General features: G+C 43.8%; 2 protein-coding genes and 1 long non-coding RNA gene across 4 annotated transcripts; all 3 read left to right on the top strand.

Annotated features, from left to right (window-relative positions):
- Positions 1–27,680: 27,680 nt before the first annotated feature.
- On the top strand, positions 27,681–86,466 carry HK2 (hexokinase 2; the record flags this gene model as incomplete). The annotated part of the gene is made up of 18 exons (XM_079720760.1): positions 27,681–27,743; positions 46,722–46,884; positions 62,397–62,545; positions 67,673–67,792; positions 68,406–68,501; positions 69,285–69,384; positions 69,709–69,892; positions 72,533–72,688; positions 74,046–74,279; positions 75,388–75,692; positions 77,023–77,171; positions 77,427–77,546; positions 80,626–80,721; positions 81,163–81,262; positions 81,364–81,547; positions 82,859–83,014; positions 84,218–84,451; positions 86,322–86,466. 18 exons carry the CDS (start codon positions 27,681–27,683, stop codon positions 86,464–86,466), a joined length of 2,754 nt encoding a protein of 917 aa, XP_079576886.1.
- On the top strand, positions 57,467–59,017 carry LOC307064280. The gene is made up of 2 exons (XR_013811285.1): positions 57,467–57,522; positions 58,327–59,017. It is a non-coding gene; the product is annotated as an uncharacterized lncRNA (long non-coding RNA).
- A 44,784-nt stretch (positions 86,467–131,250) lies between the features above and the next one.
- On the top strand, positions 131,251–143,587 carry POLE4 (DNA polymerase epsilon 4, accessory subunit). 2 transcript variants are annotated; one of them, XM_079721146.1, is made up of 4 exons: positions 131,251–131,477; positions 132,102–132,186; positions 132,860–132,901; positions 143,266–143,587. In XM_079721146.1, the coding sequence occupies exons 1-4, from the start codon at positions 131,271–131,273 to the stop codon at positions 143,277–143,279; spliced, it is 348 nt and encodes a 115-aa protein (XP_079577272.1). In that variant the 5' UTR covers positions 131,251–131,270; the 3' UTR covers positions 143,280–143,587. The 2 variants fall into 2 exon arrangements, with proteins under 2 accessions (XP_079577272.1, XP_079577271.1); XM_079721145.1 differs by having other exon boundaries at positions 131,251–131,480.
- Positions 143,588–144,179: the final 592 nt, after the last annotated feature.

Raw genomic sequence — 144,179 nt, 5'->3', positions numbered from 1 at the left:
TTTTGTTCTTTCTCTAATTGCTTTAGTTGTAAGGTTAGGTTGTTTATTTGAGATGTTTCTTTTTTTGTGTGTGTGTGGTATGCGGGCCTCTCACTGCTGTGGCCTCTCCTGTTGCAGAGCACAGGCTCCAGATGTGCAGGCTCAGCGGCCATGGCTCACGGACCCAGCTGCTCTGCGGCATGTGGGATCTTCCTGGACCGGGGCACGAACCCATGTCCCCTGCATTGGCAGGTGGACTCTCAACCACTGTGCCACCAGGGAAGCCCTGTTTCTTGTTTCTTGAGGTAGGATTGTATTGCTATAAACTTCCCTCTTAGAACTGCTTTTGCTGCATCCCATAGGTTATGGGTCATTGTGTCTCCATTGTCATTTGTTTCTAGGTATTTTTTAATTTCCTCTTTGATTTCTTCAGTGATCACTTCATTACTAAGTAGTGTATTGTTTAGCCTCCTTGTGTTTGTATTTTTTACAGATTTTTTTCTGTAATTGATATCTAGTGTCATAGTGTTGTGATCTGAAAAGATACTTGATACGATTTCAATTTTCTTAAATTTACCAAGGCTTGATTTGTGACCCAAGACATGATCTATCCTGGAGAATGTTCCATGAGCACTTGAGAAGAAAGCGTATTCTCTTGTTTTTGGATGGAATGTCCTATATATATCAATTAAGTCCATCTTGTCTAATGTATCATTTAAAGCTTGTGTTTCCTTATTTATTTTTATTTTGGATGATCTGTCCACTGCTGAAAGTGAGGTGTTAAAATGTCCCCTACTATGATTGTGTTACTGTTGATTTTCCCTTTTATGTTTGTTAGCATTTGCCTTACGTATTGAGGTGCTCCTATGTTGAGTGCATGTATATTTACAATTGTTATATCTTCTTTTTGGGTTGATCCTTTGATAATTATGTAGTGTCCTTCTTTGTCTCTTGTGATAGTCTTTATTTTAAAGTCTATTCTGTCTTATATGAGAATTGTTACCCCAGCTTTTTTTTAATTTCAATTTGCATGGAATATCTTTTTCCATCCCCTCACTTTCAGTCTGTATGTGTCCCTAGTTCTGAAGTGGGTCTCTTGTAGAAAGCATATATATGGGTCTTGTTTTTGTATGCATTCAGCCAGTCTATGTCTTTTGATTGGAGCATTTAATCCATTTATATTTAAGGTAGTTATCAATATGTATGTTCCTATTACCATTTTCTTAATTGTTTTGGGTTTGTTTTTGTAGGTCCTTTTCTTCTCTTGTGTTTCTCACTTAGAGAAGTTCCTTTAGCATTTGTTTTAGAGCTAAAGGATTATTGTGTTTTTGCCCAGCTCCTTTAGCATTTGTTGTAGAGCTGGTTTAGTGGTGCTGAATTCTCTTAGCTTTTGCTTGCCTGTAAAGGTTTCATTTCTCCGTCAAATCTGAATGAGATCCTTGCTCGGTAGAGTAACGTTGATTGTAGCTTTTTCCCTTTCATCACTTTAAATATATTGTGCCACTCCCTTCTGGCTTGTAGAGTTTCTGCTGCGAATCAGCTGTTAACCTTATGGGGATTCCCTTGTATGTTATTTGTTGTTTTTCCCTTGCTGCTTTTAATATCTTTTCTTTGTATTTAATTTTTCATAGTTTGATTAATATGTGTCTTTGCATGTTTCTCCTTGGATTTATCCTGTATGGGACTCTCTGCACTTCCTGGACTTGATTGACTCTTTCCTTTTCCATATTTGGGAAGTGTTCAACTATAATCTCTTCAAATATTTTCTCAGTCCCTTTCTTTTTCTCTTCTTCTTCTGGGACCCCTATAATTTGAATGTTGGTGCATTTAATATTGTCCCAGAGGTCTCTGAGACTGTCCTCAATTCTTTTCATTCTTTTTTCTTTATTCTGCTCTGCATTAGTTATTTCCACTATTTTACCTTCCAGGTCACTTATCCGTTCTTCTACCTCAGTTATTCTGCTATTGATTCCTTCTAGAGAATTTTTAATTTCATTCACTGTGTTGTTCATCTTTGTTTGTTTGCTCTTTTGTTCTTCTAGTTCCTTGTTAAACATTTCTTGTATTTTCTCCATTCTATTTCCAAGATTTTGGATCATCTTTACAATCATTACTCTGAATTATTTTTCAGGTAAACTGCCTATTTCCTCTTCATTTTTTTGGTCTGGTGGGTTTTTACCTTGATCCTTCATTTACTATGTGTTTCTCTGTCTTCTCCTTTTGCTTAACTTACTGTGTTTGGTGTCTCCTTTTTACAGGATGCAGATTTGTAGTTCCCGTTGTTTTTGGTGTCTGTCCCCAGTGGCTAAGGTTGGTTCAGTGGGTTGTGTAGGCTTCCTGGTGGAGGGAACTGGTGCCTGAGTTCTGGTGGATGAGGCTGGGTCTTGTCTTTCTGGTGGGCAGGACTGTGTCTGGTGGTGTGTTTTGGGGCTGTGGCCTTATTATGCTATTAGGCAGCCTCTCTTCTAATGGTTGGGGTTGTGTTCCTGCCTTGCTAGTTGTCTGGCACAGGGAGTCGAGCAGTCTAGGTTGCTGCTCGTTGCGTGGAGCTGGGTCTTAGCGTTGAGATGGAGAACTCTGGGAGAGCTTTCACCATTTGTAATACGTGGAGCTGGGAGTTCTTTTGTGGGCCAATGGCCTGAACTCGGGTCCCTCACCTCAGAGGCACAGGCCTGACACCCAGCCGGAGCACCAAGACCCTGTCAGCCACATGACTTTTGGGAAGTCTGCAGTCTTCTGTCAGCGTTCAGTAGGTGTTCTGTAGGAGTTGTTTCACATGTAGATGTATTGCTGATGTATCTGTGGTGAGGAAGGTGATCTCCACATCTTATTCCTTGGCCATCTTTAAGGTCTTCCCAGAAACCTCCTTGTAGCCTGAATCTCTTTAAAATAAACAAAAACGAACAAACAAAACCTTCCCCTGCCTTTTGGAAATCTGGTTCTCTCTGGGAAGCACTGGGCTGTTCATTCACCAGCTACCATGTAGGGAGTGGGGGCAGGTTGTCAGAATTCTTCTAGCATTTTGTTGCTCTTCCTGAAACATTTTCCTTCACCTTCTTCTAAAACCCTTTCTCCTTTGGGACAGTATCCGCCTGTCTTACCAGTGTGCCCTGTGGATCTTCTTCCTAGTCCTTGAGGTTCTAGTGTCCCAGATTATTGTGTTTTTGCCCAGCTCAAGGTCTGTGCCATCTTGGGCCATTTTAACCATGAGGTCAATCCACCTATATCTGGATTCAAAATTTCCTGATCTCATGATTTATTTAATAGATCTATATTAAATTTTTGTATCCTATAAACAGAGAATATATAGCATTTTCCAGCATTCCTGGGATATTTAGCAGGAAGCAAAGGTTATCACTGCTCTCAAAAATCTTTCCTATCACATCACTCCTCTGCTGTCTCCTTTGTTCTTCAGAAACCAATCTTTTAAGAACAATGTCTCTTTGTCTCATCACTGACACTGATGGTTCATGGGCATGTGACCTGTGTAGCTACATCAGGGCTCCATGCTCAGAAGGGCCTCACACTTGGCTTAATGATCCGCTGTTGCCATCTTGAAATTCTTAATAATCTTATCTTTGAACTTGTGTTTAGTAAGTGAAGTCCAATGAGACGATGGAGCACGAACATGAACAGAGGAGACACTTACAACATGTGTCTGCTAGCCCTTGTTGCCCATCCATATGGCATTCATGATGCCCAATGGGCACGGAATTCTATTTTATAGCCCCAGAAGCCACATTTTCCATTTCAACTAGGACTTGCTACACAGGCAGAAAAGAAGGCATTTTAAGAAACAGAAACAATTGAGGAACACTGTCGTATCCTTTCTTACTGCATCAGCCAACCACTTACTCTGAAAATGATGACATAGAAAGCAAAGTTCCTTCTCCTTTCAGTCCTTCCTTACTCCTCAGTAAGCCTAAGGTAGGTAGAATTGTATACATTAAGAAGTGAAGTTAAAACAGGTGAGTTAGTTTTGTTCTGATAAAAATGAAATACTCATTTTGTAGCATGTACCAACTAAAAAATACAGATTCTGTGATTTTAGTGATTCTGCATATGAGTTATATGATGTAAATGCTCTTGCGTTTGCATATAAAACCGGCATTCCACATAAAGATGAACAGTATACTTCATACTAATAATTTAAATTTTTAATTTTTTCTGCACTCAGAACGACATTAAATAGCAAATGAAAAGCATCATGGGGACTTCCCTGGTGGCACAGTGGTTAAGAATCTGCCTGTCATTGCAGGGAACACGGGTTTGAGCCCTGGTCTGGGAAGATCCCACATGCTGCGGTGCACCTAAACCCATGCGCCACAACTACTGAGCCTGCACTCTAGAGCCCGTGAGCCACAACTACTGAGCCCATGTGCCACAACTACTGAAGCCCACGTGCCTAGAGCCTGTGCTTCACAACAAGAGAAGCCACCAAAATGAGAAGCCCGCACACCGCAAGGAAGAGTAGCTCCTGCTCACCACAACTAGAGAAAGCCGTGCACAGCAATGAAGACTCAACACAGCTATAAATAAAAAAAAAATAATAATAAAATAAATAATAATTTTAAAAAAGAAAAAGAAAAACATCATGGCAGGGCTTCCCTGGTGGCGCAGTGGTTAAGAATCCACCCGCCAATGCAGGGGACACGGGTTCTAGCCCTTGTCCGGGAAGATCCCACGTGCTGCAGAGCAACTAAGCCCGTGTGCCACAACTACTGAAGCCCGGATGCCTAGAGCCTGTGCTCCGCAACAAGAGAAGCCACCGCATTGAGAAGACCGTGAACCACAACAAAGAGTAGCTTCCTCTCACCACAACCTGAGAAAGCCCATGTGCAGCAAGGAAGACCCAATGCAGCCAAAAATAAATAAATAACAAAAAAACCCAACATCATGGCAAGTCAAGAGAGAAAACATGGAAGAAAAAAAGCTTTATAGATTTAGGATCATGGCCCATATGCTTCCTCTCCACCTGGCATGCTCTGCAATTTCAACACTCATTTGGTTGATCCACAGTCCAGAGATATATGTTTTGGAAAAAGACAGTGTGTTTTCTTAAGGTACAAAGTTGTACATACATGAAATACTTAGAAAAATTGACCCTATTTTATACAAGTATGTTTATTTCTTATAATAGTAAAATTTTGAAACGATGTTTATGGAATATAAGGTATATGGAATGTAACATAAGCTCTTCCCTGAGCCTCCAGCCTGCTGGTCTGTCCTGCAGATTTCAAATTTGCCAGTCCCCCCAGTCACATAACCCAATTCCTTAAAATAAATTCCTCTCTTTATCCACACACATCCTATAGGCTCTGTTTCTCTGTAGAACCCTTACTAATAGAAGGTTCTACACTTTTCTTCACTTGTCCATTTCTATGAACCACATCTGGATGGTGTCATGGTCAGAACCAGCACCATCTCAGAAATCTTGTACCCATTTAGCACCTCAGATGGCACTCTTCTCTGACTTTTAGACCTGTGTCTACACACCTGTTTCTTCAGTCTCATTGAGATCTCTGGTCTTGTCATCCTTCTATTTTCTCACCATCCATTGAGCCTCTTCTGGTTGACTCCTTTGTCCTTCCCACCCAGCTTAAGCTTCCACAACCCATTATTTCAGTCACTCTTATGCCCAAACTTTCAATTCCCTTTCCTTTGCCCTTTTGCTCCAACTGCCCTGTCAATTGCCAACTTTGGATCATCCTAGCTAACTGCTACCTTCACTTCTATAACCACAATTGATGTATTAGGGTTCTCCAGAGAGGCAGAATTCCTTCTTCCTCTGGGGTATGTCAGTATTTTTCTCTTAAGGACTTCAATTAATTGGATGACTATGGAGAGTAATCTGCTTTACTCAAAGTCTACTGATTTAAATGTAATTACATTTAAAAGATAGTTTGACCAAACATCAGAGCACCAGAGCCTAATCAAATTGACACATAAAGCTAACTATCACAGCTAAGTAGCTGCAAAAACTCACATTTTCATTTAACAAATATTTGTTGAACACATAGAATATGCTGTGTGATGAAAACACAAAGATGGATAAAAGACACAGTCCTTTTCCCCCCAAGGAATTTATCATCTCTTAGCGTGAGGCAGACACAGAAGCAGACATTTGTGATACAAGGTGATAAGTGATATGATGAAAAACGTATTAGAGGTAATATCTGTTAGTAGGATACAAAATTTGACATGGATCTATTAAGTCAATGATAAGATCATGAAACTTTGAATCCAGACATAGAATGAATCAACCTCATAGTTGAAGTTGTCATATAGGATGACACAGAACTTGGGCTACATAAAAAGGTGGTGACTGAACTGCATCTTGGAGAATAAGTAGGGATTGGGTAGGTAATGAAGGTAGAAGAGGACAGGGCCTTTCAAGTTGGAAAGTAGGGCGATAAGGGAGCACACAGCTTGAGTCAAGAATCAGAGATAATGTGGTGCATCAGGAATTTGTGTTACTCGAGTGGAAAGGTGGGGAAAGCAGAAGGAAAGATTCTTGAGTTCCAAGAAACAACATCTGTTTACTGGGAATCTGCTATTGCCAGATACAAGTATGTGTATGAGGGTTGGGGGAGAGAAGACGCAGTGTGGGGTGCGTTGAAATGTTTCTACCTCCATGGAGTTAAAGCATAGGTTGGGGACACACACACACACACACACACACACCACTATGAGTTCTCCATGGGCTGGAGTGATCAGAGGTGGCTTTGGCCACTGTAGTTATACGTATCTCGTATTTGGGACGGTGGAGGAAGGGCACTCCTAGGTGGAAGGGAAGGACAGCAGAGAGAAAAGGTGCAGCCATAATGTAAACAAAGGTTCAAAGGAGGCTCATAGGAGCCCATTTTCCACTAAGAAGGGACTAAGCTTGCCAGAGGGGAGAGTTTGTGCCAGGGAGGAGATTAGGACAGGGAGAGTGATGATTACGAACTGAAGTAGTTTGGACTTGACACCATGTGCCATGTGGCTTGATCAAAGCAGCAGTGTGGTAAAAAACAAAAACAAAAAGAAAACCCCAAAACCCAAACAACTTTAGGTGATACGGACGTAGATACAATTACTAAAGTGTAGGGCTTCTGAAGGTGGAGGGAGGGTTAGGAGACATGGCAATATTATGAAAGGCTTTGAATGATAAGCTAAAGGCTTGAAGTTTATCTTTCAGGCTAGCATTTTTCAACAAGTTTTAAAGCAGTAGAACTCTTTTTTTTTCCTCAAAATAATCTTAACAGAAGTCCAATATATCAAACAGATACCAGCAGCTGTCTATCAGGTTTTCCTGGTTTGAAAGCCCCTGATGAAGGTGATGTGGATCCGAGGAAGTTGTAAATTCTGATGGCCATGTAAGATCTGGGTTGGAAGGGGAGAGGTTGAAAGCTGAGAGGAAGCTTAGAAAGAGATGAGAGTCTGGATTTTGGAGGAGGCAGCAGAGATGAAAGAAGCAGGTGGATTTGAAGGATTTTAGAGAGAAAAGCAGTGGGAGTGGTGAGGAAGCAGAGTCCAGCTTTAGTCAGGAGGGAGGAAGGAGAGCTCTTGGTGTGGTGGAGGGGTGAGGGTCTTGGCTGCCATCAGTGAGGAGAACTTAAAAACATCTGGTCCAGTTGTGTGACCACTGTTACAGATGATCATTATTTCTTGTCCCCCAAACTTCATTCAGTGCTGAGACTTTTTGGAAGAACTTCTGAAAGAAGCTTTCGAATTTAGAGTCTCATGAAAAATGCAGTACTATGTATTTGTTCATGCAGTCTGACAGTCTGAAGAAATAAAAGAACTCCATTTGAGTGTCAGGGAAGTTTTATTTGAAAGATCCAACATGATTCTTGATATCCTTAACACTGCTGTTAAGTCCTGTGCTAAAATTACTTTCACAGGTGCCAAACAGTCAAGAATTGTGAAGGGTTTGAGATTTTATCTGACTTGAAAGCTATAAGGCTGCCTCATGGATGCTGGCAGAAGACACAAGATTCCTGGGCCAGAGACAAAGGACAGCTTATTACTCACAGCAATAGTAGTAGCTAGAGTAACATAATTTTTACATTGTTTCATCAAACCCCAATTTCTACAGGGTGACATGAAAGAGCCAAGTAATGCCTGCACATGTAGTGGGTTACATTTTAAGAGAGGAACCCCAATTTTAGGGAACTCAGATCTTTTATGATGGATAGTAAGCCTACCTGAACTTTGTCCTGAAGGGAGACACTATCTTTTTTATTTTTAAAATTAAAAAAATTTTTATAGAAGTATAGTTGATTTATAATGTTGTGTTATTTTCAGGTGCATAGCAAAGTGAGTCAGTTATTTTTTTCAGATTATTCCGTTATATGTTATTGCAAGATATTGAATATAATCCCTGTGCTATACAGTAAATCCTTGTTGCTTATCTATTTTATGTACAGTAGTTTGTATCTGTTAATCCCGTATTCCTAATTTGTCCCTCCCTCCCTCTCTCCTTTGGTAACCGTAAGTTGTTTTCTGTGTCTGTGAGCCTGTTTCTGTTTTGTATATAGATTCATTTGTATATTTTTAGATCCCACATATAAGTGATATCATTTGTCTTTCTCTGTCTGGTTTACTTCCCTAAGTGAAGTACTTCACTTACTTCTCTAGGTCCATCCATGTTGCTGCAAATGGCAATGCTTCATTCTTTTTTAAGACTGGGTAATATTCCATTATATATATATATATATGTATATGTACATATTTGTGTATATATATATACATGTATATATTTGTGTGTATATATATATGTGTGTGTGTATATATGTATACACACACACATATATGTGTGTGTGTGTGTGTGTGTGTGTATACCACATCTTAAGTCAATTTTCTGTTGATGGTCGATTGGGCTGTTTCCATGTCTTGGCTATTGTAAATAGTGTTTCCATGAACATTGGGGTGCACATATCTTTTCAAATTAGAGTTTTCCTTTTTTTCCAGATGTACACCCAATAGTGGGATTGCTGGATCAAATGGTAGCTCTATTTCTAGTTTTTTTTAAGGAACCTCCATACTGTTTTTCATAGTGGCTGCACCAATTTACATTCCCACTAACAATGTACGAGGGTTCCCTTTAGGGAGACACTATCTTTATCATACTGGACAGTAAACAAATTTGTCTCATACTCTGGAGGAAGACACCATCTCTGTCTTCAAGGTGGTTTGCTGTATAGATATTCCTGAAAACATAGTCTGGAAAAAAGGCAGGCAGAGCTCTGATCCCAAGATATGCAGAAATGCCAGAGAACTCTGTAGAATTGTCCCTTAACGTGGCAAGGCTCTAATAATGATGAGCCAATGGGGTGATTAATTTCCTTCACTTCCTACCTCTTTCTCCCATTGGACCTATAATACACAGGTGAATTTTCCAGTTGACCTAAAAGGTCAAATCTTCTATTACACTGGCATTCTTTAAAATGTCTCAAAGATCTGACCATTATGTATCTGAAGTTCTCCCTTAAAGGGAAGTTCCACTTGTCTATACACAGTTTAATGATCCTTCACTGATCAGGTCTTCAAGCTACTTTGATTCTTTTTACCTCAAATCTCTCAGGTCCCTTTCTAGCTTGAAATTTTGTAAAACTTGATCAATTTTATTTATTTGGACTCACATCCTGAGCTTATAATTAAGAGGTGTATAAGGAATGTTCAAAAACTCTCCTAAAGAATTTTCTCAAGTTTGAGAGAAATAAAATGCATATAGATCTTTGCAGATAAGAGTTGTAAAATAGAGCAGTAATACACCCTGGTGAGAGATTTTATGAGGTAGTTGAAGAGAGTAAGCTTCCACCCCTGGGAAGTCCTTCTAAGCCACCAGTCTACTTACTTTACATTCTCACTGGGATGATGGAGATTCACCTTCTGGCACCTTCACATGAGGATGAGTTATAGCAACAGCCCTAAAGGTGGGACTAGGAACTGTGGTTCCTTCAGGCCAATGTTCTCAAGGAGGGTGTATCCTCTGCCTCTTCTGAGGCTAGAGGGCTGAAGTGGAAGCTGCATCTGTTGCAGTGACCCAGGCCTGTACATTGAATGAGACTAAGCTTGTTTCCAGGACAATGACTTACTGAATCAGGGATTGTTATCCATACCAAAGGCAACTAGGTATAGACTGAACATCATGGAGCTCAACCCATTGTGAGGTGGCTTGAAGAAAAACTTAGCTCAGTAAAAGGGACCTATATTGAATGGGCCAAACAAGTCCAACCAAATACTCCCTATTGAGGAATATAAATGTTAGATCCAAAAAAATAAATAAGTTAAAAAAAACATAAATGTTAGATCCGCAGAGAGACATTGGCAGACTGCTGGTAAGCAAAGCTGCAGTGTTTGAGTTCTCCTTGAGGCCTGCTGGTCATCCAACTTCTGGATCCACTGAAACCCATACAAACTGATTCTCTAGTATCCTCACCTCTGTTTCTAACCCATCCTTGAAATCTTATAGAGTAATATTATTATGCCCTAACTGATTAAAAGACCTTTTAATCAAAGTGTGAATAGACCCAGAATCAGAGGTAAAGAAGTAGAGAATAAATCAAGGATTCTCACATGAGAGAGAAAGCTGAGACTCTAGGACATCATAAACACTGAGTTGGTCAAACATCTGCTGGTAAGAAAAGAAATTAGTTTCACCTGTCCATACTGCTAAATACAAAGGTAGAGACTTGCTCCTAGGTGCTTCAGAAAAAGTTTATGTGGCATGGTTGATAATGAATGGGAGACAAAAATTTCAAACACGTTAGAAACTAAAGCTTCTTTGTCCACACTCCATCACTAGGGGAATCTCATCCTTTCCCATGACTTTCAATACAGTCTTATGCGGACAACTCCCATGTTTTATCTCCAGCCAGATCTCTGATATGAAAAAAGTCATAGAACCAGCTGTCTACTTGTCATCTCCACTTAGATTAACACAAGCATTTCAACTGAGCATGTCCAAGATGGTACCCTGGATCTACCTGCTGAGTCCATTCTTCCCCATATTCCCCTCAAAAAATGGTACTATCCATTTGCTTAAGCCAGAAACCTGGAGTCATTCTTCACCTCTCCCATCCAATCTACCAGCGAGTGTTGGCGGTTCTATCTCCAAACATGTCTTGACTCTGCACTGTTCTTCCTCTCTGCAGCCATCACCCCTTGCTGCATCCTTCATCTTTTGTTGGCTGACTCAAGGGCCTCTTACTGGTTACCTACTCTCTTCCAATCCATGCTCCAGACAGTAGTCAGAGTGGCTTTAAAATATTTATACAGTGAATTGTGTCGCTCACCTGTGTAGTACCCTTTAGAACATAAAGTTCCTCTCGTAGCCCTCTAGCTTCTCCATGAATCTGAGCCTCATCTCACACCCTTTCCTTCATGTACTTCCCACAGTGACTTGTCCTTGCCAAACTGTTTCCTATTCTGTTGCCTTTGAGCATACTGTTCCCTCTCCTGGAAGGCTTTTTGGCCCCACTCTGCCTGGCTGGCATCTGGGATACCATGCACATCATGCAGTGTCCACTGAGGCTACGTATCAAGGCACCCCTCTTTCCTGATCACACAATTCAAAATGGGCTGCTGGCTTCTCACTCTCAGAGCACCACACTCTCCCCTCATAGCTTGTATCATAATTTGTATTATATATTTATTTGGGTTTTTACTTTTTAACTGTCTTGAAAATGCCGTAAGCTCCATGAAGGTAAAGAGCATATTTCTTATGTTAACCACTGTCTGTCTGAGTTTAATACAGTGCTTGGTATAACAGGTACTCAATAAATTCCTGTTGAATGAATGGATGAATGAATGAAAGCCTACAGGGCAAGGGAACAGGGTCTTACAGGCTGAACAAAGATGAATTAAGCAGCAACATGGCACCAATACTGAGAGAACTTGAAGCATGAGGGCGTGACATGCTGGGTGCTTCTCTGAGAGTCCCATCTGTCAAAGCTCTTAGAACTGTGTGCTGATCATTCTCTAAGTGGGAATAAATATTAACACACTATTATTACCCTGAATGCGAACTCAGCCTGCACAGTACTAGGCCTTATCTCTTGAGATGTTCACCAGACACAAAATGAAGAGAGATGGGTATTCTCTGCCTCAGCCAGGCTGAACCTCTGCCTTTCTCCCTCCTCTTGCACCCCCATTCCATACCCTGATAGTCTTTGCCCCTTCAAGCTGCTGTGTTCTGCCTCTGCTACTTATTTATCTTTTTGGTGCTCCATTCTCCATGCCCAGAAGACTGCCCTCTCTTTTTGGGTCCTGCATTGCAGAGGGGTCTCCGGCATTCTGGCCCTTGCCTTGGGGGTGACTGCTGAATCAACATGGTGCTTGCGTCCTTCCCTCTGGGCTTGCCAACTGCCTTGGCTAGAGAGCCTCCACCTCCTGCCTGCCCCCACCAGCAAGCACTCGCTCTCACCACCAGTAGGTTAGCTTTGTGACCTGACACCCACTCTCTGAGGCTACACTGTAGCTGTCTCTCATGAGGGAGGGAGAGCTGTTCCTCATGCTCTTGTGGTTTAAGAAAGCAGGCATTACTTCATCACTAAATGCCTAGAGAAACCAAACCCCAGAATAAAAACAGACCCTCTCCAGAGTCTCTTTCTACTTCCTTTTTTGTTTGTTTGTATCTACAGTCAATAGAAATTAGAAGCATAACTTAATGGACACCAGAGTTCTGCTGGAAAAAACTGCCTTAGATATATTTATTAATTGTTTAAAATTTCATTATATTTTATAACGATGCACATGCTATAAAATTCAGCGGGTATGAAAAGGTAAACATGAAATGTTGTCTCTCTCCCCTGCCCACACTGCCCCCACTTCCCCTCTGTAACTTTCTTGCATAACCTTCTGGAGATCTTCTATGTAGTTACAAACATGCATATATTTTCACTCTCCTTCCCCTCTTCCCACTCTTACATTGTTCTGCAGCCTTCTCTTTCCTTTGGACATGTTCTGCTTCAATAATCCAAAAGCTTTATAACTTTTTATAGCTGCATATAGTATTCCATTATTTAGGCAAATTTATAATTTGCATTAATAAAATGATGTGTAATTTCACACATATTCATGTATATCTGTGAATATATTCCTAGAAGTCAAAAGGTATGTTTATTTTTAATCTGATATATTGTCAAATTGCTGTCTGGAGTAACTTACAAGAGTGTCTATTCCCATACATTTTTGTCAGTGTAGTTTCTAAAATCTTTCAAAGTTGTCAATATGTGAGCTGAAAAAGTGTATCACTATTGTAACTCTAATTTACATTTTTCCTATTATAAGTGAACTCAAGTATATTTTCATATGTTTAGAGCATTTATATTTGCTTTTCTATGATCTCTTCATATTCTTGCCCATTTTTTCAAATAGGATAATGGTCTTTTTCTTATTGAATTGTAAGTAATTATATTTTAAGGAAGGTTGTTTATGGTAGGCTTGTTTTGATAAAATTTTTTTAATGTAGCTAAATTCATCTTTCTTTTAAGGAATCTGGTTTTTTTTTTTTTTTTTTTTTTTTGCAGTACGCGGGCCTCTCACTGTTGTGGCCTCTCCCGTTGCGGAGCACAGGCTCCGGACGCGCAGACTCAGCGGCCATGGCTCACGGGCCCAGCCGCTCTGTGGCATGTGGGATCTTCCCGGACCGGGGCATGAGCCCGTGTCCCCTGCATCGGCAGGCGGACTCTCAACCACTGTGCCACCAGGGAAGCCCAGGAATCTGGGGTTTTGTGTGATGCTTAGAAAAGCTTTAATTGGAGGTTACTGCAAAAATTTTCCCATGATTTTTTTCTAATAATTAATTTTTTAACATGTAAATCTTTGTTTCATCTGGAATTTATTTTGTTGTAAGCAGTAAGATAATAATCCAAATTAATTTTTCTTCACCGATCATCACCCTGATGCTCTAACACTATTTATTAGTTAATCCATCTTTTCTTCACTGACTTGAAAAACCACTTTTAGCATATACTAAACCCCTATATGTCTCTGGGTCTGTCTCTGGGTCTGTCTCTGGTCTGTCTAATCATGATTTAAACTTTTTAACTTCTATCATTATGTCAAAGGGGTTACAACAGTATTTTAGGTTAGTGTTGGGGTGCTGTAGGTATCTAACAAAGCTAACTGGGCCATATGGAGACTGAACTCTTAATCCTGGCCTAAATCACTCATCATCCAGTCCTTTGCCAGCTACAACACAAGAGGGTCTGACATTTTAGGAGCAACGGGCCGGGGATGTCTAGACACCACATCTTGCTCTCAGCTGAGCTCACAACCACCCTATGATGTAGTGTGTTCCTTGAGTTATTTTGGTTGCAAGAAATAGAGACTCTCCTGGGTTGGTTCAAAAAATAAGTGGCACATTCTCTTGCTATATAAATAAGGGGGTCATGAATCTCAGCCACCTCATCAGAGGAAGCCCACAACAAGACCTCATAGGAAGGTCTCATGTTTTTGTCTTTGTAAATTGCACATCATTTATATAGTTTAAAAACATAAGCATACACAACTCATCTTACAAGGTTGAATGCATGCATGTTTAATGACCTATAGCAAACATACTAGAGCGTTCGTCTATGATAAGTGTTGGGGAGGAAAAAGGTGCAGCTATCAGGGTTGAAGAGTTAAAAAAATGAAAATGAAAAGAAATGAACTACAAGTAGCGGGACATTTCATGGGCTGATGAGAGTGTGCTGTGCATCGAAGAATAGTGAACCATTTACATCTGAGATTCTTTTAAAAATTAAAAGTCAAAATGTAAAACTCCAGACAGAACTCACAGTTCACTGGACTCCTTGAGGCAGGTCTCTATTTGGGGGGCAGGTTATACAGGGATTGATTAGAACTCAAAGAGGTAGTGGTGAGCTCTTCTTATAGGAAGAATAGAAAGCACAGGGTAGCCAGGTTTCATGGGCTCTTAACTCCTTGTGACTCAAAGTAAGGTCCATGGACCAGAGACATGACTATTACCTAGGAGCTTGTTAGAAATGTAGAATCTCAGGTCTCACTCCAGACCTGCTTAACAGAGTCTTCCTTTTAACAAGATCCCCAGGTCATAAGAAAAAGTCATTAAAATTTGAGAACCTCTGCTCTAGGACATAGTTTGGGAAGAGGAAGTTTGCTTAGAATCCAGTGCAACTCAACCTACTGAGCCATTTCATCATACCTCCATTTCATCATAGCTTTGACTGCAGAAGGGAAACAATTCTGAGTGGTGACAAGGTTCAGGATGTAGCCTCAGAGAGAATGACCAGAATACAAAGAGGGTGGAGGTCGCTGGATATGGAAAGGTCCAGAAGCTATGAGGCTGGGGTCCTTGGTAGTTGTCCATGGGGCTGTTGAAATCTCCCAGGATTCTGCAGGACTTGGAGAAGACAGGAAGACTATGATCCAGGTGCCCAAGAGGGCAGGATGTCAGTAAAATGAGGAAAGACCTGGGGTGACCCAGCTGGAGGCTGTGAGTCTTAAAGAAGTGGGACTTTTACTCAAGAATAGAGCCAGCATTGGCACTGGGAATTCCGATCTCACCTGCCAACCCTCAGGAAGAGAAGCCTCTAGAGGAGAGCCAGGGTTCAGGTAAGGTCCAGAGGTAAAGGACACATTCTGCAGAGAAGCTAAGGATGTAGGAGAATTTCTCTGGTACAAAACTGGGCCTCCAGAAGGCATACTGTAGACATTGGGGTGTGAAAATAGAGGTAGGAAATTAGATGGAGGAGAGCAAACTTGGAGCAATACATGGAGAAGATGCAGGAGGAAACAAATGACTGGAGGGGAGTCAACATTTTGGGGACGGTATCAGTCAGGATAAAGTGGGTTATACTCCCTAAAACCAACATTACAGGTTGACATTACATCTGCTCCATGTCATCTTCACTTAGGGATCCAGATTGATAGAGACTGTCTCTGTGCTTCCATGATATAGCCAAAGCTCAGTTTTTGGTGTGCACTTGCTGAAGTTTTCATTGACCAAAGCAAGTCACATGATCACATCTAAATTTAAAGGGACGGGGTTATGCAATCCTACCGTGAACTTAGAGGGAGAACTAGAAATATTTGGTCACTAGAGCTAATGACTACCACAGGTAGTGACTATAACGTATGGGGATATGAACCATGGGGTGAATGAAGTTTTAGGTTTAATAAAACTAAGTTATAGAACAGAATTCTGGGATAGAGTCATGTTGGCATGGAAACCAGCTGCCATCCACTGGGGGTGGCTGAGTCCTGATGACACCAGAAGTTTGTGCCTGTTCTGTAGGCATGAGTTAGTTCTCAAGATATTTCCAGAGGCTTAGTAATCAGAAATCTATACAGACATACACAGTTTCCAGGATGGCATGTCAACCCTGTTCTTTGCTCTAAAAAGTTGGTCTTTGTAATTAATGGTTTTGTTTTTAGGCTAAAGAGATACTGGACAAATAACCGTCTCAGCTAAAAACCAAAGAACAGGGATATATCGTTCTGGATGTTTTAGCTGATACTTTAATCTTGACTCCCTGAACTTCCATGTCTCTTTGAGACACACACCAGTGTTGCAAGTGGAGCAGCCAACCACATATTTTCTCTGATGGCTAAAATCCTACCAAGAGTGATGTCACACTGTCCCCTCTGATAAGGTTTAGAGAAGCAAAGTTTTAATGTTCTTTGATTGACCAATGAGCAAGTGTCTTGTGGCCATTTTGAGTGCCAGCCTTCTAGTTTTGCAAAAATATAAATATTAAATCACGAATGTTAGCCTCACTGGGTTCTGGGACTATAGTTCCATGTATTCTGTTTGATTTCTCCATCAGTTTATAAATTCTGTGTCTGGATTACTCTGCAGGAGGCAGGTGCTGGACCCTAAAACCTTTGAAGAAGTAATATAGGGGACACTGTTGGCTGCCTACCACATCCCTTCTTTTCCCTAAAAAAACCTGATATTGTTTGGGGTCTACCAAATGACTAGGGGAAGGTAACCCTGTCCTCAGCTCCAGGGATGGCCCCTGGTTGGTCTAAGCCAGGTGTCTCAGTCTTGATACTCTTGACATTTTGGACTGGATAATTCTCTGTTGTTGGGGCTTTTGTGTGATTATAGAATGTTGGGCAGCATCTTTGCTAGTAGCACCTCCAACTCCAGTTGAAACAACCCAAAATGTCTTCAGTTATTGTCAAATGTCTCCTGGGAGGCAAAATCACCCTCCCAGCATAGAACCACTGGTGTAAACCAACCATGATAACCTTACTCCTCTTTCAAGATAACTGGGTTTAGAATGGGTATGTGGCTATTTGACTAATGAGATTAAGGGGAAAGAAGGCTACTGGGAGTTTCAGGATATGTTTTTTTTTTCCCTTATAAGAAAGAAACCCAGGAGGAGGCAAGTCCTTTCTCTTTCTCTGGATCTTGTAGTTTGTGGATGAAATCTGGACACATTGCAGCTATCTTGCTACCAGCATGAAGATGAAGCCAGCTCAGGGAGCAAGACAAGGCCAAGACATTCTCAGAGAAGTGGGGCCAGAGCCCTAATACACCCAGCCTGGAGCCCAGCCCACCACCAGGAAGCTTTTTATTTGAAACAACAAGTATCTTTATTGTTGGAGTCAGAGTGTTCCGTTCCTTGAACCTGAAATCATCCAAACTGAAGTCATCGGGTGATAGGGCCCCCACTCATTCCTGCTGGGACAATTGCCTTCTTAATTAAAAGTAATACATTTCCCACCACTGAAGTGACAGGATGTTAAGAAGTTTACTTGGCTTTCTGGCAAGTTCATAAGAAAACTGAGCTCCTGTTGTCTAGGGGGCAGGGGTGAGGAAGCTACAAAGATAAGGACCAGATGATGCTGGGACAGAAACAGATACAGAGAAGTGCAAAGGGATCAAGCTGTGCTTATGGGTGGAGGAGTCAGATTTCAATGCTAAGACTGACACAGGCTCAGCTGATCCCCCCCAAACACTGAAGCCAAAACACCAGAGTTGCTACTGTCATTTTTTTGTTTAAACCATTGCCTGCACATTGGAATCACCTGGGGAACTTTAAAAATTATTGATGCCTGGGTTCCCCCTACCCTCCTCACAAGATTCTGATGTAATTGGACCGGTGTGTGGGCTGAGCATCGTTTTTTTTTTTAACTTCAACTTTTCACATTTGGTGGATTCATGTGTCTAACCCCAAGTCCTTTTCATTCGATTGTGTTGCCTTCACACTACTAGGTAGTTTTATTAATTTAATTCCTTTTTTTTTGTGAATAAATAATACTTGTACCTGGTGTAAAAGATTACACAAAAAAGTCTCCCTCCTATGCCTGTCTACCAATCACCCAGTTCCTCTATCCAGAAGAAAGTTTATGACTATACTACACAGGTATATGTTTATTTTATTTTCAGTTCCTTTTTATACACTAATAACTTTGTATGCACACTGTTCTACATCTTGTATTTTTGTGTGTGTGTGTGTGTGTGTGTGTGGTACGCGGGCCTCTCACTGTTGTGGCCTCTCCCGTTGCGGAGCACAGGCTCTGCACGCGCAGGCTCAGCGGCCATGGCTCACGGGCCCAGCCGCTCCGCAGCACGTGGGATCCTCCCAGACCGGAGCATGAACCCGCGTCCCCTGCATCAGCAGGCGGACTCCCAACCACTGCGCCACCAGGGAAGCCCCTACATCTTGTATTTTTGACTTAACTGAATCTTACTGATCATTCCATATTAATACTTAGCCTCTTTGTTTTTTAATATGTGATGACTAAGTAATTCCATTGTATGGATGTGCTTTAATTTACCTAACAAGTCCACAGATAATAGGATTTAGGTTGGTCCCAGCCTTATTATGACAAATTATGCCCCAGTGAATAAATTTACACAACATGTGTAGGTATGCCTGTAAGAAAAATGGGATCTCAGGATCAACGGGCAGGAGTACTTGTAATTGATGGACAGTGTCAAACTGACCTCATGGAGCCTGTGTTCTCCTGTCAACAATGTGCTGGAAAAAACAGTAGCTCTTTCCCTGTGGTAGGGTGTGTTATGATTATTTGATTTCTGCCAAGCTGATGGGTGAAAAATGGTACATCAATATGTTTTAAATTTGCATTTTCGCTATTCTGAGTGATGTTAATAATTTTTCCTACATCAAATAGCCATTTTTTCCTTTCCTTTGAACTCTCTGTCTCCTTTACTCAAGGTTTTTGTTTTTTTTTTTAAATAAATCTATTTATTTATTTATTTATTTATTTATGGCTGTGTTGGGTCTTCGTTGCTGCCCACGGGCTTTCTCTAGCTGTGGAGAGCAGGGGCTACTCTTCATTGTGGTGCGCGGGCTTTTCATTGCGGTGACTTCTCTTGTTGCGGGGCACAGGCTCTAGGCGCGCAGGCTTCAGTAGTTATGGCTCGTGAGCTCTAGAGCGCAGGCTCAGTAGTTGTGGTGCTCTGGCTTAGTTGCTCTGCGGCACGTGGGATCTTTCCGGACCAGGGATCGAACCTGTGTCCCCTGAATTGGCAGGCAGATTTTTAACCACTGCGCCACCAGGGAAGTCCAACTCAAGGGTTTTTAAAATTTCTTTTTCTTATATATGGTACACCATTTTTCCAAAGAGCAGCTCAACGCTGAGAACCACTGTCTTGGAGTCTTTCCTGTCTCCACCCCTCACTTGCAATCTTTTATTATGCCCTGTTTGGGCTATCTCATACTTTTCTCACTAATTTCACATCTCTGTCCTTCTGTCATAAGCCTAGTAGTGGCCTTCAGCATCTTTCCCCAGGACTTCAGTCTCACTTCCCACCAATCTGTCCTCCACAGTGTTTCCAGCCTAGGTGCTGTGCTTTTGAGTGCTGATGGGATTCTATTACTTCCCTTTTGGCTGAGCCTTCCCTGCCTACCTGCCCAGCTTCCCTCCTGCCAATCCCCACTGAAATCTGCCCTCTAGACCAGAACACTGCATGCCATTCAGAACAAACCAATCTCTCCTATGTCCCCAAGATAGGACATTTGCTGTTTCTGACATCTGGAGTTTTCTTTAATTACTGAGTTCTTACCGCACAGAAACTTGATATTATGAGTGATGTGCTTAGGTAACTGGTATTCAGGATCCACCATGTACCAGGCTCTGAACTAATGTCTTTGTATATTCTGTCTCATGATCTCCACTTTGCAGAGGAGGAAACTAGGGCTCAGAAAGGCCTGAGACCACACAGGGTTCCCATGCCACCCTCAGCATGCCACCATGCTCTTCTCAGGCAAACTGTTTGGGGGATACATAATCCTGTGGCCATCGGGATGAGGGGATCAGACACGATAGCCCTCATGTTTAGGATGGCACTGCAGGGGGGACTCATGGCAATATTTCATAGTGGCCTTTTCCTCATTTACTGTGACACTGAATACATCTGTGGAGAGGCACTGGGTTACAGAATGTGTGTGGAGAGGGTGAATCATCCAGCCAGGTCAATTCATTTATAGTTAGTTCTCCTGGTGTCATTTAGCCTGCTGACTATTTTCTCCTTCCCATTGAATACAGATACCCTATTTTAAAAGTTCGTTTGTTCGTTTGTTTTGTTTTTTAGATATAAGTGAAATCATATGGTAGAGGTCTGACTTATTTCACTTAACATAATAACCTCTAGGTCCATCCATGTTGTCACAAATGCAAGATTTCATTCTTTTTAATGGCTAAGTAATATTCCATTGTATGTATATACATCTTTTTTATCCATTCATCTATGGATGGGCATTTAGGTGCTTCCATATCTTGGCTATTGTAAATAATGATGCCATGAATATAGGGATTGCACATATCTTTTCAAATTAATGTTTTTGTTTTCTTTGGAAAAATAACCAGAAGTGGAATTAGTGGATCATATTATAGTTCTATTTCTAATTTTTTGAGGAATCTCCACACTGTTTTTCATAGTGGCTGCACCAATTAACATTCCCATCAACAGTGCATGAGGGTTCACTTTTCTCCACACCCTTACCAACATTTATTTGTTGTCTTTTTATGATAGCCATTCTGGTGGTGTGACGTGATATCTCATTGTGGTTTTGATTGGCATTTCCCTGATGATCAGTGATGTTGATCATCCTTTCATGTGTCTGTTGGCCTACTGTATGTCTTCTTTAGAAAAATGTCTATGTAGGTCCTCTGCCCATTTTTAAATTGGATTGTTTGTTGAGTTGTATGTGTTTTTGTATATTTTGGATATAACGCCTTATCAAATATATTGCTTGTAAATATATTCTCCCATTTAGTAGATGGCCTTTTCGTTCTGTTGATAGTTTCTTTCACTGTGCAAAAGCTTTTTAGTTTGATGTAGTGTCATTTGTTTATTTTTGCTTTTGTTTCCCTTGCCTAAGGACACATAGCCAAAAAAAAAATATTGCTAAGACTGATGTCAAAGAGAGTACTGCTTATGTTTTCTTCTAGGTGTTTTATGGTCTTACACTTAAGTCTTGAATCCAGTTTGAGTTTTTGTATGTGGTGTGAGAAAGTGGTCCAGTCTGATTCTTTTGCATGTAGCTGTCCAGTTTTCCTAACATCATTTATTGAAGAGGCTGTCTTTTCTCCACTTTATATGCTTGCTTCCTTTGTCATAGATTAAGTGACCATATAAGTGTGGGTTTATTTCTGGGCTTTCTATTATGTTCCATTGATCTATGTGTATATTTTTGTGCCAGTACATACTGTTTTGATGACTGTAGCTTTGTGGTATAGTTTGAAATCAGGGCACATGATACCTTCAGTTTTTTTCTTCTTTCTCAGGATTATTTTGGCTATTTGTGTTTCCCTACAAATTTTAGAATTTTTCATTCTGTGAAAAATGCCATTGGTATTTGATAGGGATTGCATTGAATCTGTGGATTGTCTTAAACTTTGCAATGCAGTGCATTCAGTAACTGTTGGGTGTGGTGGATGTGTTGTCAAGCTTTGGGCCTGCCCAGCCCCTTTGAACACCCTTCTTAATTTAGGACTTCTCCAAATTGTGACTCCTGACCCCATGGGCCTGTTTCCCCAGCTTTCCTTGCAGCTAGAGCATGGGCATGTGGCCCAGGCTCTGGTAACCAACAGTAAGATGTCAGTTCAGAAGCAAATACCATAAATAAAGGGGTGCCGTGCAGAATTCCTTCTAGCAAGGATGATGAGAGACAGACATCTAACTCTCAAAGGTGTCTATGGCACGTCCTGGCTGTAAAATCCTGTGCCCAGAATCAGGAGTTCGGCAGAGATGTCTGAGCCCAGTGGCCACAACGATAGCATTTTTACCAATGGAGTTTGATGGTATAACTTGCACATCATGCTTGGATGGCTAGCCTCTGAGTCTGAGTCTCTGGCCCTGCTGAAGATCCTGAAAGGGACTATAGATTCTTCAGTAAACTCCTTTTCTGCTTAAACTAGCTTGAATGGGTTCAGTTTGCAACTGTGACAGATAAAATTAGATTGCTGTGTACACTGTGGCTTCTATTTTTCAATTTTAACTGCTTTTAAATGCCTCTTTTTCCCAATCCCTCAAATTCATACATTGAACTGTGAAACACAAGAGATTATGCAGATTATTAGTGCCCAGCGTTAAAGACAATGCAATACAAGTAGTCCTAATATTTATATTCAGGGCAGGCCCATGCTCAGTCTTAAAATTCTCTACGAAATCCCATTACTTATAACATGTTGCAAACTTGATAAATTCTAATTAGAAAAAGGAATATTTGGCAAGTAGAGGTCTCTTGGCAAAGTGGCCTTTTCCCAGTGCAGCTCCCTGAAGCCTAACAGTCGGGCTCAGGTCAGTCCTATGTGAGGCAAGAGCCAGCCTTGTGTAAAAACAGACTGTCCTGAACATAGCAAGGGTTTGCTTAATAAATATTTGCTGATTGGTTTCTCTCTTGGGGTTGTGGAATGTAAATTACATGGATGTGTTATTACTCTTCAACATTTGTGTGTGTCTCTCTCTCTGTGTGTATGTGTCTGAGAGAGAGAGAGAGAGAGAGCGAGAGAGAGAGAGAGATCTAAGGATCAATAAATAATAAATTCCAGGCATGGAGTTTGGAGCCAGAAAAGTCAAAGATGTAAGTCTCAGCCTTGAGTGAGTAATACCTTTTAGTTTCCCATGTATAACTTGGGGCTTATAACAATACCTACTCCAGCCACCGCTCAGGATTGGGAGATTTGTAAGAGATAATATGCACTTAAAGTACCTTGTGATTATTATCTGGTCCATGAAATGGGACCAAAGAGGGGAGTGGGGAAAAGGCTCTAAAATTAGTGTATGGAGAAGGGATCATAGCTAACATGACCCACTGGGTTTGGTCCCATTTTCCTGGGGTCAACAGGTTTTGTAGCACTGGACCATTGGGTTTCCAAGTATTTCTAAGCAGTAGGTATCCTCCTCTTCCTCCCCCACTCCTAGCCAAAGCCATCAATTCCACCTCAGGCTTTGAAACATCTAAACCTATAGCCTGACTTCCCTACCCACCCTTAACTTCGTTCAGGCCCTGGTCCTATCTTTCAGCTTCAGCCTCTTTCTGCCTCTGGTCTCTGACCTCCTTCTCCTGTATCCACATGGAGGGCAATTATTGCCCTAAAAAAGCAAATCAGATCACATCACTTCTCTAAGAATCTCTGTTGGATAGCTAAACCTATATATCTATGGTGTTTCTATATCTAAAGAGGGAAGCCCAGTTATGAGACTGTTGCAATCAGGTGAGAGATGTTGGGTGTACGAATTGTTATAAAAAATGTGAAAAATGGCTATCTCTAAGATTTTTTCTATTCATTTATCCAACAAATATTTATTGCATGCCTACCATGTGACAGGAACCATTTTAGGCCCTGTGGATATGAGGAAACAGCATAGGTACAGATCCTGCCCTAAAGAATATACGGAAAATCAATAGGAAATCAGAGTTATGTGATAGTGACTTGGGGAACTCCTTGAGATAAACTGGTCAGGGGAAAGTCCTCTGAGGAGGTGATATTTTGGTTGAACCTCAATATGGAGGAAGAGACAGCTGGACACAGATCTGGAGAAGAATATTTCAGAAAGAAGAAAAAGGAAGAGTTAAGGCCCTTGGGTGGGAAAGAGTTTGACATTTTCGAGGAAAACATCCTAGGGTGAGTGCCAAGCAGTGTACTGGGGAAAGTAGCATAGAGTGGGGTGGACAGGGAGGCAGAAGCCATATCATATAAAGACTTAGAGGCCATTGTCAGGAGTTTGAATTTTATTCTAAGTTTGGAAGACATTAAACTTGAGCCCAGGAGAGACACAGAATGGTTTATATTTTACAGGTCACTCTGGCCCCTGAGTAAAGAACTGACTATAGGGGTCAGGGTGGAGGTAGGCATGAGTGGAAGCAGGGGGCAAGGTAGGGCAATGTGGTATCGGCTCTGGCTGAGTTGCTGGTGGCTTGGCTAGGAGGTGTCCGAGGACACGGAGAGAAGAGGTCAATTAATAGGATCTATTTTAGGGACCAAACTGACTGCTGATGGGTTAACTGGACATGCAGGTGAGTGGTAGGAAGGAATGAAGGATGATGTAGGGTGGTGGTGACACAATTTGCTGAGACAACCGGGAAGGGAATAGATCTGGGAAGAGACGTTGAGCTCAGCTTTGGACATGTTAAGTGTGAGACGCCAGTCACTTCAGTGGGAGATGACAAATGGTAGCTGGAGAAATAGGTCTGGAACTCTGGGAGAGGTCCTCGCTGTAGATTTACATTTGTGAATCATCAGCGTGTAAATGATATAACTGTCATGGGGCTGGCAGGGAACACCAGGGAGAGAGTGTAACTGGATCAGAGAGGAGGGTGAAGGACAGCCCTGGAACACGCCAGCGTTTACCAGTAGTGAAAACGGGGGCGGAGGAACCTGGAGAGTGAGGGTAGAGCTTCCCTGGCTCAGCAGAGGATGGTGCGTCCAGATGAGGGATTTGGTCAACTGTGCACAACATCCCTGAGAGGTGGAGTAAGACAAGGGTACAAAAGAGATAGGAATAGATAACCAACAAGGACCTACTGCTGTGTGGCACAGGGGACTATACTCAGTATTCTGTAATAACCTATAAGGGAAAAGAACCTGAAAAAGAATATACACACACACACAACTGAATCACTGTGCCATACACCTGAAACTAACATGACGTTGTAAATCAACTATACATCAAATAAAAAATTAAGTTAAATGAAAAAAGAAGAGATAGGAACAGACGATTTGGCACTTTGTAGGTCATTATGGTGACTATGACCAAAGCAGTTTTGGACCCAAGCCTGATTGCAGTAAGGGAGGGAGGGGAGAAAATGTGTAGCTGGCAAGGGTACATAGCTTTCAAGAAGTTTTGCTGAGAGGCTAGATCATGGATGTTTATGTTTTTTCTATTTGTATATTCTTATTTTCCAACAATGAACATTTAATATTGTGTTTTATTATTATTATTATACATTGCAGATAGCACCCCACTGTTTATGAGAGAAGGAGAAACTCCTCAGGAGAACACTGCAAACCCTCACCTTCCCTCCCCTGCGGCCTTTCCAACCCCAGGCTTGCTATTCTCCACAATCACCAGTCTCCCGGAGGCTGCACTCACTCTTGCTGGCTTCCACCATGTATAAAAGTCTGGTGCCAGCATATGATCCATCAATCCCACTCCTGGACATATACCCAGACAAAACTATAATTTGAAAAGATACATGCACCCGATGTTCATTGCAGCACTATTTACAATAGCCAAGACATGGAAAAAACCTAAATATCCATCTATAGATGAATGGATCAAGAAGATATGGTATGTATATACAATGGAATATTACCCAGCCATAAAAATGAATGAAATAATGCCATTTGCAGCAACATGGGTAGACCTAGAGTTTCTCGTGCTAAGTGAAGTAAGTCATAAAGAGAAAGACAAATATCATATGATATCACTTATGTATGTAAGCTAAAATACGATACAAATGAACATATCTATGGAACAGAAAAAGACTCACAGACACAGAGAACAGACTTGTAGTTGCAGGTGGGGGGGAGGGAGGAAGGATTGGGAGTCTGGGGTTAGCAGATGCAAACTGTTATATGTAGGATGGATAAACAACAAGGTCCTACTGTATAGCACAGGGAACTAGATTCAATACCCTGTGATAAACCATATGGAAAAGAATATGAAAAAGAATATATAAAAAGAATAAGATATATATAATATATATATAGATAATATATAATTCATATATAATTTATATATATAATTTATATAGTATATAAATATATATAATTTATATAATATATAATATATATATAAAAAGAATATATAAAAAGAATATATAACTGCTTCACTTTGCTGTACAGCAGAAATGAACACAACATTGTAAATCAACTATACTTCAATAAAATTAGAAAAAAAAAAAAAAGGAAAAACAAAAAACGTTTGGTGCCAGGCATTAGCTGTGGCTGGGGCTCCTACTCCTCTCAGCATCCATAAGCCACCCCACCCCACACATGTCCAGGATCATTTGGTTACACACTTATCACGCACCCAGTTTCACCCATGCATCAGTCCCACAGCTGCAGACAAAGTTCTTTTCCTGCTTTCTACTTCCCGGCTCTTACAGTGGCAGGATGGGATAATAGGGAAAAGAAGAGGGCCTCAAAGACAGACGGACGTGGGTTTCTTCGCTTACCTGCCACTCATTAACTGTGTGACCTTGGGCAAGTCTCTTAAGGGCTCTGTTTCCTCATCTGTAAAACAAGGTTAGTGAAACTCACATCCATTCAGTTTTGTGGTGCCTGGCATAAAGTAAGCGGCAGTTGCGGCGGCTCACTTTGCATTAGCATTGCGCGGGCGCCTGGAGCCACAATAGGTGAGAACTAAGATGCTTCAGAAATGTGACCCAGTAGCGGGGGCCCCTCACATGACCCCGAGATGCCAGACAGTGTTTCTCTCCCGCCCAGGGCGTGTGCAAGTCCGGTGACCCGTCTTTCCAGTCACCCCACACTCCGGGTCTGTGATTATGCGCCCCCCCGACCCAGAGCTGGGCCTGACGCGGCGGTGGCTCATGCGCCTTTCCGCCCCAGCCTGTTGCCACGGACCACACGTCTCATCCATGCTGCCTGGCCCCTCCCCCCGCCCCGGGTGCGCCCCTCCAGCTTGCCGGCTCGGGTGTCTGAGCGGCCGCGCCCGCGGGCCGTCCGCTCTGACTGGCTGCACCGCGGCGGCGGGCGGCCCGTGGGCACACACACCCTCCCCGCGCAGCCAATGGGCGTGCGCGCGTCACTGACCCGGCGGCCCGCGAGCCGGCAACCCCTCAATAAGCCACATTGTTGCACGAAACTCCAGCGCAGGAGTCCCGGGCCGCCGCTAGCACCAGCGTGTCATCGAGCCGAGAAGATCCGCGGGCGAGAGCAGCGCGCGTGTGAGCCGGAGAGGTCCTGTCGCCCTAGTGGAGCCAAGCTGCTATTCTTCTCAAGTTGAGCCTTAGTGATTCTGTGGCTGAAGTTAGTACCTTGACAGTGGGGCATCCCAGCACGTCGCTGGCAGTGATTCTTGGTCCTTCAGCAGCTGTGACTCTCAGAACCTGTTTTTAGAGACCCGAGACCCTGCAGCTGGGCGCGCCATCGTGCGCCTTCTTTGTGTGCCTCCCGGACTCACCGCTCCCGACCGGGCCTCCAAGCCCGGCTACAAAGCGGTCACACCGCGCCGCCCTCCTCCCCCGCACGCGCTCCAGCCAAGGTTTCCCAGCTCGGCGCCGTCGGGCCGCGGCAGGATGATCGCCTCGCATCTGCTCGCCTACTTCTTTACGGAGCTCAACCATGACCAAGTGCAGAAGGTAAGTAAGCGCGGGCGGGGGCGGCTGGCTCGCCTGACAACGTTGCTTTGTCCCCGGCCCTCTCTCCGGGGTCCCGGCCGGCTGGGACTCTCCTCTTAGACCCTGCGGGGACCCGCTTCCTCCCCATTCCGGCCCGCGGACGCGGAAAATATCAGCGCGGCGGGGAAAGTCCTGGGCTGGAGGAGCCACGTCCGCTAGGCACGGGCAGACGTGTGCGCGCGTGCGAGGCTCCGGGGCTCGCGCACCGCGCGGCTCTCCCTCTCTGCGGCCCTGCGCGCGCTCGCGCTTTTTTTTTTGGAGGGGCGGGCCACCCGGCACGTAGTCTTTGACTGCTGGGCCCACGTGGGAGGAGCCCCCCTTTCGCAGCCTGAGTTCCGGCCAGAGCACGTGGGGAGAATCGTGGCGGGGGGGTGGGTTGGGGGAAGGCTCCGCTGCCGCGCGGGGTTGCCTGGGTTCCTCCCGCGCTAAAGGACCACATTTTGGGGACCTACGATTCCCCCTAGCGTTCCTCACGGCCTTGCGGAGGTGGGCTTGGGGAGAAGACCACGCGGGAAGAAGCTGGGAAAGGGTCAGAGAAACTCCGCCCGCCGCACCCCTTCCCCGGAACTGAGGCGCCCGGAACTGTGGCTCCGCGAGGGGCGTACGCCCCCCACCACGCCCATTCCCAGCGCCTGCCTCGGGGCCGCCCCGCCTTGAGTACCCCATCCTCGGGCCCGCCTCCAAATGGGGGGCGGACTTTGGATGTTACTTCTGGTGTACCTAAAAGTTTCTCCGAGAGGACCAACACCCCCTTTTCCCCTCTTTGCCGTCTTCCTGGAGATTTCTGTCCTTCTGAAAACGAGCTTTTCCCTGTCGTAAGCCCCGACCTGTCTGCCCACTTCTGTCTCAGCAGCACCCCGCCTAAGTCCGAGCTCTTGCTCGGGCCAGGTCTTTTACGTAAGACAAAGCCTCTGGCCCCGCCGGGGAGACTCGCTCTCTGTGCCTCTGGGTATGGAGAGGGGGTGGGGCTAGGCTGGGCCCCAGGCGCTCTCTGGGGAGAATTGAGTTTCTGAAACGCTCGGGATTTCGGGATTGGCTCCTGGCCCTGGGCCTCAGCTAGGACTTGAGACGAGAGGGTGGGCTGGGGCGGGGGTGGAGGGTGTCCAGATCTGTGAGTCAATGACAGCGTTGCTCAATTACATACTTGAAATTTCTGTATCTCAATGGGAACACATTTTTGGGCAAATGTTTTGACATTATCTTTCTGTGGGGCGATCTGCTCATACTCCCATTCTGGGGATCCTGAGAGCAAAGGAGAGGAAAGTGGGTTGCCATCGCAGGGTTTTCAAAGCCGTGGCAGATGAACCCCAAGATACCATGACATTACTTAGCCTCAGACTGGAGTAGGGAGCAGACGGCCGCTGGTTTAGTTGAGTTTTAGTCTGCTTGTAAGTGGCTGTTACTTTCTAACTCAATCCTGGGATAAGGCTCTGCCCTGCACTTTAATTCAGTTTATTTAAGAACGAGTCTGTGATCCGGCAGGACCTTGGCAACTTCGTTGGGCTTCTTTGCCCAAGAAGTGAGTTAACCCTTGTGACTGTCATCTCTTGGCAAGTCCCAGCTGGAGGACCATTAATTCAGGAGAGGTCTTCTCAGTTGGGTGAATATTGCCCCAGGACATTTAAATTTACTCACCCCCTGTCCAGAGGAAGGAACCTAGGACCACAAATTTACCCTCCCCCAAACCAGAGGATGGAGGCTAGGACTGGAACCTTCCTGGCCTGGAATGGGGAGGGGGTCATAGCTTTAGTCCCAAACTGGGACGAGAATTAACCAGATTATGTAGAAATGAGTTCTAATCTCTGTTTTGTGGTTTATTAACCACAGGACTCTGAGCAAGTCACTTTGCTTCTTTGGACTGCCAATTTCTTTTTGTAAAGCAGGGATGACAACAGCAACCTTCTTCACTTTAGGAAGTTGTGATGATTAAGTACAGCAATGTGAAAAGGTCTTTCTTGGAGTCTTCTCTACATTTGCAGCCTGTCAAGTGTCTCAGGGACACTTGGGTGTATTTCCCCCAAATTACCAATGGGGGCAGAATTGAGTCAGGCCTTAACTGAGCAGGTGTGGAAGCTGGGACTTGGCCTCCCATCTTAGGTGAGCAAAGCTGCCTGTTTCCAGCAGCAGTTAAGAAATAGGGAGAGAATCAGAGAGAATATTTTGGAAGGATCTTTTAAAGTTGCTACTAGAAGGAAGAATTAGGAGAGAAGGTTGAAGCTTGAGTTTTACAGTGTTTTGAAAAGGCCTTGATTTGAACTCTTCTGAAATCCCTATCATTTTACATAATCTGGGTTGTAGACTGAGGCAGGGAAAGTTTAGGTTCACCTGCCCAAAACTAGCCCCATCATTATCACTTGTCCCCTGATAGACAAGCCCAGTGTTTTGTGCTGATTGACACTTTGAAACTGAAGAGCAAACACATAGCATTTACTATGAACCACGTGGTTTTAAGCTCTTTACATATGTTAGCTCGTTAACATTCATAACAACACCATGAAGTAGATACTATTAGCAGCATCCCTGTTTTACTGGTAAGGACCTGAGGCACAGAGTGACTTGTTCAAGGTCACTAGCTTTTTTGTAAAGGCTGGAAATTGAAGCCATGCATTTGGGCTCCAGAGGCCCATGCTCTTGACCACACCCCCTGCCTCTGGGACCATCAGAAGACCCCATCCTGACCCGTGTCTGTGTTCACTCTTGGATGCTGGCGGCACCCTCACCCAGCATGTCCAGAAATGCAGCTAGCTCTTCTCTTGGTCAGATTAGTGGCACCAGTACCCTCTGATTATTCTGACTGGGAGCCCCGGACCCATTTCACTGACTTTCCTTTCTGATTGCTTTACCTTGGTCAGCTGGTCTCTGGGTTACTTCAGAGGCCTCCTAGGGTTTGTTTCCAGTCTCTCTCTGGAGCCAGACTGGATCATTTCAGAAGACTGCATACTATAACTTATATGTGGAATCTAATATGACACAAATGAACTTATTTATGAAACAGAAACAGACTCCCTGACATAGAAAACAAACTAATGGCTACCAACGGGGAAAGAGGGTGGGGGAGGAATACATTAGGGGTTTGGGATCAGCAGATACAAACTCCTATGTATAACATAGAGAAACAGGGCTTCCCGGTGACGCAGTGGTTGGGAGTCCGCCTGCCGATGCAGGGGACGCGGGTTTGTGCCCCGGTCCGGGAAGATCCCACATGCCGCTGAGCGGCTGGGCCCGTGAGCCATGGCCGCCGAGCCTGTGCGTCCGGAGCCTGTGCTCTGCAACGGGAGAGGCCACAAGAGTGAGAGGCTTGCGTACCGCAAAAAAAAAAAAAACAAAAAAACCCGATAAACAATAAGGTCCTCCTATATAGCACAGGGGACTATATTCAACATCCTGTAATAAACCATAATGGAAAAGAATATAAAAAAATATATATATATATACATGTATAACTGAATCACTTTACTGTATACCAGAAACTAACACAACATTGTAAATCAACTATACTTCAAAAAAAAGACTGTATACTGATTGCTCCCTGACCCCACCCCCCACCTCAGCCTCATCGTCTCTAGCTGCATTCCCGAAGACTTGAATCACCATTCCTCTAAATGTCACACCTGGTCACACTAGGTGATTTTGTGTGGCATTTGTATCATTCCATCATACATTGGAGTTGGTGGTTACAGGGCAGGGAGAATCCTAGCTGTTCACCTTTACAGCCAGTTTATGGCCACTGGTGAGGTGTTCAGTGAGTCCAAGAATGAAGGAGTGGACCTTCCTGGGGAAAGAAGCGGAACAAGGGCTGCAGGAAGTGGAGGAGAGTGAGAGGCAGCTGGAGGCGGGGCGCTGGTACTGGGCTGAAGGGGTGGGTATCCAAGGGTTGCGGGGGCGCTTGGAGGGAAAGACAGTGAGCTATTCCCTCCCCAAGGCCTGAGGCTTGGCGTGAGACTGATCCTGAGGGGAAAGGGAGGCGGGGAGAGAGAGGGGAAGAGAGAAAAAGGGTGTCTGCTGTCCTCCAGCAACCAAGGGTTTTTGTCCTGTCTGGAGAGTTAGAGGATTCTTTTAATTAATTGAGCTATAAATAGTACACAAGATACAGGATTTTTGTCTCTTAAGAATGAGAATCAGGATTAACCATGGAAGTGAACTGAAATATACATGCCTTCCTTTAGCCATTAACCGATTATTTTAACACACACAGACTGGCGACATACAATCTTGGAATATAGATAGTTCACTTGGGCTCTTTACTACGTTAGTGAGGGGTAGCTTTCAACTCTGGAGTTAATGAGAGGGGAGAATATCTTGGAAGCAGAAAGACTCAACAGAATCCCTGAGAGATAAGAGTTTACTGTTTTTTGAGAACCTACTGTGGTATATAGTTACTATGTGGGAAATTGAGACTAAGACACCTTTCAGCTGTCTGGTGAGATGAGGTTCTAGAAATAGATACTTTACATCCACTAAAAGGTCATGGCAGTCATTCCCATGGGATAGGGAATTAGGGACCTCAAGGGAATCTCAACTGATATTTTTTGAGCACCTACTATGTGCCATTAATCTTCAGATAGGGGATGAAAGTATGGGAGTAAAGTACTGATTAAAACCTTAGTAAGATTATTTTTGGCTGAGTTAACTGACATTGACAGGTACAATTTGCCTCATTTGTTCAACTTAGTATCTTAGTACCAAGTCTCTTTCCTGCTCCGAAGACAATTGATGGTAGCAGGAATATTTTGTAGCTTTTACTAATCATCCATTTATTTTGTATTGTCAAATTTCTATTTCAGAGAGCGGCCAAGAAGCACTTTTTTCTTTACCCCTGAATGAATTAAAATTCTCTCTGAGGCTCCTCAGACAAAGCCAACATTTTTTTTTTTTTTTTAACATCACTTTTCAAAGTTGAACTTTTCTAGCGCCCTGAGGAGTTTGAGGGCAGCTAGGGACCCTTTTCCAGGGAGACTCAAAACAACACCAACCGCAACAGTTTTCTCAAAGTCTGGCAGCCATAGTAAGGAGATCTGATATACTAAAAGAGCTCAGGAACCCCAGAAAACTGGCTTCCTTTGTTCAGATACTTCCGGTTTAAAAGATGGCTCTTGATAACTGGTTCCTCATTATCATTGTTGAGTTTTGAAGTCAGCAAGTTTGGTCTGTTTTCCAACACTGTGTGTTGTCTGTCTTTGACTTTCCAAAGTAGTGGGGGTGGAGGTGTGGCAAATCAAATCACGGAGTTCGCTGGCTGCAACTTAATATCTCACACCATAGATCACAGGTAGATGTTCCTGCTTACCTCTAAAGCAGGTCTCTCAACCTTGGTGCTATTGACATTTTGGGCTGGATAATCTTGTGAGGGGCTACCCAGCCTATCATAAAGAGCAAGAGTTTTTACCCTACCCCAATTTACAAGGGCGAAGCCTGTGGTTTTTTGTTGTTGTTGTTTGTTTGTTTTTTAACTACTCCTTTAGAGCAGTGGTTTTCAACTATTAGTGATTTCATCCCCCAGGTGGACTTTGGTGGTGTCTGAAGACATTTTTGGTTGTCACAGGCAGGTGGATGAAGATGTGTTTTTGCATCTAGTAAGCAGAGGCAAGGGATAATGCTAAACATCCTACAATGCCCAGGACAGCCCCCCTGCCAAAAAAAAAAAAAGACTTTTCTGACCCCAAATATCTATAGGTTGAGAAACTGCATCAGAAGAACATGGTCTATCCCCCATTCCAGTATTATAGTGCATTGCTAATGGTCATACAGCTACTTAGTAGTAGCTGCAACTAGGACCATAGTTCTTAGCTCTCAGTGTGCCATGTCATGGGATAGTCATGGTGGGAAGTGGCCTTTTACAAAAGATGAATTTAAGGTGAGGTCTGCAGACCACAGTAGTTAGCAGATGTCCATGACCCCTGGCTGAAGTGTGGGTTACCTGAGTAACTGTTTTTCTGTTTTCAGCCAGAAAGATGTGGGCAAGGTAAGCACTCCAGGAGGCCAGTGGGAGAGAAGTTTGCTCAGCTGACCCCAGGAGAACCTCACCCTGGCTGTTGCTGGGGTTTCCCTGAAGGCCAGGCATCTTCCAGGCTTCTGAACAAGGCAGGCATGTGAGCTGGTGGAACTCCTATCTCAGGGACAGTCTAGCAGTCACTGGGAGAGGCTGTGTGCTGAGAAGTAGAGCCAGGCTCCCTGGGGTGGAATCCTGGCTCACCACAAACCAGCTGTGTGAACTTTGGGCCAGTTATTTAATCTCTCTAGGCCTCAGTTTCTTCCACTTGTAAAATGGAGAGTGGAAACACCTTAATGGGGTCTTTGTAAGGATTTAAGAGAGAGTGAATATATGTGACATTCTTAGAGCTGTGCCTGCTACATAGCCAACATTTTATGTGTCAAATATTAGTACACAGAGATAGACACACTCTCGGATACCTGACTGCGCTATCCATCTAAGGCAGAAGCAAAAGGGGCCCCGCTTCTTTTTTCCTAAGGACTTTTAGGGCGTAAGGGTTCTGGCCCATTTCTGTTCTCTGTCTTACGTTGGATTAGAGCAGAGGACAGGACAGACAGAAGGATGGACAGTCCCTAAAGCTGAGGAATAAGGAAGCTTCCTCACTGCCCCGTCCAACGTCTAAAGCCTTCTCTCTTCCGGGCATAGGAGACCCATTTCTGAGCTCTTCCTCTAACTTGCTTTCCTTCTGGTCTTCTGGGGATACAGCATCCCCATTGGGTGGAGGGGGGTGTCTCTGGGTTGCCTGGGGCATTTTGGTGCACCTCAGCTTGAAGCGTCCTCCTTGAGAAGTCGTGAGAGACAAAGCTTCACTGAAGAGTCACAGCATTTTCAACCCCTTTTCCCTGTAGAAGTCTAGTTCACTCCCTGTCGGTACCTCCCCTGGAGGGCAGAATCACAGGGGCTCCAATGGCAGTTGCTGAGGCCACTTATGCTGAAGTTGGCCAATGAGATGCTTGTTCACACTTCCTCACATCTGCCCCAGACTCTGGCTTCCCACTGGGGGAACCACTTGAGGTGCCTTGTGCTGTTGAGTCATAGGACCGGGTCATGGTAGGTTTCAGTCCACTGACCCCTGGAGTTTCAATGAAGGGAACAGTCATTCTCACATTTTCTGGCACATTGAATGGAGAGTCCCTGGCCATCTTGGTTCTCAGCAGAGAGCTCTATGCCCCTCATATGTAGACTCTGGGCCCTTCTGACACTGAGGTGCTTGGGGTTCTTGACAAAGTCTGAGAGGACCCTCTGTGTGGAACCCACTCTCTACTCCCCCCCATCCCTGTACAGCCTTTGTCTTGTCCAAACTTGGTTGGGAGTCTTGGCCTTGTTTCCATGGGAGCAGGAGCTAGACAATCTCCTTTTCCTTGAAGTGCCATGCTTTTTGCACTTCTGTCTGTGGATCTCTAAGTAATTCCTTAATAGTCCTTCCCTGGAGAGTGAGTCAGACCTGAGACCCTGGCTCTGGGAGCCCTCGGTGCCCACCCACCTCACCCAGCCTTCCTGCCTCTTCTCACCTTTAGCTCAGCATCCCTGCCCGGAGGCCTGGAGATGGTCTATGTTCTTGGAAGGCCTTGTTCCCAACCTCTTCCTTCTGGCTTCGCCATATTGTCTGATAAAGGAATGAAACCAGATAAGCCATTGGACAGCTTTGATTTGGGCTAAGTAAGGGAATTTGAAGCTATCACTTTTCCTTTTTCCCATTTGAGGGACAAAAGTTCCTCATGCTTCCTCCCATGTTTTCCTCTCTCAAACCCTTCTAATGGAGCCTTCCAGCCATGTCCCACCAGTTCTCTTTTCCCCTCAATTCCCAAAGGTCTTAAATTAAAAAAACATGTACACCACTTACGAAGTGCTGGGCTCTGTCTGTGAACTCTACTACAACCCAGGTCATCCTCAGGCAGCCCTCCAGGGTAGACATTATTATTACCTATTATTCAGATGAAGACACCAAGGCACAAAAAGGGACAGTACCTTGCTCAAAGGCAAGCCAGAATTCAAACCCAGGCAGTATGATTCCAGAGCCCAGGCCCTTAGCCCCAGTGTGGGGCTGCCTGGGACAACTGGAGATAGCCAGTTGTCTTTCAGTTTCATGGGGTTATCAGTCCGGGGTCAGTTGGGAAGGGACCTTTGAGATCATCTCGTCCAAATCCTTTATTTTGCAGTTGAGGAAACCAGGTGCCATGTACTAAGGGACCAGCCAAGAACCCAGTTTCTCCACCATTTCCTGAAAGGAAACCCAGATTCCTTTCAGCACCATTGGCATAGAATGAGCTCTTCTCATCATTCAGGTGTGGGCTCCCCAAGAACCATGAGCAGGATTTGCTTTGTAGCCTGTACCTAAGGTGACCCTATAATTTATTGTCCAAACTGGGCCACTTTTGAGAGTAAAATGGGACACTGTTAACAGTTATGGTGCTACCACACTGTAAACAGATTGTCCTGGGCAAACTGGGATATATGGTTGCCCTGCTTATGGTGGGTGTGTCTGGGGTGGGTTGAATAGACTGGGAAGGTCGGGGCTGGACATGGTACAAGGAGACAGACCCAAAGTGATTTGGTCCAGCAGGTGGACAGTTGGCAGCAGACAAGAGTGGGTAGTTCGGATGCCCCTGTGGGCATATGGGCTCGGGGCAGACTCTGGTCCTTGACATGGGGCTGCCAGGGGAGGCAGAGTTCGACCCCTAGGGGATCTGGGGCACTGGCCAGGGCAGCCAGGTAGATGGAGAGGAAACTCTGCTGCTGCCAGGATCACATGCAGTGTGGACCCAGGCCTGAAGAACAAGGCCAGGCTCTGAGCACCTGGGCAGTCTGCAGTAGCCAGCTCTTCCCCTGTACCCAAGTTACTCTCTCACTCTTCTCCTCGGCATTCCTGTCACCCCTTGACGTCACCATAACAAATATGTCTTGAGCATCTACTGTATCTCAGTACTGAGATAGCTCTGGCATCACAAATATGAAGTTGGGAACATGTAGTCAGTGCCTTTTAGTCCTCTGGGACCAGTGAGAGCAAGAGACACAAGTGTCAAAAGTGTGTTAGTATAACCAGCTGGGAATTTGGGGAAGGTATTTGGGGAGAGGCCGTTTGTATGGGCCCTGAAGGACAAGTGGGAGTTTGTTAGGCCAGAGTAGGGGACCATTCTAGGCATGGGGTCAACACACATGTTTAACCTTTTCGAGACAAAAACTCCTCAAAATTGTAATGATGTGTGTGATTTAAGTGATTGTAAATCTGTCTTTTGTTATAGTGAAAGAGAGTGCTTACTCTCTGTCCTTACTCCTTCAGTTTATAATAACTTGTTGACATATTTGCCTCCTACCAATAGACTGAACACTTGCAGGCAGAAGGGTCTTCTTTATCCCAGTATCCTCAGCACCTGGCGCTGGCACACTCAATTTAGTGCTCAATCATTATGTGTGGACGAATGGGGACATATTATTCCTTTGCACTGCTGCCCCATAGTTTGAGGATAGGAGGGTCCCGGAACAGGCGTCCCAAATGCCTGTCTCCTGGACCCCAGACAGGTGCTACTGCCTGAGGTCTGTCTGGCTGTAACTCGATGCAGCCCAAGAACTAGAAGAACAGGAAACCCTGTGACTCACGGTGCAACAGGATCCTGGAGGAGTGGCCTGTAAGCCTCCTCAGTGAGCTCCACACTCACCCTGCACTGCTCCAGCCATGTGAGTACACAGTGCGTCAGCTGGAATCTCCCTGAGGTGGCACGCCGCCCTAGTGGGGGTCCGCCTTGTCCCATCTGAAAAAAGTGTCGAGGCAGATCTGTCACTTTGTTAGCTGCGTTTCAGAGGACAGGAGCCTTAAAGAATCCGGATCTGCTGTGTCTTTTTCTCCCCAATTCATCCTTTTTAAAAAAATCTTATCGGAAACATCTGGCCTTGGCTTGGCAACATTACAGGATAAACTTGCTGCTCTTTGCACAATCTTGGTCCTCCCAGGAGGAGTCTGTGAAGACATTATTATTAATGAGGCCACTGACAGCAGTTACCTAGCTTTCCCTGTGTGGGCACACCTATGCCCCAGGTTAGGGCACTCATCTGGCCACTGGATGTTATGGGTCCTGTCAGGGACTTTGGCCTATGGTTTGGGGAAGCTTCTTCAAACCTTGGTTTCCTTGTCAAAGATTTGCAGTAAAACACTGGCAAAGGAATAATGGAAGATATGAAAATCTTTTGAAACTAAGTTGCAAGCATGTGTCAGCACATAGAGTCACTGGAAGGCTGTGTATGGCTGCATTTAGGTTATGGCATTCCCCTCTGATTTGACCTCTTTGGCCCTACCATGTGAGTAGGTAGACTAGGGCCTAATCAGTGCCTTGTCCTTTTTCCTTCCTATGTTTTTAAATAGAAGTATAATTGATATAGAAAACTGAACACACCAGGTAACCACCACCCAGATCCAGTAACAAATTATTACCAACAATAGCAGATATACCCCCCACTAAATATAATCACTATCCTGACTTCTACTGGCATAGATCTGTTTCTGTACTTACTATAAATGGACTCATATGATCTGTTCCCTTTTGTATCTGGCTTTTTTTTACCCAACTTTATATTGTGACATTCATCTATATATGTAGTTGCAGGTGACGGTAAGTACTGCCTTCTCATTGCTGTATAGTACCCTGCCCCGGCCTCTCTAACCCTGTTTTGACTATAGTTGAATTAAAGCAGATGAGAGTAGTCAAAGCCCTTCACTTCAAGAGGGTGTGATCCTTCCTAAATTTCTTTCTAGGAGGCTAGGTTGGATCCTTGGAGTCTGGTCTAATATATATATATAATATATATATTATATATATACACATATATATATAATATACATATATATTATATATACACAGTATATATATAATATATATATACACCTGATTGTATCTTTAGGACAAAAACACGAGTGCTAGGAAAGCTAAAATTCAGTCACTTGGTGTGCTTGAGGTCTAGAAGAAGCTAAAATGTAGGAATTAGCTAGTGTTCATTCAGCACCTCCTGGAGAGAAGGTTCTAGGTACTAAATCAGAAATACCCAAAGACTGGAGAAAGAAGTCCAGCAGTGCAATAGTGCCTCAGGGTGTCCCTGTGTCCTTGGCTCTGACTATGCTTATGGAGTTGCTGTCTTATCCAGTTTGGTCACTTGAATTCACCCTTCTACCAGGAGGGTGGGTTCTGTAGGGATGACTGATGAGCATTTGCTTGATCATGTATTATTTAGTTTCTGCCTACTTATTAAAAGAATTAGGTGATGTGGTTCAGCTTCCATTGAAAGGACTTCTAGAATAAGAGTCATGGAACAGGCAGGAATGATTATCAGAAAACTTAGTTCATTAAAGTCGAGTACAGAGCCCTGAGCTTCCTGATAGTCAAAAAGGACAGCTCTCCTTTTTTCAAATAAATTTATTTATTTATTAATTTTATTTATTTTTGGCTCCTTTGGGTCTTCATTGCTGTGCGCAGGCTTTCCTTTAGTTGTGGCGAGCGGGGGCCACTCTTCTTTGCGGTGCGTGGGCTTCAGTAGTTGTGGCACGTGGGCCCAGCAGTTCTGGCTCACTGGCTGTAGAACGCAGGCTCAGCAGTTCTGGAGCATGGGCTTAGTTGCTCCGAGGCATGTGGGATTTTCCCAGACCAGGGCTCGAACCCGCAACCCCTGCCTTAGGCAGGTGGATTCCCAACCACTGCGCCACCAAGGAAGCCCAGGACAGCTCTCCTTGAGTCAGTTGTTTTAATTTCATTGGCCTGTAGCAGGAAGCACAGTGACTCTGGGCAGCCAGACTTTCTCCTGACATTAAACCCTACAGAGAATTGACTGATCAGTGAACAACACAGCAACTTTACACAGTGGGGTGATCTTTATGATTCTTCCTTCCCATGATTAAAGGTGATAGGATTAAATCCTACTAATATGAAGGCATTGCAAAAGGGAGCTAATGCAATGTAGTGAGGCGAGTGGCTTTCTGGTTCTAAAGTTCATAACCTCCTTCTAGGATCTTGGGCTTGCCCACACCTTCTGAGCCTTTTCACATGATCTCCCTACTGTCTCCACGTCAACATACATCCAATGACATGTATGTTGGATATGTATGTTCTTAGCCCGGAAGAAATCTCCCCAGAATGCCAGTCTCACAGGCCACTTACTCATACATGTGACACTTCCCATGGGCTGCTTTGCATTGCTCTTGCCTTTCTTATCTCCTAAGACCCATCCCTCCATTCATTTCAGAGACATTGATTGAGTCTATAATGAGTTGAGTTCTGTGCTGTCTTATAAAGTCCTAGAGAACAGGAATCCTGATTTCTTAAAAAAATTTAAAAAACATTTGTGTGTGTGTGTGTGTGTGTGTGTGTGTGTGTGTATAAAGTTGACCCTTGAACAATATGGGTTTGAACTGTATGGGTCCACTTATATGTGAATTTTTTTCAATAAATATATTCTATAGTACTACATTACTGCATGATTTGCGGTTGGTTGGATGCATAACTATGTATAAGGAGTGCCGACTGTGGATTTTCCACTGTGTGAGGGTTGGCACTCCAACCCCTGTGTAGTTCAAGGGTCAACTGTATATATATTTAAAGTGTACAATTCAGTGGCATTAAGTACATTCACATACAACTATCACCACTATCCATCTCCACAACTGATTTCTTTTTAAATTATGTTCCTGTATACTACAGTGCTTTGCATGTAATTGGTTTTCAACATAGGCTATAAAATGAGAGAATCTGGGGTCAGCAATTCAGGGGTTGTATGATAGGAATCTTACAGATTTAGATGTTGAAATTTAAGGTTTCTTCTACACTTTCCTTTGAGACCTCTTAAGGTATTCAAGGTAGGATTTATAGCAGTTTATATAACAAAGTCTCAACGTTGGAATATTGTTCTTTTCTGCATGTAAGTAGTTTGATCAGGACCATTTTCCCACTGGGACCAGATAGGGTGTCCTCACAATCCAGGGAAGGTCACTAGCCATTCAACTGAAATTGGCCTGCAAGGTGATATAGGCCCTTGGGGATGCTTGGGGGTAGGATTATCATTTATTGTTTCTGACAATAGAGTAAGGGATCTGGGTGATCCAGATTCTAGTGTCAACTCTGTGACCTTAGTCAAGGCTGTTACCTTGACCTCAGTTTCTCTGAGGTTCCTTTCTAGCTCTCACCTCCAGGCTTTCCTTGCTGGGCTTCCTCATACCAGGCTGGGGCTGTGTCTGCCACACCTGAGCCACTGCACTCTTTGAAGTGGAGCCTCTGCAAGGGTGATATTCTACTTCCTCTATCCCTTGCGTCATTGCTATGACACAGTTTCCCCTCTTTAGTGCTAGTCTGGACGAAACTGTGGGCACTTAAAGAGATGGGCTTTCCATTTGGAGTGTTCTCTTATTTTATAAATAGTATGGGGTTAATTTTGTTGTTGAACATAAGTTCACGTGCCCGACAAACGGTGGGGCCAAATACACGGAAATGTTGGGGTTTGGAAAGGTTTGTTGCAAGGACCGTGCAGGGAGAACGGGTGGCTCGTGCTTAAAAGACTTGAACTCCCTTGATTGTTTTCAGGGAAGAGTTTTCATAGGCACATTTTGGGGTGAGGGCTGCAAGGTATGTGACTTTCTTCTGATTGGTTGGTGGTGAGGTAACTGGGCGGTGCTGCAGGAATCTTGTGCTGAGCCTGAAGTTCCCATCCTCCATCTGGATGGGGGCCTTAGTTCTTGCAGAAGAACTCACAGGTAATTGTTATGTGTATCCCCTGAGGAGGAACCAGGACTCTGCTTTATCGCTTCACTATTGTTTCTTGACTGCTCCTCCTTTGTTTCTGCATTCCCTCCCTTCCCTAGTTAGTAACTGTTTGAATCTGCCCTTTAGAACTCTGCGAAAGCCTAGAAGGCTGAAGCCTTTTCCCCACAAACATGAACCAGGGCTCGGAAAGGCTTTTTTTTTTTTTTTTTTTTTTTTTTTTTGCAGTTCGTGGGCCTCTCACTGTTGTGGCCTCTCCCGTTGCGGAGCACAGGCTCTGGACGCGCAGGCTCAGCGGCCATGGCTCACGGGCCCAGCCGCTCCGCGGCACGTGGGATCCTCCCGGACCGGGGCACGAACCCGTGTCCCCTGCATCGGCAGGCGGACTCTCAACCACTGAGCCACCAGGGAAGCCCCGGAAAGGCTTTTGTACCTGGGAAGGCCCTAAAGGGCCTGCTTGTTTCCAGTTTCTCTTTAGAACTTCTCCTGCCTGTACCCACAGTTCTGTAGAGGAGGCAGGCATGGACTAGTGTGTTAGGGGAAGAAAGAAATTGACCAGAATTGCCCAATGAGGAAGTTCTAATCTCAAGATTGCTAAATAGATGTATCTAAAACTACTATCTCTCTTTAGTTCCTTGTCTCTGGGTAGCCCCTGTTTTGCTAACCCCAATATGACTCAATAGGGTTAAGAAATGTCCTTGATCCTCTGAGGGTGCCCCTTGGCAGAGATGAGTCTGGCAGAAGAAGAGGAAAACGGGTAGAAAACAAGGTTAGATGGATGGAGAGCTTTACATACGTCACCTCATTTATGCCAGTGACTCTGTTGTGAGTGCTAGTCCTCCCACTTTAGAGGGAGGAAACTGGGACTCAGACACCTGTACAAATGCTACAGCCAGGATTTGAACACTGATTTTTCTGATGCCACAGCCTGTACTTCACCACAACCAGCTACTAAATAAGGGTTGGCTTGAATGTTTCTACTTTGATAGTTTCCAACAACTGAAATTTGTTTTCAACAAGTACAGGGTTTGTCTCCAACTCCCAGCGCCCAGGATCAACACAGGATTATTTCACACTTTAGCCTAATGTCTTAAGTAATGACTTTCAAAGATCCCAGGCAGAAAGTGGTAAAAATGACCTTGAGCAGTGTTGACCAGAACATAGCCCATCATTATTACATTATTGACATGGTGGATACCAGCCAAAGGAGAGGGGGAGATGTTTGAGCACCCAGACAGACCTCAAGGTGTCAGTTTGATTAGTCTGGAATAGATCTTTGGAATTCTTAGTGTGTCATTGTAATGTGCAGCCAAGTTTGGGAACTATTATCCCAAGTGGCAGAATAGAGAATAGATGGAAATTATCAGAAAGTAGATTTATCTCAGATTGAGGAAAAGCTTTCTAATAACTAGAGCTGACCAACAGTAGAAGCTAACCAGCTTTGAGAAGTGGTGAGCCTGTCATGCTTGGAAACATTCAAACCTAGGCCTGATGACTATTGGGGTGAGAGGAACAAACTAGGTAAACTCAAATGCTATATTCAGTGGGATTTTGAGCTCACATTACCCCAAGATCCCTTCTAAGAGTTAGTAGTTTTTAGCCATAGTCTTACTATGCTGTTTGCATCTGGTAACAGCAACGACGTTCTCCCATGACTTTGCTCCTTCCTTGCGCTCCCTCCCTCTGGCTGCACTGTGAGTGCAAGTTGGCAGGATTACGCCAAGTTCATTTCCTTCCTTCCCAATCCAGGAAAAAGGTCTCTGTATGGAGACTGCTTCTTGTTTCTAACTTCTGCTGCCCTTGGCCACCCTTCAGTCAACACAGCAGTGCTGACCAAGGCTAGGTGGGCCTCAGTGGTGTGTTTAGGAAGCTGTAATATCAGGTGATTAATCATCCCTTCCTGAGTGGCCCTAAGAAACTCAGGGAGGATGCATCATCATGCCCATCATCATGGCCCAAAGAGAAGAAGTTTGGGCCAAGGTGCTATAGTTGCATTTTTCATAGCTGTCCCATCTCCTTTCTCTTAGTCTCATCTGATGGAGAGGAAATCAAAGCACTGAGGTCATCCAAGAAACTACAGGGCAGAGAGTGCCCTCCCGCACTAAGAGGGTCCACAGGAAAGGCGACGGTGGTGGTCCTAAGGGCCTGGCTTTAGAGCCAGACGCCTCAGTTTGAATCCTAGTTCTGCCCCTCACCAAGTGACCTGTAAGACAGGGATGTAGAAGTTTTACAGAAGAACAAGGAAGTCAAGTCAGTAAACCCATAGGATGGCTTCTGGCAGGTAAGAAATGCTTGGTAAATGTTTAGCTACTGTAACGATCATCATCATCATCGTTTTCATCTGTCACTGAACACTGAAAGATGATTATAATCTCTTGGGTAAAGGGCAACATGATTTGAGTAAAGTCTGACTGTTTAGCTTGTTAGGTTCTTTGAGAGTTAGGACTGGATTTCCAACAAGCCTTGTAGCAGTTTAAATGTCAGAGTTAAATTACGCATGGCCGCTGTAGAGTTATGGCCATTCCACATCTGCCCTTTTGTGCCCGTGACCTCACACTCCAAGAAGTGACCGTGCAGCCTCTTAACAAGGCAGTACAGGCTTTGCTTTCCCACACAGGAGCTCTCTTGCTTCCTTTGCAACATCCGGAGCCATCCATGGAGGTGGGGGTGGATGGCAGCGAGGGCTCTGGACCTCTTTGGGAAAGTAGTAATGTGGGAGCTCCAAATTAGTCATGTGTCAAACTCATGATAGTGTCTAGAGATATGTCTGCTGCCTTCTGATCTGCCAGGGCAGCCCCATGGGCCATGCCCTCCACTGTTTGCCCTTCATATCTGTGTGGTGGGATGACTGGAATAGAAGATGGCCTTTTAGTGGACATGGCCAGCCTGAATGTGCTGTAGTGCCATTTGGCCTGTATAGACCCTGCTGTTCAGCAGAGAGGGGCGTTCGTCAAGCAGAGCAGACAAGAGCACAGATGAGCTGGGCTGCCCTGTCCAGTCCTGGCTTAGCTTTTTGCACCTGCGTGATGTTGGGCATGTTGCCTTTCCCTTTTGGTAGAATGGAGGAGATACCACTACCTACCTCACAGGGCTGTTATGAGGATTAAATGAGTTAATGGGTATAAAACCTTGAAAACAGGTTTTGCTGAAGGGTTTGCTGTTATTACTGTTGCCTCTGAGGGCCTCTCAGGCTGTACCTGGACGTGGCTTGGCATTGGCCTCTGGTCTGGTGGCTGGGACTTTGTATGCTAGCACTGAGATGCGTAAGCCATAATGTAGTGTTCCTGGGCCAGCCCAGGCGTCATTGGGTCTGGAACAGGAGGCCTCTGGGGTGATTTAAGTTGCCTTGGGCTCAGAGTCTCCAGCAATTTGTCTCCCACTGCACTAATAGGGAGAGAACTTGTCTGAGGCTGTATGCTTTTTCCTCCTGGGAGCCTCAGATGTCATTGTGGGGGAGGCCAGCCTCCTCAGGAGCACCCTGGCTCCCCAGGATTGTAGGAAGCCCAGATCAGTGACCCAGCTTGGTGTGGGGGCTGGTGCCCCACAGCCCTAGGAGGCTGAGGCAGACAGTGGGCTCAAGGCAATTGAGGTGCCAGGAGCCTGAAATCAGAAAACAGAATGGATGGTTGGAGTCGTCCTGGTTTAGACCAATGGAGTTAGATGTCTGCTGTAGCTCTTTAATAAAAGCTGGCAGCAAGGGAATTTGGGGAAATCCTCATTTCTGCAGATTTAAAACCCTGCATGACAAGCAGTGGTAGTGGTCATTGGCCAAGCTTTGCCCTTGGGAATCTTGGAGTTTTGAAGCTGGGAAGACCAGGGTTCCTTCTGGTCCCCCAGTCTACTGATGAGGCTGGGAGTACCAGGACCACCACCCTTATACCTTGAGGGCACAGCTATGACCTGGTCCAAGGGTCCTGATTGTACTCCTACCCTTTGTGGCCAGCAGCCTTACCTGTCCTGGACACTGCTGCTGAGAACAGGGATATTGTGGAAACTTGTGCGCCTCCTTGGATGAATTTCTATCAGACATTTTCCTGATAGGAGAAAACTGGGAATATCCATAGCCGGGGCAGATGACAGCTTTCAAGAAACAGACTGTCTGAGGGGGACTTCTGTTGTTTTTCCTTCTCCTGGTGTTAAATCTGGGAAAAGTTCTTGTAAATTTATGTCGGAAGCAAGATAAATGAAATGACTAGGGAGAGCTGCCTCTGCCTCTGAGGTTGGGGGAGGTTGCTTTACCTCATGTATCCAGCCTCTGTTAATGTGTCAGGCAGTGTGCTAGGCTCCAGGGATGCAAGGTGAACAAATAATAGTCATGGTTCTTCTTGCCCTTGGTGCTTATGATTTGGACACTAATCAATATGTATTTCCAAATTGGGGATGGTGTTGTGAAGGGAAAAGTGAGTGTGCAGAAAAAACAGTGAAGTCTGATTGTTTTATTAGGGAGAATAGAGAAGGCCTCTGTGCAGAGAGGCCTGAAGGATTGGTGAGGGACCCGCAGATGACGGGCGGAGTGAGGAGCTGTGGGGCATGGACGGTCTTCTAGGCAGGGAAGGGCAAGTCGGGTGAGCTGGGGGACTGAACCAAGGCTGATCTGCACAAGGAGTGCAGAGGCACACAGTGAGATGGGGAGTGGGAGAGGCCTGGCTATATAGGTAGGGCCTTGGAAGGATTTAGGGTTTGGTGCCAATGGGAAGACTGAAAGGCTTTAAGCAGGGGAATAGTAGTCTGTCTGGGGATGGAAAATGGATGGAAGAGGTAAAAGTATTGTAGAATTGGGGATTTTATTAGTCCAGGCAAGAAGCTATGGCTGCTTGGCCTGCGGTGAGGGGTAATAGGGTTGGTGTGACTGGCCTTACGAGTGTGGGGCAGGACAAGAGATGAGGGCCAGTAATGAACCCCAGCTCCAGGGATGTTGCCATAGGCGTTTAAACTCAACCTTTCTGAAAAGAACTCTTCTTTTCCCTAATTGGCCTTTCCCCTGGTCCTTAACATTCTCCAGAAATAAAATTTAATTTTAATTTTTAGTTTAGTTTTTTTTTTCTTTTTTTAAAGACAAGTCCTGTCATAGAGTCTGGTTAAACGGTCTTTAATAATAACCTTCCGTACATAACAGATTTTATCCTTTTGAGGAGCTGAGTGATGTTCCATGATGTAGATGCATGCCATAATCCATTTAACATAGAGGTTGCTGCCCTCATTTTCCTCTTTCAGGTTGACCAGTATCTCTACCACATGCGTCTTTCTGATGAGACCCTTCTGGAGATCGCTAAGCGGTTCCGCAAGGAGATGGAGAAAGGGCTTGGAGCTACCACCCACCCCACTTCTTCAGTAAAAATGCTGCCTACCTTTGTGAGGTCTACTCCAGATGGGACAGGTACTATACCCCTGGGGGAAGGCTCTGGGTGCTCCATTGCCTGGGAGAGATTTGGGTAACTTTGCTTAGGGACCCAAAGAACTATATACAACAGTGAAGGTTCTTTGGTTTCAAGCCTCAGAAGCCAACCCTTGTTAACTTAAGCATGCAGGGATTTGAATGGAAGTCCTGGCAGTCAAGGGAGAAGTAAGTCTTTGTCAGCCTTCCGGGGTACTGCTGTCAGCCATTTGTTTCCCATCCATGTGCTGAGAAAGGCTGTTTGGCTCAGTTTGGGATTTTACAGCTTCACTGAGATTGCACACAATGAAAGTGATGAATAACAAACGTGCCTAATATGGTCACGGCCATAGGCCATGTCAGTCACTCTCGGGCCCATCTAACTGGCACATTCCACAGACTTGTTGCAGAAACAGTGTGGTATAGATTGTTCTAGACTGTGTTTTGAACTCCATGAATAAAGACTACTAGAAGTCCAAATAAATTTGGAAGAATGTGAAAGAGACATGGTACATATTAAGGTATTAAAGGCTCTGAAACTGTGCAATTCGAACCTGTCAAGCTTTGTGCTATCCCCTTATTTGGATGCAGAGTCTATTTCATGATGCACCGCCCAGCAAGTGATTTAATTAAACTGGAGAAAAGGGACTTGATGGAGACTGAAGTTGGAAGGTGGGTTGGGGCTAGATTCAGAAGGCCTTGCATGCACACCTGAAACACTGAGTCTTTCTTCAGTAATAGGCATTGGGGAGTCACTGAAAGTTTTTGAGGGGTGTGAGCAGAACTGTCTTGGTAATGCACATCATCAGCAGTTTATGTAGCATGGGGGAGGGGGGTGGTGATGGGTGGATGGTAGAGCAAAGGGCATGGTCCTGGTGGAATGTAGCGGGCAGAGACCAGAGAGGATTCAAAGGTGATGCCAGGGTGTTGAGCCCAGCTGCCCAGGGGTGGCAACATCCTCAGAGAAGGGGACGGAACCAAGTCGTGCCAGCACTTTCACACAGTTTGTTTCATTTAATCCTCATGACAACCCTCCATTTTAGAGATGAGGTACCTCTGGGGCCACGAGGCGTGAAGGGTGTGGGATGGCTATATATAGAGGGTGAGAGAAAGAGCCCAGGGGGCAGCTGCCAGGGTGATGGAGGAAGCAGGAAGCCCAGAGTCTGAGAACCGGAGGGACGGCAGAAGTCCAAAATGCTTCCTGGTCGCTGGTGAAGCATCTGCATCCACAGAGAATCCCTGGGGAGGGGCCGGCGGGGAAAGGCACAGGACAGGGCTTGCTTGTCTGCACCACATGCCTTCAGTGTTTCCGTCACGTCTGTGTCCCTGAGGCTTACTTGCTTGAGAGTCTTCGGGGACCCGTTTGTCTAACAAGATTTTGTACCTTTCTACCATTTCTAAAATAAGTATGTGTTTGCTAAAGCCTTGGAACCCAACGTTGAGGGTGTGACCTTGTTCAGGATTGTTCTGAGAGTGTGTGACTCAGCCCTTCAAAGAACTTCTTGAGGTGAGGGGCCTCCTCCAGTTCTCGGATACCCCTCATGTGCCCTCTAGAATGGCACATTTACTACCAACCACTCCCTCTGACTGGCAGCCACACCTGCTTTTACTGTTTTTATTTGACATTCTGATAAATTTACTAGCTCCTTAAGACCAGGGACCTTGTCTTTATTTCAGGCACTAGCACTAAGCAAGTATCTTAAATATTTTCGAAATATATATTATGGGCTAACAGCTTTTCTGAGCACCTACATGTAGTAACTTATTTACTTTTCACAAAACCCTATAGGGTAGGTACAAATTTTAAGTACTTTTTTTTTTTTTTTTTTTAAAGATGAGGAGTTGGAAGCCTGGATGGTCAGATAACTTGCCTAAGGTCATATAGCTAATGAGAAGCTGAGTCAGGATTCAAACTCATATATGCCAAACGCCAGGCATCAAGACTGAACTTGATACATTATGTGTGTATGTGCACGTGTGAGCCTGTACACTCAGGACCAGAGGACGCATATGCTCAGTGGAAATTTTTTGAAATGGGGTTGGGAGTGGATGTCTGGCCTGGATTAAGTTTGTAATTACTTACTTAAGTGAGTAAGTTTGTTGGGGAGAACTAGGTATGGGGCCAACTTTTTCTATTCTCATTGTTTTCCTGAGATTGGAGCATGGAGACCTCCCACTGCCTCTTAGAGTTTGCATCCGTTGCTGTATTGTGTGATCATTGAGTCTCTTTCCCTGACCTCGGGCCAGAGTCCCGGGAGCCTGTCTTTGTCCCATCTCTACCCACAGTGGAGCAGCAGGCATGATTTTGGCTTCTATGCATTTGAGTTGCCTGGACTGAGGACAGGCGCCAGAGGCTGACTCCTGTAGGCTTCTTGGGGTGGGAGGGTCCTGGTGCAAGACTTGTCTGCCTGATCTTCTTTCCACACAGAAGCAGGGAGATTTTACATGACTTTTGTGATACCCAGAGTACCTCTTTATTACCTCAGATTCTACAGTGTAAACGGAGACAGCGTGTGAAAGGAATACTGTGTATTGGGATGTTTTATTTACTTAAGCAGAGCAGGTGCCCCCTAGAGTACTAGAGACCAGACTGTAGGAAATGGGGTCCCCAGCCCTTTCATTCCTCATTTGCTGTGGGCCAACTCCTCATCCCAGGTCTCTGGGACTCAGCCTTTTCTCCTTTGTAAAAATAAGAGGTGGATCCAGCAGTCCTGGTCTGTTCTACACATGTCCTGGAGGTAGTGTGTCAGTGTATTTATGCACAAAGTTCCTTGACTTACTGTAATGAGGGAAAAACCCTTTAATGTCCATCAGTTGGGCACTGGTCAATTAATGCAGAAAACAGTCCTCTGCAACCCATCATAAAGCATGAGATAGATTTATGTAAATTCATATTCTGTAAAATCACGTGTGTGATTTTACAGAATATATATATACACATATATGTATATATGTGTGTACAGGGGTGTAAAACCTCAAGGATATGTACTGAGCTATTGGTAGTGTTTCACCCGGAGTGTGAGGTTGGCAGTGACTAGTTAAGTTGAAAATATATGTATATGACAACTAGCAATTCTACTTCCAACTATACCTTGAACAGATTCCCATGTGAACTCGAGGAGACAGGTCTGAGAATGTTCATGGCAGTGCCGCTTATAATGACAGCATACTGGGAACAGTTTATAGACTGTGCGTGTGATGGGATACAATATAGCATGTTACAAAATATGTATAAATATGGATACATTTAAAAAACAAAGAGTGAAAAATTGCAGAAGGACATGTACCTCATAGTAGTTGAATATTATTTTAAAATCCCTCTCCAAGTAATGCTCTATGTTGCTCATGGACACACACACATCCTAAAATTGTTAGGATATAAACTGGAAAATGTGTACCAGATAAATGATAGGGGTTGCTTCTGGAGAGAGAGAAAGAAAATGGAACTGGGAGGGAAGCCTGAGGGAATATAATTGAAAGTGCTCAACATCAAGGTTTTGAGTTTTGTATTTTGTTAGTTGGGCTGTGTGCTGTGGAGTGTGGCAGTGAGGGCCAGTGACTCTTCACTAGATAAAGCCTGTCAACAATGAACATTCTTCTTTTTATTGGCACCCCAGTGAAGTGCTGAGAGGAGAAACGCGAGAGCGGTTGTGTGCAGGGACAACTGCCTTTCCCTGGACGTGGTCACACAGCCTGTGAGGCTTGGCTGGTGCATCTGCTTGCTGGCCAAGGCCGCAGTCCCGGCACTGTTGCTGCTGTTGGTGACTGTGCTTCTCTTCTGCAGAAGGCTAGAGGCCTTGCTCAAGTGGTGCCTGCTGCAGGCTAGTCTTCCTCAGAACCTTGCTCAGCCCTTTCCAGTGTTACTTTTTCATATCTGGGAAATTAAACCTCATATCTAAACCTCTGCTCTAAAGGGACTTAGTCAGTGGCTCTCTAACTTTTTTGGACTACATACTCACAGCAAGGAACACATACATATGAATGTTGATATACAACCAAAACAAGTTTCAGGAACTAATGTTTATTCTTTTTTTTTTTGCTCTACTCGGGCCTCTCACTGTTGTGGCCTCTCCCGTTGTGGAGCACAGGCTCTGGACACGCAGACTCAGCGGCCATGGCTCACGGGCCCAGCCGCTCTGCGGCATGTGGGATCTTCCCAGACCGGGGCACGAACCCATGTCCTCTGCATCGGCAGGCGGACTCTCAGCCACTGCGCCACCAGGAAAGCCTAATGTTTATTCTTGAATGTGACAGATCTATTATCTTCTTTTTTAAAAAAATTCATTCATTCATTCATTCTTGGCTGCATTGGGTCTTCGTTGCTGCGCACAGGCTTTCTCTAGTTGCAGCGAGTGGGGGCTACTCTTCATTGCGGTGTGCGGGCTTCTCGTTGCAGTGGCTTCTCTTGTGGAGCACGGGCTCTAGGCATGTGGGCTTCAGTAGTTGTGGCATGTGAGCTCAGTAGTTGTGGCTCGCGGGCTCCAGAGCTCAGGCTCAGTAGTTGTGGTGCACGGGCTTAGTTGCTCAGCAGCTTGTGGGATCTTCCCGCACCAGGGCTCCAACCTGTGTCCCCTGCATTGGCAGGTGGATTCTTGACCACTGCACCACCAGGGAAGCCCCAGATCTATTATCTTCTATACTTTAAAACTGTCTCCAGTCAGGGCTCACTAATTTCTTTTTCAGCTTGCAGTGTGAAAGCCACTGTCTTAAACGCTCCTTACTCAGTTTTGTCCTGGTCAGACCTTTGTAAAATTGGCTCTTTCTTGCCAGGGGTGAGAGGTGGTTTCAGGGCAGTGTGTGGTGAGGGGTGAAGATCAGAATTCTAGGTTTAAAAGGGTTTGAATTCAAGCTGTGTGCTTTACAGCAGTTCACTTATGCCCTATTCCTCCATTTTCTCATTTGTAAAAAGAAGAAACATCAGAGGGTTGGCTCTCTGAGAATTAAGGGGGAATCGGTTATGTAACCTTCCCATGTGTGTTGTAAACCCAATTCTATGCAGCCACTGTGGCAAGACTCACAGCCAACACCGATTTTACTGAGAGAGGGTGAGTGAATCTCCCAGGTCCTTTTGATTGGAGGGAGCAGGTATGAGGGTTCATCCCCATCGTTGGAGGCCCTCCCTGCATTTTGGAGCAAGGACCAGGTTCCAGCTTTCATAAATCAGGTCTCAGCTATTTAATGGTAATCAAAGACCTGGTAGAGAATGTGGGAGAGACTTCAGGAAGTTTTAGGCCATTCGTTTATGATGGAGGCTTCCATTACACACATGAAATATGAACTTCCAAATTATGGTTTGAGCTCTCTGTGAGGAGGAAGAGAATGTCACCAGTCAGAACCCTGTGGGGGCTGATTTTAAAACATCTGTGCTTCGTAGACTGTGTGGACCATGCAGTGCAAAGAAACATAGTTGGCACAGATGAAAATGAAAATGTAAATGGTCCAAGAATATCTTACTTAGGTGACTGAATTTGGTGAAAGCTGGTATGTATATAAAAATGCTCCTTATTTGTTTTTTTCTCTAAGACAGTTTTAAAAAGTTGAAAGAATTGTATAATGAACATCCATATACAGACTACCTAGAGTCTACATTGATATTTTAACTAGATTTGTTTTATCACACTCCTCTCTCCTTCCTCCCATCAGTCCCTCTTGTTTTATTTGAGGCATTGCAAAGTAAATTGCAGAAATCAGCTCATTTCAACCCCAGAACTTCAGCAGGCCCATTATTAACCAGAGTTCAATATTTGCTCTTTTTTCTTTTGTTGTAAAATTTCGTACGAGATGCAAATCTTAAATATCATCTGATGAGTTGACAAATACGTATACCTGTTTAATACAACCCCTATCAAGATAGAAAACATTATCAGCCCAGGAAGCTCCCTGCTGCACCTTCCCAGGCAGTCCCTGTCCCCAACCCCCAGAAGTAATCACTGTTTTAAATTTTCCACATGTATTTGTTTTGCCTGTTCTAGAACTTCCCATATATACAATCATATAATATTTACTCTTTATGCAAGGCTTCATTTACCCATCAAAATGTGGGCTTTATCCGTGTTGTGTATATCAGTAGTTCCTTTTTGGTTCCCGATTCTGAGGTGTGATTGGAATCCTATATGACATGAATTCTATGGACACCTGGGCTGTTTCCAGTTTTTGATGAAAGCTACTATAAACATTCTTACACAAGCTTCTTTGTGGACATATGTTTTTGTTTTCTTCCTTTTCTTGAGTCAACAACTAGGAGTGGAATTTCTGGGTCATAGGGTTTGGGATGTGTTTAATTTATAAGAAACTCCCAGACCAAAGTGGTTTGAACTTTGGTTTCCAAAGTGGTTGAGCTATTTTATACTCCCACCAATGCTGTGTGAGAGTTCCACTTGCCCCAATAATTATTGTCTGTGACTCCCCCCAACCCTTTTTTTTTTGGCAGTGCAGAGTTGAATAGAGAAAATGTTTATTTGTATCTGTCAGGAATCTCACCATCTTGACCTCTCTGTAGGCAGCCCTAACCTAAGCTGGATTATGCATGTGATTGCAGTACCAGCCCCAATCACAGCCTTGTCAGAGGGCCCACTACACACATCACAAGGTATCTGGCTTTCAGAGGACAGTTCCATCTTAAGGGGAAATGTAGGAATAGCTGATATCATTTAATGACCACCCATGATATCTGTTCATGTAAGCAATCTGTTTTACTCTCCATGCAAACTCTACAAGAGAGACATTTCCAATTTAAAAATAAGGCAACTGAGGCTAAAAGAGATTGCAAGGTCACCTGCGTACAGTTAGTGGCAGAGTTGGACTTTGAGCATAGGTAGTCTTGACTCCAAGGCCCTAAGATTCATGCTTTACATTGGCTCATGTTGCTGAACAAAAGTTTCTGGAGCAAATCAGATTATTATCTTTTAAAATTGACCATAAATATGGGTTGACTTTGTACCATTATAATAAGAAGCTCAAGTAGACCCAACTAAAATTCTACAAATATTCCAGCATGCCAATTTATTTATTTATTTAATAAATAATTTACATTTTTAACAAGTTTTTTTTTCTCCAGCGTCCCAATTTAGAAATAAATTATCTTTGTAGTATCTTTATTGCCCTCATTGTCTTGGCAAGATTGTTTAGATATAAACATGTCTTAAGGCAGAGTGAGATGAAGCCTTTGCTGTATTGATCTTTTGATACTTCCCCACTTCCCTGAATTGTGAATTATTTTTTTACGGGTGAATGTATCTCTACCCTCTAGCTAGACTTCATTCCCTCGAGAGCAGGGAATGATGATGATGATGATCATGATAATTTTAAAATGTAGGCTTATAAATGCCAGGTACTATGCTAAGCACTGTATTTGAGCTATCTCATTAATTCTCACAGTGATTCAATGGTAGACATCATAAACCCTGTTTTAGAGAAAAAGAAACTAGATTTAGAGAGATTAGGCAACTTGGCCCAAAGTCACATAATGAGCAAGTAGAAGCATTGGGATTTGAACCCAGCCATCTGTGTTCCAAAGCCTGGGCCCTTAGGCATATCACTAGAGGCCCCCAACACTGCTAGCACAATACATTCATTCTTCTATTTGTAACTCAGAACTAGCTGTTCAGTTCATTCAATAGAGTCCCCTCTGAGGCTGGTCCTCTCTGGGGCAGCAATGTGCTGAGCAGCCTTGTGCCCCACTTTTGAAGAGTGCAAATTATTGGGGACATAAGGATATCATTTATCATCATAAAGGAAATGATACTAGGTCATATAATGCAAGCACATGACATGATAAAGAGAGACTAGGCTGGTGATAGGGTGCATGGAGGCTGGTAAAGGAGCCCTTTACCCTGAAAGGAGCCCTATCTTGGTTGCTCAGCATTGTATCAACAGCTATGTAGTGGAGACATAGATCAATAGCTCACATACATGCAAATTAATAAGTGGATTTATATGGTGACTACAATATAAAATGAAGATTGTATTGATAAATAGCCTCCATATAGTGGTAACTGGAGTTTATTAAACATTTTATATACACCAGGCATTGTGCCAAACACCTTACGCATTCATTGCATTGATTCTTGACCAAAGACTGTGTGTCTGTGTGTCTGTGTCTCTGTATCCTGGTGAGTAATGGGGAGGTGCTGGTTAGACAGGAGGTTATGACTGTCCCCTTTTAACAGATAATGAAATCTGAGTATCAGATTTCTAATAATTTACCTGTATTTATATGGCTAATACATGTTAAAATGGGATTTGAACCCATGTCGGCCTGCCTGAAAATCTTAACACACTCAACGCCTACACAGTACTGAAAGATAATCATATTTTAATCCTTTGAAGAGTGGTTTCACATCTGTAAAGCTAGTATAACATTTCTCTGTGAGTGGCACATATTTTGAGCTTAAGAAACATTTCCTGAGTATAAAAGCAGCAGGGTGGTGCTTTCTGATGGTGTTTTGGGAGTTTTGGGGGGCACTTACAAAGTGGTATGTGCTCCAGGCCCCTCCCTTCAACTGAAGCAGCTTTATGTTTCTCTGTTTCTACATTTTGGCATTCAGCATCTTGTTGTTGTACTATAATGGAGTATCCGAAATCTTGGAACTTAAAAAGAGGCTGCCAGAGGTGGTAGTGACTGTGGTGTTTCCAGGTACTTGGGAAATACGTACCTTGAGACCTGTGTCTGGCAAAGTTAGTTTTGCTGGATTACCTACTCAAGACCTAGAGATTTTTAGTCGCCTCTCAATTGGAGTCCGTGCCATACCTTCTTAGCCGTCTGTCGCGGGAGTGCTAGCAGGCACTATGGCACCTTCAAGGATCCTCAGAGCTCTGGGAACGCTGCATCAAAGCTGTTTGTTTAAAGGGGGCCTCTGAAGAAGTCCATTCGGTCACCTGAAGAAGCCCTGCCCAGGGTGAGGGCCTGGGCTCTGGCTCTAGCCTGAACAAGGCAGGGCTCTGCCACTTCTGGACACAGTGGCCTTCGACAAAAGGGCACTGCTGCTTAAAAATGCAAAACCAAACCGGACCTGTTCTGTTCACAAGTCTTCCTTTGTACACGGGCTGGCACACTGCTCTGAGCGCCTGATGGGAGGAACAGGTGGTGATCTATTTTAATTAGTGGCAAATACCTAGTGATTGAAAATAGACTGTCGGGAAGTTCATCTGACCCTCACCCCTCGCAAACTGCGTGGACATTGTTAGTGGGTGACTTGAATAATGCTGGAGTTATGGCCCGCTCCAATACATTAGTGACGTCCCATCAGCCGAGAGGACAGTGACTATCATGTCCAGGCGGTTACTTTCTTAGATGCCATTTTAGTCCTCTTCAGCCTTTCCCTGGGACAGGTGAGTGCCCAGGAGAAACTGAAACCCCTTTATCCCGCTGACCGTATGTATTTGATAAGATCCCCACTGCGAGTGGGCAGAATGGTAGTCCAGGATGGGAAATGAGTCAGCAAACACTCTGCCAGGGGGAACAACTTGAATCCCTTTTTAAAAAATAAATTTATTTATTTATTTATTTACGGCTGCGTTGGGTCTTCTTTGCTGTGCGCAGGCTTTTCTCTAGTTGTGGTGTGCGGGGGCTACTCTTTGTTGCAGTGTGCGGGCTTCTCGTTGCAGTGGCTTCTCTTGTGGAGCACGGGCTCTGGGCACGCGGGCTTCAGTAGTTGTGGCACGCGGGCTCAGTAGTTGTGGCTCATGGGCTCTAGAGTGCGGGCTCAGTCGTTGTCGTGTGTGGGCTTAGTTGCTCCGCGGCATGTGGGATCTTCCTGGACCAGGGCTCGAACCTGTGTCCCCTGCATTGGCACACAGATTCTCAACCACTGCACCACCAGGGAAGCCCAGCAACTTGACTCTTAACCATTGGGTAATTCGATGGAGGGTGGCCAGACCTAATACTCCTCTCGCCAGTTCCTCTTAACTATGAGTCCTTATTTCCTTTTTTATTTTTTTAATTTATTTATTTTATTCTTGGCTGTGTTGGGTCTTCATTGCTGTATGCGGGCTTTCTCTAGTTGGGGTGAGCACGTGCTACTGTTCACTGCCGTGCATGGGCTTCAGTAGTTGTGGCTTGCGGGCTCAGTAGCTGTGGCTCGCAGGCTCAGTAGTTGTGGCGCACAGGCTTAGTTGCTCTGTGGCATTTGGGATCTGCCTGGACCAGGGCTTGAAGCCGTGTCCCCTGCATTGGCAGGCGGATTCTTAACCACTGCGCCACCAGGAAAGCCCCCTTATTTCCTTTCGATAGAGGGTTGTTACCTCTTCTTTTGTCTGCTTTTGGAGGGGGATGTTCTTAATTAGGAGAACCTTCATCAGAGAGAGATTGGAGAGTGTCCAGTAAGGTGGGAATGGAGGTTTGGTATAATTGTCTGAGGCGGCACCAATCTGCGGTTACCAAAAAAACCTGCCTCAAAAAGCCTTAGTAGGTCCTGGGTTCCTTTGGGGAGAAGGGTGTGTCACCTCTTGCCAGTGGATGTGTGTCTGCCACCTCCCACTCAAGTTTGAGAACATTTGGCCCAGAGGGATGGGCCAAATTACTGATAAAGATTAGGGAATTTTTGCTGTATTTTTCATCACTTTATGGCTTATTTGCTTCCATCCTAGATTCTGCGTCAGGTAATCCTCAGCTTCCAGGAACCAGCACCACAAGAGATATGGGTGAGGTGCATAGGGACTGTCACGGGTGCTGGGGTCAGATGAACTTGGGGTCAAATCCAGCAGTTGTTTACCCCTGTATGATCTTAACTAAGTGACTCAGCTTCTGAACCACAGTGTCACTTCCTTTGCCACCCAGGCCAGCTTAGAGCCTGTGGCAACCTCTGGGTTTTATGCTCTTGGCATCGATAATGAATTCCTTTTTTTTTTTTTTTTTTTGCCACACCACGTGGCTTGCAGGATTTTAGTTCCCCAACCAGGTGCTGAACCCGGGTCCTCAGCAGTGAAAACGCAAAGCCCTAACCATTGGACCACCAGGGAAGTCCCAATAATAAAGAATTCCTTATTTGAGGATTTACAACTTTCTCATGAGCAGCCTTCTTGCTCACTGCAGTAGAAAACTTTGCTAGAGAGCTAGACTTGGATTTAAATCTTGGTTTCAGTTACTTGACCTGAGCCTTAGTTTTCTTATCTGGAAATTGGGATTATGATGTCCAATAGGCTTGTTGAGGATTAATGAGATAATGTTTATGAATATCACACAACATATTTCTCTTCTTTTAAAAATATCTACATGGTGGGCCTTAAATTAACTAAACCTCCTCCACACCTGCCTCTGTCTTTCCATTGTTTTATTGCCACAATAATCCAGATGCAAGTGGGAAGGTCTGAACTGTGTCCCAGAGACAAGAGAGATGAAGACAGGGTTCTGGGCTTCATTTTTTTCAAAAAGTCACATAAGAAAGTATAAGATGAATTTGATCTTTTAAATAAACCTATGGTGAAACCTTGCTTCTTTTATTTTAGCAGTGGTGGTGACAACATTTAGAAGTAACTGGAGAGATTTGGAAAGGGCAGTGAAGACAAATATCCCACTGGAGAAAAATAATTGCAGATATACGACCAACAAAACTAGTTTCATTAATATGCAAAGAGCTCTTTTATGTTATTAAGAAAATAATGAATATATATTTTTAAAAGGCAAAACATGTGAGCAGAAAATTCACAGAAGAAAGAATTCACAATGCCAGTCAATAATTCAAAATGTCTAACCTACACAAAGGAAAGAAACCAAGTTTAAAAAATGAGCTGCCACTTTGACCTATGAGGTTGGCAAAGATTAATTGTGCATAACATAGGACACTGGTGACAGTGACACCCACCTGTTGGTTTATGTGGAATTTGGAGAGAATTTTTAGGAAGTTAATTTGCTAATATCTTTGGTAATCAAAAACATAAATCCTTAGAACCAGCAATTCAAACTCTTTTCTTAGAATGTGTCAGTTAACAGTCTTCCCTGTTTTTATAATATAAATGTATCTAAGGACACTCAAGAAGCGTTAATAATGGTTCCTTTTGGGGCATGGAGAAGAGAAGAGATGTTTGCTTTTCATTTTTTCCACTTTTGTACTGTTTGAACATTTTAAAAATCAGGTATTAAAATTGTTTTCTAGACATAACAGCATGCTTAACAATAAAAGAAATCTTACCTCTGGTCTTACGGTCTCCTCAAATATTTTGTTTAATAAATGAACCATCAATAAGCAGATGCAATATGAGATGTTTTCTTAATACATTGCCTCAAATACCAAGTATACTCATTCAGCAGAATGATCTCGCTGGACCTTACTGGGTCGTCCACCCTGGGGCTGTGTACTCAAGAAACCTGCTGTAGACGTGTTCTCCTGCCCCGCAACCTCGCTCCTGCACGTCCAGTCTGACTGTCCCAGGCCCATAGATGCCATCCTCCTTCACACGACATCACACACTCTCTGCTCTGGGCTTCTGGGATGTCCCGGAAGGTTGACAGTGTAGGTAGGACCTGGGCCAGGAGTAGGATAGGACTAGGTAGGGATAGGAGAGGAGCTACATAACCAAAGGAGTAATAACAGTGACAGCAGCACTGTTTATTGATGGCTTACGGTGTACCGATATATTCACATAATGTGTTCTGTATTTCACGTAAGCTCATGACCCCTGGGAAAGTCAGCGTTATGAGCCCTGTTCTGCAGCTGAGGTGACACGCTCAGAGAAGCCATACAGGTAGTGACGCGGCTGAGCTGGAATTCAAAGCAAAGCTTGCTGGTTCTCTGTGTGAGGGCCTCTCATGGGTCGTGTAGAGGCAGGCACTAGGGTAGGGGTCCATCCACTGTCCCAAGGGGTCACCTTAGGATTTAGCTCCAGGAGTCATGATGCTGGGCCTGCCTCAGAGATATTGGACTCTGGAAGGAATAAAGTCTTTGGCTATGGTAGTTGTGATCACGTGTGTTTGTGGAGGGAGCATCAGGGAGGAGGGATGCAGAGGAGTGTCTGATCTGGTGGAGCCTGAAGAGAGTGACATTCCTTCCTGGGGACGGAAGTATCAGCAGCACCATATTCCTTGTGCTTTCCCTTCAGTCCATCAGCAAATACTGCAAAACCACCATTCTTCATGGAGCTGTCCTCTCCAGTGAATCCAGCTGGGCTGGCCTTGAATCATGACCAACCAGGGGCAGCCTCGGCAGCCTCAATCCCCCACGGGTGCCGATTCAGCAGATTCATGTGTCCTGGGGCAGAGTGCTGATGCAGGCAGTTCATCTTTGATTTTCCTTTTCATCCCCCATGACAACCACACATAGTTTTCCCTACAAACTGGCTGACGTCCCACTACCAGGGGAGGCTCAGAACTGAAGTGCCTGGAAAAGTCATCCATGGCCACAAGAGGGGCAGTCTCCCCAGATGGTGTTGAGGTTACCCAAGCTATCTAGTGACTGTAGCTAGAGGGCTGGGGGGACCTCCAGATGCCAGGGAAGGGACGGAAAATTAGTACCCCTGAGGAGGAATGCTAAAGTCACTGGAGAAGATTTCAATGGCTTTCCTTGGACAGGTTTCTTCAGTCTCCCCTCAGAATGTTGCTTTTACTTGTTTCAGTCTGAGAGGCAGTCCTATTACTGGGCCTGGGAGACTTTTAAGTGTGGGTGTCAGGCAGTGTTTGCCGAGAGCGTGGATGGCAAGTTTCTAGTACTTATTTAGTGTGTCCTGAGTTCTTGGCACTGTGCTGGGTCCTTGACGCACATTATCTGCTCTTTCCCTCACCTCAGCCACATGAGGTATGATGTTCCTGCTCTAGAGATGAGGCAGCTGAGGCTCCGAGGCTCAGGAATTTGCCACGGCCAAAAAGTGGCTGGGGTTCTGATGCAGGTAATGTGGGCTCCAGAGCCAATCTCTGTATATTGTTACCAGCAAGCCATTGCTGTGTGGAGGCAAATCCCCATGGAATGTCGGGTGAATGATGCCCATCCCAAGTTGCCCCTCTGGACTGTAGGGGTTGTGTGGGTAAGTGCCCTCAGGGAGCTGGGCAGATGTAGCTTTTCTCAGGGCCAAACAGTTATTGCTGCTGAGAGGAAGTGGGTCAGAATAAATCCTTGTTTCATTTAGTCAGAGCGCTTTCCTGACCCTCCGATCCATTCTCCCTTACTTCAGTGGCAAGTCTTCCATCAGGAAAGGGGCCGAGTGTTGACAAACATGCCAACAAGTGAATCCCCCCGGAAATAATCATGTATCCTTCAAGAAGGTGTGCGGCAGGACATTGGAAGACTGGTGGAGCGGTACTGGTTGAAGAGGCTGCTGAGGGGACGGGCCCGCCTTGTTCCCCAGCCCTTGCCTCCCCCGCTGGGCCCCAGCCCTGGCTCTGGCCTCCGAGCCTCTTCAGCACTTCCATTCTGTGCTGTACGATGGCACGTGTCCCTGTAGCTGGTATTCTCGTCTGGAATCTGGATGTTTCCTGTTCTGCACTGCTTATTTCCTGGAGAGACTGGACTGTACCTTCCTGGTGACACCTGAAGGCCTTGACCCACTTGTGTCTGTGGAGTCTCCTTCTCCCGGCCCTGCCCCAGCCTTGTGGCTTGTCTGAGTGGCCTGACTCTTGTCTTATATCCTCTTAAGTCAGCACCTGGGATCTTTTATTGGTGGGGGCACCTACGTGACTTATTTGCTAGGCCTCTTAACTTATAGCCAGCTGGATCCCATCCCACTCCATCATGTGACCCTCATCCTGCCAAGAGATGTTGCTGTCACTGTATGCAAACATTAAAGAATAAATTTTGTTCAGGGATCACAATTTGGCAAAAGGCCCGGGGGCCACAAGCTGGTAGCAGCGTGCTGGGTGTCCTGGGACCATGAAGAACAAAACTGAGGCCTGGGGGACTTCCCTGGTGGCGCAGTGGTTAAGAAGCTGCCTGCCAATGCAGGGGACACGGGTTTGAGCTCTGGCCCAGGGAGATCCCACATGCCGCGGAGCAACTAAGCCTGTACACCACGACTACTGAGCTTGCGCTCTAGAGCCCGAGAGCCACAACTACTGAGCCTGCATGCCTAGAGCCCATGCTCCGCAACAAGGGAAGCCACTGCAATGAGAAGCCCGCACACCGCAATGAAGAGTAGCCCCCGCTCGATGCAACTAGAGAAAGCCTGTGCGCAGCAACAAAGACCCAACATAGCCAGACATGAATTAATTAATTTAAAACAACAAACAAAAACACCCCCCAAAAACCTGAGGCCTGCTCTCCTGGTGCAGGGCTTGATGGGCCCTGTGAGTTTGATGGGGACTTGTCTGAAAGCCCTTGGGAAATAGCTCTTGTGAGGGGGTGGGCACCCTATCAATGGATGTGAAACTGTCTGATTCTTTATGTGAATTCTGAAAGTAATATAGAAGTGTTTAGCATTAAGAAAAAGAATCAGACAATACATAAAAGTGTGTAGAAAAAAGACCCGCTGGCCACCTCATCACCCAGAGATGACCAGTGTTTATGGCAGGATTCTTGGGTTTTAAGTTTTGGTCTCTGTGAAACAGTTACACCTTGTCCTTCCCAAACTAATAGTGGTCCTTCTCTCTGCAGAACATGGAGAATTCCTGGCTCTGGACCTTGGAGGGACCAACTTCCGTGTGCTTTGGGTGAAAGTAACAGACAATGGACTCCAGAAGGTTGAGATGGAGAACCAGATCTACGCCATTCCCGAGGACATCATGCGAGGCAGTGGCACCCAGGTATGACCCATCTCTTGCAGTGGCCACTGGGGCTCTGGACCCCACAGGAGCGGATACTGCTCCTTCTCTGTGGTCTGGAGGGAGGAGATCTTGACTGAGGCTCAGATTCCCTGTCCTCTCTTTGCTGGGTGGTCCCCCTCCATGCCTGGAGGCTAGGTGGGGGGCCTCCATCAGGAGAGGTGCACATGGCCAGAGGGCAGGGAGTGTGTGCACAAGGCCCCAGGGTCTGGAGGTGCTTTAGTGGGAGAGCTTTTGATTTTCCATCTCATTTGAGGTGTGCTTGCAGGCACTGGTTATTGAGGAAAGCCTGCTGCCAGGAGGCTGGGCCAATATACCTGGACACCTATGGTTAGTGTCAAGTAAAGTAGAATACACTGCTGTGGTTTGACACTGCCACCTGCCACGGTGGTCATTCTGTAGCCCTCTGACTCACAGTTGTTAGCATAGCATTGCATGAAATGGAACCTGCCTCTTTGCCTTTTTGGTTATTTGCTCTCTCTTTTTTGTGCTTTCTGAAACAGAAGAGGTTTTACACACAGGAATGGGAACCTGTTGAGAAAACACTAAAATCCAGCTTCTGGGAGTCTGTTCTACCTGGCACTGCAGTGGGCTCCGCGTGCTTCCACTCTGACCCCAAATCATGCTTAGTCATCCCCATATCTCTGTGACCTCTAGAGTCACATTTTGTACTCGGCACATACAATAAAAAGAGTGGATGGAGAAGAAATGTGAAATCCAAGTAAGAGTCGTCTCAGTAATAGCTAGAAGAGAACGAGCAAGGATGGCGTTGCTGTCATGATAGTGTCCAAACATGTGTTGAGCATCTACTGGACCCTGGGCCACTGATCCTTGCTGGGAATCAAAGTCCTGGTCCTCCCCCTCCAGGGCTTCAAGTCCAACTGGACCACCAAGACACACATATCAGCCCACAGAAAGTAATACATGTTGTGTTGAAGTGGGTGAGCAACCATCAGGAGGAAGAGCTGACAGGAGTCAGGCTGAGTGAAAGCGCTTTGTATAGATTTCCTAATTTTACCCTCGCACTAGCCCTAAGGCTGGGTTCTCCTACTATCTCCATTTTCTAGATGTGGAATTGGGCTTTGAAAGATTGAGTGACTTGGCCTTAGATTACAGGGGTGGGAGGGGCCAGAGGCTAGACACAAAGACCCATATGACAGGAGTCTGTGTTTGTCCAACTCCAGGAGGCTCCACTGTTTAGGCCACATTATGTAGTCCATGGGTGCTTCCTGGAACTAGGCAAGATGGTGGTCCAGGGTCCCTACTACCTGCCCCTGCTTCCAGAGTAGGGAGCACTCTCCAAAGGGGCTGGTGCTCATGCAGATGTGAGATCCTGCAGGGCAGGCCCTCTGGGGCTCTCCCTCTCAAGAGTTCTCCCAGGAGAGCCTTCCTACAGAGGGGGCACTCATTGCTACCACACCAGAAGTATCTGGCTTGTTAGTGGGTGATGGCCACAGGTCCAGCCACTGTTCTCTGCTCTTGGGTGTCCCCTTTCACCTGCTCTAGAAAAGCTTCCTTGGGATGTTCTTTCTACTCCTACTACAGCTGCTCTCAGTCCATGGAGAGGAATCACCAAAGACATTCATAGCTCTAGGGATCACTCTTGAGTGCTGGCTATTCCTGCTGTATTTTATTATACCTAATATGTACTCAATAAAAGAGTGAATGGAGAAAATGAAATCTAAGTAAGATGCTCTTCCTGCATGGTCATCTCTTGAGCCTTAGAGCTTGGAGGAGGTGGAACCTTCTCACTTCCAGTGCACTGTTCTTCCCACCACAGCAGGCCACCTGGGAAAGGAATTTTGGACCATGAATAGGACATATGGGGGAGATATTTTTAGACCCTTTTATGTCCTTGGGGGTGGCCCTGAGGGTAAACCTGTTTTCCTTGTTTTAATGCTGGTGTTGGACACGGGAGGCTGAGTCTCTGGGACAGTGGGATTTGAGCTGCACTGAGGTTGTCACGTGGCTCCAGTATACTGAAACAAAATGTGTTAGTCCAAAAGAATCTATGAGACCCATCTAGAAGAAACTATGAATCTACTGTGATATTAAGAATCCTTCAAATAAATGGAAAAAAATGCTATATAAAAATGAAACAAAGAAAACTAGAAAATATAGGTGCTTATTCCATCCTAAGAAAGAGAAAGAATGCTATTATCCTAAAAGCAGCAGAAAACACTTGGTAAAAAGACTGGAAGGAAATTCATTGCTGCTATTTTAGTGGTGGAATTACTGATGCTTTTTTTCCTATCTTTTCCTTTTTCTTTCTTTTTTAAAATATTAGGTATCAATCTTTTAATTAACTATAGGAAAACAAATGGATTTAAAAAATAAAATTTAGTTAAAACCGAGACCAAATCACCAAACTCAAAACTTGCAAAAGTTTTTGAAGATCTACGAACCGGGGCAGTGCGGGCCCCTGGACACAGTCTGTCTTCTGCCACATGAACTTCCACATGAGAGCAGTGAATTACAAATGGTAATAGCAGCCACTTTAGATTTTTTCAGGTGTTTCCTGCGGGAAAGGGAGTGAACAGATTCTCAGACCAATAAGGAAGAGGAAACCTTTCTACTTTCATAAAATGATGCTCTTTGAGCCTTTTTATGGCAGGAAGGTGTTAGCTGTTTCTCTCAGTAGCTTATCCTTAGATCATCAGTTAACTGAAAAGGATATAGTCGTCCTTTAAAGGAAGCAGATGGTCTCCTTTTACCCTCTTTTAAAGAGCTGTAGGTTCTTCTAGCTCAGAACTGTCCAATAGAACTGTTTACGGTGGTGGAACCATTTGATATCTGCCCTGTCTAGTGAGGCAGCCAATAGCTACGTGTAGCATTGAGCACTTGAAATATGGCTGGTGTGACTGAGGAAGGGACTTTTTAATTTTTTAAAATTCTAATTAATTGAAATAGCCACAGATGGCTAGTGGCTACTCTATTGGGCAACACATTATTTAATGCGTCTTCACTGTCTCTCTCTTTTTTTTTTCTGCCTTCCCCTGTAGGTAGTGCAATTGGAAAGAGAGCAGTGATCAGGGCTGGTTGAGGGGAAACCATTTTACTTTTTCCAATCCCTCCCCCCATCTCTGTTGATTGGCCTTATCTCTTTGCACAGCTTCTTCAACTTCCTTTTTTTGGATAAAAACTATTGTACTAAAGATCATTTTGACTAGAGCACCAGGAAGAAGGTGCTGGGAATTTGTTTAACCCTCTTGTAAACTTTGTCTCTGATCAAATTCCCAACAGAACAGAACTTGCTGAGTATCTGTCTAGAAACCCTATTTCCACATTAAAATACTTGATCTCTGGTCAAGGGAGTTGGCACTTTGCATTGGGGATCCTCTTAGTGAGAGAGCCCTGTCATTGCCCAGTGTTTGCTCTTGAGAATGTTTTGGTTTGGAAATTGAGAGTTTCAGCATCAGTTGAGGTTAATTTTGCACATGATCAGACAGACAGGATCGATGTGGGAAGTTCAGTTAGAGCTGGTCCCCTTCTAGGAGGGGCTTGTCTTGTCTTCCTAGCCTTTTACTGAGCATACCCCAGACATCTGGGGAGCCAGTGCATCTCTCAATCTACCCTGCCACCCCAAGCCTCTCAGTCCTTTATAAATGCAAACACTTTTGTGGTTTAGTGCAGTGGGTCTCAAACCACTGCTTCAGGATCACCTGGAGCTCTACCACACCTTCTGATTCAGCAGGTTTAGGTTTGGGCCCTAGAATTTGCATTTGTAACATGATGGTGATGCTGCTGTGGACCACACTTTGGGGACCCCAGGTTTAGTGGAATCTTCCTTGCTTCTGCCTGGAGAAGGAAAGGAATGTTGTCCACTTTCACCTCCCTTGGCCTTTAGATTTTACCATCTGGTGAACATGGCTCTTGGAACCTGCTCAGTCTCTCTCTCTTTTTTTTTTTAAACATCTTTATTGGAGTATAATTGCTTTACAATGGTGTGTCAGTTTCTGCTTTATAACAAAGTGAGTCAGCTATATATATACATATATCCCCATATCTCCTTCCTCTGGTGTCTCCCTCACACCCTCCCTATCCCACCCCTCTAGGTGGACACAAAGCACCAAGCTGATCTCCCTGTGCTATGCAGCTGCTTCCCACTAGCTATCTATTTTACTTTTGGTAGTATATTTAAGTCCATGTCACTGTCTCACTTTGTCCCAGCTTACCCTTCCCCCTCCCCGTGTCCTCAAGTCCATTCTCTATGTCTGCTCCTCAGTCTTTTTGACCTTTGCTTACTTTTTGCACCAGAATGTTCCTGGCCTCAGTCTCTGGAATGGTCACCAATTTCTCTTTGGGGATGTTGAGTGGGCAAAAAGGAAGCCATGGGACTGCGAGCTTTGGGGCAGGTTGAAAGTCTGGATGATTTCTTAGGCTTAGGATTTTTCCTAGGGACCTTGGGCCCTCCTTAGAATAGTGATGCTGCCCACCCATAAAACCCTATTTAATCTTCAGGGCTGTTTGTGGACTCACTTGGGTGTTCCATACTGAAGTTAGAAAACAAAACTAACTTCTCGGAATTGCCCCCAGGAAATTGGTTTTCTAGAGCGGAGGAAAAATATAAAAGTTATTTATTTTCGTTACGTTCATTTATAGAATGCTAACAGAGAATGTCCCAGCCCCTCCCCCAATCACAAGAGACAGGGATGCTAAAATACTTCTTGGCAGTGAGATGGGCTGCCCTTTCTGGTAAGACCGTCAGCTGTGCATCCACGTCAAGCGAGGCTCTGACAGAGCCACCAAAGGATATTCCGTTACCAGGGCTTGTGATGACTTTCTGATTAGCTTTTGCCATGATTTCCCCTGCCTAATGCAGTTATTTTGACAGTGGTTTGGATAAATGGTTTAAGTGGAAGACAATATTTAATAATCACGAACTAGTGTTAAGTCCTTATATGTATTGACTCATTTAATTCTTTTGGTAACTCATGGGCAGGTACAATTATCACCCCCATTTTATAGATGAACAAATTAAAACTTCAGAGGGGATACATATCTTGCACGCATTCAGCTAAGCTGTTCCTTTCTGAGCCCAAAGTCCATGCTCTTCATCTCTATGCTATTCTGCCTCCCTGCTCATCTTCCTGTGTTGTGTGCCCTTAGCTGTTTGACCACATTGCTGAATGCCTGGCCAACTTCATGGATAAGCTACAAATCAAAGACAAGAAGCTCCCTTTGGGTTTTACCTTCTCATTCCCCTGTCTCCAAACAAAACTAGACGAGGTAAGATGAGTTCTTCAGACACTTTTGTTGCTTCCTTCTTTGGACTGGGAGGACTGGGAAGAACTCTGAGCCACCTGCTACCTTTACAATGGAGGTTGTAAAGGAGGTTGCTCTGATGGATCGAGTGGACAGTGTTTGAGTATTGGGAGTTGTATCCTTCTGGGAGAGTTTGTGTAGGTATGTGTGAGAGTGATGGTACAGGGGTATCGGAGAAGAGGGGTTTTTATCACTGTCAGATGGCAATTTGCAGGACCATATACATTGCACATTATCCTTATCCCTCTTAGGGAAACAGGAGTGAGAAAGTAGTCTGGGACTCCTTTGTTCTAAAGTGTTATGATAGACATCGTTGAAAGCTAATGACGTTAGGATACAAGTGTCTTATTTTGGCATTTCTACAACCTGCTCTTTCCACTTCTTGGGGGCAATAAATCATTCATTTAGTCTCCTTTCTTGGTCATTGACAGAGTTTCTCCTTCCTAGACTAGTCAGGAAGAAATATACAAATTCAGTCATGACTTTAGTTTAGTTTAGCCCCATGGAAGAGGTCTCCTAATGATGAGGAGCGTGGTTGAGTTTTGTGACGAATCAATATTCCTTGGTCCTTTTCCAGAGTTTCCTGGTCTCATGGACCAAGGGGTTCAAGTCCAGTGGTGTGGAAGGGAAAGATGTGGTTACTCTGATCCGGAAAGCCATCCAGAGGAGAGGGGTGAGTAGGGCAGAGACGGGGAGGCAGGAGCTTGGGGTCTGGAGGCTCTTTACATTCTTTTGGGTCCACTCTGAAGTCTTTCCCTGTCGGTCCTCAAATCAGCATGAGAATATTTTGTGATTCTTAATGAGAAGTTTTCTTTTCTTCTTCTCTGCTATGTTACTCAATAATCTTTATTTTTTTCCAGTTTTATTGAGATCCAGCTCTGTATAAGTTTAAGGTGTGCTGCATAGTGACATACCTATATTGAGAGATAGTTAACACACCAGTGATCTTATATATGATCAAATGCCTTTGGGGTCTTCATATCAGCATGATGGACAACTAATCTTAGTCTTGGTACAAGAAAAAAGCCTTTAGTTCTTAATCTGAAGAAGACTCGAATATCATTTTCAAATGAGAAAGTTGGGATGATATTGATATCAGGGTGGAACAAGATAGAGAAAGGACATGATAAAGGTCTTGTCACAGAAGGACAAGACCTTCCGGGAGGGACGGAGAGAAAGAAAAGAAAAAAGAGAATGAGAAGAAAATGATAAGACGGGCTCTTCTCAGTGCAGTGATGGCTGTGAACTAGACCGCAGGGCTGCGGTCAGCGAAGTCCTCCAAGATGAGGACCAGCAGGGTGGGGAGTGAGATGCTGCTGTTAGACTGGATCTGGACCCAGTTTCCAGCTCTAGCCTTGCACTTGAGCTGTGTGTCTTACTGCTCTTTCTCTTCATCTTCACATCTGTAACCTTTCTGTAACAGTGAAAGTCAGAAGCCCCCCTTTTATCCCTGCAGGACTTTGATATTGACATTGTGGCAGTGGTGAATGACACAGTTGGGACCATGATGACCTGTGGTTATGATGACCAGAACTGCGAGATTGGTCTCATTGTGGGTGCGTGAGCACTGGGTGTGAGAAGCAGTGCTGGCCGATGGATTGCGGGGGTGGGCTGCAAAGAGAGGAGGGGTCCATGGCCTGGATGTTCCTTTGTATTGAATACTTCATATTGGAAGATAATGGTGCGGTCACTTTGGAGGGCTGAGCCAGGACTTGTGGAGTTGTGGGTGGTAGTGGGTTGGACCATGTTGGGACGTTGGGAGTCTGCACCGAGGAATCCCAGCCACCCTGGGTGGTCTCAGGAGAGAGGTTTAGGAGGGATGTGGGGTTTGGGGGGAGGATGGTGCGGGTGGGTGCTGACCAGTCCCTTGTTTTGTCCAGGCACGGGCAGCAATGCTTGCTACATGGAAGAGATGCGCCACATCGACATGGTGGAGGGTGATGAGGGCCGTATGTGTATCAACATGGAGTGGGGAGCCTTCGGGGATGATGGCGCGCTCGATGACATCCGCACGGAGTTTGACCAGGAGATCGACATGGGCTCTCTGAACCCCGGGAAGCAACTGTAAGCAGCCGCCCTGTGTGCGGTGGGCTCAGGGGGTGGGCTCCAGAGCTGAGGTGGGGGCTGGCCAGGGCCAGGGGTAGTTCTCATTTTTACTTGACAACCTTAGAGCCCCCAAAAGTTGCCAAGACACCCACTGCTTTATGGGAATGCTGTGCTTCCTAATACATTGTGACTATCAGGTGCTGAGAGAGCTCTAAAAAAGATAGAGCAAGCGGACAAAACAGATTGTGGGTAATGATGTGACTGGGTCTCTCAGAGCAGTCATTTAAGAAGGTCGTATTCTTCGTATTCTAAGTGTGCGGCCCGCTTTTTCTTTCCACCTTTAGCCTGTAAGCTGTCCATAGAAACAGTTTGTGCACCACATAAGGAAAGCCATGTTGAGATGGCAAAGAGTAGGGATCTGAAAGCTCCTTTTGTAGTTCCCAGCTCTGTCACTGCCCAGGGGATGAAGCTGTGAGAGTTGGCTCCTAATTACTGGCTGAGGTTCTGACTCAGACCCCTGCAGCGTTGTCTATTATGAGCTAGGCTGGGTCGCAGCAGTCCCAGGGCATCCCGCTCCAGCCGTAGCCAGACCCAAGGCCTGTAGAAAAGTTGGTTAAGGAGCCCATTTGGCCACCTTCCCTGGACCTGTGGTCCAGCCAGGATCCTGGAGTGGCCTGGAGGAGGGGCTCTAGCATTTTGGACCCCTGAAGTCTCTCCAACCTGGTCAGACTTGGTTTTTAGTTACTTTTTTTTTTTTGCGGTACGTGGGCCTCTCACTGTTGTGGCCTCACCCGTTGCGGAGCACAGGCTCCGGACGCGCAGGCTCAGCAGCCATGGCTCACGGGCCCAGCCTCTCCACGGCATGTGGGATCTTCCCGGACCGGGGCACGAACCCGTGTCCCCTGCATCGGCAGGCGGACTCTCAACCACTGCGCCACCAGGGAAGCCCTTTAGTTACTTTTGATTCTTACAAAACATTATTTCACTCTCACAAACATTTGCCCAATGTCCTTAGTAAAGATCTTGAAACAGGGATTGCTGCAAGCTCTGAAGGCAGTTACAAAACGTTTTGAGCAATCAGGCCCTCTGTGGTCTTTTTTCGAGGCTTGCGGGATCTTAGTTCCCCAACCAGGGACTGAACAGGGCCCTGGGCAGTGAAAGCGTGGAGTCCTAACAACTGGACCACCAGGGAATTCCCATGCCCACTCTGGTCTTACTGGTGTTGTGACTGTTGTAGGAAATCTTCTAGTACCAACCCCTGCTTGGAGAGGAAAATCCAACCCTATAAACCAGCTTTATAAAAGAGAGTCCTTTTCTTTACAGGGGGAGTCCTTGCTTCCTCAAAGCACAGTTTATTTAAGTCACAAGCTTCTCTCACATGTTGAAACATGAGTCCATTTCATAGACTGGCTGTGTCTGCCATGGCTGGTGAGAAATCCATGGACTGAAAAAACTGCTCAAAAAGAAAAAAAAAAATGCTGAGAGGACATGTACCAACGTGTCAGCTGTCCCTGAAGTTATTACTGGGCTTGAGGAGGAACTTTTTTTCACTCTTTATATGTTTCTAAATAAATATTTTCCAAACATTGACTGAAACAAAGTGTTTTTAAAAACTGAAATAAAACCTTTTACCACTCACACTTCAGAGCCCCACTGGCCCCCTGCCCTATCTGTCGTAGAACCAGCTGTTTTGGAGAAGGTGAAGAAGCAGACCTGTGAGTTCCTTACTGTTGAAGCTGGGCCACCTCTCAGGCAGCGTGCCTGTGCTGGTGCTTAAACATTTTAAACATACCTTCTGCTCAGGCAGTTTTGCCAGCTCTCCACTTAGCTCCGGTCCTGCCATACCTGGCTTTGGGTCTTGAGCAAGTCACTTCCCGAGGGCCCGGCTTCCTCTCTATAGTTTGCACCAGGTGACGTCGGAATCCCATCCACACCCCTGCTGTGGGCCTCCTCTGAAGGTCTGCGTAGATTAGTGCCCCAAGGCCCTGCCCTGCACGCCTCCTCTCTCTAGGACCTAGATCCTTTCTAAGATACCAAGAAAGGGCCTTTTTTTGCTAGAAAGAATTGTAAGGGCTTGGTTTCTCCGGTCACATATGTAAGCCAGAAAGATGATCTTGTAAAGAAAACAGTGTCACCTAGTGTTGAAAAAATAAATTACCCAACTGCCCTCTCAGCTATCCTGTCACCTTCCTCCTCGGAAACTTACAACATGGCTCACTCCCAGATTCCCAAGACCACCTGGCACTTGGTCCCCCGTCTCACCTGTGCCAACCTGTCCTTCTACTCTTGTCTCATCATCCTCCCCCACCCAGGCTGTTTCCACAGTTTTCTCAGGAATCCACAAATGGCCTGCAAGGGGAGGGACAGTGTGAGGTGATGAGCTGCTGGCCCTGTGTCCCAAATGTAATCAGATTGACCTTTTTTTTCCTCTTGTAAATCAATATTGAGGTTCTACATAAGATTTCATTTTAAACGAGCGTTTCCTTGCCAGAGAAGGAAATACCATCACTTCTCTACACCTCTCACTCCTAGTCAGTGCCACACAAGTTAGCGCTTTGTCCTGCATCAGCCCCACGTGTGTGCATGCTGCTTCCACAAGGAGGTTGCGAGTTCACTGGCAGCAGAGACTTAATTTTTTTGGTGTGTCCCTCCCGGCAGATTTGAGAAGATGATCAGTGGAATGTACATGGGGGAGCTGGTGAGGCTTATCCTAGTGAAGATGGCCAAGGAGGAGCTGCTTTTTGGGGGGAAGCTCAGCCCCGAACTCCTCGCCACGGGCCACTTTGAGACCAAAGATGTTTCAGATATTGAAGGGTAAGCTTCGGGCCCTTCTCTGTTCACTGGGACCCCAGAAGGGTGGACAGGTGGCCGGGGAATGAGGAAGACGCACGGGCCCTTGATCCTTCAAATGTGGATGGCAGGAGGGTCTCCCCCAGTGTGAGGCCTGGGCCTCACATGGCAGGCCTGTGGCTTGATGTCACTGGCCAGAGAGTCTCCACTCTTGTCTGTCTTGAGCGTGCCGACTACCAAAGTGACTCATGGTGCTGGGGACAGCTGGCCCCCATGCAGGGACTCGTGCTTTTGCACTCGTGTTCCTGCCTGGCCCAGGGACCTAAGCTTAATGCTGGAGGCTCCCTGTGGGTCCTTTAACGACTCACTTGCATCTACTTCCTTTCCCTTCTCCTGAAGCTCTGACATTTCATTCCCTGTTGGTGATTTTCAAAAAGGGCTCTGTCCTGACCCTGCTTCATAACGGAAAAATAGGTCCTTGGATGGCCCCGAGATTGACCCCTTTATTTCCAAAAGGTAGGGCTGAGGCCTACCTACATCTTCACAGAGCGGCAGGCATGGGAGTGAGGGTGGCCTGAGTTTTGTTTTCAGTTAACAGCATCCAAAGGGCTGGGTCTGGCTTCCTGTCCTTGAGACTTCCACTTGTCGCTGGATGAGGCCTTGTCTCAGGGACCAGATGGTGGGGAGGAGGTGATTTTGGTGCTAAAGAGAGCAGTGAGACAGTTCAAATGACTTTGTTTTAAGTGGAATTCTTGAAGGAATGGTACCTACTTGTTAAAGTTGGAGGGGATGACAGTACTCATATTCGTGTGGCTCTTAGTTCCCCTAAGAAGAGAGCTAATCTCATAACATCAACCCTTTATCGCCATCTTTAGACGCAAGGTAAAGCAGTGCTGACTCCATTGTGAAGTGCAATAGACTCTGACTGCCTTATAGAGAGAAAATAGGATGGGCTCCACAGCTGGGCTCCTGTGGTCAGAGGGACACCATTCCCACTAACCTGAGGAAGGCAAACTCACACACACACAACTTGGTGCATAAAAGCCCCAAGGCCAGGGCCGTGTCCTCCCATAGGATGTGCGTGAGAAAAATTAGTTGTTCTCGCTGGGGGAAAAATGGGCACCTGAAATACTGTGTGTGTGTGTGTGTGTGTGTGTGTGTGTGTGTGTGAGTGTGTGTGTGTTTGTGTGTGTGTGTGTTCCTCTCCTCCTTATTCACTGCTCCCCGCCCCCCCATAGGTAGACAGAGCAGTGAGCTGGGTGTCTGCCCTCCCTGGGACATAGTGTTTGCTGGAGCCGAGGGCTTTCTTTGTCGGCCCACATACCCCGCCCACTGGCCACAGTGAGTGGACCCCTGCCCACACGCTGTTTCTGTTTCCCAGGGAGAAGGATGGCATCCGGAAGGCCCGTGAGATCCTGGTGCGGCTGGGCCTGGACCCGACACAGCAGGACTGTGTGGCCACTCACCGGGTCTGCCAGATCGTGTCCACACGCTCAGCCAGCCTGTGCGCGGCTACGCTGGCAGCCGTCCTGCGGCGCATCAAGGAGAACAAGGGCGAGGAGCGGCTGCGCTCCACCATCGGGGTGGACGGTTCTGTCTACAAGAAGCATCCCCAGTGAGCCAGCATTCGGGGCCTCTGAGAGGCCTGACTCCACGGGAACCCTGTTTGGCACTGTGGGGTGGTGGAGATGGACCACAGAGTTGAGGTTCTTTGTAGAATAAAAGCTCCCAGTGGGGCAAGCGGGAGCTGGGAGTGTGTTTTCCTTGGCGTGGGTGGAGGCTATTTCTGAAGGCTGCCAACTAGGGCTTTACTCAGAGCTCTCCTGGCTTCTAGGGGCTCTTTTTCTGCACCCTCTTATTTCCAGCTTCTCTGGCTCACCTGGGTATTGATTTGATCCTGACCTGCCCTCCGTGTTTTGATCCCTTGGTCATAAGTGCTGAAATACTCAAATTTCAGTTGGGACCTGAAGGATTTCTCTCAATTGTGCCCACTTACTATCCCATCATTTTCACCTAATATGAGCGCCAGGTCAATGGGCCTTCATTAAGTGAAGGTAGATGTGGAAGGTCTCAGCTATTCCATTCCCTGGGCTCCTCGTCCAAAGCTCCAAAACTTTAAACTGCACACGAATTACTTGGGGATCTTGTTAAGAGGCAGATTCTGATTCAGAAGGTCTGTGTTCAGCCTGAGATCCTGTATCTCTAACAGCCCCCAGCGATGCTGGTGGCCTATATGCCACGCTTGGAGTAGCCCTGGAGACCATGGCTCCAAGCAGCCACCACACAAGAATTTCTTGCTGAACACACCTATGATCTTTAGCTGTTCAGACACCTCTAGGATTGTTGGCAGAAATGGGCCAAAGAGAAGCCAAAGTCCAGAAGAGCATTTTGACTGTTTTATTTTTTGGGTCTTTCATAAGCAGCATCTAATGAAATGAAGAACGAAGCATGAATAGTAGTTGGCGTCAGAATCACCTGAGGCTGATAAGTTGGGCAAAGGAACTGTGGCCTAGGGGAAAGGGGTCTTCTGTGAGTGCGTGCAGGTGCCACTGGCTTCCCAGAAGGCCACCCGAGCTTTTATACAGTGACCCTTAACTTGGGAAAGAGTAGGGGGAGGAGGTAGGGTGTCATTTGGGCTGAGGTGGTGAGCTACTGCCCCAACCATGTGTACCATTTACTCTAACTGTGGACACCCACCTCTTACCCCACGTCTGTGACTGCAGTTTCGCCAAGCGTCTTCACAAGACCGTGCGGCGCCTGGTGCCCGACTGCGACATCCGCTTCCTCCGCTCTGAGGACGGCAGTGGCAAGGGGGCAGCCATGGTGACAGCAGTGGCCTACCGGCTGGCCGATCAACACCGAGCCCGCCAGAAGACCCTGGAGCCTCTGAAGCTGAGCCATGAGCAGCTGCTGGAGGTCAAGAGGAGGATGAAGGTAGAAATGGAGCGAGGTCTGAGCAAGGAGACTCACACCACTGCCCCCGTCAAGATGCTGCCCACCTATGTGTGTGCCACCCCTGATGGCACAGGTATGCGGCAGGGCTGCCACCCAGCTCACCACAGGGTTCAATTGCTGTGGGAGGACTCCCTTAGCCTTAGCATTGGGTGTTCAGGCCAGACTGTTGACAATGTTTCTTCAGCTATAGTACTGGGAAATTCTAGTGTTCAGTGGTCTCAACCAAGGCATTCCTCTGCTAAAACTGAATGGTGATAATAGTAAATACTTAATGAATGCTTACTATGTGTCAAATGCTCCTCTAAGCATTCTACACATATTAGTTCATTTAATTTTTAACTGTTAACAGAGATTAGCAGTTAATTTTGTTTGTTAATAAGCTATTCCGTTTTGCACAAAACCTAGTCACAGAGAAATTAAGAAACCTGCCCAACTTCACACAGCTCGAAAAATGGCAGAGCTGGGATTCAAATCAGGAATTTTGGTTCCAGGGCTAGCTCTTATAAGGCCAGGGGTTGGCAAACTGAGGTCCATGGGCTAAATATGACCCACTGCCTATTTCTGTAAATAAAGTTCTATTAGTACACAGCCATGCCCATTTGCCTACATGCTGTTTATGGCTGCTTTGCGCTACCACGGCCAAGTTGTATGGTTGCAGCAGGGACTATGGATCATAAGGCCTAAAATGTTTACTGCCCAGCCCTTTACAGAAAAAGATTGCTGACCCCTGCTCTAGGTCTTGCAATCTAAGAAATGGAGGTCTTTTCCCAATTCAGAAAAATGATCATTGACCAGGCCAGTGTGGTACATCTGGTACAGGTTCCAGAGCTGGAGACTGGAACTCGGTCCCAGCTCTACCATCTTCTGGCTATGTGGCCCTAAGCACAGCCAGATCTCTCTCCTCCATAGAGGGGAATGCAATGCCTCCCTCTTAGGGCTGCCTGAGGGTTGCATGGAAACTGTGTGTGACACACGTAGTGCGTTGTGACTATCCTAAAAAGGAGGGTTTTCTCATTCTAGAAGAATGTCCCTTCAGTTTCCTTTAAAGAGTTGGACTCTGTTGTTCCTTCTGTATTCTAGAAACTTATATAAAGTGGCCTTTGATTTAGTACAAGTGGCGTGTCTTTGTATTCTGGAGTATACTGTATCACCATTTCTTTCCTGTGCTCTGGAGCTCATTGTGACTGCTGGGGCCCCACAACTTGAATTCATTTGAGAACCACTAAGGAGCCAGCAGGGTTCTGGTCCCGGGGATCTTATTTTCTTTTTCATTAGGTGGAGCTCACAGTCCATCACCCTGAGGTTGTCCAGGGCCTCCTGGGAGAGCTCCCTGTTAGGGGAAGGCGTTTAGACTGTCACTCTCTCCAGCCCCAACGCACCATCTTCCTGGGCTTATTTTCCAGAGAAAGGTGACTTCCTGGCCTTGGACCTTGGGGGTACCAATTTCCGGGTCTTGCTGGTGCGCGTGCGGAATGGGAAGCGACGTGGAGTGGAGATGCACAACAAGATCTACTCTATCCCACGGGAGGTCATGCATGGCACAGGGGATGAGGTGAGGCAGGGTGGCACCTCTGGGAGGGGACCCCAGGAGACACCCACTTCTCACCTGGGAGGACAGTGCTTTCTCTGCTCACCTGTGGTCCTGGGGAGGGCTACATGGGCTAGGGCCCTGGGCTGGCCTTTGCTTAGGTGCATGCCTGAGCTGGTGTTTCTCCTGGGTGGAGGCCTCGAGCTGGTGCCCAGACCCTGGTGGGGCGGCACGCCCGGGCCAGGGGTCCCCGTCTCAGAGCCCCATTTCTCCTTGCAGCTTTTTGACCACATCGTCCAGTGCATCGCCGACTTCCTTGAGTACATGGGCATGAAGGGTGTGTCCCTGCCTCTGGGTTTCACCTTCTCCTTCCCCTGCCAGCAGAACAGCCTGGACGAGGTAATAGTGCCTTCCTGGAGGGCTCTCCTATGGGCTGTGCTGACCCTGAACCAGCCGGAGTTTCGAGCAGGGGAGAATGCTGAGCTGCGAGGAAGAAAACAAGGGCATGAGTGACCAGTCATGGGGAAGGGCTTGTTGATGGGAATGAGCAAGTCAGAGCTGGTAGAGGTCAAGCAGGTAACAATCCTTGGGATAATCATGATGATGCTAATAATATCAACAACTGACATTTTTACAGCATTTTATGCGAGGTACTCCTAGGCTTCCTGTGTGTGTAATCTCATTTAACCCTTAGAGCAACCATATAAGGTAGGTGTTTGTATACCCGTTTTGCAGAAAGGAAAACAATGTCTGGGGACATGCCAAATATCTTGCAGGTCCTATAGCTTGGGAGTGGCTAAGCCATGATTTCATTCCGGTTTACTGACACATGAGTCCATGCTGTCAGTTAGGCTCAACTGCTCCTGAGGCTCCTGTTTTGGGCTCAGGACATTTCACTCCATCTCCCTTGGCTGCCCTGGTGTTTCTCTAGTGTCACCTTTGCTTTTCATTCCCTGTCAACTTGCCTCGGATGAATGAAGCAGGTAGTTGAAGAGCTGGTGCTCCCACATATTCTGGACATGGGTGTGTTGACGTGTAGGAGGGCTGAGTAGGCAATGCCTAGGCTTACTCAGGGCAGATGATCGGTATGTTAGATATCAGAATACTCTTATTTAAGCAGTTGTTTCTCTTTGTCTCGATCGGTGTTCTAGAAGCTTACATGCTTGGTACAGGTGGACATAGGCTGTGGATGGAGCTACCAGGGTACAAAGGACATGGTTCCTGCTATAGGTGCTTACAAACAAACTGGACTGAGGAAGCAAGCTCAGAAAAGCAAGAGCTGCTCTTTGGAATGTGGCAGCAGTGGAATGATGAAGCCCTGAGGATGATGTTAATCTGAGCACATACCTGGAAGGCATGAGGACTACTTGGTCAGAAGAATGAGTTGCTGAGGAAGAAAGGCAGGCAGGCCTGGCAGTATGGAGAAAGGCGTGTAGGTGGGAACAGCCATAGGTACAGTGGGCTTGGCCCAGTGGCAGGAAAAGGCCTGTGTTTCCAACAGGGTCCCTGGACCAGCAGGCCTTACGCTGCTCAGTTGAGTTTGGTAAATGCCTCCTACTCCTCCCTTCTGAGAGTTAAATTCACCACGTGCACTAGCACAGGTAAGGTTTTAGGAAGTCCCGCAATAAAAACCCTGCCTAATCCAGTATTTCCCAACAGCTGTTAACGTTTGTCCAGTGGTAGCTAGTCCAGCATTGCTTTTAGCTCTTCCGACTTCTTTGTCTCAACATATTATTCTTTTCAGTGTCAATGCATTGATTTTTAAAGCCTTCACATTTGCATCAGTTTACCAAAAGGACTTATCAAACGTGTATAAATATTTATGTGATATTTAATGAAACATTGCTTATTATAAGTCAGTAGAAACAAACCAAGTTGTCCAACAGTTGGGAAATAGTTAAATCATGAGTCATTCACTGCCTCATATCAGCAACTACTTTTTAAAAGAAATTTCAATGATTTGGGAGAACACTGGTGGTAAGACTAAAAAAATATTTTTAAGAAAAGTATAATCTCTATAACAGAAATATATAAAACATGATTAATAGGAAGATAAAAACATAACATTCCAGTGTATATGCTTCCAGACTTTTCCTACTGAAATATTTTTAACAGACACTATCTTACTTTTCAAATATAGCAACATGTATATATGTTTATATATTTATCTAGTAGCTCCCAAGGCATGTTAACTGTTTCTGTTAGTGCTTGAATTGTAAAATTCCAGGTCATTGTATTGGACTTTATACCATATGTTCTAAGTTTCTGTAAGGAACATGCATTCTGTCTAGAACTGTGAAAACTAAGAACAAACGAAGCAGAAGCCGGGTTTTGTCTGCTGTTCTGTCTGTAAGCTGGATTCTGCTCTGCTGAGATCACCCTGTTGATGGGAAAACCAGCAGGTGCTGAGGTCCAGAGGCCTCAAGCTGCCTGGATTAGCTGGTGGCCACGGGCAGTTGTCCTCAGCTGTTGGGGCCTCTCCATGTCTTATTATTAAGGACCACCTGCAATAATGTAATTTGAACATTTTGTACATTTTGAAAGTGCCAAATACAAAATTTCATCAGAGACGTCAAGCTAATTTGTAGACAAGAAAATCAGGTGGAGATAAGCACATAGTTGTTTGGATGTGGGTGTGTAAACCAGGCCACTGCTGAGATTGTACTTTGTTTTTCCGAATTTCCTGGGATCTGAACACAGCGGGACTTGTGAGACCAAACTCCTGGGCCGTGAAATGCCAAGCTGGTTGGTATAAACAACCAAGCAAGTCGTGGAGAAACCATACAAGTGGGTGGATAGTGAGCACACAGCCCACTTATAGGTTCTGACCTCTCAGGAAGGGGGCCTGGGGGTCCTTGATGTTTGTTCCCTGATGGGCTATGGCAGCAAAGAGGGAACGAGGGAACAGTATATGAAACAGTCCCCCATATTGAAAGCCACCATGTATCTGCTCCTGGAGAGCCCTTTGACACAGTGAAGGGTACATGTTCACTTCATACTAGAGTCTGAAAATTTAGAGACACAAACCCGCCCCTCTGTACGATGTACAGGGCAAACTGCTTTTCCCAGTGAAAGAAACAAGTGTATAGAACTTAGTTCCTTGGCAGGGGCAGTCGTATGGTGCTTATGAGCCCATCCATTGGAATTGGTGGGCCTGGGGGTGAGTCCTCCTCTCTTCCAAGCTGTAGGCCTTGGGCAAGTTACTCCAGAGCTACAGTTACCTGTAAAATAGGCATGATAATGATAAACATTTCACAAAAGTGCTGTGAGGATTAAACGTTGTAACACATGGGTTGTGCCTAGCCCAGTACCTGTTGCATAGTAGGCACTCCTAGTAGGTGAAACAGGTTTAGAATAGTTTGTGGGTGAGATGATTGGTTTTTAAAGGACATCTGTATAACCTGTGAGGTTGTGAACTAGAAAATGACCCAGGAGCCCTTCTCTGATATCCACATCCCTGCCCATGTGTGATTTTCAGAGCATCCTCCTCAAGTGGACTAAAGGCTTCAAGGCATCTGGCTGCGAGGGTGAGGACGTGGTCACGCTGCTGAAGGAAGCCATCCACCGGCGAGAGGTGGGAGTGGCGTGCCGTGGGGCCCGAGTGATCTGTGTGCTCAGAGCTGGGGGAAGGGTTAAGTGCAGTTGTGTTGGTCAGAGGGAGAGTTAACTTAGTCCTTCAGCAGTTGGTGAGTGTACACTGTGTGTCAAGCCCTACTCTTGGCAACTAGGGATTCAGGAACGCCCACAGAAAGCTCTTGTTATATAAACAATCGCATGAGCTAATGTCAGGTGCTCCTGAGCTATGAAGGAGGATGAAGCTGGGTGGGGACAGGGTGAGTGGGCTGGGGAAGGACAGTCTTAGCATAACCAGGGAAGGTCTCTGAAGAGGTGATATTGGAGCAGAGAAAATGAGCCCTGCCTTACACGTTCCAGATACATTTAAATCTCCCTTGCAAGGGTCTGAAGGGAGAATATTGTGGTTCATTTGTGGATTGGGATCTGCTCTTGCTCTCAGGAGTTTGACCTGGATGTGGTTGCTGTGGTGAATGACACAGTTGGGACTATGATGACCTGTGGCTATGAAGACCCTCACTGTGAAGTTGGCCTCATTGTTGGTAAGGACTCGGGCTGTCCTTCCTGCGTGGGGACACACAGCCTAGGGTGGGAGGGCGGAAAGTGCAGAGTGAGGCCCTGGCGGACGTCTCTTGATTGGCAGGCACGGGCAGCAACGCCTGCTACATGGAGGAGATGCGGAATGTGGAGCTGGTGGAAGGGGATGAGGGGAGGATGTGTGTCAACATGGAGTGGGGGGCCTTCGGGGACAACGGATGCCTCGAGGACCTCCGCACAGAATTTGATGCAGCTGTGGATGAACTTTCCCTCAACCCTGGCAAACAGAGGTAGGCACCCGACTGCATGTAGGCCCTGGTATGTTCATCTCAGAGCTGAACAGTGACGAGTGATCTGGTCCTCCACAACAGCAAATCCCGGGACACCCATTCTCTTGAGATGTTAATAGAAGAGATTTCTTTGGCAAGGGCTTCTTGTCAAATACATCTGGAAAGTTCTGGGTTAAGTCCTTTTTCCCCTGCTGCACTGTGAGGTTCTTGAAGTCCAGTTGGGAAAACAAATCACAACAGTTATGTTGCAAGGAGAATTTCATAGGGAACTGGTCACACAGGTTTTAGAGGGATGAAAGGACAAAAGGGATGCTGAGGAGCAGTTAGTATAGGTAGCAATCAGCTCCTACCCTGAGGACTAGGAGAACAGGTGGGAGAGAGTATTAAAACCTAGAGCTGGAACTTGAGGAAAAACAGACAGTTGAACCACCTGCTGCCTACAGGGTGAAGAAGCATTGCTGGGGTGAGGCAGATAGGAATAGGAAGCAATAGCAGCAAACTTCTTTCTCCTCCATCCATCCAGTATATAGCACCCTCTACTGTCATACTGGACAAGGGGGTAGCCCCAGCATCACAAAGCCCCTGGTATGGTGGGATCCCATTAGGAAGAGGTTGAACATAGTGTTTCCTAACTAGATTAATCAGGGACCATACTTCTGCAGAATATACTTTGCAAAATATTTGTTTATAGTAGAGGTCACAGGCTAAAATGCCTCCAGGAGCCAGGCAGGCAACATTAATGAAAGAAACAGGCTGGAGTAAGACAAGATTGAATGATGATGGGGTTTTGGTTGAAACCGAGAACATTGAGTTTTTAAAGGCACGAGGTAGAGCCAGAAGACCCTCACGCCACCGAGTAGTCATGTTTCGTCCTAGTGGCCAGAACAGGGGTCTCCAGCTGGCACTAGTTACTTGAGCAATAAGTGACTAGGCTGAAGAGAAGGCATGCTAAATTCTCAGCAACGCAGGGGATTAAGACAGCATCTTAGCCTTCTGGAAGTGTGGTGGGGTTTGGGTGTGGGTTCCTTCTTGAGGAGTTGGGAATAAGCCTTGGAAGGGAAATGAAACCATAAAACAGGGTCAATCTCAGGGAACCCCTTGGGCCTCAGGACACGTTTTACCGAAGGCTATGAGTCAGTATGTGTGGATGCCAGGAATCCTGCCTCAGTGAGTCAAGTAGCATTTCCTTCCCACGAAGGGGAAGCTGTATGCCCTCTACCTTCTAATGCGATGGGGGTGACGGAGCTGGTGTGTCTCAGCACATCCCGCCATCTTCCTTCTTAACCTCCATGAACATTACCTGCATTGCAGGTTCGAGAAAATGATCAGCGGCATGTACTTGGGCGAAATTGTGCGTAACATCCTCATCGATTTCACCAAGCATGGGCTGCTCTTCCGTGGCCGCATCTCGGAGCGGCTCAAGACACGGGGAATCTTTGAAACCAAGTTCCTGTCTCAGATTGAGAGGTGAGAATTTAGGACCTGGAATAGGATAGACTGTATATTCCCCTTTTCATGGACAGACAAGCTGGGATTTGCACAGTTCAAGTAAGATCAGGGTGTGGCTTACATAAAGGTCAGTTTAGTAGCTCACATGTTTGTATCTATATAGTGTTGTTTTAAAGTACGTTATGAACTGTTGGCATTTTAAGGGAAAATATATAATATTCTCATGAAAAATCATGGTAAGCTGGATGAGCCTGTGCAAAGAAGTATTGTTGGGTTTTAGAACAATTTCAAAGGTAGAAAGAAATATAGCTGCTCATAGAATGTAAATTGGAATGCACGGAGGAAGATAACCCACTAAAGCACTTATGCTTGGCAAAAGGGTTCTTCTTAAGTGCTGGCTGCAGTAATAAGGCAACCAGGATTGGGTGAGGTTGGTATGTCAGGCAATGCAGAAACATGCCTTGTGGCGGCTCATTAAAGCAAAGCCTTCTTCCTCCAGTCTAATGGTGGAGAAGTCTGCTCCAAATTAGAATACTGAATTTCAGAGCCTTTTAAAAATTAATGCTGTGTCATTATTACTCTCATGCATATAGGACAACAGGAACTGGTTGGCGTACATGAGTGGGGCCCTAGGGCATCTGCACCAGTGAATAGAATATTGTTCTAGTTTGCATGTCTTTATTTTCTTCTTATAATTTTATTTATCTTTGTTTCATAAATAGTGCACAAGTAGATTTCAGACAACCCAGAGTGGGGGAGTAGGAATAGAACAGGCATTTAATGTTGGTGGGTGATGCTTGTCCTGCTGACCTGTGAACAATGAGAGATTGGACAGGAAAGGGCCTTGAAACTGAAAACTGTCGCATATGAGCATCATCACTGTCTTTACTGTCAATATTTCCAAGTGGAATACATGGACAGTGAATTTCCTTTTGTTTTGAGTGTCAGTTTTGTAGCAGCAGTGCCCTACCTTGCCTGGGCAAAGTGGCATAAGGAGCTGTTTCTTCGTGTTCTCTCTGTGAGGGTCAGTGAGATGAGCACTAGTTCCTGAACTGAGTTTAAGAACGGAACCACCTCTCAGGGGCAGTGGCTTTTACCCCCAGCTCTCGGAAGGCCAGGTCCCCCAGAACCACTTCTGATGAAGGAGCCAGGCCCCGGAGTGGCAGGCCACCAGGCCCTCTAAGTATGTGACTGACCACTCACTCTCTCCTCCTGGCCCAGTGACTGCCTGGCCCTGCTGCAGGTCCGCGCCATCCTGCACCACCTAGGGCTCGAGAGCACCTGTGATGACAGCATCATTGTCAAGGAGGTGTGCACTGTGGTGGCGCGGCGGGCAGCCCAGCTCTGTGGTGCAGGCATGGCCGCCGTGGTGGACAAAATACGAGAGAACCGTGGGCTGGACACCCTCAAAGTGACAGTGGGCGTGGACGGGACCCTCTACAAGCTACATCCTCAGTGAGTGCCTGATCTCCACTCTTCCTGCCCATCGTTCGCCCTCTTTCTCACCATTCTTTCCTTGCTTTCCTTTCTCTCTCTCTTTATTTTATGACAAATTATCAGACATTCCAAAGAGTGCATATAATATATATATATATATATATATATAATAGTTTAAAGATTAATAACTAGAAGTAGGTCTGTGTTTTACCACCCAGCTAGGAAGCCCCCTGTGAGCCCCTCCCAACTGCACACTTCAGTCCCCCCTACCATGAGTGAGTGCTGGGGTGATTAAGTCTATTGCTTCCTTTTCCCCCTCCATATATCTACCTATGCATCTACATTGTTTAGTTTTACTTAATTTTGAACTTACCATATGACATCTTTTCTTTTGTGACTGACTTTTCTCACACCACATTTATGGTTTTGAGATGCATCCACACTGAAGTCTGCAATCATAGTTAATTCATTTTCAAGGCTGTATAGCATACCTTTGAATGACTATACTATAATTTATTCTAATGATGAATATTTGGGTTATTTCTAGGTTTTGACTATTATAAGCAGTGCTCCTGTCAACATTCTAGTAAATGTATGCTGGAACTCTGGATCAAGATTTTTTTCTACAGTCTAGGGTAGGGGTTGGCAGATTTTAGCTACAAGCGTTTTTGTAACTAAAGTTGTATTGGAATACAGCCACACCCACTTGTTTATGTGTTGTCCGTGGCTGCTTTTGGCTATAACAGCAGACCATATGACCTACAGAGCTCAAAATACCTATCGTCTGGCCCTCTGTAGAAGAAGTTTTCCACCCTCACCTGTGGTATGGAAGTACTGAATTCCCTTTTCTTTTTACTCTTTTTCCTGTCTTTCTCCATCTCTTCTCCCTTTTCTCCTCTCATCACTATTTCTCTTCTCCTTTCTTCCCTCACTTGCATATGTTGAATAAATTGTTTTAAAATTAGGAAGTGCCTCAGTCCCTCTCCCCTAGAAGCTCTTCAACTAAAAGTTAAAAGAATAGAGCTGTGCCCCTTGCCTGGACATGAGGTAGGATGGAGAGACTCATCGATTGAATTGTCACCATGATTGTTTCAGGGAGCTGAGAAACTTGCCCAGAGTCTACACAGTTAGTGAAAAGACTGGACCTTGAGAAGTTCCGAGTTTCTCTTGTTGATGATCAGTGTCGTTGTGAAAATAGGAACCTCAGTCCCAAGTGAGGGTCGGAAGGGGGCCAGAAGTCCAGCCACCAGCACTGGGGCTTGGTGTTAGGAGCCTCTGTCCTCAGCTCTGCAGATGGGGAGGAGCAACTTGTCCCTGCTATGGTGGGGAGATGATGACAAACTGTCTCTTTCTCTAGTTCCATATCAGGAAGAATCTGTGATTTCTGTCATCTTTCAACACACCTTCCTAAGTCTGCTCCTTTTGCCTTTAATGACATTTTGGGTTAGATATGAGTCTGATGTGAGTTAATACCTCTGGAAAATAGAATATCACACACGTGGCGCTTCATCCTTCCCTCCAGAGTTGATGAACAGGTTATATATACACTTCTGCAAGGTATGCTTGTGGAGTCCACGACTGCTGAACTTCTCTTTCACTGCTTAGTTTTAAGAACACAGCTTGCCAGAATCTCAGACTTTTGTCCTAGAGTTGAATCTTAGCTTCCCACTTGCCCACTGTGACATAGAATTTGGGCACGTTGCTAGTCTCTCCAAGCTTCAGTTTTCTGAAACACAATACCTAGTGTTTAGTACATGGTAGCTGTCATCCTCTTTCCCATCTCAATTATTCCTGGGTTTCCAGCATCACTTCTTAGGGTCCCATCTCTGAGGACACAAATCAATGATGACTAAGGTATTTTTTTCTGTCTTCTTCCCAACTTTTCCAGCTTTGCCAAAGTCATGCATGAGACGGTGAAGGACTTGGCTCCAAAATGTGATGTGTCCTTCCTGGAGTCGGAGGATGGCAGCGGGAAGGGGGCGGCTCTCATCACTGCTGTGGCCTGTCGCATCCGAGAGGCTGGACAGCGGTAGAGCCCCTGAAATTGGAAGGACTTCCTCTGGTTTCCCTTCTTTCCTGCTTTAAATTATAAGTTGATCCCCTTGTGTCAGAGACAGACCCCTTGGCTTTTCCTTGGCAGAGAGGACATTATGGGACGGGGTTTTGTCTCTGTCTACTCACTGTAGAGTCTGGTACCCAAGGCTTAGCCCTCCTGAGATAAATACAATTTGAAGTAAGGATTTGTTCGCACTTGTCACAACAATTACCATTGGTTCTCTTAAAACTTGAAAAAAAAATTTAACCTTTCGTAATCCCCCTGGCCAAATTCCATGTCCCTGTATAATCCTACAGGGTGGGGACACTAATGAAAAAATATGGTTGCTTCACCTTGGAGCCTGAACATGACATTTCTAGGTGGAGAGCATCCCCCAGCATGGAAGTTGATGCTATTTCTCCTCTCAGAGATCTGAGAGGTCTCCACTGACTTGAGCCTGATTCTCCCATAGGCAGGGAGGAGGGCCCGCAATGGAGGGGAAGCCCATGGATAGCCATGTAGCAGCCCCTCCTCAACCTCATCGTTAGGCGTTTGCCTAGTGGGTTCCAGTGGATGCTGTTCCTGGAATCGAAGCATCCTGAGTCCGAGCAAGCAAAACCAAAGCCAAGAGTCCTGTGAGTGGGCTTGTTGTCACGTCTCCTTGTGGGTTCACAAGTCATCCATAAGCAGTGGACCTTTGGGGGAGGGAAGACTTTTTGTTCTGTTTAAACATTTTTTCCTGCAGAAGTGGAAACACTGTATTTTCGTTTTAACTTATATTTGAAATGTATTTAGTTCCTGAAGTACATCCGCTCCTTCATTTTGACACTGTACGGAACGATCGGTTGTATGTAACGTATTTATATGTTAATTTGTTAAGTCTGTAAATACACAGGGTCTCATTAGTAGACCAGTGTAGTTAAAGGATGGGAGATGAAGACACTGATTGGTTACTAGAAATACCTCATTCATCTGCAGGAAGAGAAGGAACGCCTCTTTAGGGTGAGCGAATGGCCAAGCAGCTCCTTGCCAGCTCCTTTCCCTGCAGACTCAGAAACTTGGAAGGTGGCTGGGGACAGCGTGAAGGAGGCTGGGGCTATGGATTGAAGAAACCACAGAAACTGGCTGCTCAATCTAGGGACTTTCCTGGAGCCATATTACATGAGATGTTAACAAAGGAAACAGGAATCATTTCAAATAGACTCTGCTTAGAAATCTCCATTCTTAGGGCAGTTATTAGTATTTTAAACCTCTCTAACAAGATAAACGAAGCCACCAAAAACATTTAAAAAATTGTCTAATTGTTGATAGCAAACCAAACCAAAACAAACAATCAAACAAACGAAACTTCAGGGACAGCGCTTTTGGTGGATTTGTGCCCTCCTAGCAAACTTCGCCTTCAGTTTGTTTTGTAAATGTTCTACGAGAGGTGTTGTCCACAGACTTCCTTACGCTGAGCTGTTTTGGCAAGAAGTGTTCATTTCAAACTGCTTGGTGCGGGGTTGGGGCCGTGGTGAGGGGAGACATAAAACCTTCCTTACCCTGCTGTTTAGAGTACAGTTAATTCTGAATCTGAAAGCCCACTTCTGCCCTAAAATGATCGCACCCCCACACGTTAAACCTGAATACTTCATAATAAAGAGGGGATGGCCTTTTAACAATGTTCAGTAGGATACGAGGATCAAAACAGAAAAATGGAAAGACACGACTCAATAGCACCCAATTTTTGCACATTTATCAAACTTGTACTGGAACAGTGTCTAGATTTGTGTTTCATTAAAGGATGCTCAAGAAATAGAAATGAACCTTAACTTTTCAACTTGAAAATCAGGCACCATCTATGAAATTGCACATTTTTAAAAGGTAGAGCTGTGTGTGTGGCTATTTAAGATGTGTTGTTGGTTTTCAAAAAGGAAAGCTGGAAAATGCAGTTTGAATGTTTGTGTTCCCACAGTTAGGTGACAGTTCCTTGCTGACGCTGCTTTGCCCATGTAAATACATTGACTCTCAGTCTTTGACTGGGATGTGCTCAATAGCAGATCATCTCAAATCCTTGAGCCCTCAGTCTAGTGAAGATGTCATGTACAATAAAGAACTAGTTGAATTAACTGTGTGATGTTAACTATTAATAAATTTTAACATTTTTCAAAATATTCAGTGTGTGATTCATGAGCATTTTTCAAGAGTGCAGTCACCTTTTGAGGATATTAGTACTTCCTGGCCCATCTGAGTAGTTGATGAGTGTTTTGATTTTGACTATATGTGCTTGACAGGCATGTAGCTAACTCTTGGCCTTGACCCCAGATATTTCTCACTCCAGAAACACAGTCCCAATGGAACGGGAAGGTAGATGACCTTCCCTAGGCCGTCTTTGAGCCCCTAGATTTCAAGCACCACTGAAGAACCATGGCTGGCCCAGCAGTCTACTGTTTAAACAGTTTGGCTGAGATGTAGCAGAACCCTCAGGGACTCTGGGTAGTCTCTGTGTAGGCATATGTGATTCACATTCAGGATATGAAGCCCTTATATGAACATCTAAAAAGCACTTGCCTCTGTCCTATCCTTACGGTCTTTCAAACCCTCTCCCTAATAAGCAGAATACAAACCTAGGAAATAAACTTCTCACAGGTTCCTGGTGATGCCCACTGACTTTGACATGGCCCTGTTTGACAATAACTGAAGGGAGAGGCAGACCAAGGCTAACAGAGTGCTAGAGATAGCCAGCGCACAAAACTCAACCTAGCTGGTGATAAAGGAAAAGGAATTTAGATTAGACCCTATTTTTCCGACTTCACATTAGTGAGATTACAGGAGCATTCTCATATACTATTGGTGGAAATGCAAGGTATAATTATTTAGGAGGGAAATAGGCAATATCCACCAAAAATAGTCAATATCCATGTTTTGTGTACTTTTCTAGAAATTTGTGCAGAGGAAGTACACATAGTTGGAGACCAAGATTTAGCTTTAAGGGTACTGGCGACTGTATAACTTAAACTAACAAAATAGGGGAACTCCATACTGTGGGTCTGCCTACCTTGTACCAGGGTCCGGTCAGGAAGACAATCTACTCCAGTTATTTCGAACAGATTTTAACACAAGGACTTGGTTATGCAGGTGATAGGAGAGCTGAGAAGTCCCACAGTATAGAGAAGCAACCCAGAGATTAGCAACATCAAAAAAACTCCGCTTCTATCCCAATGGCTGGGCCAGATTCCGAAAGCTGGAACCACAGAGCTGGAGTGGGAGGTGGTTAGAAATACCCTGTCTTCTCCCTCCCACCGTCCAGTTTTCTGCAGTGTCTCCCGTTGGCTTACCCTACTGTGAGGCAGAACAGAGCCGGGGAGGGTGGGACCTGGAGCTAAATAAAGTGAGGGGCATGTACCCTGTAAAACCATTACAGTGTTACTGAAGGATATTTGGTATCAGAAACTGTCGACAGGATGCTGAAAGTATGTTACGAAACAGTATGGGGCCTTAGCCCCATTCCTCAGCAGCTCTCCCTCAGATTTCCCCACCTCTGTGACTTGGACACCCCTGTGGGGCTCTGGAGCAGGCCACTCTGCTGGACCTGCCAGCTTCAGCTGCCAGCTGCTCAGGGCAACTTTGGTAGCACCGCCCTCCTTAGGTCGCTGCTGCTCCATCGCAGAGCCTCGGAGAAGAGCCCTCCCTTTTCCCAGTGGGACTCCTGGGTGGACATAGACCCTTAATTCCCCATGGATTATAATACTGGACAAGATGCTCAGAAGGGAGTTTTCTCAGGTTTCTGCACTCAGAGACCCTGAAAGCCTCTGGGCCACCCGTACTCATGGGTTTCCCACAGGCTTCTCCCTACCCAACTCCCACCTCCTCTGTAGGGCTCCTCACCACTGGGAAATCTATTTCCTGCACCCAGGTTGCTTCCAGCTTGGAAATAGCTTTTCCAGCCTCTGCCAGCCTGTCTTACCTTTCACTCCCTTCTTTGTTTTCATTTTTTGGGGGCACCAGGGGCAGAAGGCTAGATTACTCACACCCCGCCTCCCTCAATTCAAGGCATTTTCTAGTCTTTGCAAGGAGCTTTCTTGCTTTTTTATTTTCTTATTGTCTTTTAACCTCTTGTCCATTCTCCACTCACAAGTGGCAACCATGTTATTGTATTGATGTGCAGCTTATTTTTGTGTCTTGTGTGCATGCTTTTTTAAACTTAATTTTTATTCGAGTATAGTTGCTTTACAATGTTGTATTATTTGTACTGTACAGCAAAGTGAATCAGTTATACGTATACATATATCCCCTCTCTTTTGGATTTCCTTCCCATTTAGGTCACCACAGAGCACTGAGTAGGGTTCCCTGAGTTATACAGTAGGTTCTCATTAGTTATCTATTTTATACATAGTATCAGTAGTGTATATGTCAATCCCAATCTCCCAATTCATCCCACCTCCCCACCTTCCCCCCCTTGGTATATGTTTGTTCTCTACGTGTGTGTCACTATTTCTGTTTTGCAAATAAGATCATCTATACCATTTTTTCTGGATTCCACATATATGCTTAAATATACGATATTTGTTTTTCTCTTTCTGACTTACTTCACTCTGTATGACAGTTTCTAGGCCCAATCACCTCTCTACAAATGACCCAGTTTCATTCCTTCTTTTTTTTTTTTTTTTTTTTTTTTTTGTGGTACGCGGGCCTCTCACTGTTGTGGACTCTCCTGTTGCGGAGCACAGGCTCCAGACGCGCAGGCTCAGCGGCCATGGCTCACGGGCCCAGCCGCTCCATGGCATGTGGGATCTTCCCGGACCTGGGCACGAACCCGTGTCCCCTGCATCGGCAGGCGGACTCTCAACCACTGAGCCACCAGGGAAGCCCCTCGTTCCTTTTTCTGTGTGAGTAATATTCCACTGTGTTATGTACCACATCTTCTTTATCCTTTCCTCTGTTGATGCTTTTTTAATTTACAAAATGCTATTGGCTAAAAATTGTTTTTTTTTTCTGAAAGACTCATGGATGCTGCTCTTGGGCACATCTGATTCTTTACTTCCAGTTACTGCATGAATATCTCACTGTGTGCATGCACTTTGTTTTCCCACCTGTACTTCCAGTGATGGACATGTGGAGTGACTCAGCTCCAGCTACACCAACATCACGGCGACAAGCATCCTTGCACATTAATCATCTTTGTAATTATCTCTCTGGGCATGTACCCACCCAGGAGCAGGAGAGCTGGAGCGTAGGTTGTGCCTTTGCTTAATTTGACCCTCTCCTGCCGAGTTACTCTCCCCCGAAAGTCTGCCCCCAGCCACTAATCCCACCAGCAGCGAATTGTCACAACACTTGGCATTATCCTGTTTTCTACTTTTTATGAATGTGATTAAAATGAGTGCGTCTGATTGTTTTAATTTACGTTTCTCCACTATGACTTTGAGCATCTCTTTTTATGTTTCTTTCAGTTAATTGCCTGTTTGTATTCTTTGCTGATTTTTCAACCAGGGTTCTTTGTTTTCTCTTTCTGATTTGCTGGAAGCCCTTATTTAATCTAGATGATCAGTCCTTTGTTGGCTTCAGGTATTGTATCTTCTCCTGATCTGTCAATTTAGTCCACAACATCCTTTGTTGACTAGGAATATTTTCTTTTGGTATAACCAAATCCACCAATTCTTTTTGCTTTATGTTTTGTACTTTTGACCTTTCTTGCCCTTAGCCCATTAACATTGTCGTATTAATTTTATTAATAGTTTTACTTTTTATTTTAAAGGGTTGATGTAAAATCATTAGGGAGTCCATCTTTCTATGTACTATCAGGCAGAGTACATGTTTGTTTCTCCATGTTATTAGTGAGTCTGCCCTTTCCCACTGATTTGTGACCCCTCTTCTGAAATATATTAAGTTCCCAAGGCTCTGTTTCTAAGTACTTCTTTCTGCCCCATTGACTGTTTGCATTTGTCCTTGAACCACTAACAGACTGTTTCTATTACCATGACTTTCTAGTGTGCCTTAATATCTAGCAGGGCAAGTCTTCCCTCTTTTCTTTTTCAACTTTGTGCTATTCATGGTTGGTCCTTTATTCCTCCATGTAAATTTTAGAATAAGTTTATCATATCTCTGAAAAAAATCAGCTTAAATTTTGGTTACAGTTACAAAGAAATGACTGATTTGGGAGGTAGAATTGACCTTTTGAATGTTTACAAGAACGTTACAAGATTATGTGTATTATAATCTTTTCTGCTTTTCTCAGATTTTCAAAGTTTTCTTTATAGAGGTTTTGTGAATTCTTTAAGTTAATACCCAGACAGTTTATACTTGTGCACAATCCTTGATTTTTATTATATTTTCTTGTTGATTATTACAGGGATTCTTGGCCTTGGCACTGTTAAGATTTGGGGCTGGATGTGAGGGCTTTGGGGCTTTGTTGTGAGGGCTGTCCTGTGCCTTGTAGGATGTTAGCACCATTCCTGTCTTACACCATCAGATGCCCATAGCAGCCCTTCCCTTCAAAGTCTGAAAATGTCTTCAGACATTGCCAAAAGTCCTGTGGGAGTGGGATACCCACATAAAACACTGAACCCAATATTTTGTCCCATGGGACATGTTTAATTATTTATTTCTTATCCAAAATTCAAATTAGACTAGGTATCCTTTTAAATATTATTTGTCCAATTTATCAATCCTACCTGAGAGGCAAAATCACTCCTTGTTGGGAAGCACTGGTGTAGAGAAAAGTTAGCAATTTGTGTATGTTGATCTTATATCCGATAAACTTGCTCAATTTTATTATTAATTGCAGTAGGTTATTTATTCTGTTGTTTTTTTCTATGTAGATTACCATATTTTTAAATAAATAATTTGTTTTATTTTTCCCTTCAATTGCTAAAACTTTTTGTTTTCTTTTCTTACCACATTGATTAGGATCTCTAGCAATGCTATACAGTATCAGTAAAAGTACACTTTTTAAAATTTATTTTTTATTTACTTATTTATTTTTATTTTTGGCTGTTTCTGGTTTTAGTTGTGGCACACGGAATCGGTTGCATGCAGGCTCTTTGCTGTGGCGCTTGGGCTCCTCTCTAGTTGTGGTGCACGGGCTTCTCTCTAGTTGTGGCATGTGGGTTTTCCTTTCTCTAGTTGTGGCACATGGACTCCAGAGCGCATGGGCTCTGTAGTTTGCAGCAAGCGGGCTCTCTAGTTGAGGCATGCAGGCTCAGTAGTTGTGGCACGCAGGTTTATTTGCCCTGTGGCATGTGGCATCTTATTCCCCTACCAGAGATGGAACCCATGTCCCCTGCATTGCAGGGTGGATTCTTTACCACTGGACCAGCAGGGAAGTCCCAGTAGTACATTTTTGTCTTCTTCCCAGTCTTAAAAGAAATGTGCCTAAATTTTCTCCATTGAGAAAAATGTTTGATGTTGGTTTTAGGGTACCAATTTAAGGAACATCTTTTTTCTATTCCTAGTTTGCTAAGATTTTTTTTTAATTATAAAATCTTAAGCAGCTGTTGTACAACATTAAAGGCTTTTTCTGCATCTATTGAAAGAGATGCATGTTTTTTCTCCTTTAGGCTTTACTGTAATGAATAGCATCGATGCATTCTCTGGAAAATCTTCCTTTATTACTGAGATAAATTATATCTTTTAGTACGTTGTTGGATTAGTTCACCTGGTATTTTATTTTTTGCATTCTCATTCATAAGTGAATTATTTTTTGCATTCTCATTCATAAGTGAAATGAGGCCATCATTTTTTTCTTTTGTATTGTCCTGATCTGCTTTTAGATAAAAATTACATAACTTCACAAAAAAGGCTGAGCAGTTTTCTTTCTTTTTTCATTTACATATGTGAAAGTATACAGAATAGATTACTGAATCCTCTGTGTTTCAATAGTTATTAACTCATGGCCAGTCTTATTTGGTCTATAGCCCCATGCTCATCTCCTCATATTATTTTGAAGCAAACCTCAGACATTTTATCATGACCACTACAAATGCTCTGGTATAAAGATAAGAACTCTCTTTTTCCAACCTATCCACAATGCCATCACCTCCTCCCCAAATACTCATAATTCCTCAATGTCAAGAAACACCTAGTCAGCTTTTAGACTTCCAATTGTCTCATAAATGTCAATACAATTTTTTAAAATAATAATCCAAACAAAATCTACATGTTGTGCTTGGTCACCTGTCTTCTAATCTCTCATAGCCTTCTGCTCCCTTCCAACTCTGTTTTCCTCTCTTCTGAAGAAATCACATTGTCTAGAGTTTCCCATGATTGCATCTCTAGTTTGACATGCTCCCCTGTCCTCTGTATTCCTGTAAATTTGTAGTTTAATCTCAATTCTTCATCAAATGTATTGATAGATTTAGCATTTTAGCAAGACTACTTCAGAGTGGTTCTTGCATTATTCTTTTATTTTTATGTGTCTGTAATTGTTCCCCTTTTATTGTATATTTGCATATTTCAATGTATAATGTCTCTTTCTCACCCCTTTTCTTGATCAATCTTGCCAGAATTTTATTTCATTAACCTTTCAAAAGAATTAGCTTATGAATTTTGTTAATTTTTTTTTGTTTTTTTCTCCTTCATTTATTTTTCACCCTATTTTTTTCCTTCTTGTTTCTTGAGCTTGCTTTGTTGCTCCTTTTTCAGCTTCTTAAGTGAACTGTTTAGCTTATATTTGAAGTTATACATTCCCCTCCATCTACTGTTTTTAAGTCCCACAAATTTTAATACATTGCCATTTCACTGGAATTCTAAGTAATTAATGTAGTATATGCTTTTTTTTTCACCTTATAAAATTCAATACTCTCTTATTTAGTTTGCAGTACTTTTTTTTTTTTTTTTTTTTTTGGTCTACTTTGGGTCTTTGTTGCTACGTGCAAGCTTTCTGTAGTTGCAGTGAGCGGGGGCTACTCTTCGTTGCGGTGCATGGGCTTCTCATTTCAGTGGCTTCTCTCGTTGCAGAGTGCAGGCTCTAGGTGCGTGGGCTGCAATAGTTGTAGCATGCAGGCTTCAGTAGTTACAGCACGTGGGTTCAGTAGTTGCGGCTCATGGGCTCTAGAGCGCAGGCTCAGCAGTTGTGGCTCATGGGTTTAGCTGCTCCATGGCATGTGGGATCTTCCCAGACCAGGGCTCGAACCCGTGTCCCCTGCATTGGCAGGCAGATTCTTAACCACTGTACCACCAGGGAAGTTTCCAGTAATATGTTTTTTAGACTATCTTTTGTTATTCATTTCTAATTTTTTTGCATTATGGTCTGAGAACATGGTCTGTTTGATATTCAATATTTGGAATTTGTCAAGTCTTCCTTTGTGGTCTAGTATATGGGCAATGCTGTAACCCTTCTAGAGGTGTCTAAAAACTCTGTATTTTTCTGGTATAGTGCATAAAATTAGGCAAAGAAAGAGAGGCACAAGCACAGAGGCAGAGTGACTGTGGATAAGTTCTAGATGATTAACATTAGTTACTTCTGAGTTTCTTGGTGGTAAATTATAGGTGGCCTTTGTTTTCTTCTTGGACAGCAGTTATTGTTTGTCTGTTTCCTAATATTCTTGAAATCAATGTCAAAGATTTCACATGGCACTCACTGCCCTAGGTTGGTAAGAGCACTGGTATGGACAAAGGATGACATTTGCCACTGTAGATTGTGTGGATGACTCATCTACATTTCTTGGCCTGCCATCCTGCTCTGTAAAATGAGGGGATTTAAGCTCCTCACCCAGCTTGAACATTTGTGTTCTGTTATTTGTAAGCTCTGTCTGCTGCTGGTGTGGTTACCCGAAAATCCTTGCACCTTGGTGGTCATCCAGGCTTAGGTACAAGCATCGTAGGAAACCTCACAAAACAGGCCCTCAGGGTCCCACCCACAGGCAGTGGGGGCGGGGAGGAGGCCTTCCTCTCTGCATTATCAGGAGATGATGTGGCCTTTTGCCTTCCATCATTTAGTGATAAACACGTTTCTTTCTCCCATGATGGTCTCTGTTCTCCAGTCTGCAAAACCATTTCCAGGGAATGCAGGCATGAATGGTGCCAATTGGAACGTGGAAATAAACAGGAATCAGTACCCTTGGCAGTGCTGAGACTTCAGGTCCGCTGAGGGACAAATGTGTACTCTCTGTTTTATTAAATGTTTTCCTTCTTAATAAGCAGTGGGAAATGCCAGAACAATCTGCAGCTGCTTGCTGACCCCGGGGACTGGGAAGGGTGTATTTCTGAGACTATTTTTGGTTACTCCGTCATGCCAGAAATATCCTCACCTTGGGGTGCCAGGATTGCCCCAGGGGACCAGCTCTGCCTTCTATCTGGGTGGGACCAAGCAGGACCAAGTGACTCTTTCCTTGGCAAGTTTCTACAAATTTCCAGGCCTCAGATGTTGCCCTAAGGCCATTTTCCCATGCTCCATACAGAAAAAACATCTGGAAAATGACCTTTGTACATTTGCATTATTTAATTTATATACATTATGCAGAAGAAAGTAATAATTTTCTTCACAACATTTGGATGCAAGAAATGTCACAGTACTGAAATTAGCTCTGAGCCCTCCCTCACCAAGAGAATGAGATGTCCAACGTCAAGTATTATTGGAGTTTTTTTCCCCTCCCAAGGATGAAGCAGGAATCCCTGGGACGAGCACAGTCCAGTGGCACCTGAGAAAGGCCTCTAGTCTTTAAGCACACTGTGGTCACCCTGCTTTCTGAGCCAGCCCAGCCTGTTGGAGAGCCCCTGCTACCTGGAGCCTGTCACAGCCCTGCCCAGAAACACATCCCATCTCGCACCAGATGCTGCCCAGACCCTGCTGAACAGATGGCAGCCCTGGAGGTCATACTGGCACCCCATGCCTGGGCTGTCAGGAGCTCTGCCTCGGAGACACCCTGTGTGGTTGGTTGTGGGGGCATATGGGAACTGCCCCCGCTTAGGGAACCATCCCACCATTCTCTTCCTGATGACCCTTGTCCCAAAATTCCTCTTTGGGTCTCTGATTCACTTTCAAGACTGGAAGCAGCTCCAGCCTTAGGCACTGGATGGATATTTTTTATTTAGATTCTCCAAACAAGCAGATTGATTTAAAATTGTGTGTGTTTCCTTTGATTCCTACATTATAGACAAGATTTCAAAGGCGGAGGGGATGGAGAAGGGAGGAGGGAGGAAGACGTTGCTAAGAAGGCGTGTCCACTCCTGGTGAGAGTAGTGAGGTATAGGGGGAATGAGCAGAGTCTTTGTCTGCCATGTGTGTTCAGGGCCCTGTGCAGCCGCTCACTCCACCGGCAACTCTAGGACCTCTGGGTTCCCATTGTGCATATCCTCATCCCGCATAGGTACCCCCAACAGCACCCATCTACAGCTAGAGAGGGCTGAATATCTTAAAGAGATGGCCAGACTTCCCAAGGCAGGTGGTTCACCCTGGACAGTCTAAAAGAAAAGCCACAGTGGTGTGCTGTACATCAATAATAACTCAATAGTCAGTTAGGTTTATTGTAAATCAATAATCTAGATTTCCCACCTGAATGTTGTAGTGGGAGCAGAGTGCAGGCTGGCTCTGAAGAAGTGCGCTCTGTGAAACTCGCGCCTGGGTAGCCTAACCTCTCACTGAGGTGCTTGGGGCCTCTCCTGGCTTTGTTTTGCATACAGAGACTTTCAAGTTCTCTTCCCTCTGTGTTTATGGAAACCCTAGAATTCTTATTTTTCTCCTGCTCACACTGTTTCTTTTGCCTTTCTATCATTGTCTCTTCTGGCTCTCTAGTATAAATTTTTTTTGCTGATGATTCAATGCTGAATCCTGACTTATCTGTAAATTGGATGAGGGATACTTTTGTAGAAGGCTGGGAAAGGACATTTAATCAGAGTGTGGAGCGGGGAGAGCTATGTAATATTTCCCACTGGCACCACCTCACTAGGCAGAGTGAGGTCAGGGATCAGTACCACCCCCACCAAAAGCTAAAGGAGAGGCCTCCAGGCCCCTCACTGCACAAGTCCACTGTCACTGGGCAGAGCCTGCCCCAAATAGGCAGAGCAAAATCTTCTGTCCACTAGCTCCAGCATCCACCCTGCGTAGGGTCAGTGGGACAGCACACCTCACATGACAACTCTGATTTCATCAGTCAGTGTTGCAAACATTCCTTTCCTAGAGTTCTTTTCTCTTCTATAGCCCCAACATCTCCAGACTGCCCGGAACTTTCTTTCTCTGATCTAATCATTCACTCCGTCCTCCTCTCAACCCTTCCTCTAGGCCCCTGGAACTCCACAACCAGTAAATTACTCCAGATGCCCAATCTCATATCCGGATGTTCCCTCTCCCTCTTGCCTCAACTCACTCATTCAACACCCAGGTTAGAGAACCTTCAGGTGATATGCAATGTCTGCATGTGAAACTTGGTTTGGTAACTCAGTCTCATACCTTGAATTAATGGGCTTTGTGGTAGTTGTGATAATATTATATTATATATTATAGCTCATGTAATCATCTTTCTAGCCCCTGCCTCTTTTTATGGAGTAAATGAACGCACACAACAGGCATTACTCCTTGCCTTGAGTGTGGGGCTGTGAAACTTCTCAGATGTATGATTCTTGGTTATGTAATAATCAAAATAGAGTGATATTTTGAAATACGTGGCAAAAATTTTCATTTATCCAGGAGGATAGCTGTCACTGATAAGGAAAGCCTTCGGGCAGTCAATACAAATGCAGTAGGGTATCGCTGGAAGCCAGGCACTTTTCATATGCCATATGCCAGTCCATTTATTCCTGTCAACCACACTGCCTCCACCCTGCCCCCACAAATTATAGCAGAAGTGATTTGCCGAAGTTGAGCTCTGTTACAGAGGGATGCTCTGTCACAGAGGGATGCTCTGTCTGAGGATTATCTCCAGTCTCTCAGCATGATTTTTAAAAACTGGATAAATGGATACAAGAAAGAATGAAGGACAGATAACAGCCCTCTAGCAAATACAAGGGTGATAAACTAAAGTCAAAAACTCAGGCACATGGACACAACAAAGCAAAGGACTTTAAGACACTTTGGAGGGGAGGGGTGGCAAGCAGCTCCACTTTATATAGCTCACGAGGTTCTGAACTTATCCTTATACTAAATTAGGGTGGAAAATGTGCCACTAAATAATGAAAATTACAAAGAATCAAAAGAAATGAGATTATTATTGATGTACTCTGTTTAAGAAAACAAGAGCATAAAGAAGGAAACAAGAGCATAAGTTTTGATATTAAGAATATTTTTTAAAAAGATTATTAAATTAAAGATATTTTACCTTTTAAGCCTGTCAATAAATGTAGCCACTTTCCCCTATATTTAAAAAATAACTATCATAAATATCATTTAATACATGAAAAAAATATATTTTATAAATTATATGATAAAGCTACTTTATGAAGAGGAAGATAAAAAGGTTTTGTACAAGCATATTCCCTTTATCTCCATGAATATAAAGACTAAATTATAAAACTTCTTGATAGATGGAAATCATACAACTGTATTGGGTTCTATAATGCAGTTTCCCCATAGCATAGTACTAACTAGAGACAATGTATACAATGCATTGTTTGCACCAGACACTCAATTATGGAATATGATCTTCATTCTGAATTCAGCTCCAATGGTAATGCATAATCTCTCATTATTTTGTGTTTCATGGACCACTAAGGAAAGTACCAAACTCTGAATTCTAAAATATTCATTTTAGCAATTTTACTTTCTCGAGACAAATCATGATCACTCTTTTCTCTTCATTTTGAGATGAGGTCAAGTCATGTTTATAATAATGGGAATAAAAATATGGAATATAATATGGAATAAAAATAAAGTGAATATAAAGAAAAAGACCGTACAAATCATTGTAAGGCTGTTGGAACTTGCTCCAAGTGAAATGAGAAGTCATTGGAAATGGTTTTGAGCACAGTAATGCCAAGAGCTGAGTTATGTTTTTAAAAAGAGCACATTTGCTGCCATGTAGAGAATAGGCAGACACAGAGAAAACAGTTATGAGGCTATTGAAATAAATCAGGTGACAGATGATAGACCAGGCAGGTAGCAGTGCCAGAGGTGAGAAGTTGTCAGAGTCTGGATGCGTTTTGAAGATAAAGTCAATAGATTTACTAGTAGAATAGATAGGGAATGTGAAGGAAAGAGAGGATCAAAGCTGACTCAAGGTTTTTGGCCTAAGTAACAGGAAGAATGGAGTTGTCATCCACTGAGATGGGGAAAGCACTAGGAGAGGGGCAGGTTTTGAGGAGAAACCAGATCTGTTTTGAACCAACTCAGGAACAACAGTCACCCTAGCACCCAGATTATGGTCTTCAAACATCATGTCTCAGGTTTGCTGATCCCAGATCAGGGGCAGGAAATGCAGATGAACCTGGGGCATCTTGAAACATCAGGTAGCCAGGAAGTTATCAAAGACAATTATGATCCTGGCAGAAGGACTAAACCGTTTGCTAAAGATGGGATACGGGGAGCATCAATAAGGATCAAACTGCAATGGATTTAAACATCATCAAAGATGTTTAGAACAAAGATGTTTATGATGATATGAAAATTGTTCTCTTAATTTGCTTGTGTTGGAAAATGATAGGGGACCAACCCATTATTCTGAAAAGTGGTTAATAAAAGGAAAGAATCAAGCGTTTATCCTGCTTTTCCTATATAAACTATACACCGGGTAACAAAATAGTAGATGAGGGTAAGTTTCTCTTCACAGAAGTACCCCAGCTAATGAATGAAAAAGAATGATAGAATTTGAATATCACCATTTGACAATATTAATGAGGTATTAGGCCTAGGCAATGAGCATAAACTGCTCTGAATATGACAAAAAGAGAGAGAAGCAGACATTGTGTGCCTCCTGATGGAAGTCTGAACCTCCATGTCTAGAATCCAAATACCAATTTGCAGGTAATACAGAAGAGTGTGGAACATGTTAAGCTAAACCATGGGGTGCATTCAGCAAAATCCAAAATGAGGAAAATTCTGTGGAAGAAATGGCCTTGTTTCAACAAGTAAGTTGAAAAGAAAAAGACAAGGGGAAGAACCTATAGATTAAAAAAGACTTAAAATATATATCAAAAAATCACAAGGCAGCTATGGCAGAGGAGTGAGACGTGGAGATCCCATTCCTCCCCACAAATACATCAGAAATACATCTACATGGGGAACAATTTCTACAGAACACCTACTGAACGCTGGCAGAAGACCTCAGACCTCCCAAAAGGGAAGAAACTCCCCACGTACCTGGGTAGGGTAAAAGAAAAAAGAAAAAACAGAAACAAAAGAATAGGGACTGGACTTGCACCAGCGGGAGGGAGCTTGAAGGAGGAAAGCTTTCCACACACTACAGGCCCCTTCGCGGGCAGAGATGGGGTGGGGGTGGGGGTGGGGTGGTGGTGGGGAAGCTTCGGAGCCACGGAGGAGAGCGCAGAAACAGGGGTGCGGAGGGCAAAGCAAAGAGATTCCCGCACAGAGGATCGGTGCCGACCAGCAGTCAGCAGCCTGAGAGGCTTGTCTGCTCACCCGCTGGGGCGGGCGGGGGCTGGAGGTTGAGGCTCGGGCTTCGGAGGTCAGACCCCAGGGAGAGGACTGGGGTTGGCTGTGTGAACACAGCCTGAAGGGGGCTAGTGCACCACAGCTAGCCGGGAGGGAGTCCAGGAGAAAGTCTGGAACTGACTAAGAGGCAGGAGACCATTGTTTCGGGGTGTGCGAGGAGAGGGGATTCAGAGCACCGCCTAAACGAGCTCCAGAGACGGGTGCGAGCCACGGCTATCAGTGCGGACACCAGAGATGGGCATGAGACACTAAGGCTGCTGCTGCAGCCACCAAGAAGACTGTGTGCAAGCACAGGTCACTACCCACACCTCCCCTCCTGGGAGCCTGTGCAGCCCACCACTGCCAGGGTCCCATGATCCAGGGATAACTTTCCCGGGAGAACACACGGCACGCCTCAGGCTGTTGCAACGTCAGGTCAGCCTCTGCCTCCGCAGGTTCGCCCCGCATTCCGTAACCCTCCTTCCCCCCGGCCTGAGTGAGCCAGACCCCCGAATAAGCTGCTCCTTTAACCCCGTCCTGTCTGAGAGAAAAACACACACCCTCAGGAGACCTACACGCAGAGGCTGAACCAGATCCACAGCTGAACCCCGGGAGCTGTGCGAACAAAGATTAATAATCATTTTTTATTTTAATGAATTTATTTCTCTTTATTTTATTTTTTCTTTCCTTGTTTCTTTCTTTTTTTCTCCCTTTTCTTCTGAGCTGTGTGGCTGAGAGGGTCTTGGTGCTCTGGCCGAGTATTAGGCCTGTGCCTCTGAGGTGGGAGAGCTGAGATCAGGATATTGGTCCACCAGAGACTTCCTGGCTTCACGGAATATCAAATGGTGAAGCTCTCCCAGTGATCTCCATCTCAACACTAAGACCCAGCTCCACTCAACGACCAGCAAGGTACAGTGCTGGACACCCTATGCCAAACAACTAGAAAGACAGGAACACAACTCCACGCATTAGCAGAGAGGCTGCTAAAATCATAATAAGGTCACAGAAACCCCAAAACGCACCACCAGAGGCTGTCCTGCCCTCCAGAAACACAAGCTCCACACTCATCCACCAGAACACAGGCACCAGTCCACTCCACCTGGAAGCCTACACAACCCACTAAACCAACATTAGCCACTGGGGGCAGACACCAAAAAACCCGTGAACTATGAACCTGCAGCCTGCGAGAAGCAGACCCCAAACACAGTAAGTTAAGCCAAATGGGAAGACAGAGAAACACACAGCAAATAAAGGAGCAAGGTAAAAACTCACCAGACCAAACAAACAAAGAGGGAATAGGCAGGCTACCTGAAAAAGAATTCAGGGTAATGATAGTAAAGATGATCCAAAATCTTGGAAATAGAATGGAGAAAATATAAGAAGTGTTTAACAAGGACTAGAAGAACTAAAGAGCAAACAAACAATGATGAACAACACAATAAATGAAATTAAATATTCTCTAGAAGGCATCAATAGCAGAATAACTGAGGCAGAAGAACGGATAAGTGACCTGGAAGATAAAATAGTGGAAGTAACTACTGCAGAGCAGAATAAAGAAAAAAAAATGAAAAGAACTGAGGACAGTCTCAGAGACCTCTGGGAAAACATTAAGTGCACCAACATTCGAATGATAGGGGTCCCAGAGGAAGAAGAGAAAAAGAAAGGGACGGAGAAAATATTTGAAGAGATTATAGTTGAAAACTTCCCTAATATGGGAAAGGAAAGAGTGAATCAATTCCAGGAAGCACAGAGAGTCCCATTCAGGATTCATACAAGGAGAAACATGACAAAACACATATTAATCAATCTTACAAAAATTAAATATGAGGAAAAAATATTAAAAGCAGCAAGGGAAAAACAACAAATAACATACAAGGGAATCCCCATAAGGTTAACAGCTGCATGCCAGAAGGGAGTGGCAGGACATATTTAAAGTGATGAAAGAGAAAAACCTACAATCAAGATTACTCTACCCAGCAAAGATCTCTTTCAAATTCGATAGAAAAATTAAAACCTTTACAGACAAGCAAAAGCTAAAAGAATTCAGCACCACCAAACCAGCTTTACAACAAATGCTAAAGGAAATTCTCTAGGAAGGAAACACAAGAGAAAGAAAAGACCTACAATAACAAAACCAAAACAATTAAGAAAATGGTAATAGGAACATACATATCGATAATTACCTAAAATGTAAATGGATTAAATGCTCCAACCAAAAGACATAGACTGGCTGAATGGATACAAAAGCATGACACATATATATGCTGTGTACAAGAGAGCCACTTCAGACCTGGGAAACATACAGACGGAGAGTGAGGGAATGGAAAAAGCTATTTCATGCAAATGGAAATCAAAAGAAACCGGGAGTAGCAATTCTCATATCAGACAAAACAGATTTTAAAACAACGACTATTACAGGAGACAAAGAAGGACACTACATAATGATCAAGGGATCAATCCAGGAAGAAGATATAACAATTGTAAATACTTATGCACCCAGCATATGAGCACCCCAATACATAAGGCAAATGCTAACAGCCATAAAAGGGGAAATCGACAGTAACACAATCAGTGTAGGGGACTTTAACACGCCACTTTCACCAATGGACAGATGATCCAAAATGAAAATAAATAAGGAATCATAAACTTTAAATGATACATTAAACCAGATGGACTTAATTGGTATTTATAGGACACTCCATCCAAAAACAACAGAATATACTTTCTTCTCAAGTGCTCATGGAACATTCTCCAGGATAGATCATACCTTGGGTCACAAATCAAGCCTTGGTAAATTTAAGAAAATTGAAATCGTATCAAGTATCTTTTCTGACCACAATGCTGATACTAGACATCAATTAAATGAAAAAATCTGTAAAAAATACAAACACATGGAGGCTAAACAATACACTACTTAATAACCAAGAGATCACTGAAGAAATCAAAAAGGAAATCAAAAAATACCTAGAGACAAATGACAACAAAAACACAATGACCCAAAATCTATGGGGTGCAGTAAAAGCAGTTCTAAGAGGGAAGTTTATAGCAATACAATCCTACCTCAAGAAACAAGAAACATCTCAAATAAAAACCCTAACCTTACACCTAAAGCAATTAGAGAAAGAAGAACAAAAATCCCCCAAAGTTAGCAGAAGGAAAGAAATCATAAAGACCAGATGAGAAATAAATGGAAAAGTAATGAAGGAAATAATAGCAAAGATCAACAAAACTAAAAGCTTGTTCTTTGAGAAGATAAACAAAATTGATAAAGCATTAGCCAAACTCATAAAGAAAAAAAAGAAGACTGAAATTCATAGAATTAGAAATCAAAATGGAGAAGTAACAACTGAAACTGCAGAAATACAAAGGATCATGAGAGATTACTACAAGTAACACTATGCCAATAAAATGGACAACCTGGAAGAAATGGACAAATCAGTAAATTTGAAAATAGAAAATAGAAAAGCACAACCTTCCGAGACTGAACCAGGAAGAAATAGAAAATATAAACAGACCAATCACAAGCACTGAAATTGAGACTGTGATTAAAAATCTTCCAACAAACAAAAGCCCAGGACCAGATGGATTCACAGGCAAATTCTATCAAACATTTAGAGAAGGGCTAACACCTTTCCTTCTCAAACTGTTCCAAAATACAGCAGATGGAGGAACACTCCCAAACTCATTCTATGAGGCTACCATCACTCTGATACCAAAACCAGACAAAGATGTCACAAAGAAAGAAAACTACAGGCCAATACCACTGATGAACATAGATGCAAAAATCCTCAACAAAATACTAGCACACAGAACCTAACAGCACATTAAAAATATCATACACAGTGATCAAGTGGGGTTTAACCCAGGGATGCAAGGATTCTTCAATATATGCGAATCAATCAATGTGATTCACCATATTAACAAATTGAAGAATAAATACCATATGATCAACTCAATAAATGCAGAAAAAGCTTTTGACAAAATTCAACACTGATTTATGATAAATACTCTCCAGAAAGTGGGCATAGAGGGGACCTACCTCAACATAATAAAGGCCATATACGACATACCACAGCAAACATCATTCTCAATGGTTGAAAGCTGAAAGCATTTCCTCTAAGATCAGGAACAAGACAAGGATGTCCACTCTTGCCACTATTATTCAACATAGTTTTGGAAGTCCTAGCCACAGCAATCAGAGAAGAAAAAGAAATAAAAAGAAACAAATTGGAAAAGAAGTAGTAATACTATCACTGTTTGTATATGACATGATACTATACATAGAGAGTCCTAAAGATGCCACCAGAAAATTACTAGAGCTGAACAATAAATTTGGTAAAGCTGCAGGATACAAATTTAATGCACAGAAATCTCTTGCATTCCTATACACTAATGATGAAAAATCAGAAAGAGAAATTAAGGAAACACTCCCATTTGCCATTGCAACAACAACAACAAAAATAAAATGCCTAGGAATAAACCTACTTAGGGAGACAAAAGACCTTCATTGAGAAATCTATAAGACACTGATGAAATTAATTAAAGATGATACAAACAGATGGAGAGATATACCATGTTATTGGATTGGAAGAATAAATATTATGAAAATGACTATACTACTCAAAGCAATCTACAGATTCAGTGCAATCCCTATGAAACTACCAATGGCAATTTTTACAGAAGTAGAACTAAAATTTTTAAAATTTATTGGAAACACAAAGGACCCTGAATAGCCAAAGCAATCCTGAGAAAGAAAAACAGAGCTGGAGGAATCGGGCTCCCAGACATCAGACTATACTACAAAGCTACAGTCACCAAAATAGTATGGTACTGACACAAAAACAGGAATATAGATCAATGGAATAGAAAGCCCAGAGATAAACCCATGCACCTATGGTCAACTAATCTATGGTGGCGAAAAGACAGCCTCTTCAATAGGTGGTGCTGGGAAAACTGGACAGATACATGTAAAAGAATGAAATTAGAACACTCCCTAACACTATACACAAAAATAAACTCAAAATGCATTAGAGACATAAATGTAAGACTGGACATTATTAAACTTTTAGAGGAAAATATAGGTAGAATGCTCTTTGACATAAATCACAGCAAGATCCTTTTTGACCCCACCTCCTAGAGAAATGGAAATAAAAACAGAAATAAACAAATGGGACCTAAGGAAATCTAAAAGCTTTTGCACAGCAAAGGAAATCATAAACAGGATGGAAGCACAACCCTCAGAAAGGGAGAAAATATTTGCTAATGAATCAATGGGCACAGGATTAATCTCCAAAATATATAAACAGCTCTTGCAGCTCAATATCAAAAAAACAAACAACCCAATCCAAAAATGGGCAGAAGACCTAAATAGACATTTCTCCAAAGAAGATATACAGATTGCCAACAAACACATGAAAGGATGCTCAACATCACTAATTATTAGAGAAATGCAAATCAAAACTACAGTGAGGTATCACCTCAAACAAGTTAGAATGGGCATCATCAGAAAATCTACAAACAACAAATGCTGGAGAGGGTGTGGAGAAAAGGGAACCCTCTTCAACTGCTGGTGGGAATATAAAATGATAGAGCCACTTTGGAGAACAGTATGGAGGTTCTGTAAAAAACTAAAAATAGAATTACCATATGACCCAGCAATCCCACTACTGGGCATTCACCCAGAGAAAACCATAATTCAAAAATACACATGCACCCCAATGTTCATTGCAGCACTATTAACAATAGCCAGGTCATGGAAGCAACCAAATGCCCATTGACATAGGAATGCATAAAGAAGATGTGGTACATATATACAATGGAATATTACTCAGCCATAAAAAGGAACGCAATTGGGTCATTTGTAGAGATGTGAATGAATCTCAAGACTGTCCTACAGAGTGAAGTAAGTCAGAAAGAGAAAAACATTATTGTATATTAATGCATATATGTTGTACATAGAAAAAATGGTACAGATGAACTGGTTTTCAGGGCAAAAATTGAGAAACAGATGTAGAGAACATACGTATGGACACCAAGGGAGGAAAGAGGTGGGAGGGGGCTGGTGGTGTGATGAATTGCAAGATTGGGATTGACATATACACACTAATATGTATATAATGGATAACTAATAAGAACCTGTTGAATAAAACAATAAATAAATAAAATTCAAAAATTCAAAAAACACACCCATTTTTGATAAAAACTCTACAGAAAGTAGGCATAGAGGGAACTTTCCTCAATATAATAAAGACCATATATGACAAACCCACAGCCGACATTGTTCTCAATGGTGAATAACTGAAACCGTTTCCACTAAGATCAGGAACAAGACAAGGTTGCCCAGTCTCACCACTATCATTCAACATAGTTTTGGAAGTTTTAGACACAGCAATCAGAGAAGAAAAAGAAATAAAAAGAATCCAAATCGGAAAAGAAGAAGTAAAACTGTCACTGTTTGCAGATAACATGATACTATACATAGAGAATCCTAAAGATACTACTAGAAAACTACTAGAGCTAATCAATGAATTTGGTAAAGTAGAAGGATACAAAATTAATGCACAGAAATCTCTTGCATTCCTATACACTAATGATGAAAAATCTGAAAGAGAAATTAGGAAACACTCCCCTTTACCATTGCACCAAAAAGAATAAAATACCTAGGAATAAACCTACCTAAGGAGACAAAACACCTGTATGCAGAAAACTATAAGACATTGATTAAAGATATTAAAGATGATACAAACAGATGGAAAGATGTTTTTGGATAGGAAGAATCAATCTTGTGAAAATGACTCTACTACCCAAAGCAATCTACAGATTCAATGCAATCCCTATCAAACTACCAATGGCCTTTTTCACAGAACTAGAACAAAAAATTTCACAGTTTGTATGGAAACACTAAAGACCACAAATAGCCAAAGCAATCTTGAGAAAGAAAAATGGAGCTGGAGGAATTAGGGTCCCTGACTTCAGACTATACTACAAAGCTACAGTAATCAAGACAGTACGGTACTCACACAAAAACAGAAATACATATCTATGGAACAGGATAGAAACCCAGAGGTAAACCCGTGCACCTATGGTCACCTTATTTTTGATAAAGGAGGCAAGAATATACAATGGAGAAAAGACAGTCTGTTCAATAAATGGTATTAGGAAAACTGGACAGCTACATGTAAAAGAATGAAATTAGAATACTCCCTAACACTGTACACAAAAATCAACTCAAAATGGATTAAAGACCTAAATGTAAGACCAGACAGTTTAAAACTCTTAGAGGAAAACATAGGCAAAACACTCTATGACATAAATCATAGCAAGATCCTTTTTGCCCCACCTCCTAGAGAAATGGAAATAAAACCAAAAATAAACAAATGGGACTTAATGATACTTAAAAGCTTTTGCAAAGTAAAGGAAACCATAAACAAGATGAAAAGGCAACCCTCAGAATGGGAGAAAATATTTGCAAATGATGCAACTGACAAAGGATTAATCTTCAAAATTTACAAGCAGCTCATGCAGCTCAATATCAAAAAAACAAACAACCCAATCGAAATATGGGTAGAGGCCCTAATAGACATTTCTCCAAAGAAGATATTCAGATAGCCAGCAAAGACATGAAAGAATGCTCAACATTACTAATCATTAGAGAAATGCAAATCAAAACTACAATGAGGGAGCACCTCACCCCAGTCAGAATGACCATCATAAAAAATCTACAAAGAATAAATGCTGTTGAGGGTGTGGAGAAAAGGGAACCCTCTTGCACTGTTGATGGGAATGTAAGTTGATACAGCCACTCTGGAGAACAGTATGGATGTTCCTTAAAAAACTAAAAATAGAACTACCATACGACCCAGCAATTCCACTAATGGGCATATACACTGAGAAAAACCATAATTCAAAAAGAATCATGTACCACAAGGTTCATTGCAGCTCTATTTACAATAGCCAGGACATGGAAGCAACTTAAGTGTCCATCGACAGATGAATGGATAAAGAAGATGTGGCACATATATACAATAGAATTTTGCTCAGCCATAGAAAGAAACGAAATTGAGTTATTTTTAGTGAGGTGGATGGACCTAGAGTCTGTCATACAGAGTGAAGTAAGTCAGAAAGAGAAAAACAAATACCATATTATAACACATATATATAGAATAAAAAAAAATTGGTTCTGAATAACCCAGGGGAAGGACAGGAATAAAGACGCAGATGTAGAGAATGGGCTTGAGGACACGGGGAGGGGGAAGTGTACGCTGAGACAAAGTGGCATGGACTTATGTGTACTACTAAATGTAAAATAGATAGCTAGTGGGAAACAGCTGTATAGCACAGGGAGATCAGCTCGGTGCTTTGTGACCACCTAGAGGGGTGGGATAGGGAGGGTGGGAGGGAGACGCAAGAGGGAGGAGATATGGGGATATATGTTTATGCATAGCTGATTCACTTTGTTATAAAGCAGAAACTCTCACACCATTGTAAAGCAATTATACTCCAATAAAGATGTTAAAAAATCACGCTGTGTAGGTCTTATTTGGATCCTGGTTCAAACAAACTTACCAAAAAATTATTAGTCTATTGGAAATGTGAATACTGACTGGTTATGACATTAAGAAAGTGTTATTTTCTGTGACTGACTATTGGTAAGATGATCGTGTTTAAAAATGAGGTCTTATCTTTTAGAGATAAACACTGAAATAGGCACAGTTGAAATGATGCAATATCTGTGTCTGGGATTGGCTTCAAAATAATACAGGGCTGGAGGGAAGAGAAACAAGATTGGCCTCAAGTTAGTAATGGTTGAACCTCTGTGACGGGTGCATGGGGATTTGTTATACCAGTCCATCTATCTACTTTTGTGGATGATTGAAATTCCCTATTATTATAAGTAAAGAAAGAAAAGAGAAGAAAGAAAGAGAAGAAGGTAGAGAAGAAGGGAAGAGGTAAGGAAGAAAGGAAAGGAAGGAGATAAGTTTTGTTTTGGACATATGGAGTTTGAGCTGCTAATTTGATATCCAGACAGAGATGTTGAGTCAGTAGTTGAGTATGTGGAACTGAAGTTCTGGAGACGGTTAAGGCGAGGGACAACAGTTAAGAAGTCCTAAATTAATAAATATATGAAAATCATGGGATTTCATGAGATCACCTTAAAAATGAGTAAACCGTGAGAGAAAAAAGATGTTACAGACTAAATCTTAAGAATTTCGGAAGTTGAGAGGCCTGGAAGATGAGGTAGGAAAGGAGCTGCACTGTTGACCATTGCATTTGGCAGAGGGAGGTCATTGCTGATCTGGATGGACCAAAGCAGTTTGAGGGAGGGTGAGGTGTTTTCCAGAAAGCAGAGAAGGAGACCAGAGGCAGTGAGCATTGTTGAGTCTTTAGAAGAGTTCTGTAAGACAGCAGAAGGGAAATGAGACAGAGAAGTGAGTGGGATAGAGGGCTGACAGGTTATTTTTCAAGATGGGAAGAATTGCAGCATGTTTTAATTAATTATTTATTTTTAACATCTTTATTGGAGTATAATTGCTTTACAATGGTGTGTTAGTTTCTGTTTTATAAAAAAGTGAATCAGATATACATAGACATATATCCTCATATCTCCTGCCTCTTGCGTCTCCCTCCCACCCTCCCTATCCCACCCCTCTAGATTGTCGCAAAGCACCGAGCTGATCTACCTGTGCTATGCGGCTGTTTCCCACTAGCTGTCTATTTTACATTTGGTAGTGTATATATGTTCATGCCACTCTCTCACTTCATCCCAGCTTACATAGCCCCCTCCCTGTGTCCTCAAGTCCATTCTCTACATCTGCGTCTTTATTCCTGTCCTGCCCCTAGTTCTTCAGAACCTTTTTTTTTTAGATTCCATATATATGTGTTAGCATATGGTATTTGTTTTTCTCTTTCTGACTTACTTCACTCTGTATGACAGACTCTAGGTCCATCCACCTCACTACAAATAACTCAATTTCGTTTCTTTTTATGGCTGAGTAACATTCCATTGTATATATGTGCCACATCTTCTTTATCCATTCATCTGTTGACAGACACTTAGGTTGGTTCCATGTCCTGGCTATTGTAAATAGAGTTGTAGCATGTTTTTAATATGATGAGAATGACCCAGTAGAGACAGGCAGTGAATAAATAATGATGGGGGAGAGAAGGGAAATTGCTAGCTGGGGGTCTTGGATCTTCCATGTGAGCCCAAAACAGGTTCATGATCAGATTAATTATGATGCATTTGGTGTTAGGACTCTTGGATCAGCAGAGGGTGCCTTTGTGATGTTCTGTGACAGCCCAGGTTGAACTCATTTTGGAGAGTGTACTGACTCAGGTGTGTTGAATGCTGCTGACAGGTCACTTAAGATGAAAACTCTCAATGTGGAGTGATTATTGATCACAAGAAAAGCAATTTTGGTGGAGTTGTGGGAATGAAATTGACTGAAATGGCTTCAAGAAAAAATAAGAGGAGAAAGTGGAGTCTGAGTAAAATAGAGTGGTGATTGTGGGGAGAGATTTTGGGGTCAGGGAGTTGGTTTTAGGATGGGGAAATTATAGTGGGCGTATGTTTTGGGGTATGATTCAGTAGAAAGATAAAAAATTATTCAGGTGGTCTGAGATGAGCCAATGGATGAAGTGGTCGCCGTGAGTAGGCACAAGGTTGGGATCCAATGGAGGCCTGCATTTGGGAACTGCAGCCTCATCCTTCCTGGGCAGGGTGGGGAGAGGCAGAAATATAGGTACAGATGCATGGGGGTTGATGCAGTGCTGGAAGCATGGGTAGAACAGGGGGCTGTTCTGGATGACCAATTAGTTTTTTTCAGGTCTAAAATTTATCTCAAAAACAAATTTTTTATTAGAGTCTCATTGTCAGCTCTTTCCTAGTCTTCATCTTACAGATCTGACAATCATTAAATACTGTTGGTTCCACCTACCAAGCAGGCCTTGAGTCTACTCTTACCCACTGCAGTGCTGCCCCTTTCACCAGCACCACTGGCTTTGCTCATCCCGCTGAAGAGCTCAGGCTCCACAGCTGGCTGACTTTGAACTTAGCTTGAACCTGGTGGGTTTGAACTTAGCTTGAATCTAGTGGGCATTTGATGGCTGCCTGTTTTATCCGTTAGTAAATTGGAATAATGATAGTTCTTAACCAATAGACCAATTTAGAGGATTAAAAATAAAACTGGATATCAAGCGCTCTCTCTGCATGTCCCTGGCACATACAGGTTTGAGCTGTTAGCTTTCTCTCCCATCTTCACTTCTGCATTTCGGAGTGAGCTTTCTATTGCACAGAGCTCTGCTTTAGAACCTCTGATGCTCCCTGCTGCCCTTTGGATCAGGTTTGAACTTTTTCATCTGTCAAACCAAGCCCTTCAGGATCTGACCACACCTCCTTTTCCAGTCCCAGGTCCAGAACTTCTCTTCTGTGTTTCTTTCCTTCAGACACAGAAAATTGCCCCTCTCCAACCCATATCCTTTCTTTTTGCTTCCACAATTTTACAGAAGATACTCTTCCCCCACCTCCCAACCTGGCAAAATGCTGCCCATTCTTCAAGACTGGAAAATTGGAAAATTTCCCTGACCTCCCTCTGGACACCTCTAATTCCTTCTTAGGTCTGTCCCTTGCAACCAAGTCCAAGTTCCTACCGCTCACTACACAACAGGCCAATACATTGAGAGACAAGGTGGTGGGGCAAGGAATAATGACTTTATTCGGAAAGCCAGGAGTCCAAGAAGACGGTGGACTGTGCCATTACTAAAGAACCATCTTGCCAGGGTCTCGATTCTACTTTCTTTTATAGAACAAAGTGGGGAGATGAGGAGGTACAGTGAAAAGGCCATAAATTGTTGCAAATATTTCCTGGTTTTGGCTAGATAAATTGAGATAAATAAAATTAATACATTCCCAGGAAGGGATGTATTAATTTCTTCTTCTCTGCAGCCATTCACAGGTGGGAAGGGCCAGGAAGTTTTCTGTGAGCTGAACAAGGATATTTTAGTTTAACATTCAGGCATGGGGGCAGGATTCCAGAGATGGACCATATGTATACTTTAAGGTATAGGCAACATCGCCTTAGTGATTAACTTGTAGCAAAAACATCAGAAAACAAAGATTAAAGTAAAAAAAAAGATGTAATATGGAGTGAGATTTGTTATTTCCTATTACACCTTACCTCTAAATTTGCTTGTCTGTCCTCCGCACAATGAGCTCCCTGGGAGCAGGAGCACTGTTTTGTTCCTTTCTTTATTTTTATTGCCTTGGACTGTCTCTGGCACCAATAAACTTCTCGGGGGATGACCGTGTTAGTTATTCCTTCCTTTGTATCCATCTCTTTTCCAGCCCTTGGTATTGCACATTTGTTGAGGGTCTGTCTTCTCCATCATGCCATGAATGCCATGGGAGAAGAGACGTTATCTTTACTTCTGCCTACATTGCCAGAGCTTAACACACAGCAGTGGCTTAATAAATGATTTAAGGGATGAAATAGAATGAAAGGACCTTGCCACCACCCGAAGTGCACGCGGCATCCCCGCAGATTCTGAGGTGGCCTCCAGATGGCGCCCGCTGCTCGCAGGTGCCCCTCGGCAGTAGTCCCGGTTGCACCGGCGGGGCGCACAGCCGGCGACAGGCAGGTCCCTGGCAAGAGAGCAGCCTGGGCCCCAGTGGACGCACTGCCATCTCTGGGACAAAACATAGCCGTGGCAGGGGGACTTCGCCTCCCCTAGCTCTTGGGCCTCCTTGCAGATAGCTCTGGAATGTTAGTTGGGGAGGGAGAAGGGGACTGCTGCCTTGCGGTGCCTCTTGGGTGATATCTAAGCCTCTCATGCCAGCAGGTGAAGGAGTCACACCTCTGCTGATGGCTGACAGTTGCAACACGCCCACACACAAAATGTTATTTATCTATGTGGGCTAAGAATGCCACCTACCATATCAGTAAGTAAAGGATGTTGCAGCCATCAAGCCATCAGCCACTGTAGCCACCCCGATGGTGAGCCCTGAGGGAACTCAGGATGGAAACAAACAGGCTGCCCAGTGGTCACACACTGCAGCCACCCCCAGTGGTGCACGCGGAGGGGACTCAGATTGGGAAAGCACAGGATGCTGGCCCCAGATAACTAAGGTGCGTATCAAAGGACTGATTTCAATGAGCCCAGACTCTAGTATTTTCCCCTACATAGAAAGCACTAAGTTCCTTAACTTGAGGTGTCTGGTTTTCTTTAATTAACAGTAATCTTTTGAGGTTCTGACTCCCTGGTCTTTGTTTCAAAAACCCTTAGATAACCTGGCTCCTCCCTCACCTCTTTGGAGCAGTCCTTCAGAGCTGAAATGCTGCCTCCTGGGCTTGAGTCCTCAGAAAGTCTGCCGGATAAAACACAGTTCTCAACTTTTAGGTTGTGCATTTTTTTTTTCAGTTGACATCTATCATAATAACAATAACAGCAAGTGCGTGGCTTTTCCAGCATACTTACTCGGTGTCAAGCATGGTTCTAAGTACTTTATCCACATTACCTCAAAGGTACATAATAAAATCATTTTTAAAATATAAATTTCTGTTTTATAGTGAAGAAACTCAGGTACAGAGGTTAAATAATTTGTCTAAGATTGCTCATTTAGAAAGTCGCAGGGGTAGGGCTAGAACCCAGGCAGTCTGGCGCCAGCATCTGCAGGCTCCCAACTCGGCAACCTGCTTCCCTCTGATGATCTGAGCAGTGTGGGGGAGGGGGAAATTTCTCCCTTCGTCCCTCTTGAGTCCTTGTGGCTGGACCAATAATAACATTGACACAAGACAGATTAACAGGAGAAAAATAAAGTTTAATTAATGTTCATGGGGGTCTCACTGAAATGGGACCTAAGAAGTGGCCAAAGCAGGCACAGCTTTAATACTTTTAGACAAAGAAAGAATACATTTGTGAGGAATTGGCAAGACAAAAACAGTTAGGTTTTGGGTGTCCAGTTAGTGAAGAATCTCTAAACAGAGTTTGGGCTTGGGCTAGTAAATTAAAGAAGTAATAAGTGTCAACTGAAAAAGTGCACAACCTGAAAGTTAAGAAATATGTTTTATTTGGCGGGCAAAACTGAGGACTTCGGCCTGGGACTCAGCCTGCCAGATGGCTCTGAGGGACTGCCCTGAAGAGGAGAGGGAGGAGCCAGGATACACAGGAGATCTGCAACAAAGCCCAGGTAGTCGGAACATCAAAAGATTACTGTTGATTAAAGAAAATCAGACATCTCAAGTTTAGGAATTGAGCAATTTTCTATGTATGGGAAGATGCAAGAATCTGGACTCACTGAAATCATTCATTTGATATGGACCTCAGCTATCTGGGGCCAGTATCCTGTGTGTCTCATCCTGAGTCTCCTCAGGATGTACACTTGTGGCAGTGGCTGATGGCTTGATGGCGGGCATCCTGTTTCTATTCTGAGTTCCCTCAGGGTTCATCATCAGGGTGACTGTAACGTCATGGCTTGATGGCTGCAATATCCTTTGTCTACTGATATGGCAGGCAACATTTTTTCACTCATACAAAGTTTGTTTATATAGGCTTCTGGGCCTAAATTCCCTGTCTCTGGAGATAAGGGACTTTACCTTCAGAGGCAGGAGTGCACCTTTATTTCCTGCCCTCAGGGAGACAGAAGGGAGGGACAGGGTGTCCCTCTTGCATTGGGCATTTCTTCAGTAACTTTAATTCAAAATAATCAATAGGCCATTGAGGCACATTTTGCAGTAGCCTGCCCTGTACTCCAACAATGGCCATCCAGCTGTCTAGCCAGGTAGTGCCCAGTAAACCATTTCTCAAACACCTACTATTTACCAAGTACCTTGTTTGCATTGCAGATGAGCAGGTGAAGGAGAAAGTGTCTCCCTTTCAGGAGCCTCCAGGCTGTGAAGGGAGACGAAAGTGTTGGGAGTGAGTATGCAAAGAAGGTGTCCCCTAGAGGAGGGAGGAAAAGGAACTTGGCTGTTCTCTGATGGTGCTTTCTTATTCAAACCTCCACTTTCCCTCTGGTTGGGAAGGAACAGGAGAGGATTCTGTCCCCTCTGCTCAGTGCTGGTTCATGGTCCCATGCTCCCTGGGCATCTCCTACCATTTCTTCCCCCATTTGAACCTTTAGCACTCACCTGGCCTGGACCACAGCCAGGTCCACTCTTGTCCTGTCTCACATTGTGCTCCTGCCAGGGTCCCTCCCAAAGCACCTCAAGCGATATTTAGGAGACAAAGAAATGAGAACACTGAGTGGATATTTGATAATATTAAGGAATTTTTATCTTCCTTAATAGAGGTATTGAGGTAATTTTTTTAAATAATCAATTTAAAGAGATATACACTGAAATATTAAATGATGGAACCAAATGATACTTGGGATTGCCTCAAAATAACACAGGAGGGGAGAAATAGATGGGATTTTGGATAGAACAAGATTGGGGTGATGGGTACATATGGGTTCATTGTACTCTTCTATCTACTTTTACCTTTCACTGAATTTCTCCATATGAAAAGTTTAAAAAAAGATATATTAGGCACTAAAATGAAGGGTTGTAAACGCAAGAACTCTGAACCTTAAGAGAGTATGGTGGTGGTGGGCAGAATTGGGAAAAGACTTAAAATTGACAAGCGCAACAAAGTGAAAACATCATATTTCTGCTTTTCTAGAGTTAGTTTGTAAGCAACTACCACTTCACCTTCCCCCTGCCCCCACCATCAGCCAGGGTGTGGCCCAGTGTCCATCTTTGGAGAGCCCACCTCCTTCACCTGTCATGCGGGAATCCTGGAGGTCTGTGGGGGTCTTAATGAAGCTCCTTCAGGCTTCTGATAAGGAAGTGGCCCCCTGGCCAGCCTGCATAGCTGTGGCTACCCCTGCCCTCATTGCCACAGGACACTGCTGTTGGGCACTGGCCCCTTATCTTGACTTCTCCTGCTTCTTGCCCTCGTGTAGGGGTACCTGCTTGGGTGGGGACTGCAGAAGGAAGCTGGCTGCCTAGTGACTCCTTCTGGTCTCTGCTTTACCCAGGCAGCCTCTTGTCCTCTCAGGCTACAATCCTGAGCCTTGATTTCAGGACGCTTGTCCTGGCCCTGGTGGGGGCTGACCCCTTCCCACAGGATAAGAAGTCCACAGGCCAAGAAGTCTGTGCCAACCAAGGTCAGTCCCTCCCTTTAGACTGTATTTGGGTACTTGGGCTTCAAAATTCCCTGCCCAAATACCCCATTCTCTTCCAGGGCTTCATGAGCCTCTTCCCCATCTGTCCTGCCTATGGTGAGCTCACCTAAGTCTCAGGGGTAGCTAAGGGCAGCTGTTTGTAGAGGGCTTTTGGATAGGATTTAGACATGTGGTTTGAGGTGTGTGTTTAATGCCTGCTGGGTGGGATTGGGAGTGGGAAGAGAAGGTGGGAGTATGGGCCCACTGCCTCCATGTATACTCTTACAAATGTTAGGGGCAGGTATAAGCTTGGGGTGTATTTGGGAAAGGAAAAATATTATTCCTCCCTTCCTGCTGAGTCACGTCACCCCTTTCCTACCCTTCTCTTCCTCTAAGGTGGATTAAAAGATTTCTTGCAGAAAAACACATCAACTAACTTATGAACAAAAAACAACACCTCAAATTATACCTACATACAAATGGGCGCAACCCCTGCACCCAGACATTGAACACTGAGTGGACCACCCAGCAACATGCCTTTGAAGGGACACTCTTAAGAGGTTTTGGGGAGGGTCAGCCTCTGAAGGGGACAAACAGGGACTGATACTTGCCTCAGACTTGTAGGGAGAGAGGACATCTCAGAGGAGGAGACAACTGGAAGTCAGCCTTGTTGGCACACTTGGCAGTGGCAGTTTGAAGGCTCTCCCTCTAGGGCAAGGGGCTGCCAGCTGTTGTTCCCTGCACAACTTCCTCTTCAAATGTAAACTGATTTGGAAACCAAATATGATAAATAAATGCTGTGGAGCTATTCTGGCTGAAACAGGGTTGGAGGGCAGGGTGACTGTCCTGTTTGGTGACCCTCCCACCTGCTCCTGAGGAACAAGTTGGAAACATCCAGATCTGTTGGAAATGCACTAGATGAGAGAAGCACAGATCAGTCTGCACCTGGCCGTTCTAGGCCCCGAGGGCAGGAGCTCAGGGACAAAGTGGGGGCAGAGTGGACCAATGTTGGACACAGGACAGTCTCCCGTTCTCCTCAGGGCCAGAACGCATAGGCAGTTTCTCCCATGTTCTCATTATCTGCCTTTAAATAAGACAATGTAAGAAGTTCTCTGTAATGTGCAAAGAACTAAGTAAACATGGGTGATTTCCACCAGTGAAAGAGAAGGTGTGGGTATTCGTGGCCTGGGTGTTCTATCTCGTCATCTACTGTGATCCTTTTGTTCAAAATCCTGTGCTGGTTATGAAGCTAATGTCTCTCAGCTCAGACCCACCCTTTTACACTCTACTCTGTGACACTGGGGCTGTGACTTTGAAAACCACAATTCTCTGTGGCCAGCTAGCTCCAGGTTAGGCTCTGTCAACAATCTGGGTTACAAGGCTGGAGGAGGGAGCAGGGACTCGCTCCTTCCTCACTGCTTCTTGCTCCCATGAGCATAACTCTAGCAATGACTGTTCTTTCTAATAGCTATGTGTTCCAGTTTCCAATTTTTTCTACACTCCCAGCATCTACCTCACAGATGCTAGGCAGTTGCCCCTCCTTGGAGGTCTGGGTTCCAGCTCTGCAGGGCTCCTCTGCCAAACTTCTAAAGAATTAGGACCTCAATCTCTTCCCCTTGCTCTCCAGTCCCAGAGATGGAGCTGCCTGCTGCAACTACAGCCTCTGTGTTTATCTTGAAATTCCTTTCTTACCTTTTCAGCCTCCAGTACTTGTATCACCTATTGCCTAAGTTAAATTCTTTCTGTCAAAATAACTGGTGTGCATTGCAACAAAAAGAATAAAATATCTAGGAATACACCTACCTAAGGAGACAAAAGACCTGTATGCAGAAAATCATAAGACACTGATGAAAGAAATTAAAGATGATACAAATAGATGGAGAGATATACCATGTTCCTGGATTGGAAGAATCAACATTTTGAAAATGACTCTACTACCTAAAGCAATCTATAGATTCAATAAAATCCCTATCAAACTACCACTGGCATTTTTCACAGAACTAGAACAAAAAATTTCACAATTTGTATGGAAACACAAAAGACCCTGAATAGCCAAAGCAATCTTGAGAACGAAAAACAGAGCTGGAGGAATCAGGCTCCTGGACTTCAGACTATACTACAAAGCTACAGTAATCAAGACAGTATGGTACTGGCACAAAAACAGAAAGATAGATCAATGGAACAGGATAGAAAGCCTAGAGATAAACCCATGCACATATGGTCACCTTATCTTTGATAAGGGAGGCAGGAATGTACAGTGGAGAAAGGACAGCCTCTTCAATAAGTGGTGCTGGGAAAACTGGACAGGGACATGTAAAAGTATGAGATTAGATCACTCCCTAACACCACACACAAACATAAACTCAAAATGGATTAAAGACCTAAGTGTCAGGCCAGACAACATCAAACTCTTAGAGGAAAACATAGGCAGAACACTCTATGACATAAATCACAGCAAGATCCTTTTTGCCCCACCTCCTAGAGAAATGGAAATAAAAACAAAAATAAACAAATGGGACCTAATGAAACTTCAAAGCTTTTGCATAGCAAAGGAAACCATAAACAAGACCAAAAGGCAACCCTCAGAATGGGAGAAAATATTTGCAAATGAAGCAACTGACAAAGAATTAATCTCCAAAATTTATAAGCAGCTCGTTCAGCTCAATAGCAAAAGAACAAACAACCCAATCCAAAAGTGGGCAGAAGACCTAAATAGACATTTCTCCAAAGAAGATATACAGACTGCCAACAAACACATGAAAGAATGCTCAACATCCTTAATCATTAGAGAAATGCAAATCAAAACTACAATGAGATATCATCTCATACCAGTCAGAATGGCCATCATGAAAAAATCTAGAAACAATAAATGCTGGAGAGGGTGTGGAGAAAAGGGAACACTCTTGCACTGCTGGTGGGAATGTGAATTGGTACAGCCACTATGGAGAACAGTATGGAGGTTCCTTAAAAAACTACAAATAGAACTACCATATCACCCAGCAATCCCACTACTGGGCATATACCCTGAGAAAACCATAATTCAAAATGAGTCATGTACCAAAATGTTCATTGCAGCTCTATTTACAATAGCCCAGAGATGGAAACAACCTAAGTGTCCATCATCTGATGAATGGATAAAGAAGATGTGGCACATATATACAATGGAATATTACTCAGCCATAAAAAGAAACGAAATTGAGCTATTTGTAATGAGGTGGATAGACCTAGAGTCTGTCATACAGAGTGAAGTAAGTCACAAAGAGGAAGACAAATACCATATGCTAACATATATATATGGAATTTAAGAAAAAATGTCATGAAGAATCTAGGGGTAAAACAGAAATAAAGACAGAGACCTACTTGAGAATGGACTTGAAGATATGGAGAGGGGGGAGGGTAAGCTTTGACAAAGTGAGAGAGAGGCATGGACATATATACACTACCAAACGTAAGGTAGATAGCTAGTGGGAATCAGCCGCATAGCATAGGGAAATCAGCTCGGTGCTTTGTGACTGACTGGAGGGGTGGGATGGGGAGGGTGGGAGGGAGGGAGACGCAAGAGGGAAGGGATATGGGAACAGATGTATATGTATAACTGATTCACTTTGTTATAAAGCAGAAACTAATACACCATTGTGAAGCAATTATACTGCAATAAAATTGTAAAAAAAAAAAATAACTGGTGTGGTTTCTGTTTTCCCATTGAGACCTGATTGGTACACACCACTGAGAGGCATTGCTTTGAGGGACAGATGAGGGTGTGGCCTTGCCTGGCTGAGCTGCTTTGAGGAACCCAACCTCAGGAAACCTGTCAGCAACCCCAACTAGTCAACATCTATGGTAAAGGAACTCTCTTGTCACAGGAAAATCCCCTAATCTAATGCAACATTTAAAAACAAACTCACTCCAGGAGGGAGGGCTTAATTTAAGAAAGCCAGTAGGAACCCTAAATCTTTTCATTCCAATCAAAGCTGTCAGAGTCAGTTAGCTTCAAAGCTAGTCAGGTGGTCCCAAAGCTGCCATCTGCCCAGCAGCTGTCCTGTCACCAAGGAAACCACAGGCTGGAGTGGAAAGCAATGAACAGGGCCCCCAGGAACCAGCCTGAAACTCAATCATCTGACATGTTTGTCATTATCAACTCTGCTACGGTGAAGCATCTCTTGCATGAATGATTCTCTGAAATTCTTCTGCCTCAGTCCACCTGTCTTCTGTTTTCCAAATTGGGAATATGCCACCTCTGAGAAAGACATGCGCTGGCAGGCATAACAGATAACAAGGAGAGTCACTTGTTTCCTCAATAACAGATAAGGCAGGCTGTCTGCTGCATTGACACCAGGACTAGTGTCTTTGGGGCTCCCTCTCTACTTTCCCAGGCCCTAGTGACTGCTAGTTATCTAGGCCCCTGAGTGGTGGCCATCAAGTCTGCCCACCCTGCCCGTGCAGCAGCACCAGGAGAGCATGCTCTGTAAGTCCCCTTCCCTCTATCTGAGTTGATGTTTGATGTTACCACCCTGCAAATGATTAAACAAACTTCCATCTTATTAATGACTGATAACTTCACATGTGACAAGAGTATTCACTCACTTAATCGATCATTCCACAAGTATTCACTGAGCACCTCCTATGTGCCAGGCACTAGGCTGGGCATTGAAGTTAATAATAATGATTAATCATTTATTAGTGGTGGATGGAACCAGCAGACACTTAGATAGGATGGTCAGGGAGGGCAGTTCTGAGAAGGGGACATATCGGCTGTATTCCAGACATCTATTGCTATGCAACAAACGACCCCAAAACTTAGCAGCTTAAAACAATGGTAGCTGTTATTTTGCTGACAAATCTGTTATTTAGGTGGGGCTTGGTAGAGCATGTCTCTGTTCTACCTAGCATCAACTGGGGCAGCTTGGAGGATGGGGACTGAACTCATCTGAAATCTTCCTCATTTACATGTCTAGTGGTTGATGCTGGCTGTTGCTAGGGACCTGAACTGGGCAGTCAGCTAAGACACCTGCATGTGTCCTCTCCATGTGGCTCCTTTCATGGTGGCTGGGTTCCAAGGGTGAGCCTCCCGAGAGAGAACCAAGTTGGAAGCTGTATCACCTTTTTTGACCTAGTTTTAGAAGTCAGAGTCACTTTAAACAGGGTCACTTCTGCAGCATTTTATTCATTGGAAGCAAGGGGAGGGAAAATCAGATCCGACATTTTGATAGGTTAAAGCCCAAGAATTTGTAGATGTGTTTAAAACCATGACAAACTATGACCTAAAGAAGAAATTAGTAGAAGAATATTCCAGGAAGAGGTCCTAGTATGTGAAGTCCCTGCGGGTGGAAAAAGCTTGGTGTGTTCAAAGCAATGAAAGGCCAGCAATACGGGAGCACAGTGAGCAAGAGGGTATGTATGAGATGAGGTTAGAGGTGACAGAGCCATTTGAAGCAGTAATGTGAGTTTGGAATTTATTGTGGGTACAGTGGGAGTCACTGAATTATTTAAGATTTAAATTCACACCTTGAAAGAATCCTCCAGTTGCTACACAGAGCATGGATTGAGGTGGTACTGGAATAGGGAAAACCAGTTAGGACACTACTGGAGTGGTCCAGAGGAGATATAGATGATGATGGCTTGGATAAGAATGTTGGCATGGGAGATTAAGAGAAGTAGATGCACTTGAAAAAAGGTGGGAAGAATGGAAAAAATTTATTAACAGACTGGATGTGAAACTGAGGGAAAAGAAAGTAAGTAAGAATAAGGATTCTGGGGTTTCAAGCTTTGGTATCTATATGGATTGTGGAGTCATTTCCTTTGATTGGAATACTAAGGGAGGAACTCATTGATATGTGTGAAAGGTAAAATCTAGAGTCCGTTTTTAAGCATTTCAAGTTTGAGACTTTTGAGAGTTATGCTAGTGGCAAGGAATAGACAGTTGGATATATGAGCTTGAAACTTCTTGGAGAGTGTGGGGTTGGAAATATAAATTTGGGAATCATTAGCATATAGATGGTATTTAAAGCCATGGGCCTGGATGAGCTCACCTAGGGATCTAGAGTGAGCAAAAGAGTATGAAGGTTTAGCTCTGGAAAAAGTAGCCTTCAAAGGAGACTGAGAAAGAGTGACTAGAAAGCTAGGAGGGAATCTAGGGTACTGGATGTTATGGAAACCAAGAAAGGAGTCTTAGAAAGAGGGAATTCAGAAATAAAGAATTGATCTGAATGACCCTAAAGCTCCTCCAGATCTGAATGTCTATGATTTTATGAATGTCTCAAATCGCTTCAAGCTTGGAAATTCTGTGACTCTATAGCATGTTTGGAAAAACAAACTTCCTAATGAATCATTGGGTATCTCCAAAGACTATAAAAATTAATTCTTCACAATGAGGATTTTTTTTTTTTTTTTTTTGCGGCACGCGGGCCTCTCACTGTTGTGGCCTCTCCCGTTGCGGAGCACAGGCTCCGGACGCGCAGGCTCAGCGGCCATGGCTCACAGGCCTAGCCCCTCCGCGGCATGTGGGATCTTCCCAGACCAGGGCACGAACCCGTGTCCCCTGCATCGGCAGGCGGACTCTCAACCACTGTGCCACCAGGGAAGCCCCACAATGAGGAATTTTATATCTGTGCCTTAAAGTGATCAAGGGTAAGGTAAAGACTCGAACAAAAATGAGGATCCCTGGAGAGAAGCTTGGGCAACAATGCAAGTGGAAAAATATAAATGGGGTTATCAGATCTCTTCTTCTAGTAGGGATCACTTAGTCATGGTAGACCCCAGGAGTTGGGGACAAATGACAGCGCCTGTCTTTAGACAGGAACATGTGTGGAACCCAATCCTTGGTTTCTCTCACTGTGGGGGCACTCTCTGAACCTCTACTCCACTTGTAGGGTTGACCTGTTGTCTTGAGGAACCCCAAGATTTGTGCCAATAGGGTCCTCTGAGGACTCTTGGCTGGGCCTTGGTCTGGGAGGACAGCCTGGCAACTAAATTGCTCCTACTGGCTGATATGGAATTGTGTGAGATTGGGTCACCAGAATGCAACTGACACACTGATTTAGGGTGACTCTCACATCAGACACAGGGCACTGGGCTACTAATGATCCACTGCCAATACTCAGACTTGAGCTGCATGTGTGGGCCCATGCCTCAGCTCTCACCCATCTGTGTTCCAACCATAGTGTCATCTCTGATTTATAGCACTCAAAGGTGTAGGAAGGTGGCAGGCATTCTTTATCCTGTATATACCCCCTTGCCACTGGGGATTGTCATCCCATGCCCTCCTCAGGCTTTGTACCATACATCAGAAAGTCCTCCTGGGATGGCTGTGCATACCTCCTCTGAGGGTTTTTAAGAATATTGCTTTGCAATGCCAACAGGCTCTTCCAACCAATGTCCTCTCTTGTCTCCAAGTGATATGGTGATAGTGTGCTTTCCCAGGTCAGTCTTAAGCTATGTCCAACAAGGAATAAACATATTTTGTGTTACCAGGACTGTTTTCCTTGCTCCATTCATGTCTCCTTACCTCTCCTCCCTGTTGATGGTAGTGTTTGGAAGCAGGGCTGCAGGCAACACTAAAAATGATTACATTCTAAAAATGCAGTGATTACAGCCTAAAGAATTCGAGAGAATATGTGGTTTGAGGATGTGTTGTTCTATGTTAACATTATCAAACTTCAAGCAGAAAATTTAACGTAATCAGAAAATTGATTATCATTCATACTTTCATGCATACAAGACTTGGTAAGGCTTGCATTTTTTGGTCATCATCAATGAAGCACAGAGACACCATTTGAGAGAGTATGCACAGGTGCCATAATCCATGTTGCAGTGTCATGAGTAATGATGCAAGCAGAATTAAATAAATGGGATTAGAGGACTGAAGAGGCACAAAAAACAAACAAAAAACCCAAACACAAAACCATACTGTTTCAATACAAACAGGTTTCAAAGAGCTCTGGCATTGTGAGCAATTGCTATCGCTATTGTGTTGCTGCCTTTTTCTCACTGTGAGAGATGTAACATAAGCCAAAAGAGCATAAAAAGATGTTTCCTGCACCTGAACAGGAATAATTGATGCCTGGACTCTATGAAGAGTCTTCATGTGCAGTCTTAATACAATGAACAAATATGTAAATACCTCTATTGATGATGCTAAATCTTCATTGATTAAATATCAACACTTCACATGGGCCCATAAATTTTGAAATACATTTTAAAATCAAATTGTTTAGATAGACAAGAGCCATTAAAAACTATCTTTCCAGGTTCCTGCACATCAGGGGTGGCCCTGGTCATTGGTGATCTTGAAAATGCAGCCTCAGTGGACTGGTGGTGATAGATACCTCACTGGAATAAGTGCAAAAGGGAGCGAAAAGGGAAAAATTGGAGACAATGAATATAGATAAGTGTGCAAAAGACTTTTGTTGCAAATAAGAGCAAAGAACTGAGGCAGAAGGGACTTCCCTGGTTGCGCAGTGGTTAAGAATCCACCTGCCAATGCAGGGGACACAGGTTCAAGCCCTGGTCCAGGAAGATCCCACATGCCGCGGAGCAACTAAGCCTGTGTGCCACAACTACTGAGCCACATGCCACAACTACTGAAACCCACAGGCCTAGAGCCCATGCTCCACAACAAGATAAGCCACCACAATGAGAAGTCTGCACACCACAATGAAGAGTAACCCCCGCTCGCTGCAATTAGAGAAAGCCTGCATGCAACAAGAAGACCCAACACAGCCAAAAATAAAAATAAATAAATAAAAAATTAAAAAAATGTTTTCAAAAAAAAAAAATGAAGCAGAAGTTACAGGAGTGTGTAGAGTCACGAGTGATTTTTTTGTAAAGACGTATGCTGCCCCCTAACACCATACACACACACAAACACACAAACCTCAAAATGGATTAAAGACTTAAATGTAAAGCCAGACACTACAAAACTCTTAGAGGAAAACATAGGCAGAACACTGTATGACATAAATCACAGCAAGACCCTTTCTGACCCACCTCCTAGAGAAATGGAAATAAAAACAGAAATAAACAAATGGGACCTAATGAAACTTAAAAGCTCTTGCACAGCAAAGGAAACCATAAACAAGACCAAAAGACAACCCTCAGAATGGGAGAAAATATTTGCAAATGAAGCAACTGACAAAGAATTAATCTCCAAAATATACAAACAGCTCATGCAACTCAGTATCAAAAAAAAAACAAAACAATTGAATCCAAAAATGGGCAGAAGTCCTAAATAGACATTTCTCCAAAAAGATATACAGATTGACAACAAACACATGAAAGGATGCTCAACATCACTAATCATTAGAGAAATGCAAATCAAAACTACAATGAGTAGCACCTCACACCAGTCAGAATGGCCATCATCAAAAAATCTAGAAACAATAAATGCTGGAGAGGGTGTGGAGAAAAGGGAACACTCTTGCACTGTTGGTGGGAATGTAAACTGATACAGCCACTATGGAGAACAGTATGGAGGTTCCTTAAAAAACTATAAATAGAACTACCATATGACCCAGCAATCCCACTTCTGGGCATATACCCTGAGAAAACCATAATTCGAAAAGAGTCATGTACCACAATGTTCATTGCAGCTCTATTTACAATAGCCAGGACATGGAAGCAACTTAAGTGTCCATCGACAGATGAACAGATAAAGAAGATGTGGCACATATATACAATGGAATATTACTCAGCCATAAAAAGGAACGAAATAGAGTTATTTGTAGTGAGGTGGATGGACCTAGAGTCTGTCATACAGAGTGAAGTAAGTCAGAAAGAGAAAAACAAATACCGTATGCTAACACATATATATGGAATCTTTAAAAAAAAATGGTTCTGAAGAACCTAGGGGCAGGACAGGAATAAAGACGCAGACCTACTAGAGAATGGACTTGAGGACATGGGGAGGGGGAAGGGTAAGCTGGGACAAAGTGAGAGAGTAGCATGGACATATATACACTACCAAATGTAAAATAGACAGCTAGTAGGAAGCAGCCACATAGCACAGGGAGATCAGCTCGGTGCTTTGTGACCACCTAGAGGGGTGGGATAGGGAGGGTAGGAGGGAGACGCAAGAGGGAGGGAATATGGGGATATATGTATATGTACAGCTGATTCACTTTGTTATACAGCAGCAACTAACATGACAATGTAAAGCAATGATACTCCAATAAAGATGTAAATAAAAAAAAATACTGGACCCACCACTACTCAAAAAGGACAAATAGATTATAAGGAGTCATGGAAAATTCATTCATGTTATATCAAGCAAGTAGAAGACTAACTAGAACTTCTCCCATTAAGTACAGGCAACATTTTTAAAAATAACAAAAGAGTATGGAAAATGTACAAATATGCTACAGTAAAATATTAAAAGAATGGCAGGTGGTATACAAAAGACAGTTGAAGAACCCCATCTGGAAGAAAACATGCTCTATGAAACAGAAAAATTGCCCACAAGTGCTTCATGTGATTTAAAATTTTAATAAGACTTAAAACAAGAACTCAGATGGCAAATGATGAAAAAACAGAATGAGACTAAATGGTTGTTTATATAGCTATGGAAACAGATTAAGAGCCGAGATGCCATTATTATAAAACTGATAAGTAAATTAGAAACAAAAGAAAGCAGATAAACACAGCTATAAAATGAATTACTGACATGAAACAAAGGCTTAATGTAACCACAATGAATGAAAAAAGAACAAAATCAAAACAATTATAAGGCAATCAACATGGAGGACAAAGATGATCTAACTTGGGGATAACTAGTATCCCTGAAAAGATATTCAACCATTAAAAACACTATAGGGCCTTCCCTGGTGGCGCAGTGGTTAGGACTCCATGCTCCCAATGCAGGGGACCCGGGTTCAATCCCTGTTCGGGGAACTAGATCCTGCATACATGTTGCAACTAAGGGTTCACATGCTGCAACTAAGACCTGGCACAACAAAATAAAATTAATTAATTAATTAATTAATTAACCCCCCCCCAAAACCACAAAAAAACCCACCATAAAAACAAAAATTATTCCTTAAATGAAGTAAATCTGTATACTGAAAAAACACACAATAGTAAAACAAAAATTGATGCATACATATCAAAACCCACGTGTTAATGTATACGTGTATGTGCATATATTTACAATATTATGTAAAATATATATTACATAACGTTACATGTAATGTTATGTAATACATGTAATGTACTTTCTACATTTTTTCTTCTATAAGGCAAAAAAAAAAAAAAAAAACAAGCTCATTTAACAGTTCTCCCCAGCAACATCCATTGCCAGAAGCTAATAAAGGGTATATACAAAGTTCTAAAAAAAAAAAAAAGATGTATGCTGATAGGGATGGTTCAGCAGAGGGAGAGAAAGACAGCAAGGGAGCAAAAGCAAGAGAGAGAAAAGAGATGCCAGAGTGATTTCCTTGAGGAGGTAAGAAGGGTTACGAATCTAATGGACAAACGTGGAGGGGATGGCTTTGGAGAGGATCACTGACATTTCAGTCCAGTGGCAGGTGGGAAGGCAGAGCATCTGGGTGTAGGTACTGTTAGGTGTATAGGCGTAGTGATGAGAGTCGGCGGAAGCTCCATTCTCAGTGCTTCTAGCTTCTCTGTGGAATAGCAACTGATATCATCAGCAGAGAGAGCCAAGTGGATTGAGGAGAAGGTATCAAATAATCATCTGGTGAGTAGGCAAGTGGGCAGAATGTGGTGGGATTGTTGGCTGCCTTCATTTTCACTTGAGACTGAGGACAAGACTGGTAAGACCAGTCAGTTGGTTTTTTGTTGTTGAAGTTGTTTGTTGTTCTCTCTATCCACATACAGCTGCATGGGTGTCACTGTATTATAGGCATAGGATTCGATTTAACCTGGTGTGGTGTGCCGCTATCAGCCTATTGTCTCTTAGCTCCAGATCCATCTTCATTGCTTGCTGGTGATGTCAGAACGTTTCTTCTCAGCCAGATGATTACGATGTTAGGATGTTATGCTGTATCAGTAGAGTGCACTGGAGGACAAAAGGGGGCATTTCCTGGTCCCAGTGTGTTTTGGGAGCAGGTTTTTGTGGAGCACAGTGGCCAGCAGTGTGCAGCACCTCTCCTTAGGCATCCTTCCAAAACACCCCAGAGAAGTGAATTGCCCATGAGTCCTGCCAGCGGGCACTTCAGTGAGTCGTGGCTGGCCCTCTGCAACAAGATCTTGATCTCAGCTCTGGTGGGAGGGGGTGCTCTCCCATGTTCATTCCATCCTTGGGTTTTCTACCCCAGCCCCGGGAACATACATGCAATTCCTCTATTCTTCAGACTTTTCTTTGCCCCTTAATAGTCAATTCCCTGTTAAAGGTAGGAATTTTTATATTAAACTTTCCTGTTCAAATTACTTTCCCTGCTCAAACCCTGTGCGGTTTCTTTCTCCTAATTGGACCCTAACTGATATAGATGAGGTTTTGTCACGAGAAAGAGGGAAGAATTGTTGAAAGGATGTCCATAACTTGTTTCTTTTCCCTCCTACGTTTTTTAAAAATTAATTAATTTATTTTTGGCTGTGTTGGGTCTTCGTTTCTGTGCGAGGGCTTTCTCTAGTTGCGGCGAGCGGGGGCCACTCTTCATCGCGGTGCGCGGGCCTCTCACTGTCGCGGCCTCTCTTGTTGCCCAGCACAGGATCCAGACGCGCAGGCTCAGTAGTTGTGGCTCACGGGCCCAGGTGCTCCGCGGCATAGTGTGATCTTCCCAGACCCGGGGTCGAACCCGTGTCCCCTGCATTAGCAGGCAGATTCTCAACCACTGCGCCCCCTGGGAAGCCCCCTGGGAAGCCCCCTCCTACATTTTTATTGCTCTTACTTTACTGTCTCTTCCAGTAGCACGTAAACTTGTTCAAGTTTCTCCTCTATATATTTCTATTACTGCTGTGTTTACTTTTACAATCAAATTTCTCAAAAGAGGGCTCAACTAGGCAGGATGGCGCGTGAGAGTCATCTCTGACGGCAAGACAGGCCCCCAGGACCCCAGAAGCGCTGCGAGTGGCAAAAAGTCTGGCGCCCCGCCGCGTGAGGGGCGGAGTCACGCGCCCGTAGGGGGCGTGGCTTCCAGCGCGCGCGAGAAGGGGGCCGGCACCGCTTGCGTGCACACAGTCGGCGGCTGCGCGCAGCACTCTCGGGGCCCGGATGGCGGCTGTGGCGGCTGGAAACGGGGCTTTCCGGGAGGAGGAGGGCACCGGTGGGGACGCCGCGGCTCCGCAGCCCCATGCCCCGACGATTGCGCCCGGGGCTCGTCTCTCGAGGCTGCCTCTGGCGCGAGTGAAGGCCTTGGTGAAGGCGGACCCCGACGTGACGCTCGCAGGACAGGAAGCCATCTTCATTCTGGCACGAGCCGCGGTGCGGCCGGGGCACAATGGGGTGGCGGGGGGTGGGTGTCTGGCGAGGGGCGGGGCTCGGGGCCTTTCCGAAGGGCGGGGCTTAGCGAGCCTTTGGGCCAGGTTTGGGGAACGCGGGGAGCCAGAAGAGGATCTGGGGCGGGGTGTGCTGAGCGCCGGGAGCTGAGAGAGGTTCTGGGGCCGGATTCTGAGGTGTGAGCATAGGAAGGGAGGACGGAGAAAGGGTCACGTAAAGTGGTTGTACTGGTTTTTCTAACATACCTACCTCTTCATGAGGGCCTGGGCACGGCTTTAATTTGCATCTCCAGTCTAACACTGAACTTGTAGGACCCTCAAGCAAATGAGTGTGGTGGATCTACAAGTGAGGGAGGGACGGATGTGTCATGGGCGACTGCAGGAGGGGTGAGGGACTAGACTTTTATGAAGTCCAGGAGAACCTTCAGCTTCCCTGCGAACCTCTCTTTCACCCCTGTCCGTTCCCCCGCCGCCAACAGAAGCACACACAAGAATTGTACTAGTATTCATCCATACAACTCTGCTTGGTGGTTTTGTTTTTTCAATTTTGGTTTGTTTATTATAACTTTTATTGTTTTTTAAATTTTTTTTCTGCTTTTCTTCACAGGAACTGTTTGTGGAAACCATTGCAAAAGATGCCTACTGTTGTGCTCAACAGGGGAAGAGGAAGACCCTTCAGAGGAGAGATTTGGGTAGAGTGTCACTGTGGTGTCTTGGATCTGGGGGCAGACGAGAGGGCTGGGCGAGGTTTTCCCTTACACTGTTTAAGACGGCATCACTGTAAGATGAGCGGTGCCACAGGTCTCTTCCTACGCTGTTTTCTCTTGGGCTGCCACAGTGCCAGAAAACCCTACCTTTTGAAAATCTGCTTTGGGTGGCTGGAGAGGTGCTGGGACAGAGAACCGAAGGAGTTTAGATGTTGCCAAAGCTAACTAGACCCCTTTATACCTTCTGCTATATGGTACCAGGCTTGCCTGTTTTTTATTCACCTAGAAAGTAGAGGTTTGATTTCTGACTCTGCTTTTTAGCTGGTAACCCTAGAACATCTGGAAGCTTTCATATACCATAATCTCGCTTTCCCTTCTGTATAGGCAACACTTCTCTGATGACTTTCAGAGCAAAGATGTTCCCCTCAGTGAGCAGTATTTAACCAGGCTTTTCTTATTTTCTTACTCTCAGAGAGACAGCTGATATGTAAGATTTGGTGGTGGAGTAGATATGGATCTCAAGATAGCAAGGGAAGAATTATATAAATGCCCTAATTTGCATAAAGCCTCATGCCCTTCACTGTGGGTTGTGCTTTTGTAAGAGGTTGATGCCCAAATGACCACAGTTATTCAGGTGTCTCTTTACCTTGTGTTTCAGATAATGCAATAGAAGCTGTGGATGAATTTGCTTTCCTGGAAGGTGAGTTCTCTATCACGGGGTAATCATTTCCACCTGTCTTTCCCGTGCTAACGATCTGAGTTCATAAAACTGATGGCCTGGTTCTTATAAAACTAATACAAAACTTATTTTATATAAATAAAACTGATGGCCTGGTTCTTATAAAACTGATACAAAACTTATTTTATATAAATAAAACTGATGGCCTGGTTCTTATAAAACTGATAAAAAACTTATTTTATATAAAGAAAACTGATGGCCTGGTTCTTCCTTGTTCATGTAGGAATGATTCTTTCTCCGTATTTCCTATTAAGATAGGAAAAACAAATTCTAATTCAAATTCCCTTGGGTAGTTAGAACTTCTTCCTGAAAACTGCTTAACCATAAAAAAATGGGAGGGACTATAAAGACCCCAGTGTAGTTAGGTGGATTCAGAAGTTTGATTCTTACTTTGATCTCCATTCTTACATATAAATCTTACCCCTCATCATAATGCTAGAGATCAGAAATGATTGCCAACATTTAAAGGGTTGCTTCTTGTTCTTTTTTCTTCTTCAGCAGTCTGTGTAAAGTGATTATTTTGCCACAGTGAGATTCTGTTCTGGCCTGTATCTATTTGTTCTTAGGAATTTTAGATTAACTCTTGTATACTAACTAAATCTTGTCATTGAAGTAGAAAATATTTGAGATACCTCATTTTAACTAACTTCTCTTAGAGCTCTCTCTCCTACTTAATTCCTAAGTCTGATCAGCTTACTATTCCCTACATATATTCTGATTGAAGAGCTTTGCGAAAGCCATGCACCTTCAGTTCATTCTCACCTTTATCACACCAGGATGTTCTCAACTACCTCCCTGAAGCCTCATTCCTTTCAGAAATCTTTTCTTGAATTATTTATTTCACTATTTTTACTCCTTTGTTCTGCATCTGTAATCAACCTAGGCCCCCGGCCCTCTTGATATATTCTTTTAAATGTCTTTTAAGATATATTCCCATGGCTAGCTTTGAGCCTAGATTATTGAGTATTCTCTTAATTTGTAGATCTTTTTAAAGTCTCTTTTCTGATTACTCATTTTTCTTAAAAATAACTTGTTAGCTGCCTACCTAAGGCAGACAATTTCTTGTGACTGACATCCTATCAGTTCCTCAATCAAAAATGTTTGGAGCCTAACTCTACCTGTTTATTTTTATTTTATTTTATTTTTAAATATGGAATACTTCATGAATTTGTGTGTCATCCTTGCACAGGGACCACACTAACCTTCCCTGTATCGTTACAATTTTAGTAAGTGTACTGCTGAAGTGAACACTCCTACCTGTTTATTTTTAATTACCATCTTTTCAAAGAGATGAGCGATGTGATCAAATTTCTATTGAAAGACATAAAACTGCCAACCTCTGGTGCCAGGATGATAAATTGGAGGGTGTTAGGAATAGAAGTGGAGAGAACTTAGCAAGGTTTTCCACTTTAGCCTATACCATGCATAGTGCTTGGCTTGGATTTTTAATAAATGGTCATTTAATGAGTGGTGGATGTGTTCATTTTCATCTTTGGATTCAATAATCTGAGTAGTTGAATCCCTCTGCTCTATCCTACATTAGTAGATCTGAATTTTGGTCATTATAGCCCCCTTGGATTTAGTCAGTATTATATTATTTTGTACCTGGTAAAATAAATGTTCTTATGTCCTTAGATGTGTATGTTCTAAGTGAAATTTTTTTTCTTTTTAATTGAGTCAGTATATATTCCTGTTTAAAAGTGAAATAGTTACCTAACGACTTATAATGAAATGGCCCTCATCCTTTTATTATTTCTGTTTTTAACTTTTCAGATGGCTTCTTATATTTCTGAATAATATGCTTTGTTGTTGATTTATCAACTGTAGATCTTATCTTTTGACTTCCTGCTATGATAAATGAAGGTTTGGCTAACCTATACTACCCTATCAGTCCCTTCCCTCCTTTCTGATTTTTTGTAGTTTTATCATTATTTTTAGTTCCTCTGTTACCTTTACAATTTATATAACATACTAAAATACGTATTTTTTTTGTTGACTCCTCACTTTGTAAGGTATGACTGTTAGTTCTCTTATTCCTTCCTTTCCCATTTTTAGCTCACTTCTAGCTCTCACTTTGTGTCAAGGCTGAAAACATACCTCCTTATCATAATTAGATCTTCCATGCTATATAGGTTGAGTGTAGAAGTTGAAAAACGGTATTGTGAACAGTCTTCCTCTACCCTCTCTGTCCTTTAATCCCTCATATAGGTCCCCTACCTTCAGGTAGTGGTTATTAGTCTCTTGTGTATCTTCTGGGTATTTTAATGCAAGTATGTTTATATATGTGTATATATATATATATATATTCTTTTCTAAACCTTTCCTTATGGAATGAGTATGGCATAGAATATGTATATCTTTTGTGGATACTGCCAAACATCCTGTATACTTGATTCACATTTCTATCAGCAGTGTATGACAGTTCCCAGTGTTCCTCATTCTCACCAACACTTGGTATTATCAGGGTTTGATTTTGCCAGTCTGGTAGGAACAACATTGATGAGCGTTTTTATCATAAAAGGGTGTAGGATTTTGTTAAATGCTTTTTCTGCATCTGTTAAGATGGTCATGTAGTTTTTGTCTTTCCTTTTGTTAATGTGGTGTATCACATTGATTGATTTGTACGTATTGAACTATCCTTGCATCCCTGGAATAAATTCTACTTGATCATGGTGTATGATCCTTTTTAAATATATTGTTGGATTTGGTTTGCTAGTATTTTGTTGAGGGTGTTAGCATTTATATTCATCAGTGATAATTGGCCTGTAATTTTTTTGTTTGTAGTTTCTTTGTCTGGTTTTGGTATCAGGGTAATGGTGGTCTTACTGTAGAATGAATTTGGGAGTGTTTCATCCTCCAGGTTTTTGGAATAGTCTGAGGATAGGTACTAGCTCTTCTTTATACGTTTGGTAGAATTTCTCTGTGAAGCCATCTGGTCCTGGAGTTTTGTTTGCTGGGTGTTTTTTGATTAATAGTAGTTTCACTACTGGCGGTCCAGCTGTTCAGATTATCTATTTCTTTCTCATTCAGTCTTGGAATGTTGTCTATTTCTAGAAATGTATCCATTTCTTCTAGATTGCCCAATTTGTTGGCATATAACTGTTGGTAGTATTCTCTTATGATTTTTTTGTATCTCTTATTTTGTTTATTTGGATCCTCTTTTTTTCTTGATGAGTTGACTAAAGACTTTTCAATTTTGTTTATCTTTTCAAAAAACCAGCTCTTGGTTTCATTGATCTTTTCTATCATTTTATGTTTCTCTGTTTCATTTTTTTCCTGTCTGATTTTTATTGTTACCTTTGTTCTGCTGACTTTCGGCTTTGTCTTTTTTCTTCTAATTCTTTTAGGTGGTAGGTTACGTTCTTTGAGATTTTTCTCATTTCTCGAGGTAGGCCTCTGTTGCTCCAAACTTTTCTCTTAGAACTGCTTTTGCTGCATCCCATAGATTTTGGAAAGTTGTGTTTCCATTTTTATCTGTCTTGAGGTAGTTTCTGATTTTCTCTTGGATTTCTTCAGTGACCCATTGGTTTTTTAGTAGCATATGTTTAGTCTCCGCATGTTTGTATTTTCCCCATTTTTCTTCCTGTGATTGATTTCTGGTTTCACACCATTGTGGTGGGAAAAAATGCTTGATATAATTTCTACCCTCTTAAATTTGTTGAGACTTGTTTAGTTAACTGGCATGTGATCTGTCCTGGAGAGCATTCTTTGTGCATTTGAAAAGAATGTGTATTCTGTTGTTTTGGGGTGGAATATCCTGTAGGTATCTTTTAAGTTAACCGGTCTGATATGTCATTTATGACCACAGTTTCCTTATTGACTTTGTATATGGCTTATCTGTCCACTGATGTAAGTGGGGTGTCAAAGTCCCCTACTACTATTGTATTACTCTCAGTTTCTCCCTTTATGTCTGTTACTGTTTGCTTTATGTACTAGGTACTCCTATATTAGGTGCATATGTTATTGAATGTTACATCCTATCTTTGTATTGATCCCTTTATCATTATATAATGCCCTTCTTTGTCTTTTGTTATAGACTTTGTCTTAAAGGCTATTTTCAGGTCTGAGAGGACTATTGCTACCCCAGCTTTCTTGTCATTTCCGTTTGCATGAAATATCTTTTTCCATCCCCACACTTTCAGTCTGTGTATGTCTGAAGCTTTGAGGTGGGTCTCTTGTAAGCAGCATAATAGATAGGTATTGTTTTTTCATCCAGTCAGCCACCCTATGCTTATGATTGGAGCATTTAGTCCATTGACATTTAAGATCATTATTGATAGGTACATACTTACTGCCATTTTGTTCATTGTTTTCTGGTTTTTATAGTTCTTTCCTGTTCTTCTGCTTTTAGTTTCTTCCCTTATGCTTTGATGATTCTGTTTAGTGTTATGCTTGTGTTCCTTTCTCTCTAGTTTTTGTTTATCTGTTATAGGCTTTTGATTTGTGGTTACCATGGGGTTCATATGTGTTGACCTATATATAACTACATGTTTTAAACTGGTAGTCATTTAAGTTCAAACACATTCTAAAAGATGTACATTTTTTCACTCCATTCCCCTATGTTTTATGGTTTTGATGTCATATTTTACATCTTTATGTTTATTCCTTAACTGTTATTGTAGTTATAGTTGATTTTACAATTTTTTATCCTTTTTTTTTTTTTTTTTTTTTTGTGGCTGTGCTATGTGGCTTATGGGATCTTAGTTCTCTGACCAGGGACTAAACCTGGGCCCACAGCAGTGAAAGCGCTGAGTCCTAACCACTGGACCACCAAGGAATTCTCTGGTTTTTGTCTTTTAATCTTCATACTAGCTTATTTCAGAGATTGATCCACAGCCTTTTCATATATATTTGCCTATACAAGTGGGATTTTTCCTTTCCTATAGATTCTTCCTTCCTGTTGTAGCCTTTCATTTTCCACATAAAGAAGACTCTTTAACATTTCTGCTTTATTTATCTGGATATCGGTTTCCTTCTTCAGGATCAGGAAGTATTCAGCCATAATTTCATCAAATACATTTTTGATCCCTCCCTCTCTCCCTCTTCTTCTGGGACCTCTATAGTTTGAATGTTGGTATGCTTGATGTTGTCCCAGAGGTCCCTTATACTATATTCATTTTTTAATGTTTTTCTTTTTGCCGTTCTGATTGGGTGATTTCCATTATTCTATCTTCAGATCATTTTTGCATTCTTCTGTATCACCTAGTCTTCTGTTAATTCCTTCTGGGGTGTTTTTCATTTCCGTTCTGACTAGTTCTTTCATATACTTTCTAGTTCCTTGTAAAAATTTTCACTGTTCATCTGTTCTTTTCCCTAGTTCAGTTAGCATTCTTGTTACTAATGCTTTGAACTTTTTATCTGGTAAATTACTTATTTCTGATTCATTAGTTATTTTTTCAGGGTTTTTTCCTTGTTCATTCATTTTAAAGAAATTCCTTTGTCTTCTCATTTTGCTTAACTTTCTCTGTCTCTGTGAAATTAGGTGAAACAGTTACCCATCCTGGTCTTGAAGGGGGGTGCTTGTGTGGGAGCATCACTGTATAGTCTGTGTGTGCTCAGTGGCTTTGATGGGAGAGCTGGATCTGAGGTGAACACAAGTCACATCTTACCCCAGAGTGTGCTGGCAGCTATCACCTTGGTAGAAGGTGGGGCTGGACATGGAGGGGCTGGAGCCAGAGGCAGGTGCGAGCTGGGTCTTCTCCACTCCTCAGTTGCCAACACTGCCCTATCAGGAATGGTGTCAGGTCCCAGATTGCTGGAGCAGAAACCCTGAGAGCAGGGTCTGAGTTGGTTCTGTTCACTTTGAGTGTGTGCTCTTCCCCCCTCCCCACATCAGCACCTTTGCTCCGAGGGGAGCAGTGCTGGAACCAGAGGGGCCGGATTGGGCATCCAGTGGAGGCTGGTGCCTGCACTTGGATGGTCCTGGCACCAGTCAGAGCTACAGACTGCTTGTGCTGTGCTGCCCCTGTGAATGCTAGTAATGGCTGCCCTTTCCCTGTTCGGGTGCTGTGCCAGGTTTGAGCCCACTCTGTTCTCTACAGTTGTGCACTTTCCTCTGCAGTGGCAGCCTTTGCCCTAGTGGGGAACTGCTGTGGAGCAAGAGGGGCCAGAGTGGGCATTTGGCGTGGACTGGGGTACGCGCTGGGGTGGTCCCAGCACCAGTCAGAACTCCAGACCACTCCTGATTTGCTGCCCTGTGACCACCAGTCATGGGTTCCCTTGCTCTATTCAGATGCTGTGCCAGATCCAAGCCGGCTCCATCCCTCACAACTGTGTGCTCTCCTCAGCTGTGGCAGCCTTTGCCCTAGTGTGGAGCTGTGCTGTGGAGTAAGGGGGGCTGGAGGGGGTGCGTGGTGTGGGCTGGGGCACGCACTGGGTGGTCACAGTTTCAGTCTGCTTCCTGCGCCTTGTTTTGGGAGTAAGCAAGCGTGTGTGCGCCCTTCACGAGCGGAGTCTAGGTTTCTTACAGCCACACTGTCAGTCCCACTGGATTTCAAACCAGCTAAGAGGACTCGTCTTCCTTGTGTTGGACCCCAGAGCTGGGGTGCCCATGTTGTGATTCAAACTGCTCACTACCCAGGGAGGATCTCCAAGCCTGTCCTGACCTGACCACTTCTCTTCCCTTCCTACCTGACTCTGTGTGGATCTTTCTTACAGCTTTGGTTGTACAGGAGTTCTGCCAGTCTCCAGGTAGTTTTCAGTGAGAATTCCTCCACATGTGGATGTATTTTTGATGTGTGTGATGTGAATTATTTTAAGGCTTATATTCTTTGTCTTTAAGTGGGGCATTTAATTTAATGTAGTTAATGATATATATGGGTTAGAAGTACCATCTTATTTTGTGCTTTCTATCTGTCTTATTTTATATTTTATTTTTTTCTTTCCATTTTTTACCTTTTTTTGAGTATAATTTATTCAGTTTTCCCTCTATCAATTTGGAAGTTGTATACTCTTTTTTTTTGCTACTCTACCAGTTACTACATGCATCCTTAATTTATCAGAGCCTAGTGTTAGTACCTTTCCCTTTATCCTCAACAAAATGGGATCTTAGAATCCATTAGCTGAATTTACAAGTCCCTCATCCCCCACTTATGCTGGTATTGTCACCTATTTTGTGTTGTCTTTGTCAGTCCACATAAGGCTATATTATTGCTATATTATGTAGGCAATGACATATAAATTTATCCATATATTTATACTGTCTTTGGTCATCCTTCCTTTTTATATTTCTGCTCCTCCGTTTGTGATCGTTTCTTTCTTTCTGAAGTAAATCCTAAAGGGTCTGATGGTAGCAAACTCTGCTTTTTTGGTATAAAAAAGCCTTTATTTTACTTTTTTTCTCTACCTGCTCTGGCTCACTGATTTACTTTCTTTATTGAAAGATATTTTGCTGAATATAGAATTCTAGGTGGAACTTTGTTTTAGCACCTTGAAACAATCATTCTTCTCACTTTTGAAGCAAATTTGTCCCTTTTTTCTGTCTACTTTGAAGATTTTCTCTTTATTTTTTCTGTAGTTTCACTCATTAGGTATAATTTCCTTTTATGTAGTCTGCTTAGGCTTTTTAAATCTATGGATTGATGTCTTTCATCTGTCCTGGAGAAGTCTCTTTCTCTCTCCTTTCTCTTGTTCTTTCTCCTTTCTCTCTGGGATTCACATTAAACGTATGCTAAAAGTCAGCCATCATTTTGCCTCTCCGTGATGTATTCTATGTAATTTTTCTGACCTTTCAGTTTATTAACTCTCTGTTCAGTGGTACTTGTCTCCTTTAAACTTTCCTGTTGATTTATTAGTTCTTGTTTTTGTATATTTCATTTTCTGTGAATTCCATTTAGTTATTTTTCAAATCTATTTTGTCACTTTGTATTTGCTGCAGATGTTTTGAAGCTTGTCTTTTATTTCACTAAATATAGTATGTACAATTGTTTATAGTCTGTGTCCAATCTAATATCCAAAGCCTTTTAAGCCTGGCTTATTTATTTACTTTTCTGTCTTTTGTTTCTGTTGGTACCGTCTCATGGTCTTTTTCTATTTGCCTAGTTATCTTGGTATATATATATATATATATATATATTTTTTTTTTCGGTACGCGGGCCTCTCACCGTTGTGCCCTCTCCCGTTGCGGAGCACAGGCTCCAGACGTGCAGGCTCAGTGGCCATGGCTCACGCGCCTAGCCGCTCTGCAGCATGTGGGATCTTCCTGGACTGGGGCATGAACCCACGTCCCCTGCATCGGCAGGCAGACTCTCAACCACTGCGCCACAAGGGAAGCCCTATCTTGGTATATTTGTCATTGTATTAATATTTGAAAAAATTATTTGTTGGATAATTATTTGAGGCCAGTATAATGAGACCTGTCTTCAAAGATTTTCATTTGCTTCTGCAAGACACCTAGGGGCATGTATCAGTGCAGAGCCTCCTTTTTGAATCTAGGACTTGAGGATTCCTTGATCACTGTGGTGATATAAACTGTGATGGCAGGTCTGTGAGGGGACTGATTTAATTCTAGTTCAGCCTTACTCTGAGGGTGTAGCCTTTTGGGAATCCAGCTTTTAGAAAGGGGGCAATTATCAAACCTTTCCACTTGGGCAGATTCTCAGATTTGACCCTTCATTTGCTCAACCAAAATCGCAAAAGTTTCTCAGCTCTCTTTTGGATTGGCCGATTCCCCTGAGGTTAAAGCAGTTTTGGAGGCTGGGTTTTCTTTGTGTTTTTGCCTTCTCTAGACTTTGGGTTTGCCTTTTCTTGAGGCCTGTTTAATTCCTGAAGGGTTTTCTTTCTAAAAATAGTTTAATCAGCTCTATCAGTTGGTATCAGCAGAAATTTGCCATTATTGGAAGCAGAGGCTATTAAAAAATTTTTGAGGTATTTTTGCTTTGTTTTGTTCTTTTCTTATTTGTTCTTTTCCCTGAATTATTCTTTCAAATCTTTCCTTTTACTGGATAGGCTTTCTTCAAATGCCTTGTAATTTTTATTCTATTTTAGAATGAGGGAATAAGAAAGCTCTTTGGAACCTGTGTATGTATGTGTATGGAGGGTGGTTTTTGCCTTGCAGTTTTACTTTAGTGTGGGTAGGGGGTGGGACCAGATGTTATATTGGGGACCTCCAAAGGCCAGAATTGCAGAAAACTTGACTGTGGGAAGCTGGAATTTTCAGAAGCTGCTCTGGTTCTCCAGATAATTCATTTAGTTCTTTAGAAGAGAGCCTGCTGATTTTTTTTCAAGTTAGATTTAGTTTAAATGCTTGTTTTCTGGTAGTGCTGCACACAGGGAGGGTTGTGAGGAGATGGGGTCAACTGTTTCTCATATAGACCCTTGAGTCATTACCCATGTTAGCCTTGCATCTCTTTCTGTCATTTTTGGTGTCAGTCTAGATCCTCCCCATGAGTTTCCTAGTTAGATGGGTTCCCACCTCTGCTGCGCCCCGCTCTGTGTTTATTGTAGGCTTATTTTCCTCTGCCCTGTTTATAAACACACTTCAGTCAGATTTCTGTCAGTCAGTTTTTTGTTTCAACCAAATCTCTTTGTTGTAGATTTATATACCTGTTAAAAGATTTTTTTCCTTTCAAGTGGAATCTTGCATGGGAGGGCATACAAACTTGAGGGTCCAGTGTCCCACCTTTTTTTTAAATTAAAAAAAAATATTATTTTTGGCTGCATTGGGTCTTCATTGCTGCGTGCAGGCTTTCTCTAGTTGCGGCGAGTGGAGGCTACTCTTTGTTGTGGTGCGCAGGCTTCTCATGGTGGTGGCTTGTCTTGTTGTGGAGCATGGGCTCTGGCATGTGGGCTTCAGTAGTTGCAGCATGTGGGCTCAGTACTTGTGGCTCTCAGATTCTAGAGTGCAGGCTCAGTAGTTGTGGCACACGGGCTTATTTGCTCCGTGGCATGTGGGATCTTCCCAGACCAGGGATCGAACCCATGTCCCCTACAATGGCAGGAGGATTCTTAACCACTGCCCCACCAGGGAAGTCCCAGTTTCCCATCTTGACCTGGAACTTTTTCAAAGATTAAAAACTCTGCTTAGAGAACTTATTTATTTTGTATCACTCACCCCTTGTTGTAGTCTCCACAGTTGCTCATTAACCAACACAATTTCTTAGCCCTTTTCCCACCTCTAAATTGAACTCTCCAGACCCAACTGCCCAGCCTCTGTAATGACATGTTCTTCCCCAAGGATCTTTTGGATGGATATTCCTCAAAATGAGTATTTTGGTCTTAGAAGAACTGCCAGTACCAAAGCAGCTGCCACTTAACTTTGCCCAGTTTGCTACATTCATCCAGCTCTTGAGGCACTTTGCTTTCAACATTGCTCTTTGTGTTTTTAGGTACTTTGGATTGATTGCTGAGCCTGGGCAGTTTTGTGAGCCTGTACCTGCATCCTTCAGCTAGGCCCTCTGCAGGTCTCAGCTTTGAAGAAGAGTCTTTGGAATACTGGACTTACACACTTTTCCTGTTCTGCCTTCACCTAAGCCTGGATAAGCAGAGATCTCACCTGTTAGCTTTTCTTTATAAGGTCTTCCACTACTTGTGTCTTCCATTTCTGGCCTGGATGCAGCTGCTGCTGCTTGTGGTAGAGATATCGAAAATGATTTTGTAGGTTGCTTAATAAATGATAAGGACCAAATAAAAGTTTCTGATCAGCCTCAACCTAGTGTGTTGTATAATCTTGCCTTTGCTCTTGCCTCATGACTGGAGAGCTGCCATTTCTAGCCACAGATTTTTCTGATCTTCCCTGCTAGCCATTGTAAACCCCAGTCTTTCATTTATTTGTTCATTTTTTTTTTTTAGCACATCAGCAGAGTGTGGCTCCAGAATTTATAGGAGGTCACTTAAGGTCTTCAGAGGTCAAATAAATGTGATCCTAGATTTAAAACCAGTTAAAATACTTCAGTAGCTTTATTGAGATATAATTCACCTACCATACAATTTACCCATTTAAAGTGTACATTTCAGTAGCTTTTAATATATTCACAGATATGTAAAACTGTTGCTGTAGTCAATTTTAGAGCATTGTTAAGGGAATTACATAATAGGTAGTATTTCGTGTCTGCCTTCTTTCACTTAAGATAATGTTTTGTAAGGTTTATCTATGTTATAGCATGTATCAGTACGCATTCCTTTAGTTTTAAAATTGTAAAATATACATAACATAAAATGTATCATTTTAACCACTTTTAAGTGTACAGTTGTGTGGCATTTATTCCCATTGTTATCACCATCATCCATCTCCAGAATATTT

Source organism: Hyperoodon ampullatus, assembly GCF_949752795.1.
Source record: "Hyperoodon ampullatus genome assembly, chromosome: 15".
NCBI classification, from domain to species: domain Eukaryota; kingdom Metazoa; phylum Chordata; class Mammalia; order Artiodactyla; family Ziphiidae; genus Hyperoodon; species Hyperoodon ampullatus.
This window is presented reverse-complemented; position numbering and strand designations above follow the sequence as displayed.

Coding starts and splice junctions, on each gene's coding strand:
- POLE4 (XM_079721145.1), top strand. CDS start 131,271: ATGGCGGCTGTGGCGGCTGGAAACGGGGCTTTCCGGGAGGAGGAGGGC. Junction 131,481..132,101: donor TCATTCTGGCACGAGCCGCG/GTGCGGCCGGGG, acceptor TTTTCTTCACAG/GAACTGTTTGTGGAAACCAT. Junction 132,187..132,859: donor CCTTCAGAGGAGAGATTTGG/GTAGAGTGTCAC, acceptor CTTGTGTTTCAG/ATAATGCAATAGAAGCTGTG.